The sequence below is a fragment of the Thunnus albacares genome, chromosome 18 (genome assembly GCF_914725855.1).
Source record: "Thunnus albacares chromosome 18, fThuAlb1.1, whole genome shotgun sequence".
Lineage (NCBI taxonomy): Eukaryota > Metazoa > Chordata > Actinopteri > Scombriformes > Scombridae > Thunnus > Thunnus albacares.
In genome coordinates, this window is record NC_058123.1 from 6,365,061 (window position 1) to 6,479,456 (window position 114,396).

Consider the following 114,396-nt stretch of genomic DNA (forward strand, 5'->3'; position numbering starts at 1 on the left):
CAATATTATTTCCCATTTACTGCCTTACATCATGTTGAAGAACTTCGTGTTTGGTCATCTAACTGGTCATCAAGTCAATATGACCAAATAATGATTTCTTTATTCAGGTGGGATCTGTCACTGTAGATTTCACAAAGCACGTAATAAAAGGCAACTGCAGTTTTCAACATATTAAACATACAGTTGGAGTTTGTGCTTCCTGTTTGGGACTTGACAAAAGTAAGAGAATAAAACTTTCTCCCAAGTAAAGAATAATCTTTACAAATTGAACCAGTTTTTACATACTTTATACTTTTATAAGCTTGCCTTGTGTTTAGACTCAACCCAAAGTCACAACTCCTGCTTGTCCAGAATGCAGCAGTTCAGATTATTAGAGGAGTCGAAAGACATGGTCACATCACGCAGTTGCATATTTACCTTTGTTACTAGATTGCTTCAGAGCTGTTTTTTAAGATTTAACTGATCATCTTACGTGATAAGGTCAGTTTTGAAGTCAAGAGGAAATTAGAGGGATTGACATGAACTTGACCTTCGTTGTAACGTCACATATCAGTAGTCGCACAAAAAGATAAAGTGGACGTGGCAAACTTTGTACAAACCAGAGACATTTAGTCTGATGAAGTACGTTTGTCCAATTAATAATGTCCAATGTCCAGTTATTAATCCAGAATATTGAGTTGTCTTTTTGTTTGTTTGTGGGTTTGTTTCTTTTAGATTTTTTGGGTTTTTCTTTTTACATATATTATGCCATACTAAGCATGTTCTGTAATGAAATGTTGAAAGTAGAGCTGAAACAATAGCTCAATTAATTGATAAGTCAATCAACAGAAATGAACAGGTAGCTATTTTGATGATCGATCAATTGTTGCAGTCATTTTCAAGTATAAACGCCAATACTTTGATGGTTCCAGATTCTCAAATGTTAAAATTAACCATTTGTAGGAAATTTTCATGGATGTTTTTCACAATTTTCTGATGTATAAAAAAAAAAAAACATTGATCAATTGAGAAAATAATCGGCATATTAATAAATAAAGTGAGATATTCAATTCCAGCATCACATCAAACGCATTAAGCGGCAGGAGATTTGGAATTTTGATTCATGACCTCAGTATTTATAAAATCCAACAAAGAACATTGGTCATGAATGAGAAATTTTGACCTGATGATGGCACTACATGAAAGACTAGGGGAAGGGTTCAAAAAAGTTATTACATTTCATCCTTGGCGTAACAGGTACCAAATTTCATTGCGATCCATCCAATAGCTGTTGAGACGCTTTATAAGCTGTAAGTGAATATGCAAATAAATACAAGAACTTACTATTTTGTTAATGTTTTGTATTTCATGTATACATATATACAGGAAACACCCCAGGTGTCACCTTTTCTTGGCCTTGTGATTTATCTGCCTGCTCTCTCTGCTGGTCCTCCAGCTGTTGGCCAAACATTTTATTCAGCCGGGGTTGTTGTTGTTGTTTTGAAGATTGTTTTGTTTTGCTTTGGTTGCTGTGATCACGATGGGACAACGTCTTAAGGGAGGGGATGGGGTGGGTGTCACATTTTGTTTGGCCTTGTGATTTACCTGTCTGCTCCCTCTAGAGGTGTTCATGAGGGCAGCTTGCAACAGCTGAGGGCCCACAGGGTTCCCAGGTTATTTAAGTCCAGGCTGCAGCACAGCTCAGTCTCACATTTTTCTCTGACTGCCTACGGCTGCTGCTGGTTACGGCTCTCTGTTCTCCCCTTCAGCTACTTGGTTTGGTTTAGTTCTGTTTCTGTAGTTTGGTCATTTTATGTTTGCTTTTGACTCTTTGGTTGCTTGTTTGTTTATTTTTGTAGATCACATGACTTTTTTATCTGTTTATAATGTGTAATGAGGTGAGATTATTCCCATAAGCCTCTAGGGGTTTTCTAAATCTCACCTGCACAATTTGTTTCTTCTCTTTTGTTGTGTTGTTTTATGTTGTTTTGCTTTTACTGTGCAAATAAATAAATAAAAATAAATAAATAAAGTTTATGTTCTTGCATTTTAAAACACTCACATACACATTTTATATTCATGCACATCACACATCAATGACTCTACCGATTTCCACACTCCATATTGTGAATGTTTAGTTAATTTTGTTTGATTTGGTCTAATTTGGTTAATTTGTGTTAATAAACTTATTTTCTGTTAAAACTAAGCATGGTGTGTGTCCTATTTTGTTGTGGTCATTATATATATATTTACTGAAAAGATTATTTTATTGCACATATGTTTCACAGTGAAAAGCTTTCAGTCATGTCTTACTTTGTACTTTCTTTAAATATTCACCACTTTTAAAACAAAACAATCTTTTGTCTAAATGTAACCTTTGTATCATTGTGAGTGAAAGACAACCAAGAAACAACACTTATGTGATCAGCAAACATCCCTCTTTGGCATAGTTTGTTTAATGCTTCCCCCTGCTGGTGAGAAATGTGCAGTACATCCTATATGTACATTCATTGAACACTTTATTAGGAGCACCTGTGCAATCTAATGCAATCCAATACAACAGCTCTGACATAAATTCTACTTTTACGAAGCTTATACATTTTCAGTTTTTGTTGACATTGTCAGAAAGGTGATAACTTTGTGTTTATTTATGAGGTTATAGTGGGTGATGGTGGTGAACTGGAGTGCGTTATAAATTATTGCAAATATTTTGCCCCCCTCATGTATGTTAATAGGGTGGAAACTTTTTACTCCACTGGATTCATTTCACAGCTTGAGCTTCTTTTCACATAAAGACTAAAATGTAAAACCAAGTTAAGAGTATATAACCTTGTTAAAATTAGCTCCATTTTGACAGCAATGTAATGCTGCTTACAGGCTACTGCATCAGTAATAATGTTTATAATATTCATAAGTAAGGCTGGATTACCAACCAGGCAGAGCAGCAACTGACCAGACCCCCAGGTGGCCCCAAAAGTTTCCATGTTATTGGGGTCTACATAATTTGATAAATTGCATTTTTTTTTTATAGAAATCTTCATAGAAATTTGCACCACTGAATATCAACTCTGACAGGTCTTCCATTCTCCATCTTGTGGTCCTGGTCTTGAAGAGAGACTGGGTCAGAATCTAGTTATAAGACTTGAATCGTTTTAATTTATATTGAGCTCATTTGTTGTAAAGTTGTGTTTTATCAATTTCCACACAGAAAACTGAGGACAAGGTAGTATTATTCCATCATAGGAGTACTGTAAGGCTGCAACCAACAATTATTTTCATTATTAATAGGTCTGACAATTATTTTCTTTAATAAATGATTGATTGTTCAGTGTATAAAATGTCAGAACATAGTGGATAATTCCTATCATTATTCCTTGAAGTCCAAGTTAACATATAATGTGTTAAACGTAATATTGTCTTAAAACAACAGTCAGGTGTCCATATGAACAGTGAAAAAGGTTTTCCTCGCTGTCATCATTCCCCCTGTTCATATTGGCTATTAAAAGATCCCCTTCAAAAGTACTTTCAATGGAAGTGATGAGGGACAAAATCCACAGTGTGTCCACACAGTCATTTTGCACAAAAATGTATTTAAAAGTCTACCTGAAGTTATATGAGGCTTCAGCAGGTTGAGTTAGTCATATCAAGTGGATATCTGCCACATTTACAGTCTTTTTAGCATCAAATTCCCTCTTTGTGTTTCCTCAGACAGTGTTTCCCTGTTGAGCTGCAGTGGAAGTATAGTAACAAAAAGAGGAACTCAGATATCTGCTTGATTTGACTCATTTGCAAAAAACCTTCATATCAGCTTCATAAAAACTTTTGGATACATTTTTGCACAGAAGGAGGACTGTGGATTTTGGCCCCCATGGTCAGTGTGAACAGGAGGAATGATTATGGCAAGAAAAACCTACTTCAGTGTTCATTTGGGCACCTGACTGTTGGATAAGAGAGGCTTGAAAAACTGTGAACCTGTCCTTTAACATATTCTTTCATCTGACCAATAGCCCAAACCCAATTATATAAGAAATATATGTCATATATAAGAAAACTAGCAAATATTCACGTAGGACAAGCTGGTACCAGAGGATTTCTGGCATCTTTGCTCAGAAAGATTACAATAAATAATTATGAAAATTTCTGGCAATTAATTGTCGATCATATCAGCAAATCAATTAATCAACAAATAAGTTTGGCTCTAGAGTCCTACTCCCATGTGTAGTGGGGCAAAAAACTAACTTTTGCCTGTAGGAGGTAAATCCTGCCATGTTCATAAGGAGTATTTTTACTGCAGTATTTTTATTGCACTGCACTATGTACTTTGACATATTCTTTGATACTATATCAGTAGATATCTAGAGATATCATTGATAAGCGGGTTTTGAGTCTTTCCACATAATGTTCCTGTGGTACAGATGAAGAGAAATGCGTGTTCTTGCTGGTAATGACGGAAGGAAGATGAACTCATGAGTGAGATTATCATCATATTACTGAAATCAACCCAAGCTGTGTCTTGTTCGGTTAAATATAGGCCTGGTTTGTTTCATGTTTTGGTCTTGATTACTCTAATTATATAAATTACATAAGTTATATGTAAAATGTATGTTATAATGCTGCTGACTCAGAATCAGAGGACTTTTATTACAAGTAGGAAACAGGTCAAAGTGTTCACAGCTGAAAGGAACAGAGACCAACTCACATTTGCTTATTTTCTTATTCTACTTTCAATTCTTCCACCTCAGGTTTGGTTCAGTGCATGTAAGGAGTCATCTTTGTCAGTGACCTCCTGTTTTAGAGCTTTGAGCTGTCTAAGTTATTGCTCATGTTTTTTGTAAATACATTTAATTGTTTTTATATTTTTTTATATTCATTTTGCTTGATGCAGTTTTTACTTGATTTCAGCAGGATATGAATGATTGCCTTTAAGCAGTTTCAATTGGTCTAATCTTTTATTCCATGTTGTAATTTGATGAATTTTCTGTCAATGTTTGATGTGCCAGAATTGAGACCCAAACCTAAAATGGGCAAAATTTAGCAGGTTTTATAATGTAGGAAAAAAAGTTTTTCTGTGTTTTTAAAGTAATAATTTTTGCTTGTATATCTACATTTTAGTTTGTCAATAAAAGTAATTGTCTAACTAGCGGTTTCCTGACTCTGTGGATGGGTCGACATGGGAAAGATCAATCCAGGTATTTCTCCTTTACAAAATAATCCTGATATTTCAACCTTTGCTCACAATCCAGGGTTGTGTTCATCTAAAATTCCTCTCAAAGACAAAATTTCATCCCAACTATTTATTCTGTGTGTAGAAGACTTTTCATACCTCCCAGGGCCTGGCATAATGTCAGAAATATCTCTTTCTTTGTCCAACTGTAAAAGTATCAATTAATTTGTTGCCATTTTGTGAAAACACACATCATCCACCCTTCTTTGTTTTTTCTTCTTTTCTTTTGAAATGGCATTTTAACACCGTAATTGTTCACTTCAGTTAATGATTGTCACTCAGCTCTTGTTCACTCCTCCTCTGTTACACTGCTGCACAGAATACCACGGGAGGTGAAGGTAAACTTTTATGGAACTTTATTTGTCATTGTCCTCAGTTTACACACAACATGTTAGCATATGCAACCAATAATACAATTGACGTCTCCCAAAAAAAAACTCTTCTTCTCCTCTTCTTTTTAACCCTCTCCACAATTTCCCTACTATGGCAAGTAACCTAGGTCACAAAAAACATGCCCTTCAATATTATTTCCCATTTACTGCCTTAGAGCATGTTGAAGAACTTTACTTTAACTGTCACTGTAGATTTCACAAAGCACGTAATAAAAGGCAACTGCAGTTTTCAACATATTAAACATGCAGTTGGAGTTTGTGCTTCCTGTTTGGGACTTGACAAAAGTAAGAAAAATAAAACTTTCTCCAAAGAAAAAATAATCTTTACAAATTGAACCAGTTTTTTCATATTTTATACTTTTATGAGCTTGTCTTGTGTTTAGACTCAACCCAAAGTCACATCTCCAGCTTGTCCAGAATGCAGCAATTCAGATTATTAGAGGAGTAGAAAGACGTGGTCACATCACTCAGCTGCATATTTACCTTAGTTACTAGACTGCTTCAGAGCTGTTTTTTAAGATTTAACTGATCATCTTACATGATGAGGACAGTTTTGAAGTCAACAGGAAGTTATAGGGTGCTTTTACTCACTTTCGTTGCAACATCAGGTAATATCATGTATCAGTTGGCACACAAAAAGATAAAGAGGACGTGGCAAACTTTGTACAGACTAGAGACATTTACACTGATGAAGTGCATTTGTCCACTCAATATATATTAATCCATTGAATTTAATTAATCCAGAATATTGAGTTGTTGATTTTTTTTGTTTGTTTGTTTGTTTTTAGATTTTTGGGTGTGTGTGTTTTTTTAAGGTGTATTATATATATTTATCTGACCAAGACTCAAAAACCCAAATGCATAAGAAATATATATATAATATATAAGAAAAATAGCAAATATTCACATATGAGAAGCTGGTAACAGATAATTAATACTTATGTACTTATAGTGAAGCAATAGTTTGAATGCATGGCTTTTGCTTGTAATAGAGTATTTTACGCTGTGTTACTGTCACTTCTAAAATTCAATGCATAATCTAAATAGAAGGACAATAACCACCAAAGTCCATAAATGAAACCTGCAGACCTAAAAAAAAAAAAAAGTCACACACGCTGGTCATTTAAACATGAAATAATATCTTCTGACAATATATGTTATTCTTTGATACTATATCAGTGGAGGCGTAGAAATATAATTGATAAGCGGGTTTTGAATGTTTCCATATAATGTTCCTGTAGTGCAGATGAAGAGAAATGCGTGTTCTAGTTATCAATGACGGAAGGAAGATGAACTCATGAGTGAGATTATTATCATATTACCGAAATCGACCTGAGCTGTGTCTCGGTTGGTTAGATGCGGTCAGCTGACTCAGTGACATCAGCTAGTGTCCAAATCATCTATTTGAAGAGGGGATGGCACTTCAAACAGTGAAGCAGTAACACCATCGGACATTACATTACATTTTATTTTAACACGCTTTTGCAGCCATGACTTTAAAGACTCGATGGTCTCACCTGTTTCTCCTTTTGTGTTGCGTCCAGACTTGTCTTTGTCAGTCAGGTAAGATATTGCTTTGTTTTTTTCCATCACTAATGTTTTATGCTGTCATGAAAACATTCAGCTCAGGTAGATTTAAAATCCAAAAAGACTTGGCCATAACCTAGTAGCCTATATGGCTGGACCGTGTATGGTGAATGTGTGAAATTGTGGACAATTTGTTACAGAGATAGTCAGTGTCAGGGGCGCCGGATTCATTTCAGAAGTGCGGGGTGACCGCGGACGCGCACACGGTTCCATTCATACTTTTCTGGGGTCGCGGACACAGATATTGTATGTTTATGTATATGCTTTATTACCAACAATCCTACCGTATAAACCTGGAATCTGTGTGTAACAGCTGACCTCTTTATATACAGTCAATGGTGTAGATGGGTAGCAGAACACAGAACATTATTTACCGTTAGATCCTTGCCGATCCTGTTAATGAAGTTACTGCTGCTGTGCCAGGTGCGTGAATGCGCACATCACTAATGTATCGTTTCAGCTGCTGTGTGATGCTGCAGGTATTTAATAAAGTCAAAGGAAAGAATCTGACGCACAGCCAACTGTGGACGACAAACATCAGTACTGATGTTTTTGCAACATCACGGATTACATTCAGTGACACCTGAACGATATTAATGTACAATTCAGTCTCAAACTGTAACCTTTTCTGACGGACATGTCAGTAGATTATGTTATAGATGCGACATACTAGAAGAGTAAAAGAAGCAAAATACATGAAAGTTGATTTGTTATGTTGGAGAGCTCTGTGTGCGCACCTCTGTTGACTAAAGACACACAAACTGTGTCTTTTACTCTATCTGCAATTTTCATTTACTAGCAGCCTCCCTTTACCTCGAGCTCACTTTTCACTGTCTGATCTATTCATATTCGTAGCAGCACCAAAGTCAACATCTTATCCAAATTTATATGAAATGATCAGAAAATTCGAATGGAAATGATGTACTCTTTGCAGAAAAAGAAGCAAAAGTTGTTTTTTTTTTTCAATTTCACTCCCAAGTTCTGAGAAATTGTAGTAATTCTAATACATAAAAACAACACGTCTAATTCCACCAACTACACACACAGGTCAGAACTGTATTGAATTACTGCCATATACACTAGCATGTGGTATTCACAAAACGCTTTCAGGGTGTTTATGTTCATTTTTTTAATGACAAAATGTAATGCGCAATTTTGTTTGAAAATGAAATGTTTGCTAAGCAGTATGAAACTCAAACCTCTCCCACCACAATCAACCTCTTGCCAAATATTATTCACTATTTAAGCCCTACATTTGTGCAACTAATTTGCAATAACTATTTTCATTCACTTGTAACAGTCAGTGCCAATGCATGAAGTGGTGTGATGCTCATATAGTGCAAAGAAAAGAAACTGATCTTTTTTTATCTTAATTTATTTCTTGGAATTTTCCCAATTTCTTTCTGTCCTTCTTTGTCACATCTTGCCTGGACTTTGGGTGTTTTTTGGTCTTATGTCGTGTTCTGTGGGGTCTCCTGGTTTTGTATGTCTGTTTAGTTCCTTGGTTCATAAGGGTTTTCTTGTATGATTTGGGTGGTGGGTTTTAGAGGACTGCATCATTAGTTTGTTGCGTTGTGTGCTTGGGTGTGTTTGTGGTTGGTTTTGGATGGGTTAGTGTAGATGGCATTGAGTTTGTTTTCTGGGTTTTTGTTCTGTTTCCCTTGTGTGTTCATGTACTCCTCCACACCTGCCCTGTGTCCTCAGTCAATCAGCTCCCTGTATGTTCATTCCCCTCTCGAGTTCTCCACCCATCTCCCCACCTGCACCTCATCTCCTTGTTAGTTCAGTTTCTTTAAGTTCTGGTTTTCTGTTCAGTACTTGTTGGATCGTTTTGTGTTGTTTCTGCTGCTAGTTCTGTTCAGCTCTGTTTGCCTGTCCATGACCATCCACAATTAAAGGAGAGTTTTTAATCATATCTGCATTCCGGCCTCTGCGTTTGGGTCCACTCCTGCTTCCCCGAGTTTGACACTTCTTTAACCAGTTAATTAAAGTTCAAATTATGGGATGGTCCCAGTAAGGATACGGTACATAATGTTTCTGCTCATTATATTTAGTTATATTGTTTTATTCTGTATTCATTCAAATGGAAAAGTAGAGGTAAAAAAAAACCATACAGTATGCTTGTTTATTTGGTGAAAATCACATCTCCTGTCCTGTACCTCTTACACCTCTGCTGATATTGCCACAAATCTACAACCAGTTAAGATGGAAATGGATGCTTCAATAAAACAAAACAAAGAACATGCAAAGTCCCTGTTTGTAATGTGTGTATATTTATGTATTTCTGCATAGCAGTAGTATACACTCCTTTATTACGTGTGTAAATCTCTTTGTCTTTTGTTATTCCAGGTGAATATGAAGAGGGTAAGTGAATGCAAATAAATTCTCCTAATATATAACATTCAGTTATAATTCTGATGTTTACAATGTCTACTTCTACCATAAGCTGTGCTTTACCATGTACTATACCTTCACCTCAGCCTCCCTTTACCTCAAACTCACTTTTCACTGTCTGATCTCTTCATGTTCGTAGAAGCACCAAAGCCAACATCTTATCCAAATTCACATAAATGAAAACAAAAATGAAATTCAAATGAAAATGATGTACTCTTTGCACAAAAGGTGGCATAAGTTTATTTTCTCAATTTCACCAACCTGGATACCCAAGTTCTGGGAAATTGTAGAAGTTCGAACACCAAAAAAAGAAAAAACAAACAAAAAAAAAATACATGTCTAACTCCACCAACTGCACACAAATAAATTATAGGTGGAAAAAAACACTACGTGATAAACAGATCAGAACTATATTGAATTATTACCATATTATACACTAACATATGGTATTCACATCTGCCTTTTAGGGTGTATATATATAGTTATTTTATATACGAAACATTTAATGTGTAATTTTGTATGAAAAGAAAATGTTTTCTAAGCAGAATGAAACTCAAACCTCTCCCACCACAATCAACCTCTGTACAAATATTATTCACTATTTAAGCCCTACATTTATGTAACTAATTTCTAATAACTATTTTCATTCACTTGTAACATTCAGTGTCAATGCATGATGTAGTCTGATGTTCATATAGTGCAAAGAATAGAAACTGATCTTTTATAATCTTAATTTATTTCTTGGAATTTTCCAAATTTCTTTCTATCCCTTTTTAACCAGTTAATTAAAGTTCAGATTATGGGATGGTCCCAGTAAGGATATAGTACATAATGTTTCTGCTCATTATATTTAATTATATTGCTTTATTTTGTATTTATTCCTGTACTCCTGTACCTCTTACACCTCTGCTGATATCGCCGCTGATACAGCCAGTTTAGATGGAAATGGATGCTTCAATAAAACAAAACAAAGAACATGCAAAGTCCCTGTTTGTAATGTGTGTATATACATGTTATTCTGTATAGTAGTAGTATACACTCCTTTATTACGTGTGTGTAAATTTCTTTGTCTTTTGTTATTATAGATCAAGGTCCAGGAGACGGTCATCCACGTGAGTGACTAAAAATAAATTCTACTAATATATAACATTCAGCTGTAATTCTAATGTTTACAATGTCTACTTCTACCATCAGCAGAATATTGTTTTATTCTGTATTCATTCAAATGGAAAAGAAGAGGTAAAAGAAACTTACAGTATGCTTGTTTATTTGGTGTGAATCACATCTCCTGTCCTGTACTTCTTACACCTCTGCTGATATTGTCACAAAGCTACAACCAGTTTAGATGGAAATGGATGCTTCAATAAAACAAAACAAAGAACATGCAAAGTCCCTGTTTGTAATGTGTGTATATTTATGTAATTCTACACAGTAGTAGTATACACTCATTTATTACGTGTGTGTAAATCTCTTTGTCTTTTGTTATTCAAGGTAAATATGAAGAGGGTAAGTTACTGCAAATAAATTCTCCTAATATATAACATTCAGTTGTAATTCTAATGTTTACAATGTCTACTTCTACCATCAGCTGTGCTTTATCATGTACTATACCTTCACCTCAGCCTCCCCTTACCCTTTAGTAATTTCACCTCCAAAAACAAAAGAAAAAAAAATAACACGTCTAACTTCACCAACTACACACAAATGAATTATAAGAGGAAAGAAATACTACATGATGAACAGATCAGAACTATACTGATTTATTGCCATATGCACTAACATGTGGTATTCACATTTGCCTTTTAGGGTGTATATATATAGTTATTTGTGTATGAAAAATGTCATGTGCAATGTTGTTTGAAAAGAAAATGTTTTTGCTAAGCAGTATGAAACTCAAACCTCTCCCTCCACAATCAACCAAATATTATTCACTATTTAAGCCCTACATTCATGCAACTAATTTGCAATAACTATTTTCATTCACTTGTAGCATTCAGTGTCAATGCATGAAGTAGTGTGATGTTCATATAGTGCAAAGAAAAGAAACTGATCTTTTATCATCTTAATTTATTTCTTGGAATTTTCCCAATTAATTTTTGTCCTATTTTAACCAGTTAATTAAAGTTCGGATTATGGGATTGTCCCAGTGAGGATATAATACATGATATTTCTGCTCATTATATTTTATTAGATTGCTTTATTCTGTATTCATTCAAATGTAAAACTAGAGGGGAAAAAACATTATGCTTTTTTATACGACGTGAACCACATCTCCTGTCCTGTACCTCTTACAGCTCTGCTGATATTGCTGCAAAGCTACAACTAGTTTAGATGGAAATGGATGCTTTAATAAAACAAATCAAAGAACCTGCAAAGTCCCTGTTTGTAATGTGTGTATATACATGTTATTCTCATAGTAGTAGTATACACTCCTTTATTACATGTGTGTAAATTTCTTTGTCTTTTGTTATTCTAGGTCAAGCTCTAGCAGGTATAATACCTATAGACAGTCCACCAGGTGAGTGACTACAAATAAGTTCGACTACTATATAACATTCAGTTGTAATTCTAATGTTTACAATGTCTACTTCTACCATCAGCTGTGCTTTACCATGTACTATACCTTCACCTCAGCCTCCCTTTACCTCAAGCTCACTCTTGACTGTCTGATCTATTCATGTTTGTAGCAGCACCAAAGCCAACATCTTATCCAAATTTACATGAAATGATCACTACATGATAAACAGATCAGAACTATATTGAATTATTGCCATATACACTAACATGTGGTATTCACATCTGCCTTTTAGGGTGTATATATATATATAGTTATATTATACAAGAAACATGTAATGTGCAATTTTGTATGAAAAGAAAATGTTTTGTAAACAGCATGAAACTCAAACCTCTCCCACCTCAATCAACCTCTGTACAAATATTATTCACTATTTAAGCCCTACATTTGTCCAACTAATTTGCAATAACTATTTTCATTCACTTGTAACATTTAGTGCCAATGCATGAAGTAGTGTGATGTTTATATAGTGCAAAGAAAAGAAACTGATCTTTTATAATCTTAATTTATTTCTTGGAATTTTCTTTCTGTCCTACTTTAACCAGTTAATTAAAGTTCAAATTATGGGATGATACTCATTATATTTAGTTACATTGCTTTATTCTGTATTGATTCAAATGGAAAAAAACATACAGTATGCTTGTTTATTTGGCGCGAACTACATCCTCTGTCCTGTACCTCCCACACCTCTGCTGATATTGCCACAAAGCTACAGCCAGTTCAGATGAAAATGGATACTTTAACAAAAAAAAAAACCTATAAAATCCCTGTGTGTACATTTATGTAATTCTACACAGTAGTAGTATGCACTTTATTACATGTGTGTAAATCTCTTTGTCATTTGTTATTCCAGGTCCACCACTTGAGTGACTGAAAATAAATTCTCCTTATATATAACATTCAGTAATAATTCTGATGTTTACAATGTCTACTTCTACCATCAGCTGCCACCAAAGTCAATATCTTATTCAAAATTAGATGAAACGAACATCTTTTTTAATCTTAATTCATTTCTTGGAAGTTTCCCAATTTCTCTCTGTCTTATTTTAACCAGTTAATTAAAGTTCATATGATGGGATGGTCCCAGTGAGGGTACAGTAGCTACATAATGTTTACTTTCTATGTAGTTATATTAGTTGTAAATATTTAGTAATATTGCTTCATTCTGTATCCATTCATGACAATGAAACATGTTCATGTTTTTGCTTCATGTCTAATTTGTCTAAAGTGCCTGTAAAGCAAGTTATGCACAAAGTCAGATTTCTGATTTTTTTGAACTGATGTGGTGTTTTGCTCTGTTCATCCTCTTTCCAGCCTCTTTGTCAAGATATACTGTAGGAAAGAATTAACAATACAATTAACAATAGCAATAGAATTAGAGTAGAATTATTAACAAAAGAATATCTCATTGCATCTTCCCTGTGCTGGGCCAAAAAAAGTCTCGATCAGTATTTCTTATCCTGTTGATGTGTTTTGAATATTTAGTTTGGATGATGTGAATTATGAAGTTCAAGGATCACAGGATTTAGTTGTAATGATGTCTACATGTGCTTTTCTTTTGGCAATCCCTCAATCAAACAAAGGTAGCGCGGAGAATTTAAACCCAAAATCTATTTTCAAGTTAGTATTTTGAACAGTCACATTTCATAAGAGCTGATATTAGCAGCTTTCTCCTTCACAGGAACAAGTAGGTTACTGGTAGTGATAGTAAGGAGGCAGTTTGAGCATGATATTGTCTGGAAGGGATTATTTGGTGCGTCTGGTTTTATGGAATGAAATGTGAGATTATTATATAGTTTTCACAAGCAGGCCAAAAGAACTTTTCATTAAAGTTGAATAGGTCACAATTTTACCATTGCTGGTAAACTGAGACTTCATTTGCTCTGTCTAGTGTAATATGTACATTTCTGGCAGTCTGAAGTGTACTTTATAAAACATCTAACCTACTTATGCTATTTGTGCATCTTGTTTGTACATTCATCAATATAACGAGCCTCTGATACCACTGTGTGTTTTTCCGTTCGTTGACTCGACGGGTGGAAGAAGCAAATCAACATTGTTTATGGGGTATTTTTATATATTTCTCAAGAACCACTCATTCAAACAACTTCACACATCGACATTGCACTTCCTTGATTCCCAGCAATAGACCTGCCAGGTACGAAGTAGATCGAATGAACAGTTCTCAAGCTATAGGCTGGATGAGAATTACTTTGATCAAAATATATGATAAAGTTATATGTAAAATGGATGTTGTTGTAATGCTGCTGACTCAAGCTCAGAGGACTATTATTACAAGTAGGAAACAGATCAAAATGCTCACAGCTGAAAGGAACAGAGTGCAACTCACATTTGAGTTTCAGATGTAGTCAAATTATAGTTTGTTCCTGCATATAAACCTGCATACTTCTGCTTTTCACATGTTTTCATATTGTCACTTCACAACAGCTGGAGGCGCCCTTGGTATAGAGAGCCGACGTGGGGTGGATGGCAACCCCCAAGACAGTGAAGCACTGAGCAATGGTCCACTGCCACTAAATATAAAAGGTGAGTGACTACAAATAAATTCTCCTAATATATAACATTCAGTTGTAATTCTAATGTTTACAATGTCTACTTCTACCATCAGCTGTGCTTTACCATGTACTATACCTTCACCTCAGCCTCCCTTTACCTCAAGCTCACTTTTCACTGTCTCATTTCTTCATGTTTGTTGCAGCACCAAAGTCAACTTCTTATTCAAAATTAGAAGAAATGAACAAAGAATTCAAATGGAAATTATACACTCTTTGCACAAAAAGTGTCATAAGTGTGTTTTCTCAATTTCACTAATTTGGATACCCAAGTTCTGGGAAATTGCAGTAGTTTCACCACCAAAAAGAAAATAAAAAAGAAGTATGTCTAACTACAACTACACACAAATAAATTATAGGAGGAAAAAATTACTACATGATAATCAGGTCAGAACTATATTGAATTGTTGCCATATACGCTAACATGTAGTATTCATGTATATGGTGCGAACCAAATCTCCTGTCCTGTACCTCTTACACCTCCGCTGATATTGCTGCAAAGCTACAGCCAGTTTAGATGGAAATGGATGCTTTAATAAAACAAATCAAAGAACCTACTAAATCCCTTTTTTTGTAATGTGTGTATATACATGTTATTCTGCATAGTAGTAGTATACACAGTCCAGTAAGTCCAGTAGACGGTCATCCACGTGAGTGACTACAAATAAATTCTACTAATATATAACATTCAGTTGTAATTCTAATGTTTACCATGTCTACTTCTACCATCAGCTGTGTTTTACCATGTACTATACCTTCACCTCAGCCTCCCTTTATCTCAAACTCACTTTCCACTGTCTGATCTCTTCATGTTCGTAGCAGCACCAAAGCCAACATCTTATCCAAAATTAAATGAAATGAACACAGAATTCAAATGGAATTAATATACTCTTTGCACAAAAAGTGGCATAAGTGTGTTTTCTCAGTTTCACTAATTTGGATACCCAAGTTCTGGGAAATTGCAGTAGTTTCACCACCAAAAAGAAAATAAAAAAAGAAGTATGTCTAACTCCACCAACTACACACAAATAAATTATAGGAGGAAAAAATTACTACATGATAATCAGGTCAGAACTATATTGAATTGTTGCCATATACGCTAACATGTAGTATTCATGTATGTGGTGAGAACCACATCTCCTGTCCGGTACCTCTTACACCTCCGCTGATATTGGATGCTTTAATAAAACAGACCGGACCGTGTATGGTCAATGTGTGAAATTGTGGACAATTTGTTACAGAGATAGTCAGTGTCAGGGGATCGCGGATGCGCACACGGTTCCATTCATACTTTTCTGGGGTTGCGGACACAGATATTGTATGTTTATGTATATGCTTTAGTACAAACAATCCTACCGTATATACCTGGAATCTGTGTGTAACAGCTGACCTCTTTATATACAGTCAATGGTGTAGATGGGTGCAGTTGCTGTGAGATGCTGCAGGTATTTAATAAAGTCAAAGGGAAGAATCTGACGGACAGCCAACTGTGGGCAACAAACATCATTACTGATGTTTTTGCAACATCCCGGATTACATTCAGTGACACATGAACGACATTAATGTACAATTCAGTCTCATTAATAGCTGTATAAAACTATTCTGACGGACATTTCAGTAGATCATGTTTTAGATGCGAAATACTATAGAAGTAAAAAAAAGCAAAATACATGAAAATTGATTTGTGATGTTGAAGAGCTCTGTGTGCGCGCCTCTGTTGACTAAACACACAAAAAATGTGTCTCTTACTCTTTCTGTAATTTTCATTATAAAACAATCTCTGTGCTGATATGTGAAGAAAAGGGAAACCGCTCCGCTCATTGTAAAAATAACTTTGTCTGTAATACGTTCACGACCTGTATGCGTCTTGTTGTTATATATTTATATATATGTAGTTATATTGCTTTATTCTGTGTTCATTCAAATGTAAAAATAGAGGGTGAAAAACCCCAACAGTATGCTTGTTTATTTGCCACGAACCACATCCCTTGTCCTGTGCCTCTTACACCTCCGCTCATATCGCTGCAAAGTTATTCTGCATAGTAGTAGTATAGCCCTCTTTATGTGTGTAGATCTCTTTATCTTTTGTTATTCCAGGTCAAGGTCCACCAGATCTACTAAGTGAGTGACCGCAAATAAATTCTCCTAATATATAACATTCAGTTGTAATTCTAATGTTTACAATGTTTACTTCTACCATCAGCTGTACTTTACCATGTACTATACCTTCACCTCAGCCTCCCTTTACCTCAAGCTCACTTTTCACTGTCTGTCAGCATGGAACTAAAACCTCTCCCACCACAATCAACCTCTTGCCAAATATTATTCACTATTTAAGCCCTACATTTATGCAATTAATTTACAATAACTATTTTCATTCACTTGTAGCATTTAGTGCCAATGCATGAAGTAGTGTGATGTTCATAGAGTCCAAAGAAAACAAATTGATCTTCTATAATCTTAATTTATTTCTTGGAATTTTCCCAATTTATTTTTGTCCTATTATACCCAGTTAATTTAAGTTCGGGATTGTCCCAGTGAGGATATAATACATGATGTTTCTGCTCATTATATTATATTATATTGCTTTATTCTGTATTCATTCAAATGTAACAATAGAGGAGGAAAAAAACACCTCTGCTGATATCGCCGTAAAGTTACAGCCAGTTTAGATGGAAATGGATGCTTCAATAAAACAAAACAAAGAACCTGCAAAGTCCCTGTTTGTAATGTGTGTATATTTATGTAATTCTACATAGCAATAGTATACACTCCTTTATTACATGTGTGTAAATTTCTTTGTCTTTTGTTATTCTAGGTCAAGGTCCAGGAGCCGGTCGTCCACGTGAGTGACTAAAAATAAATTCTACTAATATATAACATTCAGCTGTAATTCTAATGTTTACAATGTCTACTTCTACCATCAGTGCCAATGCATGAAGCAGTGTGATATTCATATACTGCAAAGAAAAGAAACTGATCTTTTTTTATCTTAATTTATTTCTTGGAATTTTCCCAATTTCTCTCTGTCCTTCTTTAACCAGTTAATTAAAGTTCAAATTATGGGATGATCCCAGTAAGGATACAGTACATAATGTTTCTGCTCATTATATTTAGTTATATTGTTTTATTCTGTATTCATTCAAATGGAAAAGTAGAGGTAAGAAAAACGTACAGTATGCTTGTTTATTTGTTGTGAATCACATCTCCTGTCCTGTACTTCTTACACCTCTGCTGATATCGCTGCAAAGTTACAGCCAGTTTTGGAAATGGATGCTTTAATAAAACAAATCAAAGAACCTACTGAATCCCTGTTTGTAATGTGTGTATATTAATGTTATTCTGCATAGTAGTAGTATACACCCCTTTATTACATGTGTGTAAATTTCTTTCTCTTTTGTTCTTCTAGATCAAGTTTCAGTAGCTGTAAAAGGTGTAGAAGGTGAGTGACTACAAATATATTCTACTAATATATAACATTCAGTTGTAATTCTGATGTTTACAATGTCTACTTCTACCATCAGCTGTGCTTTACCATGTACTATACCTTCACCTCAGCCTTCCTTTACCTCGAGCTCACTTTTCAGTCTCACCTCTTCATGTTCGTAGAAGCACCAAAGCCAACATCTTATCTAAATTCACATAAAATGAAAACAAAATTCAAATGAAACTGATGTACTCTTTGCACAAAAAGTGCCATAACTTTATTTTCTCAATTTCACCAACCTGGATACCCAAGTTCTGGGAAATTGTAGAAGTTCTAACACCAAAAAAAGAAAAAGAGAAAAAAAAAAACATGTCTAACTCCACCAACTGCACACAAATAAATAAGAGGAGGAAAAAAATACTACGTGATAAACAGATCAGAATTATATTGAATTATTGCCATAGTATACACTAACATGGTATTCACATCTGCCTTTTAGGGTGTATATATATAGTTATTTTATATACGAAACATGTAATGTGTAATTTTGTATGAAAAGAAAATGTTTTCTAAGCAGAATGAAACTCAAACCTTTCCCACCACAATCAACCTCTTGCCAAATATTATTCACTATTTAAGCCCTACATTTATGCAACTAATTTGCATAAATGTAGGGCTTCTTCGAATTTTCCCAATTTCTTTCTGTCCTATTTTAACCAATAAATTAAAGTTCAAATTATGGGATGGTCCCAGTGAGGGTACAGTACATAATGTTCCTGCTCATTATATTTAGTTATATTGCTTTATTCTGTATTGATTCAAATTGAAAAATAGAGGGAAAAAAACATACAGTATGCTTGTTTGATTGGTGTGAACCACATCCCCTGTCCTGTACTTCTTACTCCTCTGCTGATATTGCCACAAAGCTACAACCAGTTCAGATGAAAATGGATGCTTTAACAAAAAAAAAAAAAAAACCCTACAAAATCCCTGTGTGTATATTTATGTAATTCTACACAGTAGTATACACTTTATTGAATGTGTGTAAATCTCTTTATTTTGTTATTCCAGGTCCAAGACCTTCACTAAGTAAGTGACTGCAAATAGATTTTCCTAATATATAACATTCAGTTGTAATTCTAATGTTTACAATGTCTACTTCTACCATCAGCTGTGTTTTACCATGTACTATACCTTCACCTCAGCCTCTCTTTACCTCAAATTCACTTTCCACTGTCTGATATATTTATGTTCCTAGCAGCACCAAAGTCAACATCTTATCCAAAACTAGATTAAATTAACACAGAATTCAAATGGAAATGATGCACTCTTTGCACAAAAAGTGACATAAGTGTGTTTTCTCAATTTCAATAACTTGAAACTGATCTTTTTTAATTTTAATTTATTTCTTGGGATATTCTTAATTTCTTTCTGTCTTATTTTAACCAGTTAATTAAAGTTCATATGATGGGATGGTCCCAGTGAGGGTTCAGTAGCTACATAATGTTTACTTTCTATGTAGTTATATTAGTTGTATATATTTAGTAATATTGCTTCATTCTATATCCATTCATGACAATGAAACATGTTCATGTTTTTTGCTTCATGTCTAATTTGTCTAAAGTGCCTGTAAAGCAAGTTATGCACAAAGTCAGATTTCTGATTTTTTTGAACTGATGTGGTGTTTTGCTCTGTTCATCCTCTTTCCAGCCTCTTTGTCAAGATATACTGTAGGAAAGAATTAACAATACAATTAACAATAGCAATTGAATTAGAATAGAATTATTAACAATAGAATATCTCATTGCATCTTCCCTGTGCTGGGCCAAAAAAAGTCTTGATCAGTATTTCTTATCATGTTGATGTGTTTTGAATGTTTAGTTTGGATGATGTGAATTATGAAGTTCAAGGATCACAGGATTTAGTTGTAATGATGTCTACATGTGCTTTTCTTTTGGCAATCCCTCAATCAAACAAAGGTAGCGTGGAGAATTTAAACCCAAAATCTATTTTCAAGTTAGTATTTTGAATAGTCACATTTCATAAGAGCTGATATTAGCAGCTTTCTCCTTCACAGGAACAAGTAGGTTACTGGTAGTGATAGTAAGGAGGCAGTTTGAGCATGATATTGTCTGGAAGGGATTATTTGGTGCTTCTGGTTTTATGGAATGAAATGTGAGATTATTATATAGTTTCCACAAGCAGGCCAAAAAAACTTTTCATTAAAGTTGAATAGGTCACAATTTTACCATTGCTGGTAAACTGAGACTTCATTTGCTCTGTCTAGTGTAATATGTACATTTCTGGCAGTCTGAAGTGTACTTTATAAAACATCTAACCTACTTATGCTATTTGTGCATCTTGTTTGTACATTCATCAATATAACGAGCCTCTGATACCGCTGTGTGTTTTTCTGTTCGTTGACTTGACGGGTGGAAGAAGCAAATCAACATTGTTTATGGGGTATTTTTATATATTTCTCAAGAACCACTCATTCAAACAACTTCACACATCGACATTGCACTTCCTTGATTCCCAGCAATCCACCTGTCAGGTATGAAGTAGAATGAATGAACACTTCTCAAGCTATAGGCTGGATGAGAATTACCTTGATCAAAATATATGATCAAAGTAATTCTCTTATATGTAAAATTTATAGTTATATGTAAAATGGATGTTGTTGTAATGCTGCTGACTCAAGCTCAGAGAACTATTATTACAAGTAGGAAACAGATCAAAATGCTCACAGCTGAAAGGAACAGAGTGCAATTCACATTTGAGTTTCAGATGTAGTCAAATTATAGTTTGTTCCTGCATATAAACCTGCATACTTCTGCTTTTCACATGTTTTCATATTGTCACTTCACAACAGCTGGAGGCGCCCTTGGTATAGAGAGCCGACGTGGGGAGCATGGCAACCCCCGAGCCAACAAAGTACTGAGCGATGGACATCCAGACATGATCGGTAAAGTGAGCAAAGGTGGGTAGAAATCCCTGTTTGTAATGTGTGTATATTTATATTATTCTGCATAGTAGTAGTATACACCCTTTATTACATGTGTGTAAATTTCTTTCTCTTCTGTTATTCTAGGTCAAGGTCCAGTGGGTCCAGTGGGTCCACCAGGTGAGTGACTGAAAATAAATAATAATATATAACATTCAGTTGTAATTCTAATGTTTACAATGTCTACTTCTACCATCAGCTGTGCTTTACCATGTACTATACCTTCACCTCAGCCTCCCTTTACCTCAAGCTCACTTTTCACTGTCTCATTTCTTCATGTTTGTTGCAGCACCAAAGTCAACTTCTTATTCAAAATTAGAAGAAATGAACAAAGGATTCAAATGGAAATTATATACTCTTTGCACAAAAAGTGTCATAAGTGTGTTTTCTCAGTTTCACTAATTTGGATACCCAAGTTCTGGGAAATTGCAGTAGTTTCACCACCAAAAAGAAAATAAAAAAGAAGTATGTCTAACTACAACTACACACAAATAAATTATAGGAGGAAAAAATTACTACATGATAATCAGGTCAGAACTATATTGAATTGTTGCCATATACGCTAACATGTAGTATTCATGTATATGGTGCAAACCAAATCTCCTGTCCTGTACCTCTTACACCTCCGCTGATATTGCTGCAAAGCTACAGCCAGTTTAGATGGAAATGGATGCTTTAATAAAACAAATCAAAAAACCTACTAAATCCCTTTTTGTAATGTTTGTATATACATGTTATTCTGCATAGTAGTAGTATACACTCCATTATTACATGCGTGTAAATTCCTTTGTCTTTTGTTATTCTAGGTCAAGGTCCAGTAAGTCCAGTAGACGGTCATCCACGTGAGTGACTAAAAATAAATTCTACTAATATATAACATTCAGCTGTAATTCTAATGTTTACAATGTCTACTTCTACCATCAGCTGTGCTTTACCATGTACAATACCTTCACCTCAGCCTCCCTTTACCTCAAGCTCACTTTTCACTATCTGATCTATTCATGTTTGTAGCAGCACCAAAGTCAACATCTTATTCAAAATTTACATGAAATGATCAGAAAGTTCGAATGGAAATGATGTACTCTTTGCACAAAAAGTGACATAAGTTTATTTTCTCAATTTCACCAACCTGGATACCCAAGTTCTGGGAAATTGCAGTAGTTTCACCACCAAAAAGAAAATAAAAAAAGAAATATGTCTAACTTCACCAACTACACACAACTAAACTATAGGAGGAAAAAATTATTACATGATAATCAGGTCAGAACTATTTTGAATTATTGCCATATACACTAGCATGTGGTATCCATGTATGGCTTTTAGGGTGTATATATATAGTTATTTATGTACGAAATATATAATATGAAATTTTGTTGAAATTTTTCCACCTGCCAGGTACAATGAACAGTTCTCAAGTTATGCGAAGGACAATCCTACATACATGCATACAGGCATGGTCAGTGGTAGTGTCTGTAATGTGCATTCCTGGATATTAAATGTTCATTTGCAATTTTCTGTAGTGGTCCCAGTAATATTTGCTGGTAAAGTGTGCTAAAGTAGCGTATCACATGACATGGTTACGGTACGTTTGAGTGAAAAAGGGTATAAATGCGGTTGCAAGAACAATACTTTCCACTCATATCTTGGGATGTTTCATATGTTTCACTCTGCAGATTCTCGTTTCTCACTCTGCATTGAAATTTTTGTCAGAGTGATTATTATTTGGGGCGCTTTAACTACATGTTCAACCTCTGTCATGACTCTATGTGCCTTTTTTCTGCCTCTTTCCCAGTCGATGATCATGGAGGCTGCACTGGAAATTATGAATGAAAATTTTGACAGCGTTTTGCGTGCAAATTCAGGAAGCTCCTCTCTGCCCAGTTACCACAATTGCAGTCAAATCAAGCGCACCTGCAATGCAGTCACCCCATAGTAAACTGATATAACAGCTCCATGAGTCGCATGTTTTACCTTCAAGACTCGTATTTTACTGCTGTTGTTCATAGTTTGTGATGTGAAAACATCAGAGAAATAAAAAGTTTGCGTCCTGGTATTAGTTCAGTTATAAAATCCAAACGCACCACAGAGGAAACAGTCAGTCTGCGCTGCGCTGCTGTTCTCTGTTTCCATCATCTCACGCTGATTCATTTTAAAAGAGCAACGGCCAACGGTGAAACTTCATCACTCTGCTGGCCAACCAGTGGTGAAACTTCATTACTCAGACACTCACTCACTTACAGATAACCGCGGTTACATGGCTGGTCTGTGGCTCATCCAGCCAAAAAATACTTCTACATTAACATACGTTGAATATAGGCCCTGTTTGTTTGATGTTTTGGTCTTGATTGCCTTTAGTCAGATCCAAAGACAAAGAATTCCTGAGCAGTCATCTTACAACTATCTTCCTCCCAATCATCTACATCATTGTGTTTGCTGTGGGGCTGCCCACCAACGCCATGGCAATATGGGTATTCCTCTTCAGGACCAAGAAAAAGCGCCCGTCGTCAATCTACATGGCAAACCTGGCTCTGGCTGATTTGCTCTTTGTCATCTGGGTACCCCTGAAGATATCATACCACTTCAACGGGAACAACTGGATCTACGGAGAAGGGCTGTGCAAAGTGCTGGTGGCGTTTTTCTACAGCAACATGTACTGCTCCATCGCCTTTATCACCTGCATAAGTGTCCAACGTTATTGGGCGGTGGTCCACCCACTGTCCGCGCAGCAGAGGGACAACCGCATACCCGTTGCCGTCTCCATCACAGTCTGGGTGGTGGTCTGGCTTATCACCATCCCTCTCTACCTGTATGACCAACAGGTCAGAATAACAAACTTCAAGCCAAAAATCCTTACCTGCCATGATGTCACCAGGGAAAGTCAGGTGAAAATAGCAGCTGGCTACTTCCTGACAATGGGAACTCTGGGATTTGTTGTTCCCACTATTGTGTGTATCATATCCTACATCCTCATGCTCAAAGCTCTCAGGAACAGCATGACAGATGCTGCCATCACCAAGAAGCGACGGAAGGCTGTGGTCTTGATGATCACGGTGTTGGTTATGTTTTTAGTGTGCTTTACCCCCAGTAACATCATGCTGCTGGTACACTATATCCTCTTGTTGGGCGGGGCTGACAACCACCTGTACAGATTTTACATCACCACCCTGTGCCTGGCTAGTCTCAACAGCTGCATCGACCCTTTTGTTTACTACTTTATCTCCAAGGACTTCAGGGATCATGTGAAGAACACGTTCCTCTGCAGGAGTGAGAGAACAGTGAAGAGGATGAAGGTTTCCTTCAGGGCTCCGAAAAACTCACAAGAGCAACACACCACGCCTAAGTCAGGAAACACACAGAGCACTGAATGCTAGTGGATTAATCATTATTAAGCTGTTTTATTCCTGATCATTATCTCTCTTCAGATATCGTTTTTTGGTAACACTTAATTTACAGGTCTCTTTATTTGTATATTAAAATAAAATAAAGTGTTACCTTTTTTTTCTTATTCTACTGTGACGTCTTCCACCTCAGGTTTGGTTCAGTACACGTAAGGAAATTTAGGAGTCATCTTTGGCAATGACCTCCTGTTTCAGAGCTTTGAGCTGTCTAAATTACTGCTTATATTGTTTTAATACATTTAATTGTCTTTATATCTTTTACGACAAACTTGTTTTATGCACTTTGCTTGATGCAGTTTGCTTGATTTCAGCAGGATATGAATGATTGCCTTTATTTAGTTTTAATGGGTCTAATCTTTTATTCCATGTTGTAATTTGATGAATTTTCTGTCAGTGTTTGATGTGCCAGAATTGAGACCCAAACCTAAAATGGGCAAAATTTAGCAGGTTTTATAATGTAGGATAAAAGTTTTTCTGTGTTTTTAAAGTAATAATTTTTGCTTGTATATCTACATTTTAGTTTGTCAATAAAAGTAATTGTCTAACTAGCAGTTTCCTGACTCTGTGGACGGGTCAACATGGGAAAGATCAATTCCGGTACTTCTCATTTTCAAAACAATCCTGATATTTTAACCTTTGTTCACAATCCAGGGTTGTGTTCATCTAAAATTCCTGTCAAAGACAAAATTTCATCCCAATTATTTATTCTGTGTGTAGAAGATTTTTCATACCTCCCAGGGCCTGGCATAATGTCAGAAATGTCTCTTTCTTTGTCCAACTGTAAAAATACCAACTAATTTATTGCCATTTTGTGAAAACACACATCATCCACCCTTCTTTGTTTTTTCTTCTTTTCCCAGATGGGGTAGAAGTCAGATCCCAATACAAGGAAATCCTGAGCAGTCATCTTACAACTATCTTCGTCCCAATCATCTACATCATTGTGTTTGCTGTGGGGCTGCCCACCAACGCCATGGCAATATGGGTATTCCTCTTCAGGACCAAGAAAAAGCACCCCTCGTCAATCTACATGGCAAACCTGGCTCTGGCTGATTTGCTCTTTGTCATTTGGGTCCCCCTGAAGATATCATACCACTTCAACGGGAACAACTGGATCTACGGAAAAGGGCTGTGCAAAGTGCTGGTGGCGTTTTTCTACAGCAACATGTACTGCTCCATCGCCTTTATCACCTGCATAAGTGTCCAGCGTTATTGGGCGGTGGTCCACCCACTGTCCGCGCAGCAGAGGGACAACCGCATACCCGTTGCCGTCTCCATCACAGTCTGGGTGGTGGTCTGGCTTATCACCATCCCTCTCTACCTGTATGACCAACAGGTCAGAATAACAAACTTCAATCCACAAATCTTTACTTGCAATGATGTCACCAGGGAAAGTTGGCTGAAAATAGCAGCTGGCTACTTCCTGACAATAGGAACTCTGGGATTTGTTGTTCCCGCTATTGTGTGCATCATATCCTACATCCTCATGCTCAAAGCTCTCAGGAGCAGCATGACAGATGCTGCCATCACCAAGAAGCGACGGAAGGCTGTGGTCTTGATGATCACAGTGTTGGTTATGTTTTTAGTGTGCTTCACCCCCTATAATGTCATGCTGCTGGTACACTATATCCTCATGTTGGGCGGGGCCGACAACCACCTGTACAGATTTTACATCACCACCCTGTGCCTGGCAAGTCTCAACAGCTGCATCGACCCTTTTGTTTACTACTTTATCTCCAAGAATTTCAGGGATCATGTGAAGAACACGTTCCTCTGCAGGAGTGAGAGAACAGTGAAGAGGATGAAGGTTTCCTTCAGGGCTCCGAAAAACTCACAAGAGCAACACACCACGCCTAAGTCAGGAAACACACAGAGCACTGAATGCTAGTGGATTAATCATTATTAAGCTGTTTTATTCCTGATCATTATCTCTCTTCAGATATCGTTTTTTGGTAACACTTAATTTACAGGTCTTTTTATTTGTATATTAAAATAAAATAAAGTGTTACCTTTTTTTTCTTATTCTACTGTGACGTCTTCCACCTCAGGTTTGGTTCAGTACATGTAAGGAAATTTAGGAGTCATCTTTGGCAATGACCTCCTGTTTCAGAGCTTTGAGCCGTCTAAATTACTGCTTATATTGTTTTAATACATTTAATTGTCTTTATATCTTTTACGACAAACTTGTTTTATGCACTTTGCTTGATGCAGTTTGCTTGATTTCAGCAGGATATGAATGATTGCCTTTATTTAGTTTTAATGGGTCTAATCTTTTATTCCATGTTGTAATTTGATGAATTTTCTGTCAGTGTTTGATGTGCCAGAATTGAGACCCAAACCTAAAATGGGCAAAATTTAGCAGGTTTTATAATGTAGGATAAAAGTTTGTGTGTGTTGTTTAAAGTAATAATTTTTGCTTGTATATCTACATTTTAGTTTGTCAATAAAAGTAATTGTCTAACTAGCAGTTTCCTGACTCTGTGGACGGGTCGACATGGGAAAGGTCAATTCCGGTACTTCTCATTTTCAAAACAATCCTGATATTTTAACCTTTGTTCACAATCCAGGGTTGTGTTCATCTAAAATTCCTGTCAAAGACAAAATTTCATCCCAATTATTTATTCTGTGAGTAGAAGATTTTTCATACCTCCCAGGGCCTGGCATAATGTCAGAAATGTCTCTTTCTTTGTCCAACTGTAAAAATACCAACTAATTTGTTGCCATTTTGTGAAAACACACATCATCCACCCTTCTTTGTTTTTTCTTCTTTTCTTTTGAAATGGCATTTTAACACCGTAATTGTTCACTTCAGTTAATGATTGTCACTCAGCTCTTGTTCACTCCTCCTCTGTTACACTGCTGCACAGAATACCACGGGAGGTGAAGGTAAACTTTTATGGAACTTTATTTGTCACTGTTCTCAGTTTACACACAACATGTTAGCATATGCAACCAATAATACAATTGACGTCTCCCAACAAAACTCTTCTTCTCCTCTTCTTTTTAACCCTCTCCACAATTTCCCTACTATGGCAAGTAACCTAGGTCACAAAATACATACCCCTCAATATTATTTCCCATTTACTGCCTTACATCATGTTGAAGAACTTTGTGTTTGGTCATCTAACTGGTCATCAAGTCAATATGACCAAATAATGATTTCTTTATTCAGGTGGGATCTGTCACTGTAGATTTCACAAAGTACATAATAAAAGGCAACTGCAGTTTTCAACATATTAAACGTGCAGTTGGAGTTTGTGCTTCCTGTTTGGGACTTGACAAAAGTAAGAGAATAAAACTTTCTCCAAAGTAAAAATAATCTTTACAAATTGAACCAGTTTTTCAATTTCAGGTACCAAATTTCATTGCAATCCATCCAATAGCTGTTGAGACGCTTTATAAGCTGCAAGAGAATATGCAAATAAATACAAGGACTTACTATTTTGTCAATGTTTTGTATTTCCTGTATACATATATACAGGAAACACCCCAGGTGTCACCTTTTCTTGGCCTTGTGATTTATCTGTCTGCTCTCTCTGCTGGTCCTCCAGCTGTTGGCCAAACATTTTATTCTGCTGGGGTTGTTGTTGTTGTTTTGAAGATTGTTTTGTTTTGCTTTGGTTGCTGTGATCACGATGGGACAACGTCTCAAGGGAGAGGATGGGGTGGGTGTCACATTTTGTTTGGCCTTGTGATTTACCTGTCTGTTCCCTCTGGAGGTGTTCATGAGGGCAGCTTGCAACAGCTGAGGGCCCACAGGGTTCCCAGGTTATTTAAGTCCAGGCTGCAGCACAGCTCAGTCTCACATTCTTCTCTGACTGCTTACGGCTGCTGCTGGTTGCGGCTCTCTGTTCTCCCCTTCAGCTACTTGGTTTGGTTTAGTTCTGTTTCTGTAGTTTGGTTATGTTTTATGTTTGCTTTTGACTCTTTGGTTGCTTGTTTGTTTATTTTTGTAGATCACATGACTTTTGTATCTGTTTATAATGTGTAATGAGGTGAGATTATTCCCATAAGCCTCTAGGGGTTTTCTAAATCTCACCTGCACAATTTATTTCTTCTCTTTTGTTGTGTTGTTTTATGTTGTTTTGCTTTTACTGTGCAAATAAATAAATAAAAATAAATAAATAAAGTTTACGTTCTTGCATCTTAAAACACTCACATACACACTTTATATTCATGCACATCACACATCAATGACTCCACTGATTTCCACACTCCATATTGTGAATGCTTAGTTAATTTTGTTTGATTTGGTCTAATTTGGTTAATTTGTGTTAATAAACTTATTTTCTGTTAAAACTAAGCATGATGTGTGTCCTATTTTGTTGTGGTCATTATATATATATTTACTGAAAAGATTATTTTATTGCACATATGTTTCACAGTGAAAAGCTTTCAGTCATGTCTTACTTTGTACTTTCTTTAAATATTCACCACTTTTAAAACAAAACAATCTTTTGTCTAAATGTAACCTTTGTATCATTGTGAGTGAAAGACAACCAAGAAACAACACTTAACTGATCAGCAAACATCCCTCTTTGGCATAGTTTGTTTAATGCTTCCCCCTGCTGGTGAGAAATGTGCAGTACATCCTATATGTACATTCATTGAACACTTTATTAGGAGCACCTGTGCAATCTAATGCAATCCAATACAACAGCTCTGACATAAATTCTACTTTTACGAAGCTTATACATTTTCAGTTTTTGTTGACATTGTCAGAAAGGTGATAACTTTGTGTTTATTTATGAGGTTATAGTGGGTGATGGTGGTGAACTGGAGTGCGTTATAAATTATTGCAAATATTTTGCCCCCCTCATGTATGTTAATAGGGTGGAAACTTTTTACTCCACTGGATTCATTTCACAGCTTGAGCTTCTTTTCACATAAAGACTAAAATGTAAAACCAAGTTAAGAGTATATAACCTTGTTAAAATTAGCTCCATTTTGACAGCAATGTAATGCTGCTTACAGGTTACTGCATCAGTAATAATGTTTATAATATTCATAAGTAAGGCTGGATTACCAACCAGGCAGAGCAGCAACTGACCAGACCCCCAGGTGGCCCCAAAAGTTTCCATGTTATTGGGGTCTACATAATTTGATAAATTGCATTTTTTTTTATAGAAATCTTCATAGAAATTTGCACCACTGAATATCAACTCTGACAGGTCTTCCATTCTCCATCTTGTGGTCCTGGTCTTGAAGAGAGACTGGGTCAGAATCTAGTTATAAGACTTGAATCGTTTTAATTTATATTGAGCTCATTTGTTGTAAAGTTGTGTTTTATCTTTTTCGACACAGAAAACTGAGGACAAGGTAGTATTATTCCATCATAGGAGTACTGTAAGGCTGCAACCAACAATTATTTTCATTATTAATAGGTCTGACAATTATTTTCTTTAATAAATGATTGATTGTTCAGTGTATAAAATGTCAGAACATAGTGGATAATTCCTATCATTATTCCTTGAAGTCCAAGTTAACATATAATGTGTTAAACGTAATATTGTCTTAAAACAACAGTCAGGTGTCCATATGAACAGTGAAAAAGGTTTTCCTCGCTGTCATCATTCCCCCTGTTCATATTGGCTATTAAAAGATCCCCTTCAAAAGTACTTTCAATGGAAGTGATGAGGGACAAAATCCACAGTGTGTCCACACAGTCATTTTGCACAAAAATGTATTTAAAAGTCTACCTGAAGTTATATGATGCTTCAGCAGGTTGAGTTAGTCATATCAAGTAGATATCTGCCACATTTACAGTCTTTTTAGCATCAAATTCCCTCTTTGTGTTTCCTCAGACAGTGTTTCCCTGTTGAGCTGCAGTGGAAGTATAGTAACAAAAAGAGGAACTCAGATATCTGCTTGATTTGACTCATTTGCAAAAAACCTTCATATCAGCTTCATAAAAACTTTTGGATACATTTTTGCACAGAAGGAGGACTGTGGATTTTGGCCCCCATGGTCAGTGTGAACAGGAGGAATGATTATGGCAAGAGAAAGCTACTTCAGTGTTCATTTGGGCACCTGACTGTTGGATAAGAGAGGCTTGAAAAACTGTGAACCTGTCCTTTAACATATTCTTTCATCTGACCAATAGCCCAAACCCAATTATATAAGAAATATATGTCATATATAAGAAAACTAGCAAATATTCACGTAGGACAAGCTGGTACCAGAGGATTTCTGGCATCTTTGCTCAGAAAGATTACAATAAATAATTATGAACATTTCTGGCAATTAATTGTCGATCATATCAGCAAATCAATTAATCAACAAATAAGTTTGGCTCTAGAGTCCTACTCCCATGTGTAGTGGGGCAAAAAACTAACTTTTGCCTGTAGGAGGTAAATCCTGCCATGTTCATAAGGAGTATTTTTACTGCAGTATTTTTATTGCACTGCACTATGTACTTTGACATATTCTTTGATACTATATCAGTAGATATCTAGAGATATCATTGATAAGCGGGTTTTGAGTCTTTCCACATAATGTTCCTGTGGTACAGATGAAGAGAAATGCGTGTTCTTGCTGGTAATGACGGAAGGAAGATGAACTCATGAGTGAGATTATGATCATATTACTGAAATCAACCCAAGCTGTGTCTTGTTCGGTTAAATATAGGCCTGGTTTGTTTCATGTTTTGGTCTTGATTACTCTAATTATATAAATTACATAAGTTATATGTAAAATGTATGTTATAATGCTGCTGACTCAGAATCAGAGGACTTTTATTACAAGTAGGAAACAGGTCAAAGTGTTCACAGCTGAAAGGAACAGAGACCAACTCACATTTGCTTATTTTCTTATTCTACTTTCAATTCTTCCACCTCAGGTTTGGTTCAGTGCATGTAAGGAGTCATCTTTGTCAGTGACCTCCTGTTTTAGAGCTTTGAGCTGTCTAAGTTATTGCTCATGTTTTTTGTAAATACATTTAATTGTTTTTATATTTTTTTATATTCATTTTGCTTGATGCAGTTTTTACTTGATTTCAGCAGGATATGAATGATTGCCTTTAAGCAGTTTCAATTGGTCTAATCTTTTATTCCATGTTGTAATTTGATGAATTTTCTGTCAATGTTTGATGTGCCAGAATTGAGACCCAAACCTAAAATGGGCAAAATTTAGCAGGTTTTATAATGTAGGAAAAAAAGTTTTTCTGTGTTTTTAAAGTAATAATTTTTGCTTGTATATCTACATTTTAGTTTGTCAATAAAAGTAATTGTCTAACTAGCGGTTTCCTGACTCTGTGGATGGGTCGACATGGGAAAGATCAATCCAGGTATTTCTCCTTTACAAAATAATCCTGATATTTCAACCTTTGCTCACAATCCAGGGTTGTGTTCATCTAAAATTCCTCTCAAAGACAAAATTTCATCCCAACTATTTATTCTGTGTGTAGAAGACTTTTCATACCTCCCAGGGCCTGGCATAATGTCAGAAATATCTCTTTCTTTGTCCAACTGTAAAAGTATCAATTAATTTGTTGCCATTTTGTGAAAACACACATCATCCACCCTTCTTTGTTTTTTCTTCTTTTCTTTTGAAATGGCATTTTAACACCGTAATTGTTCACTTCAGTTAATGATTGTCACTCAGCTCTTGTTCACTCCTCCTCTGTTACACTGCTGCACAGAATACTACGGGAGGTGAAGGTAAACTTTTATGGAACTTTATTTGTCACTGTCCTCAGTTTACACATAACATGTTGGCATATGCAACCAATAATACAATTGACATCTCCCAAAAAAAAAACTCTTCTTCTCCTCTTCTTTTTAACCCTCTCCACAATTTCCCTACTATGGCAAGTAACCTAGGTCACAAAAAACATGCCACTCAATATTATTTCCCATTTACTGCCTTAGAGCATATTGAAGAACTTTACTTTAACTGTCACTGTAGATTTCACAAAGCACGTAATAAAAGGCAACTGCAGTTTTCAACATATTAAACATGCAGTTGGAGTTTGTGCTTCCTGTTTGGGACTTGACAAAAGTAAGAAAAATAAAACTTTCTCCAAAGAAAAAATAATCTTTACAAATTGAACCAGTTTTTTCATATTTTATACTTTTATGAGCTTGTCTTGTGTTTAGACTCAACCCAAAGTCACATCTCCAGCTTGTCCAGAATGCAGCAATTCAGATTATTAGAGGAGTAGAAAGACGTGGTCACATCACTCAGCTGCATATTTACCTTAGTTACTAGATTGCTTCAGAGCTGTTTTTTAAGATTTAACTGATCATCTTACATGATGAGGACAGTTTTGAAGTCAACAGGAAGTTATAGGGTGCTTTTACTCACTTTCGTTGCAACATCAGGTAATATCATGTATCAGTTGGCACACAAAAAGATAAAGAGGACGTGGCAAACTTTGTACAGACTAGAGACATTTACACTGATGAAGTGCATTTGTCCACTCAATGTATATTAATCCATTGAATCTAATTAATCCAGAATATTGAGTTGTTGATTTTTTTTTGTTTGTTTGTTTGTTTTTAGATTTTTGGGTGTGTGTGTTTTTTTAAGGTGTATTATATATATTTATCTGACCAAGACTCAAAAACCCAAATGCATAAGAAATATATATATAATATATAAGAAAAATAGCAAATATTCACATATGAGAAGCTGGTAACAGATAATTAATACTTATGTACTTATAGTGAAGCAATAGTTTGAATGCATGGTTTTTGCTTGTAATAGAGTATTTTATGCTGTGTTACTGTCACTTCTAAAATTCAATGCATAATCTAAATAGAAGGACAATAACCACCAAAGTCCATAAATGAAACCTGCAGACCTAAAAAAAAAAAAAAGTCACACACGCTGGTCATTTAAACATAAAATAATATCTTCTGACAATATATAAGTTATTCTTTGATATTATATCAGTGGAGGCGTAGAAATATCATTGATAAGCGGGTTTTGAATGTTTCCATATAATGTTCCTGTAGTGCAGATGAAGAGAAATGTGTGTTCTAGTTATCAATGACGGAAGGAAGATGAACTCATGAGTGAGATTATTATCATATTACCGAAATCAACCTGAGCTGTGTCTCGGTTGGTTAGATGCGGTCAGCTGACTCAGTGACATCAACTAGTGTCCAAATCATCTATTTGAAGAGGGGATGGCACTTCAAACAGTGAAGCAGTAACACCATCGGACATTACATTACATTTTATTTTAACACGCTCTTGCAGCCATGACTTTAAAGACTCGATGGTCTCACCTGTTTCTCCTTTTGTGTTGCGTCCAGACTTGTCTTTGTCAGTCAGGTAAGATATTGCTTTGTTTTTTTCCATCACTAATGTTTTATGCTGTCATGAAAACATTCAGCTCAGGTAGATTTAAAATCCAAAAAGACTTGGCCATAACCTAGTAGCCTATATGGCTGGACCGTGTATGGTGAATGTGTGAAATTGTGGACAATTTGTTACAGAGATAGTCAGTGTCAGGGGCGCCGGATTCATTTCAGAAGTGCGGGGTGACCGCGGACGCACACACGGTTCCATTCATACTTTTCTGGGGTCGCGGACACAGATATTGTATGTTCATGTATATGCTTTATTACCAACAATCCTACCGTATAAACCTGGAATCTGTGTGTAACAGCTGACCTCTTTATATACAGTCAATGGTGTAGATGGGTAGCAGAACACAGAACATTATTTACCGTTAGATCCTTGCCGATCCTGTTAATGAAGTTACTGCTGCTGTGCCAGGTGCGTGAATGCGCACATCACTAATGTATCGTTTCAGCTGCTGTGTGATGCTGCAGGTATTTAATAAAGTCAAAGGAAAGAATCTGACGCACAGCCAACTGTGGACGACAAACATCAGTACTGATGTTTTTGCAACATCACGGATTACATTCAGTGACACCTGAACGATATTAATGTACAATTCAGTCTCAAACTGTAACCTTTTCTGACGGACATGTCAGTAGATTATGTTATAGATGCGACATACTAGAAGAGTAAAAGAAAATACATGAAAGTTGATTTGTTATGTTGGAGAGCTCTGTGTGCGCACCTCTGTTGACTAAAGACACACAAACTGTGTCTTTTACTCTATCTGCAATTTTCATTTACTAGCAGCCTCCCTTTACCTCGAGCTCACTTTTCACTGTCTGATCTATTCATATTCGTAGCAGCACCAAAGTCAACATCTTATCCAAATTTATATGAAATGATCAGAAAATTCGAATGGAAATGATGTACTCTTTGCAGAAAAAGAAGCAAAAGTTGTTTTTTTTTTCAATTTCACTCCCAAGTTCTGAGAAATTGTAGTAATTCTAATACATAAAAACAACACGTCTAATTCCACCAACTACACACACAGGTCAGAACTGTATTGAATTACTGCCATATACACTAGCATGTGGTATTCACGAAACGCTTTCAGGGTGTTTATGTTCATTTTTTTAATGACAAAATGTAATGCGCAATTTTGTTTGAAAATGAAATGTTTGCTAAGCAGTATGAAACTCAAACCTCTCCCACCACAATCAACCTCTTGCCAAATATTATTCACTATTTAAGCCCTACATTTGTGCAACTAATTTGCAATAACTATTTTCATTCACTTGTAACAGTCAGTGCCAATGCATGAAGTGGTGTGATGCTCATATAGTGCAAAGAAAAGAAACTGATCTTTTTTTATCTTAATTTATTTCTTGGAATTTTCCCAATTTCTTTCTGTCCTTCTTTGTCACATCTTGCCTGGACTTTGGGTGTTTTTTGGTCTTATGTCGTGTTCTGTGGGGTCTCCTGGTTTTGTATGTCTGTTTAGTTCCTTGGTTCATAAGGGTTTTCTTGTATGATTTGGGTGGTGGGTTTTAGAGGACTGCATCATTAGTTTGTTGCGTTGTGTGCTTGGGTGTGTTTGTGGTTGGTTTTGGATGGGTTAGTGTAGATGGCATTGAGTTTGTTTTCTGGATTTTTGTTCTGTTTCCCTTGTGTGTTCATGTACTCCTCCACACCTGCCCTGTGTCCTCAGTCAATCAGCTCCCTGTATGTTCATTCCCCTCTCGAGTTCTCCACCCATCTCCCCACCTGCACCTCATCTCCTTGTTAGTTCAGTTTCTTTAAGTTCTGGTTTTCTGTTCAGTACTTGTTGGATCGTTTTGTGTTGTTTCTGCTGCTAGTTCTGTTCAGCTCTGTTTGCCTGTCCATGACCATCCACAATTAAAGGAGAGTTTTTAATCATATCTGCATTCCGGCCTCTGCGTTTGGGTCCACTCCTGCTTCCCCGAGTTTGACACTTCTTTAACCAGTTAATTAAAGTTCAAATTATGGGATGGTCCCAGTAAGGATACGGTACATAATGTTTCTGCTCATTATATTTAGTTATATTGTTTTATTCTGTATTCATTCAAATGGAAAAGTAGAGGTAAAAAAAAAACATACAGTATGCTTGTTTATTTGGTGAAAATCACATCTCCTGTCCTGTACCTCTTACACCTCTGCTGATATTGCCCCAAATCTACAACCAGTTAAGATGGAAATGGATGGTTCAATAAAACAAAACAAAGAACATGCAAAGTCCCTGTTTGTAATGTGTGTATATTTATGTATTTCTGCATAGCAGTAGTATACACTCCTTTATTACGTGTGTAAATCTCTTTGTCTTTTGTTATTCCAGGTGAATATGAAGAGGGTAAGTGAATGCAAATAAATTCTCCTAATATATAACATTCAGTTATAATTCTGATGTTTACAATGTCTACTTCTACCATAAGCTGTGCTTTACCATGTACTATACCTTCACCTCAGCCTCCCTTTACCTCAAACTCACTTTTCACTGTCTGATCTCTTCATGTTCGTAGAAGCACCAAAGCCAACATCTTATCCAAATTCACATAAATGAAAACAAAATTCAAATGAAAATGATGTACTCTTTGCACAAAAGGTGGCATAAGTTTATTTTCTCAATTTCACCAACCTGGATACCCAAGTTCTGGGAAATTGTAGAAGTTCGAACACCAAAAAAAGAAAAAACAAACAAAAAAAAAATACATGTCTAACTCCACCAACTGCACACAAATAAATTATAGGTGGAAAAAAACACTACGTGATAAACAGATCAGAACTATATTGAATTATTACCATATTATACACTAACATATGGTATTCACATCTGCCTTTTAGGGTGTATATATATAGTTATTTTATATACGAAACATTTAATGTGTAATTTTGTATGAAAAGAAAATGTTTTCTAAGCAGAATGAAACTCAAACCTCTCCCACCACAATCAACCTCTGTACAAATATTATTCACTATTTAAGCCCTACATTTATGTAACTAATTTCTAATAACTATTTTCATTCACTTGTAACATTCAGTGTCAATGCATGATGTAGTCTGATGTTCATATAGTGCAAAGAATAGAAACTGATCTTTTATAATCTTAATTTATTTCTTGGAATTTTCCAAATTTCTTTCTATCCCTTTTTAACCAGTTAATTAAAGTTCAGATTATGGGATGGTCCCAGTAAGGATATAGTACATAATGTTTCTGCTCATTATATTTAATTATATTGCTTTATTTTGTATTTATTCCTGTACTCCTGTACCTCTTACACCTCTGCTGATATCGCCGCTGATACAGCCAGTTTAGATGGAAATGGATGCTTCAATAAAACAAAACAAAGAACATGCAAAGTCCCTGTTTGTAATGTGTGTATATACATGTTATTCTGTATAGTAGTAGTATACACTCCTTTATTACGTGTGTGTAAATTTCTTTGTCTTTTGTTATTATAGATCAAGGTCCAGGAGACGGTCATCCACGTGAGTGACTAAAAATAAATTCTACTAATATATAACATTCAGCTGTAATTCTAATGTTTACAATGTCTACTTCTACCATCAGCAGAATATTGTTTTATTCTGTATTCATTCAAATGGAAAAGAAGAGGTAAAAGAAACTTACAGTATGCTTGTTTATTTGGTGTGAATCACATCTCCTGTCCTGTACCTCTTACACCTCTGCTGATATTGTCACAAAGCTACAGCCAGTTTAGATGGAAATGGATGCTTCAATAAAACAAAACAAAGAACATGCAAAGTCCCTGTTTGTAATGTGTGTATATTTATGTAATTCTACACAGTAGTAGTATACACTCCTTTATTACGTGTGTGTAAATCTCTTTGTCTTTTGTTATTCAAGGTAAATATGAAGAGGGTAAGTTACTGCAAATAAATTCTCCTAATATATAACATTCAGTTGTAATTCTAATGTTTACAACGTCTACTTCTACCATCTGCTGTGCTTTATCATGTACTATACCTTCACCCCAGCCTCTCTTTACCCTTTAGTAATTTCACCTCCAAAAACAAAAGAAAAAAAAATAACACGTCTAACTTCACCAACTACACACAAATGAATTATAAGAGGAAAGAAATACTACATGATGAACAGATCAGAACTATACTGATTTATTGCCATATGCACTAACATGTGGTATTCACATTTGCCTTTTAGGGTGTATATATATATATGTAGTTATTTGTTTATGAAAAATGTCATGTGCAATGTTGTTTGAAAAGAAAATGTTTTTGCTAAGCAGTATGAAACTCAAACCTCTCCCTCCACAATCAACCAAATATTATTCACTATTTAAGCCCTACATTTATGCAACTAATTTGCAATAACTATTTTCATTCACTTGTAGCATTCAGTGTCAATGCATGAAGTAGTGTGATGTTCATATAGTGCAAAGAAAAGAAACTGATCTTTTATCATCTTAATTTATTTCTTGGAATTTTCCCAATTAATTTTTGTCCTATTTTAACCAGTTAATTAAAGTTCGGATTATGGGATTGTCCCAGTGAGGATATAATACATGATGTTTCTGCTCATTATATTTTATTAGATTGGTTTATTCTGTATTCATTCAAATGTAAAACTAGAGGGGAAAAAACATTATGCTTTTTTATACGACGTGAACCACATCTCCTGTCCTGTACCTCTTACACCCCTGCTGATATTGCTGCAAAGCTACAACCAGTTTAGATGGAAATGGATGCTTTAATAAAACAAATCAAAGAACCTGCAAAGTCCCTGTTTGTAATGTGTGTATATACATGTTATTCTCATAGTAGTAGTATACACTCCTTTATTACATGTGTGTAAATTTCTTTGTCTTTTGTTATTCTAGGTCAAGCTCTAGCAGGTATAATACCTATAGACAGTCCACCAGGTGAGTGACTACAAATAAGTTCGACTACTATATAACATTCAGTTGTAATTCTAATGTTTACAATGTCTACTTCTACCATCAGCTGTGCTTTACCATGTACTATACCTTCACCTCAGCCTCCCTTTACCTCAAATTCACTTTCCACTGTCTGATATATTCATGTTCCTAGCAGCACCAAAGTCAACATCTTATCCAAAATTAGATGAAATGAACACAGAATTCAAATGGAAATGATGTACTCTTTGCACAAAAAGTGACATAAATGTGTTTTCTCAATTTCACTGACTTGAAACTGGTCTTTTTTTAATTTTAATTTATTTCTTGGGATATTCTTAACTTCTTTCTGTCCTATTTTAACCAGTTAATTAAAGTTCATATGATGGGATGGTCCCAGTGAGGGTACACTACATAATGTTTCTGCTCATTATATTTAGTAATATTGCTTCATTCTATATCCATTCATGACAATGAAACATGTTCATGTTTTTGCTTCATGTCTAATTTGTCTAAAGTGCCTGTAAAGCAAGTTATGCACAAAGTCAGATTTCTGATTTTTTTTTAACTGATGTGGTGTTTTGCTCTGTTCATCCTCTTTCCAGCCTCTTTGTCAAGATATACTGTAGGAAAGAATAAACATTACAATTAACAATAGCAATAGAATTAGAATAAAATTATAAACAATAGAATATCTCATTGCATCTTCCCTGTGCTGGGCCACAAAAAAAGTCTTGATCAGTATTTCTTATCATGTTGATGTGTTTTGAATGTTAAGTTTTGATGATGTGAATTATTAAGTTCAAGGATCACAGGATTTAGTTGAAATGATGTCTACATGTGCTTTTCTTTTGGCAATCCCTCAATCAAACAAAGGTAGTGTGGAGAATCTAAACCCAAAAACTATTTTCAAGTTACGATTTTGAACAGTCACATTTCATAAGAGCTGATATTAGCAGCTTTCTCCTTCACAGGAACAAGTAGGTTACTGGTAGTGATAGTAAGGAGGCAGTTTGAGCATGATATTGTCTGGAAGGGATTATTTGGTGCTTCTGGTTTTATGGAATGAAATGTGAGATTATTATATAGTTTTCACAAGCAGACCAAAAAAACTTTTCATTAAAGTTGAATAGGTCACAATTTTACCATTGTTGGTAAACTGAGACTTCATTTGCTCTGTCTAGTGTAATATGTACACTTCTGGCAGTCTGAAGTGTACTTTATAAAACATCTAACCTACTTATGCTATTTGTGCATCTTGTTTGTACATTCATCAACATAACGAGCCTCTGATACCACTGTGTTTTTTTCTATTCGTTGACTCGACGGGCAAGGAGAAGCAATTCAACATTTTTCATGGGGTATGTTCATATATTTCTCAAGAACCACTCATTCAAACAACTTCACACATCGACATTGCACTTCCTTGATTCCCAGCAATACACCTGTCAGGTATGAAGTAGATTGAATGAACACTTCTCAAGCTATAGGCTGGATGAGAATTACTTTGATCAAAATATATGATAAAGTTATATGTAAAATGGATGTTGTTGTAATGCTGCTGACTCAAGCTCAGAGAACTATTATTACAAGTAGGAAACAGATCAAAATGCTCACAGCTGAAAGGAACAGAGTGCAATTCACATTTGAGTTTCAGATGTAGTCAAATTATAGTTTGTTCCTGCATATAAACCTGCATACTTCTGCTTTTCACATGTTTTCATATTGTCACTTCACAACAGTTGGAGCCATGGCTGGTATAGAGAGCCGACATGGGGTGCATGGCTACCCCCGAGCCAACGAAGTACTGAGCAATGGACATCCAGACATGATCGGTAAAGTGAGCAAAGGTGGGTAGAAATCCCTGTTTGTAATGTGTGTATATTTATATTATTCTGCATAGTAGTAGTATACACCCTTTATTACATGTGTGTAAATTTCTTTCTCTTCTGTTATTCTAGGTCAAGGTCCAGTGGGTCCACCAGGTGAGTGACTGAAAATAAATAATAATATATAACATTCAGTTGTAATTCTAATGTTAACAATGTCTACTTCTACCATCAGCTGTGCTTTACCATGTACTATACCTTCACCTCAGCCTCCCTTTACCTCAAGCTCACTTTTCACTGTCTCATTTCTTCATGTTTGTTGCAGCACCAAAGTCAACTTCTTATTCAAAATTAGATGAAATGAACAAAGAATTCAAATGGAAATTATATACTCTTTGCACAAAAAGTGTCATAAGTGTGTTTTCTCAATTTCACTAATTTGGATACCTAAGTTCTGGGAAATTGCAGTAGTTTCACCACCAAAAAGAAAATAAAAAAAGAAGTATGTCTAACTCCACCAACTACACACAAATAAATTATAGGAGGAAAAAATTACTACATGATAATCAGGTCAGAACTATATTGAATTGTTGCCATATACGCTAACATGTAGTATTCATGTATATGGTGCGAACCAAATCTCCTGTCCTGTACCTCTTACACCTCCGCTGATATTGCTGCAAAGCTACAGCCAGTTTAGATGGAAATGGATGCTTTAATAAAACAAATCAAAAAACCTACTAAATCCCTGTTTGTTATGTGTGTATATACATGTTATTCTGCATAGTAGTAGTATACACAGTCCAGTAGATGGTCATCCACGTGAGTGACTACAAATAAATTCTACTAATATATAACATTCAGTTGTAATTTGTATATATTGTATTTAAGCCCTACATTTACACAACTAATTTGCAATAAGTATTTTCATTCACTTTTAACATTCAGTGTCAATGCATGAAGTAGTGTGATGTTCATATAGTGCAAAGAAAAGAAACTGATCTTTTATCATCTTAATTTATTTCTTGGAATTTTCCCAATTTATTTTTGTCCTATTTTAACCAGTCAATTTAAATTCAGATTATGGGATTGTCCCAGTGAGGATATAATATATGATGTTTCTGCTCATTATATTTTATTATATTGCTTTATTCTGTATTCATTCAAATGTAACAATAGAGGAGGAAAAAAACAACATTATGCTTCTTTATACAATGTGAACCACATCTCCTGTCCTGTACCTCTTACACCTCTGCTGATATTGTCGCAAAGCTACAACCAGTTTAGATGGAAATGGATGCTTTAATAAAACAAATCAAAGAACCAACTGATCCCTGTTTGTAATGTGTGTATATACATGTTATTCTGCATTGTAGTAGTATACACCCTTTATTACATGTGTGTAAATTTCTTTCTCTTCTGTTATTCTAGGTCAAGGTCCAGTGGGTCCAGTGGGTCCACCAGGTGAGTGACTGAAAATAAATAATAATATATAACATTCAGTTGTAATTCTAATGTTTACAATGTCTACCTCTACCATTAGCTGTGCTTTACCATGTACTTTACCTTCACCTCAGCCTCTCTTTACCTCAAACTCACTTTCCACTGTCTGATATATTTATGTTCCTAGCAGCGCCAAAACCAACATGTTATCCAAAATTAGATGAAATGAACACAGAATTCAAATGGAAATGATGTACTCTTTGCACAAAAAGTGACATAAGTGTGTTTTCTCAATTTCAGTAACTTGAAACTGATCTTTTTCAATTTTAATTTATTTCTTGGGATATTCTTAATTTCTTTCTGCCCTATTTTAACCAGTTAATTAAAGTTCATATGATGGGATGGTCCCAGTGAGGGTACACTACATAATGTTTCTGCTCATTATATTTAGTAATATTGCTTCATTCTATATCCATGCATGACAATGAAACATGTTCATGTTTTTGCTTCATGTCTAATTTGTCTAAAGTGCCTGTAAAGCAAGTAATGCACAAAGTCAGATTACTGATTTTTTTTAACTGATGTGGTGATTTGCTCTGTTCATTCTCTTTCCAGCCTCTTTGTCAAGATATACTGTAGGAAAGAATTAACAATACAATTAACAATAGCAATAGAATTAGAATAGAATTATTAATAATAGAATATCTCATTGCATCTTCCCTGTGCTGGGCCAAAACAAATCTTGATCAGTATTTCTTATCATGTTGATGTGTTTTGAATGTTTAGTTTGGATGATGTGAATTATTAAGTTCAAGGATCACAGGATTTAGTTGTAATGATGTCTACATGTGCTTTTCTTTGGGCAATCCCTCAATCAAACAAAGGTAGTGTGGAGAATTTAAACCCAAAATCTATTTTCAAGTTACGATTTTGAATAGTCACATTTCATAAGAGCTGATATTAGCAGCTTTCTCCTTCACAGGAACAAGTAGGTTACTTGTAGTGATAACTAGTTAATTAAAGTTCATATGATGGGATGCAACTAATTTGCAATAACTATTTTCATTCACTTGTAACATTCAGTGTCAATGCATGAAGTACTGTGATGTTCGTATAGTCCAAAGAAAAGAAACTGATCTTTTATCATCATAATTTATTTCTTGGAATTTTCCCAATTTATTTTTGTCCCTTTTTAAGCAGTTAATTAAAGTTCGGATTATAGGATAGTCCCAGTGAGGATATAATACATAATATATATAATTATATTGCTTTATTCTGTATTCATTCAAATGTAACAATAGAGGAGGAAAAAAACAACATTATGCTTCTTTATACAATGTGAACCACATCCCCTGTCCTGTACCTCTTACACCCCTGCTGATATTGCCGCAAAGCTACAACCAGTTTAGATGGAAATGGATGCTTTAATAAAACAAATCAAAGAACCAACTGAATCCCTGTATGTAATGTGTGTATATACATGTTATTCTGCATTGTAGTAGTTTACACTCCTTTATTACATGTGTGTAAATTTCTTTGTCTTTGGTTTTCTAGTTGAAGTTCATGTATATGGATCAGGTGAGTGACTACAAATAGATTCTCCTAATATATAACATTCAGTTGTAATTCTAATGTTTACAATGTCTACTTCTACCATCAGCTGTGCTTTACCATGTACTATACCTTCACCTCAGCCTTCCTTTACCTCGAGCTCACTTTTCAGTCTCATCTCTTCATGTTTGTAGAAGCACCAAAGCCAACATCTTATCCAAATTCACATAAAATGAAAACAAAATTCAAATGAAACTGATGTACTCTTTGCACAAAAAGTGCCATAACTTTATTTTCTCAATTTCATTAACCTGGATACCAAAGTTCTGGGAAATTATAGAAGTTCGAACACCAAAAAAAGAAAAAGAGAAAAAAAGAAAAAAACATGTCTAACTCCACCAACTGCACACAAATAAATTAGAGGAGGAAAAAAATACTACGTGATTAAGAGATCAGAATTATATTGAATTATTGCCATAGTATACACTAACGTGGTATTCACATCTGCCTTTTAGGGTGTATATATATAGTTATTTTATATACGAAACATGTAATGTGTAATTTTGTATGAATAGAAAATGTTTTCTAAGCAGAATGAAACTCAAACCTTTCCCACTACAATCAACCTCTTGCCAAATATTATTCACTATTTAAGCCCTACATTTACACAACTAAGTTGCAATAACTATTTTCATTCACTTGTAACATTCAGTGCCAATGCATGAAGTAGTGTGATGTTCATATAGTGCAAAGAAAAGAAACTGATCTTTTTTTTATCTTAATTTATTTCTTGGAATTTTCCCAATTTCTTTCTGTCCTTCTTTAACCAGTTAATTAAAGTTCAAATTATGGGATGATCCCAGTAAGGATACAGTACATAATGTTTCTGCTCATTATATTTAGGTATATTGTTTTATTCTGTATTCATTCAAATGGAAAAGTAGAGGTAAAAAAAAAACATACAGTATGCTTATTTATTTGGTGTGAATCACATCTCCTGTCCTGTACTTCTTACACCTCTGCTGATATTGTCACAAAGCTACAACCAGTTTAGATGGAAATGGATGCTTCAATAAAACAAAACAAAGAACCTGCAAAGTCCCTGTTTGTAATGTGTGTATATTTATGTTATTCTGCATAGTAGTAGTATACACTCCTTTATTACGTGTTTGTAAATCCCTTTGTCTTTTGTTATTCCAGGTGAATATGAACTAGGTGAGTGACTGCAAATAAATTTTCCTAATATATAACATTCAGTTGTAATTCTAATGTTTACAATATCTACTTCTACCATCAGCTGTGCTTTACCATGTACTATACCTTCACCTCAGCCTCCCTTTACCTCAAGCTCACTTTTCACTGTCTCAAAGCAAACATCTTATTCAAAATTAGATGAAACAAACACAGATGGAGGTTTCCATGGTAGAGGGAGCCCAGATGGGGTAGAAGTCAGATCCCAAGACAAAGAAATCCTGAGCAGTCATCTTACAACTATCTTCCTCCCAATCATCTACATCATTGTGTTTGCTGTGGGGCTGCCCACCAACGCCATGGCAATATGGGTATTCCTCTTCAGGACCAAGAAAAAGCGCCCGTCATCGATCTACATGGCAAACCTGGCTCTGGCTGACTTGCTCTTTGTCATCTGGGTCCCCCTGAAGATATCATACCACTTCAACAGCAACAACTGGATCTATGGAGAAGGGCTGTGTAAAGTGCTGGTGGCGTTTTTCTACAGCAACATGTACTGCTCCATCGCCTTTATCACCTGCATAAGTGTCCAGCATTACTGGGCGGTGGTCCACCCACTGTCCAAGCAGCAGACAAACAACCGTATACCCGTTGCCGTCTCCGTCACAGTCTGGGTGGTGGTCTGGCTTATCACCATCCCTCTCTACCTGCATGACCAACAGGTCAGAATAACAAACTACAATCCACAAATCCTTACCTGCCATGATGTAACCTGGCCCAGTCAGGTGAAAATATCAGCTGGCTACTTCCTGACAATGGGAACTCTGGGATTTGTTGTTCCCACTGTTGTGTGCATCATATCCTACATCCTCATGCTCAAAGCTCTCAAGAACAGCATGAAAAATGTTGCCATCACCAAGAAGCGACGGAAGGCTGTGGTCTTGATGATCACAGTGTTGGTTATGTTTTTAGTGTGCTTCACCCCCAGTAACATCATGCTGCTGGTACACTATATCCTCCTGTTGGGCAAGGCCAACAACAACCTGTACAGATTTTACATCACCACCCTGTGCCTGGCTAGTCTCAACAGCTGCATCGACCCTTTTGTTTACTACTTTATCTCCAAGGACTTCAGGGATCATGTGAAGAACACGTTCCTCTGCAGGAGCGAGAGGACAGTGAAGAGAATGAAGGTGTCCTTCAGGGCTCCGAAAAACTCACAAGAGCAACACACCACGCCTAAGTCAGGAAAAACGCAGAGCACTGAATGCTAGTGGATTAATAATTTTTAAGCTGTTTTTATTCTAGATCAATAACTCCTTTCAGATATTGTTTTTCGGTAATACTTAATTTTACAGGTCCCTTAATTTTTCATAGTAGTTTCCTGGAAAATTGCTGGTAATTTTATGGTATGAACCATTAAGTTTAAGGAAATTTTCCAGAAAGGGAAGAAAAAGTGTTGCTTTAGTTGGTAAGTACCAACTCATTATATTTGGGTTCTTGGTTGTAAATTTGCAAAACTTAGATTCTTAACAGTTCTTTAATTGACAGAAAAACTTAACTGAGTTTCTTTCATAAAAACTGCATGAGTCCATTTCCCATATACTACAAAACAAGGTAACCCTTTCAAAGAATGAACAGTTACTGTACCTAACAGCTACTTTTAGAAAATTATTGAGAAAAACTCCTGGAAATTAGTAGGAAATGAAAGGACCCGTAAATTAAAGTGTTATGCTTGATGCTTGATGCTCCGAAAAACACACAAGAGCAACACACCACGCCTAACTCAGATAACACACAAAGCACTGAATGCTAGTGGATTAATCATTATTAAGCTGTTTTATTCCTGATCATTATCTCCCTTCAGATATCGTTTTTCGGTAACACTTAATTTACAGGTCTCTTCATTTGTATAGTAAAATAAAATAAAGTGTTACCTTTTTTTCTTATTCTACTGTGACTTCTTCCACCTCAGGTTTGGTTCAGTACATGTAAGGAAATTTAGGAGTCATCTTTGGCAATGACCTCCTGTTTCAGAGCTTTGAGCCGTCTAAATTACTGCTTAAATTGTTTTAATACATTTAATTGTCTTTATATCTTTTACGACACACTTGTTTTATGCACTTTGCTTGATGCAGTTTGCTTGATTTCAGCAGGATATGAATAATTGCCTTTATTCAGTTTTAATGGGTCTAATCTTTTATTCCATGTTGTAATTTGATGAATTTTCTGTCAGTGTTTGATGTGCCAGAATTGAGACCCAAACCTAAAATGGGCAAAATTTAGCAGGTTTTATAATGTAGGATAAAAGTATTTCTGTGTTTTTTAAAGTAATAATTTTTGCTTGTATATCTACATTTTAGTTTGTCAATAAAAGTAATTGTCTAACTAGCAGTTTCCTGACTCTGTGGACGGGTCAGCATGGGAAAGATCAATCCAGGTATTTCTCCTTTTCAAAATAATCCTGATATTTTAACATTTGCTCACAATCCAGGGTTGTGTTCATCCAAAATTCCTCTCAAAGACAACATTTCATCCCAAGTATTTATTCTGTGTGTAGAAACTTTAATTTGAAGATTTTTCATACCCCCCAGGGCGTGGCATAATGTCAGAAATGTTTCTTTCTTTGTCCAACTGTTTGTCCAACTCTTTCTATATATAAAGTTAACATATAATGTGTTAAACGTAATATTGTCTTAAAACAACAGTCAGGTGTCCATATGAACAGTGAAAAAGGTTTTCCTCGCTGTCATCATTCCTCCTGTTTATATTGGCTATTAAAAGATCCCCTTCAAAAGTGCTTTCAATGGAAGTGATGAGGGACAAAATCCACAGTGTGTCCACACAGTCATTTTGCACAAAAATGTATTTAAAAGTCTACCTGAAGTTATATGATGCTTCAGCAGGTTGAGTTAGTCATATCAAGTGGATATCTGCCACATTTACAGTCTTTTTAGCATCAAATTCCCTCTTTGTGTTTCCTCAGACAGTGTTTCCCTGTTGAGCTGCAGTGGAAGTATAGTAACAAAAAGAGGAACTCAGATATCTGCTTGATTTGACTCATTTGCAAAAAACCTTCATATCAGCTTCAGAAAAACTTTTGGATACATTTTTGCACAGAAGGAGGACTGTGGATTTTGGCCCCCATGGTCAGTGTGAACAGGAGGAATGATTATGGCAAGAAAAACCTACTTCAGTGTTCATTTCGGCACTTGACTGTTGGATAAGAGAGGCTTGAAAAACTGTGAACCTGTCCTTTAACATATTCTTTCATCTGACCAATAGCCCAAACCCAATTATATAAGAAATATATGTCATATATAAGAAAACTAGCAAATATTCACGTAGGACAAGCTGGTACCAGGGGATTTCTGGCATCTTTGCTCAGAAAGATTACAATAAATAATTATGAACATTTCTGGCAATTAATTGTCGATCATATCAGCAAATCAATTAATCAACAAATAAGTTTGGCTCTAGAGTCCTACTCCCATGTGTAGTGGGGCAAAAAACTAACTTTTGCCCCGGGGCCCTGTAGGAGGTAAATCCTGCCATGTTCATAAGGAGTATTTTTACTGCAGTATTTTTATTGCACTGCACTATGTACTTTGACATATTCTTTGATACTATATCAGTAGATATCTAGAGATATCATTGATAAGCGGGTTTTGAGTCTTTCCACATAATGTTCCTGTGGTGCAGATGAAGAGAAATGTGTGTTCTTGCTGTTAATGACGGAAGGAAGATGAACTCATGAGTGAGATTATCATCATATTACTGAAATCAACCCGAGCTGTGTCTTGTTTGGTTAAATATAGGCCTGGTTTGTTTCATGTTTTGGTCTTGATTACTCTAATTATATAAATTACATAAGTTATAAGTAAAATGTATGTTATAATGCTGCTGACTCAGAATCAGAGGACTTTTATTACAAGTAGGAAACAGGTCAAAGTGTTCACAGCTGAAAGGAACAGAGACCAACTCACATTTGCTTATTTTCTTATTCTACTTTCAATTCTTCCACCTCAGGTTTGGTTCAGTGCATGTAAGGAGTCATCTTTTTCAGTGACCTCCTGTTTTAGAGCTTTGAGCTGTCTAATTTATTGCTCATGTTTTTTGTAAATAGATTTAATTGTTTTTATATTTTTTTATATTCATTTTGCTTGATGCAGTTTTTACTTGATTTCAGCAGGATATGAATGATTGCCTTTAAGCAGTTTCAGTTGGTCTAATCTTTTATTCCATGTTGTAATTTGATGAATTTTCTGTCAATGTTTGATGTGCCAGAATTGAGACCCAAACCTAAAATGGGCAAAATTTAGCAGGTTTTATAATGTAGGAAAAAAAGTTTGTCTGTGTTTTTAAAGTAATAATTTTTGCTTGTATATCTACATTTTAGTTTGTCAATAAAAGTAATTGTCTAACTAGCAGTTTCCTGACTCTGTGGACGGGTCGACATGGGAAAGATCAATCCAGGTATTTCTCATTTTCAAAATAATCCTGATATTTTAACCTTTGCTCACAATCCAGGGTTGTGTTCATCTAAAATTCCTCTCAATGACAAAATTTCACCCCAATTATTTATTCTGTGTGTAGAAGATTTTTCATACCTCCCAGGGCCTGCCATAATGTCAGAAATGTCTCTTTCTTTGTCCAACTGTAAAAATATCAACTAAATTGTTGCCATTTTGTGAAAACACACATCATCCACCCTTCTTTGTTTTTTCTTCTTTTCTTTTGAAATGGCATTTTAACACCGTACTTGTTCACTTCAGTTAATGATTGTCACTCAGCTCTTGTTCACTCCTCCTGTGTTACACTGCTGCACAGAATACTACGGGAGGTGAAAGTAAACTTTTATGGAACTTTATTTGTCATTGTCCTCAGTTTACACATAACATGTTGGCATATGCAACCAATAATACAATGATTTCTCCCAAAAAAACTCTTCTTCTCCTCTTCTTTTTAACCCTCTCCACAATTTCCCTACTATGGCAAGTAACCTAGGTCACAAAAAACATGCCCTTCAATAATATTTCCCATTTACTGCCTTACATTATGTTGAAGAACTTTACTTTAACTGTTATTGTAGATTTCACAAAGCATGTAATAAAACGCAACTGCAGTTTTCAACATATTAAACATGCAGTTGGAGTTTGTGCTTCCTGTTTGGGACTTGACAAAAGTAAGAAAAATAAAACTTTCTCCAAAGTAAAGATAATCTTTACAAATTGAACCAGTTTTTACATACTTTACACTTTTATAAGCTTGCCTTGTGTTTAGACTCAACCCAAAGTCACAACTCCTGCTTCTCCAGAATGCAGCAGTTCAGATTATTAGAGGAGTAGAAAGACGTGGTCACATCACTCAGCTGCATATTTACCTTCATTACTAGATTGCTTCAGAGCTGTTTTTTAAGATTTAACTGATCATCTTACGTGATAAGGTCGGTTTTGAAGTCAACAGGAAATTAGAGGGATTGACATGAACTTGACCTTCGTTGTAACGTCACATATCAGTAGTCACACAAAAAGATAAAGTGGACGTGGCAAACTTTGTACAAACCAGAGACATTTAGTCTGATGAAGTGCGTTTGTCCAATTAATAATGTCCAATGTCCAGTTATTAATCCAGAATATTGAGTTGTCTTTTTGTTTGTTTGTGGGTTTGTTTCTTTTAGATTTTTTGGGTTTTTCTTTTTACATATATTGTGCCATACTAAGCATGTTCTGTAATGAAATGTTGAAAGTAGAGCTGAAACTATAGCTCAATTAATTGATAAGTCAATCAACAGAAAATGAACAGGTAGCTATTTTGATGATCGATCAATTATTGCAGTCATTTTTAAGTATAAACGCCAATACTTTGATGGTTCCAGCTTCTCACATCTTAAAATTAACCATTTGTAGGAAATTTTCATGGATGTTTTTCACAATTTTCTGATGTATAAAAAAATAAACATTGATCAATTGAGAAAATAATCGGCATATTAATAAATAAAGTGAGATATTCAATTCCAGCATCACATCAAACACATTAAGCGGCAGGAGATTTGGAATTTTGATTCATGACCTCAGTATTTATATAATCCAACAAAGGACATCGGTCATGAACGAGAAATAAATTTTGACCTGATGATGGCACTACATGAAAGACTAGGGGAAGGGTTCAAAAAAGTTATTAAATTTCATCCTTGGCGTAACAGGTACCAAATTTCATTGCAATCCATCCAATAGCTGTTGAGACGCTTTATAAGCTGCAAGTGAATATGCAAATAAATACAAGGACTTACTATTTTGTTAATGTTTTGTATTTCATGTATGCACATATACAGGAAATACCCCAGGTGTCTCCTTTTCTTGGCCTTGTGATTTACCTGTCTGCTCTCTCTGCTGGTCCTCCAGCTGTTGGTCAAACATTTTATTCAGCTGGGGTTGTTGTTGTTGTTGTTTTGAAGATTGTTTTGTTTTGCTTTGGTTGCTGTGATCCTGATGGGACAACGTCTTAAGGGAGGGGATGGGGTGGGTGTCACATTTTGTTTGGCCTTGTGATTTACCTGTCTGCTCCCTCTGGAGGTGTTCATGAGGGCAGCAGGCAACAGCTGAGGGCCCACAGGGTTCCCAGGTTATTTAAGTCCAGGCTGCAGCACAGCTCAGTCTCATATTCTTCTCTGACTGCTTACGGCTGCTGCTGGTTGCGGCTCTCTGTTCTCCCCTTCAGCTACTTGGTTTGGTTTAGTTCTCTTTCTGTAGTTTGGTTATTTTATGTTTGCTTTTGACTCTTTGGTTGCTTGTTTGTTTATTTTTGTAGATCACATGACTTTTGTATCTGTTTATAATGTGTAATGAGGTGAGATTACTTCCATAAGCCTCTAGGGGTTTTCTAAATCTCACCTGCACAATTTATTTCTTCTCTTTTGTTGTGTTGTTTTATGTTGTTTTGCTTTTACTGTGCAAATAAATAAATAAAAATAAATAAACAAAGTTTACGTTCTTGCATCTTAAAACACTCACATACACACTTTATACTCATGCACATCACACATCACTGACTCTACCGATTTCCTCACTCCATATTGTGAATGTTTAGTTAATTTTGTTTGATTTGGTCTGATTTGGTTAATTTGTGTTAATAAACTTATTTTCTGTTAAAACTAAGCATGGTGCGTGTCCTGTTTTGTTGTGGTCATTATATATATATTTACTGAAAAGATTATTTTATTGCACATATGTTTCACAGTGAAAAGCTTTCAGTCATGTCTTACTTTGTACTTTCTTTAAATATTCACCACTTTTAAAACAAAACAATCTTTTGTCTAAATGTAACCTTTGTATCATTGTGAGTGAAAGACAACCAAGAAACAACACTTATGTGATCAGCAAACATCCCTCTTTGGCATAGTTTGTTTAATGCTTCCCCCTGCTGGTGAGAAATGTGCAGTACATCCTATATGTACATTCATTGAGCACTTTATTGGGAACACCTGTGCAATCTAATGCAATCCAATACAACAGCTCTGACAAAAATTCTACTTTTACGAAACTTATACATTTTCAGTTTTTGTTGACATTGTCAGAAAGGTGATAACTTTGTGTTTATTTATGAGGTTATAGTGGGTGATGGTGGTGAACTGGAGTGCATTATAAATTATTGCAAACATTTTGTCCCCCTCATGTATGTTAATAGGGTGGAAACTTTTTACTCCACTACATTTATTTCACGGCTAGAGCTTCTTTTCACATAAAGACTAAAATGTAAAACCAAGCCAAGAGTATATAACCTTGTTAAGATTAGCTCCACTTTGACAGCAATAAAATGCTGCTTAAAGGTTACTGCATCAGTAATAATGTTGCTAATATTCACAAGTAAGGCTGGATTACCAACCAGGCAGAGCAGCAACTGACCAGACCCCCAGTCTTTGGCAATGACCTCCTGTTTCAGAGCTTTGAGCTGTCTAAATTACTGCTCATATTGTTTTAATACATCTAATTCTCTTTATATCTTTTACGACACACTTGTTTTATGCACTTTGCTTGATGCAGTTTGCTTGATTTCAGCAGGATATGAATGATTGCCTTTGTGTAGTTTTAATGGGTCTAATCTTTTATTCCATGTTGTAATTTGATGAATTTTCTGTCAATGTTTGATATGCCAGAATTGAAACATGGTCAGTGTGAACAGGAGGAATGATTGTGGCAAGAAAAACCTACTTCAGTGTTCAGTTGGGCACCTGACTGTTGGATAAGAGAGGCTTGAAAATCTGTGAACCTGTCCTTTAACATATTCTTTCATCTGACCAATAGCCCAAACCCAATTATATAAGAAATATATGTCATATATAAGAAAACTAGCAAATATTCACGTAGGACAAGCTGGTACCAGAGGATTTCTGGCATCTTTGCTCAGAAAGATTACAATAAATAATTATGAAAATTTCTGAACTCATGAGTGAGATTATCATCATATTACTGAAATCAACCCAAACTGTGTCTTGTTCGGTTAAATGTTTCATGTTTTGGTCTTGATTACTCTAATCATATAAATTACATAAGCTATATGTAAAATGTATGTTATAATGCTGCTGACTCAGAATCAGAGGACTTTTATTACAAGTAGGAAACAGGTCAAAGTGTTCACAGCTGAAAGGAACAGAGTCCAACTCACATTTGCTTATTTTCTTATTCTACTTTCAATTCTTCCACCTCAGGTTTGGTTCAGTGCATGTAAGGAGTCATCTTTGTCAGTGACCTCCTGTTTTAGAGCTTTGAGCTGTCTAAGTTATTGCTCATGTTTTTTGTAAATACATTTAATTGTTTTTATATGTTTTTATATTCATTTTGCTTGATGCAGTTTGCTTGATTTCAGCAGAATATGAATGATTGCCTTTAAGCAGTTTCAATTGGTCTAATCTTTTATTCCATGTTGTAATTTGATGAATTTTCTGTCAATGTTTGATGTGCCAGAATTGAGACCCAAACCTAAAATGGGCAAAATTTAGCAGGTTTTATAATGTAGGAAAAAAAGTTTGTCTGTGTTTTTAAAGTAATAATTTTTGCTTGTATATCTACATTTTAGTTTGTCAATAAAAGTAATTGTCTAACTAGCAGTTTCCTAGTGCATGGGAAAGGTCAATCCAGGTATTTCTCATTTTCAAAACAATCCTGATATTTTAACCTTTGTTCACAATCCAGGGTTGTGTTCATCCAAAATTCCTCTAAAAGACAAAATTTCATCCCAATTATTTATTCTGTGTGTAGAAGACTTTTCATACCTCCCAGGTCCTGGCATAATGTCAGAAATGTCTCTTTCTTTGTCCAACTGTAAAAGTATCAACTAAATTGTTGCCATTTTGTGAAAACACACATCATCCACCCTTCTTTGTTTTTTCTTCTTTTCTTTTGAAATGGCATTTTAACACCGTAATTGTTCACTTCAGTTAATGATTGTCACTCAGCTCTTGTTCACTCCTCCTCTGTTACACTGCTGCACAGAATACTACGGGAGGTGAAGGTAAACTTTTATGGAACTTTATTTATCACTGTTCTCAGTTTACACACAACATGTTAGCCTATGCAACCAATAATACAATTGACTTTTCCCAAAAAAAACTCTTCTTCTCCTCTTCTTTTTACCCCTCTCCACAATTTCCCTACTATGGCAAGTAACCTAGGTCACTAAAAACATACCCCTCAATATTATTTCCCATTTACTGCCTTACAGCATGTTGAAGAACTTTACTTTAACTGTTACTGTAGATTTCACAAAGCATGTAATAAAAGGCAACTGCAGTTTTCAACATATTAAACATGCAGTTGGAGTTTGTGCTTCCTGTTTGGGACTTGACAAAAGTAAGAAAAATAAAACTTTCTCCAAAGTAAAAATAATCTTTACAAATTGAACCAGTTTTTATATATTTTATACTTTTATAAGCTTGTCTTGTGTTTAGACTCAACCCAAAGTCACAACTCCTGCTTGTCCAGAATGCAGCAATTCAGATTATTAGAGGAGTAGAAAGACGTGGTCACATCACTCAGCTGCATATTTACCTTCGTTACTAGATTGCTTCAGAGCTGTTTTTTAAGATTTAACTGATCATCTTACATGATGAGGACAGTTTTGAAGTCAACAGGAAGTTATAGGGTGCTTTTACTCACTTTCGTGGCAACATCAAGTAATATCATGTATCAGTTGGCACACAAAAAGATAAAGAGGATGTGGCAAACTTTGCACAGACTAGAGACATTTACACTGATGAAGTGCATTTGTCCACTTAATTTATGTTAATCCATTGAATCTAATTAATCCAGAATATTGAGTTGTTGATTTTTTTTGTTTGTTTGTTTGTTTTTAGATTTTTGGGTGTGTGTTTTTTTAAGGTGTATTATATATATTTATCTGACCAAGACTCAAAAACCCAAATACATAAGAAATATATATAATATATAAGAAAAATAGCAAATATTCACATATGAGAAGCTGGTAACAGATAATTAATACTTATGTACTTTTAGTGAAGCAATAGTTTGAATGCATGGCTTTTGCTTGTAATAGAGTATTTTATGCTGTGTTACTGTCACTTCTAAAATTCAATATATCAGTGGAGGCGTAGAAATATCATTGATAAGCGGGTTTTGAATGTTTCCATATAATGTTCCTGTAGTGCAGATGAAGAGAAATGCGTGTTCTAGTTATCAATGACGGAAGGAAGATGAACTCATGAGTGAGATTATTATCATATTACCGAAATCAACCTGAGCTGTGTCTCGGTTGGTTAGATGCGGTCAGCTGACTCAGTGACATCAACTAGTATCCAAATCATCTATTTGAAGAGGGGATGGCAGTTCAAACAGTGAAGCAGTAACACCATCGGACATTACATTACATTTTATTTTAACACGCTCTTGCAGCCATGACTTTAAAGACTCGATGGTCTCACCTGTTTCTCCTTTTGTGTTGCGTCCAGACTTGTCTTTGTCAGTCAGGTAAGATATTGCTTTGTTTTTTTCCATCACTAATGTTTTATGCTGTCATGAAAACATTCAGCTCAGGTAGATTTAAAATCCAAAAAGACTTGGTCATAACCTAGTAGACTATATGGCTGGACCGTGTATGGTGAATGTGTGAAATTGTGGACAATTTGTTACAGAGATAGTCAGTGTCAAGGGCGCCGGATTCATTTCAGAAGTGACCACGGGGTCGCGGACACAGATATTGTATGTTCATGTATATGCTTTATTACAAACAATCCTACCGTATAAACCTGGAATCTGTGTGTAACAGCTGACCTCTTTATATACAGTTAATGGTGTAGATGGGTAGCAGAACACAGAACATTATTTACCGTTAGATCCTTGCCGATCCTGTTAATGAAGTTACTGCTGCTGTGCCAGGTGCGTGAATGCGCACATCACTAATGTATCGTTTCAGCTTATGTGTGATGCTGCAGGTATTTAATAAAGTAAAAAGGAAAGAATCTGACGCACAGCCAACTGTGGGCAACAAACATCATTACTGATGTTTTTGCAACATCCTGGATTACGTTCAGTGACACATGAACGACATTAATGTACAATTCAGTCTCATTAATAGCTGTATAAAAACCATTCTGACGGACATTTCAGTAGATTATGTTTTAGATGCGAAATACTATAGAAGTAAAAGAAGCAAAATACATGAAAATTGATTTGTGATGTTGAAGAACTCTGTGTGCGTGCCTCTGTTGACTAAAGACACACAAAATGTGTCTCTTACTCTTTCTGTAATTTTCATTATAAAACAATCTCTGTGCTGATATGTGAAGAAAAGCGAAACCGCTCCGCTCATTGTAAAAATAACTTTGTCTGTAATACGTTCACGACCTGTATGCGTCTTGTTGTTATATATTTATATATATGTGGTTATATTGCTTCATTCTGTGTTCATTCAAATGTAAAAATAGAGGGTGAAAAACCCCAACAGTATGCTTGTTTATTTGCCACGAACCACATCCCTTGTCCTGTGCCTCTTACACCTCCGCTCATATCGCTGCGAAGTTATTCTGCATAGTAGTAGTATAGCTCCCTTTATGTGTGTAGATCTCTTTATCTTTTGTTATTCCAGGTCAAGGTCCACCAGATCTACTAAGTGAGTGACCGCAAATAAATTCTCCCAATATATAACATTCAGTTGTAATTCTAATGTTTACAATGTTTACTTCTACCATCAGCTGTACTTTACCATGTACTATACCTTCACCTCAGCCTCCCTTTACCTCAAGCTCACTTTTCACTGTCTATCAGCATGGAACTAAAACCTCTCCCACCACAATCAACCTCTTGCCAAATATTATTCACTATTTAAGCCCTACATTTATGCAATTAATTTACAATAACTATTTTCATTCACTTGTAGCATTTAGTGCCAATGCATGAAGTAATGTGATGTTCATAGAGTCCAAAGAAAACAAATTGATCTTCTATAATCTTAATTTATTTCTTGGAATTTTCCCAATTTATTTTTGTCCTATTATATCCAGTTAATTTAAGTTCGGGATTGTCCCAGTGAGGATATAATACATGATGTTTCTGCTCATTATATTTTATTATATTGCTTTATTCTGTATTCATTCAAATGTAACAATAGAGGAGGAAAAAAACAACATTATTCTTCTTTATACAACGTGAACCACATCTCCTGTCCTGTACCTCTTACACCTCTGCTGATATCGCCGCAAAGTTACAGCCAGTTTAGATGGAAATGGATGCTTCAATAAAACAAAACAAAGAACATGCAAAGTCCCTGTTTGTAATGTGTGTATATTTATGTAATTCTACATAGCAGTAGTATACACTCCTTTATTACGTGTGTGTAAATTTCTTTGTCTTTTGTTATTCTAGGTCAAGGTCCAGGAGACGGTCATCCACGTGAGTGACTACAAATAAATTCCACTAATATATAACATTCAGCTGTAACTCTAATGTTTACAATGCCTACTTCTACCATCAGTGCCAATGCATGAAGCAGTGTGATGTTCATATAGTGCAAAGAAAAGAAACTGATCTTTTTTTTATCTTAATTTATTTCTTGGAATTTTCCCAATTTCTCTCTGTCCTTCTTTAACCAGTTAATTAAAGTTCAGATTATGGGATGATCCCAGTAAGGATATAGTACACAATGTTTCTGCTCATTATATTTAGTTATATTGCTTTATTCTGTATTGATTCAAATGGAAAAGTAGAGGTAAAAAAAATACATACAGTATGCTTGTTTATTTGGTGTGAATCACATCTCCTGTCCTGTACCTTTTACACCTCTGCTGATATCGCCGCAAAGTTACAGCCAGTTTAGATGGAAATGGATGCTTCAATAAAACAAAACAAAGAACCTGCAAAGTCCCTGTTTGTAATGTGTGTATATTTATGTTATTCTGCATAGTAGTAGTATACACCCCTTTATTACATGTGTGTAAATTTCTTTCTCTTTTGTTATTCTAGATCAAGTTTCAGTAGCTGTAAACGGTTAGTGACTACAAATAAATTCTACTAATATATAACATTCAGTTGTAATGTTTACAATGTCTACTTCTACCATCAGCTGTGCTTTACCATGTACTATACCTTCACCTAAGCCTTCCTTTACCTCGAGCTCACTTTTCAGTCTCATCTCTTCATGTTCGTAGAAGCACCAAAGCCAGCATATTATCCAAATTCACATAAAATGAAAACAAAATTCAAATGAAACTGATGTACTCTTTGCACAAAAAGTGCCATAACTTTATTTTCTCAATTTCATTAACCTGGATACCCAAGTTCTGGGAAATTGTAGAAGTTCTAACACCAAAAAAAGAAAAAGAGAAAAAAAAAAACATGTCTAACTCCACCAACTGCACACAAATAAATAAGGGGAGGAAAAAAAATACTACTTGATAAACAGATCAGAATTATATTGAATTATTGCCATAGTATACACTAACGTGGTATTCACATCTGCCTCTTAGGGTGTGTATATATATATAGTTATTTTATATACGAAACATGTAATGTGTAATTTTGTATGAAAAGAAAATGTTTTCTAAGCAGAATGAAACTCAAACCTTTCACACCACAATCAACCTTTTGCCAAATATTATTCACTATTTAAGCCCTACATTTATGCACCTAATTTGCATAAATGTAGGGCTTCTTCGAATTTTCCCAATTTCTTTCTGTCCTATTTTAACCAATTAATTAAAGTTCAAATTATGGGATGGTCCCAGTGAGGGTACAGTACATAATGTTCCTGCTCATTATATTTAGTTATATTGTTTTATTCTGTATTGATTCAAATTGAAAAATAGAGGGAAAAACATACAGTACGCTTGTTTGATTGGTATGAACCACATCCCCTGTCCTGTACTTCTTACTCCTCTGCTGATATTGCCACAAAGCTACAACCAGTTCAGATGAAAATGGATGCTTTAACAAAAAAAAACCCTACAAAATCCCTGTGTGTATATTTATGTAATTCTACACAGTAGTAGTATACACTTTATTACATGTGTGTAAATCTCTTTCTTTTGTCATTCCAGATCCAGGAGATTCACCAAGTGAGTGACTGCAAATAGATTCTCCTAATACATAGTGTTCAGTTATAATTCTAATGTTTACAATGTCTACTTCTACCATCAGCTGTGCTTTACTATGTACTATACCTTAACCTCAGCCTCTCTTTACCTCAAACTCACTTTTCACTATCTGATCTATTCATGTTTGTAGCAGCACCAAAGTCAACATCTTATTCAAAATTACATGAAATTAACACAGAATTCAAATGGAAATGATGTACTCTTTGCACAAAAAGTGACATAAGTGTGTTTTCTCAATTTCAGTAACTTGAAACTGATCTTTTTTGATCTTAATTTATTTCTTGGAATTTTCCCAATTTCTTTCTGTCTTATTTTAACCAGTTAATTAAAGTTCATATGATGGGATGGTCCCAGTGAGGGTACAGTAGCTACATAATGTTTACTTTCTATGTAGTTATATTAGTTATATATATTTAGTAATATTGCTTCATTCTGTATCCATTCATGATAATGAAACATGTTCATGTTTTTTGCTTCATGTCTAATTTGTCTAAAGTGCCTGTAAAGCAAGTTATGCACAAAGTCAGATTTCTGATTTTTTTGAACTGATGTGGTGTTTTGCTTTGTTCATCCTCTTTCCAGCCTCTTTGTCAAGATATACTGTAGGAAAGAATTAACAATACAATTAACAATAGCAATAGAATTAGAATAGAATTATTAACAAAAGAATATCTCATTGCATCTTCCCTGTGCTGGGCCAAAAAAAAAGTCTTGATCAGTATTTCTTATCATGTTGATGTGTTTTGAATGTTTAGTTTGGATGATGTGAATTATGAAGTTCAAGGATCACAGGATTTAGTTGTAATGATGTCTACATGTGCTTTTCTTTTGGCAATCTCTCAATCAAACAAAGGTAGCGCGGAGAATTTAAACCCAAAATCTATTTTCAAGTTAGTATTTTGAATAGTCACATTTCATAAGAGCTGATATTAGCAGCTTTCTCCTTCACAGGAACAAGTAGGTTACTGGTAGTGATAGTAAGGAGGCAGTTTGAGCATGATATTGTCTGGAAGGGATTATTTGGTGATTCTGGTTTTATGGAATGAAATGTGAGATTATTATATAGTTTTCACAAGCAGGCCAAAAAAACTTTTCATTAAAGTTGAATAGGTCACAATTTTACCATTGTTGGTAAACTGAGACTTCATTTGCTCTGTCTAGTGTAATATGTACACTTCTGGCAGTCTGAAGTGTACTTTATAAAACATCTAACCTACTTATGCTATATGTGCATCTTGTTTGTACATTCATCAATATAATGAGCTTCTGATACCGCTGTGTGTTTTTCCGTTCATTGACTCGATGGGTGGAAAAAACAAATCAACATTGTTTATGGGGTATTTTTATATATTTCTCAAGAACCACTCATTCAAACAACTTCACACATGGACATTGCACTTCCTTGATTCCCAGCAATAGACCTGCCAGGTACGAAGTAGATTGAATGAACAGTTCTCAAGCTATAGGCTGGATGAGAATTACCTTGATCAAAATATATGATCAAAGTAATTCTCTTATATGTAAAATTTATAGTTATATGTAAAATGGATGTTGTTGTAATGCTGCTGACTCAAGCTCAGAGGACTATTATTACAAGTAGGAAACAGATCAAAATGCTCACAGCTGAAAGGAACAGAGTGCAACTCACATTTGAGTTACAGATGTAGTCAAATTATAGTTTGTTCCTGCATGTAAACCTGCATACTTCTGCTTTTCACATGTTTTCATATTGTCACTTCACAACAGTGTATGCCATCCCTGCTATAGAGAGCCCAGGTCAGGTGCATAGCTACCGCCTAGATTGGAAGGATGGCTACCCCCGAGCCAGTGAAGATCCAATAAAAAACGGTAAAGTGAGCAAAGGTGGGGTAGAAGTCAGTTGGAAATGATGTACTCTTTGCACAAAACGTGACATAAGTGTGTTTTCTCAATTTCACTAACTTGAAACTGATCTTTTTTCATCTTAATTTATTTCTTGGGATATTATTAATTTCTTTCTGTCCTATTTTAACCAGTTAATTAAAAATCATATGATGGGATGGTCCCAGTGAGGGTAATGTTTCCTTTTTATGTAGTTATATCAGTTATATATTTAGTAATATTGCTTCATTCTGTAGTCATTCATGACAATGAAGCATGTTCATGTTTTTTGCTTCTAATTTGTCTAAAGTGCCTGTAAAGCAAGTTATGCACAAAGTCAGATTTCTGATTTTTTTTTAACTGATGTGGTGTTTTGCTCTGTTCATCCTCTTTCCAGCCTCTTTGTCAAGATATACTGTAGGAAAGAATAAACATTACAATTAACAACATCAATAGAATTAGAATAGAATTATTAACAATAGAATATCTCATTGCATCTTCCCTGTGCTGGGAATCTTGATCAAAATGGATATTGTTGTAATGCTGCTGACTCAAGCTCAGAGGACTATTATTACAAGTAGGAAACAGGTCAAAATGCTCATGGTTGAAAGGGACAGAGTGCAACTCACATTTGAGTTTCAGATGTAGTCAAATTAAAGTTTGTTCCTGCATGTAAACCTGCATACTTCTGCTTTTCACATGTTTTAATATTGTCACTTCACAACAGAAGAAGACGTCCCTGATAAAGAGAGCCCAGATGGGGTAGCAGTCAGACCCCAAGACAAGGAAATCCTGAGCAGTCATCTTACAACTATCTTCCTCCCAATCATCTACATCATTGTGTTTGCTGTGGGGCTGCCCACCAACACCATGGCAATATGGGTATTCCTCTTCAGGACTAAGAAAAAGCGCCCGTCGTCAATCTACATGGCAAACCTGGCTCTGGCTGACTTGCTCTTTGTCATTTGGGTCCCCCTGAAGATATCATACCACTTCAACGGGAACAACTGGATCTACGGAGAAGGGCTGTGCAAAGTGCTGGTGGCGTTTTTCTACAGCAACATGTACTGTTCCATCGCCTTTATCACCTGCATAAGTGTCCAGCGTTACTGGGCGGTGGTCCACCCACTGTCCGTGCAACAGACGAACAACTGTATATCTGTTGCCGTCTCCGTCACAGTCTGGGTGGTGGTCTGGCTTATCACCATCCCTCTCTACCTGCATGACCAACAGGTCAGAATAACAAACTTCAAGCCAAAAATCCTTACTTGCAATGATGTTACCAGGGAAAGTCAGGTGAAAATATCAGCTGGCTACTTCCTGACAATGGGAACTCTGGGATTTGTTGTTCCCACTATTGTGTGCATCATATCCTACATCCTCATGCTCAAAGCTCTCAGGAACAGCATGACAGATGCTGCCATCACCAAGAAGCGACGGAAGGCTGTGGTCTTGATGATCACAGTGTTGGTTATGTTTTTAGTGTGCTTCACCCCCAGTAACATCATGCTGCTGGTACACTATATCCTCTTGTTGGGCGGGGCTGACAACCACCTGTACAGATTTTACATCGCCACCCTGTGCCTGGCCAGTCTCAACAGCTGCATCGACCCTTTTGTTTACTACTTTATCTCCAAGAACTTCAGGGATCATGTGAAGAACACGTTCCTCTGCAGGAGTGAGAGAACAGTGAAGAGGATGAAGGTTTCCTTCAGGGCTCCGAAAAACTCACAAGAGCAACACACTATGCCTAACTCAGATAACACACAGAGCACTGAATGCTAGTGGATTAATCATTATTAAGCTGTTTTATTCCTGATCATTTTCTCCCTTCAGATATCGTTTTTCCGGCAACACTTAATTTACAGGTCTCTTTATTTGTATATCAAAATAAAATTAAGTGTTACCTTTTTTTCTTATTCTACTGTGACGTCTTCCACCTCAGGTTTGGTTCAGTACATGTAAGGAAATTTAGGAGTCATCTTTGGCAATGACCCCCTGTTTCAGAGCTTTGAGCTGTCTAAATTACTGCTTATATTGTTTTAATACATTTAATTGTCTTTATATCTTTTACGACACACTTGTTTTATGCACTTTGCTTGATGCAGTTTGCTTGATTTCAGCAGGGTATGAATGATTGCCTTTGTGTAGTTTTAATGGGTCTAATCTTTTATTCCATGTTGTAATTTGATGAATTTTCTGTCAATGTTTGATGTGCCAGAATTGAGACCCAAACCTAAAATGGGCAAAATTTAGCAGGTTTAATACTGTAGGATAAAAGTTTGTCTGTGTTTTTTAAAGTAATAAGTTTTGCTTGTATATCTACATTTTAGTTTGTCAATAAAAGTAATTGTCTAACTAGCATTTTCCTGACTCTGTGGATGGGTCGACATGGGAAAGGTCAATCCAGGTACTTCTCATTTTCAAAATAATCCTGATATTTTAACCTTTGCTCACAATCCAGGGTTGTGTTAATCCAAAATTCCTCTCAAAGACAAAATTTCATCCCAATTATTTATTCTGTGTGTAGAGGATTTTTCATACCTCCCAGGGCCTGGCATAATGTCAGAAATATCTCTTTCTTTGTCCAACTGTAAAAATATCAACTAAATTGCAGCCATTTTGTGAAAACACACATCATCCACCCTTCTTTGTTTTTTCTTCTTTTCTTTTGAAATGGCATTTTAACACCGTACTTGTTCACTTCAGTTAATGATTGTCACTCAGTTCTTGTTCACTCCTCCTCTGTTACACTGTTGCACAGAATACTACGGGAGATGAAGGTTAACTTTTATGGAACTTTATTTATCACTGTTCTCAGTTTACGCACAACATGTTAGCATATGCAACCAATAATACAATTGACTTCTCCCAACAAAACTCTTCTTCTCCTCTTCTTTTTAACCCTCTCCACAATTTCCCTACTATGGCAAGTAACGTAGGTCACAAAAAACATGCCCCTCAATATTATTTCCCATTTACTCCCTTACAGCATGTTGAAGAACTGTTACTGTAGATTTCACAAAGCACGTAATAAAAGGCAACTGCAGTTTTCAACATATTAAACGTGCAGTTGGAGTTTGTGCTTCCTGTTTGGGACTTGACAAAAGTAAGGAAAATAAAACTTTCTCCAAAGTAAAGATAATCTTTACAAATTGAACCAGTTTTTACATATTTTATACTTTTATAAGCTTGCCTTGTGTTTAGACTCAACCCAAAGTCACAACTCCTGCTTGTCCAGAATGCAGCAGTTCAGATTATTAGAGAAGTAGAAAGATGTGGTCACATCACTCAGCTGCATATTTACCTTCGTTACTAGATTGCTTCAGAGCTGTTTTTTTAAGATTTAACTGATCATCTTACGTGATAAGGTCGATTTTGAAGTCAACAGGGAATTAGAGGGATTGACATGAACTTGACCTTCGCTGTAATGTCACGTATCAGTAGTTGCACAAAAAGATAAAGTGGACGTGGCAAACTTTGTACAAACCAGAGACATTTAGTCTGATGAAGTGCATTTGTCCACTCAATTTATGTTAATCCAATTAATCTAATGAATCCAGAATATTGAGTTTTCTTTTTTTGTTGTTTGTTTGTTTCTTTTAGCTTTTTGGGGTTTTTCTTTTTACATATATTGCACCATACTAAGCATGTTCTGTAATGAAATGTTGAAAGTAGAGCTGAAACTATAGCTCAATTAATTGATAAGTCAATCAACAGAAAATGAACAGGTAGCTATTTTGATAATCAATTGTTGCAGTCATTTTTAAGTATAAACGCCAATACTTTGATGGTTCCAGATTCTCACATCTTAAAATTAACCATTTGTAGGAAATTTTCATGGATGTTTTTCACAATTTTCTGATGTATAAAAAAAATAAACATTGATCAATTGAGAAAATAATCGGCATATTAATAAATAAAGTGAGATATTTCGTTCCAGCATCACATCAAACACATTAAGCGGCAGGAGATTTGGAAATTTGATTCATGACCTCAGTATTTATAAAATCCAACAAAGAACATCGGTCATGAACGAGAAATAAATTTTGACCTGATGATGTCACTACATGAAAGGCTAGGGGAAGGGTTCAAAAAAGTTATTAAATTTGATCCTTGGGGTAACAGCTACCAAATTTCATTGCAATCCATCTAATAGCTGTTGAGACGCTTTATAAGCTGCAAGAGAACATGCAAATAAATACAAGGACTTACTATTTTGGCAATGTTTTGTATTTCCTGTATACATATATACAGGAAACACCCCAGGTGTCACCTTTTCTTGGCCTTGTGATTTATCTGTCTGCTCTCTCTGCTGGTCCTCCAGCTGTTGGCCAAACATTTTATTCAGCTGGGGTTGTTGTTGTTGTTTTGACGATTGTTTTGTTTTGCTTTGGTTGCGGTGATCCTGATGGGACAACATCTTAAGGGAGGGGAAGGGGTGGGTGTCACATTTTGTTTGGCCTTGTGATTTACCTGTCTGCTCCCTCTAGAGGTGTTCATGAGGGCAGCTTGCAACAGCTGAGGGCCCACAGGGTTCCCAGGTTATTTAAGTCCAGGCTGCAGCACAGCCCAGTCTCACATTCTTCTCTGACTGCTTACGGCTGCTGCTGGTTGCGGCTCTCTGTTCTCCCCTTCAGCTACTTGGTTTGGTTTAGCTCTGTTTCCGTAGTTTGGTTATGTTTTATGTTCTTGCACCTTAAAACACTCACACACACATTTTACACTCATGCACATCATACACCACTGACTACTGATTTCCACACTCCATATTGTGAATTTTTCATTTTGTTTAATTTTGTCTAATTTGGTTAATTTGTGTTAATTAACTTATTCTCTATTAAAACTAAGCATGGTGTGTGTTCTATTTTGGTGCGGCCAATGAGCCGGGTCATAACAATATATATATTTACTGAAAAAATTATTTTATTGCACATATGTTTTACAGTGAAAAGCTTTCTGTCATTCCTTGCTTTGTACTTTCTTTAAATATGCATCACTTCTAAAACAAAACAACCTTTTGTCTAAATATGTTTGAGTATCATTGTGAGAGTGAAAGACAACCAAGAAGCAACAGTTATGTGATCAGCAAACATCCCTCCTTGGTATAGTTTGTTTAATGCTTCCCCCTGCTGGTGAGAAATGTGCAGTACATCCGATATGTACACTAACTGAGCACTTTATTAGGAACACCTGTGCAATTAAATGCAATCCAATACAACCGCTCTGACATAAATTCTACTTGTCACTCAGTTCTTGTTCACTCCTCCTCTGTTACACTGCTGCACAGAATACCACGGGAGGTGAAAGTAAACTTTTATGGAACTTTATTTGTCACTGTCCTCAGTTTACACACAACATGTTAACATATGCAACCAATAATACAATTGACTTCTCCCAACAAAACTCTTCTTCTCCTCTTCTTTTTACCCCTCTCCACAATTTCCCTACTATGGCAAGTAACCTAGGTCACAAAATACATACCCCTCAATATTATTTCCCATTTACTGCCTTACATCATGTTGAAGAACTTTGTGTTTGGTCATCTAACTGGTCATCAAGTCAATATGACCAAATAATGATTTCTTTGTTCAGGTGGGATCTGTCACTGTAGATTTCACAAAGCACGTAATAAAAGGCAACTGCAGTTTTCAACATATTAAACATGCAATTAGAGTTTGTGCTTCCTGTTTGGGACTTAACAAAAGTAAGAAAAATAAAACTTTCTCCAAAGTAAAAATAATCTTTACAAATTGAACAAGTTTTTATATATTTTATTCTTTTAGAAGCTTGTCTTGTGTTTAGACTCAACCCAAAGTCACAACTCCTGCTTCTCGAGAATGCAGCAGTTCAGATTATTAGAGGAGTAGAAAGACGTGGTCACATCACTCAGTTGCATATTTACCTTCGTTACTAGATTGCTTCAGAGCTGTTATTTAAGATTTAACTGATCATCTTACATGATAAGATCCGTTTTGAAGTCAACAGGAAATTAGAGGGATTGACATGAACTTGACCTTTGTTGTAACGTCACGTATCAGTAGTTGCACAAAAAAATAAACAAGACGTGGCAAACTTTGTACAGACCAGAGACATTTAGTCTGATGAAGTGCGTTTGTCCACTCAATTTATGTTAATCCATTGAATCTAATTAACTCAGAATATTGAGTTGTTTTTTCTTTTTGTTTGTTTGTGTCTTTTTGTTTTTGAGGTTTTTCTTTTAACATATATTGTGCCATACTAAGCATGTTCTGTAATGAAATGTTGAAAGTAGAGCTGAAAGGAAAGCCCAATAAATTGATTAGTCAATCAACAGAAAATTAACAGGTAGCTATTTTGATAATCGATCAATTGTTGCAGTCATTTTTAAGTATAAACGCCAATAATTTGATAGTTCTAGATTCTCAAATGTTAAAATTAACCATTTGTAGGAAATTTTGATAGGTGTTTTGCACAATTTTCTGATGTATAAAAAAATAAACATTGATCAGTTGAGAAAATAATCACCATATTAATAGGTAGACCAAAATCCAGAGTTGCAGCCTTATCTGAAGTAAGCGTGGGAGACAGTACTGAGATGACGCTTACACAGAGTGAGATATTCAATTCCAGCATCACATCAAACACATTAAGCAGCAGGAGATTTGGTTTTTTGATTCATGACCTCAGTATTTATAAAATCTTTACTACGGGAGGACCGGATGTCACACTTTTACTGAGGAAACTGTGAAACTGTTGCAATATTGAACAAAAGTTACATTTTTACAGAAGAAGTCAGGACAGCAGTGCTTTGAACTAAATGCTCGCAATGACAATGCTAACATGCAACTAACATACTACTAAATTAGCACTAAACACAAAGAACATCTATGGATGATGGCAGTGGTTTGGTCATGAACAAGAAATAAGTTTTGACCTAATGATGGCACTAAATGAAAGGCTAGGGGAAGGGTTCAAAAAAGTTATTAAATGTAATCCTTAGGGGGACAGGTATCAAATTTCATTGCAATCCATCCGATAGCTGTTGAGACTGGTGGGTGTATGGGTGGGTGTCACTGACACTGATTTCCACACTCCATATTGTGAATGTTTAGTTCATTTTGTTTAATTTGGTCTAATTTGGTTTATTTGTGTTAATAAACTTATTTTCTATTAAAACTTATTTTCTGTTAAAACTAAGCATGGTGTGTGTCCCATTTTGTTGTGGCCAGTGAGCTGGGTCATAACAATATATATATTGAAAAAATTATTTTATTGCACATATGTTTCACAGTGAAAAGCTTTTAGTCATGTCTTACTTTGAACTTTCTTAAAGTATACATCACTTTTTAAACAAAACAACCTTTTGTCTAAATATGTTTGAGCATCATTGTGATAGTGAAAGACAACTGAGAAGTAACACTTATGTGATCAGCAAACATCCCTCCTTGGCATAGTTTGTTTAATGCTTCCCCCTGCTGGTGAGAAATGTGCAGTACATCCTATATGTACACTCACTAAGCACTTCAATAGGAACACTTGTGCAATCTAATGCAATCCATTACAACAGCTCTGACATAAATTCTACTCTTACGAGGCTTATACATTTTCAGTTTTTGTTGACATTATGAGAAAGGTAATAATTCTACTTTGTGTTTATTATTGAATTCGTAGTGGATGGTGGTGGTGTACTGGAGAGCATTATATTGAAAATTGTTGGAAATAATTTGCCCCCCTCATATATATTAATGTGGTGGACAATTGTTACTCCACTACATTTATTTCACAGCTAGAGCTTCTTTTCACATGAACACTAAAATGTAAAACCGACCCAACAATATAATACAATCCTGGTCTTGAAGAGGGACTGTGTCAGAATGTAGTTTTAAGACTTGAATTGTTTTAGTTTATGTTCAGCTCATTTGTCATAAAGTTGTGTTTAATTAAACTCCACACAGAAAACTGAGGACAAGGTAGTATTATTCCATCATAGGAGTACTGTAAGGCTGCAACCAACAATTATTTTCATTATTAATAGGTCTGACAACTATTTTCTTTTATAACTGATTGATTGTTCAGTATATAAAATGTCAGAACATAGTGGTGTAGGATATTTCTCAGCAGAACACTGTCTATCTTAAAAAGTGGGGGCTTCCATAAGAAAAATTGCCATTGCCTTATTCCTTTCCTTGTTGTTTGAATGTGTACATTTGCATCTATAATTATGTTAGAAATTTACAATAATTTTATCATAGTTCTTTCAGTTGTATGTGTGTTAAAATCTGGTAAATAATATCTCAATAACAACTAGAGATAAACATGTGCTGTTTGGCAGCATTGTAATCTCCTAAGCATAAGAACATTAGATTTTTAGTCACGGTAGTTGTTTGGTAAAAAGGTACAGTTTTTGAGAAGTTGTTTTAAAGTAAGAAATATTATCTGACCTCCAGTGGATGCCATGCCCTCAGAGGGGGGTCAAACAAAGATACCACCCCTGGGGGGGTCAGCAGTCCTCTGATTGGTCAGATGCTTCTTTGAAGTCCCTTACCTTACTGTACTTATAAAAGACCATCACTAGAATGAAATAATTGGATTCTTTTTGTTACTGGTACGAAATCCCATTCTTTCTCTGTGTTGAGACCAACTTCAGGTGACAATTCTTCATCTCCACTCCATGCGGTGGCAACACCTTCTCATCCCTCCTGACGGCACCATCTCACTCAGCAGCTACCAGTCCACAGACATGCTAGTAGCACACTTCTGCTCTGCTAACCGGGTGAATTCAAAAAGCTTAATCTGCTTAGAACTGAATTTTAAATTTGCCACCCCAGTTTACCAGCTGCTTCCAGTGATGGTCACTAGTCAGTCTGTGTTTGTTCATCTGTTGCACCCCCTTTTCTGACAAACTCCGGTTCTGCATTCATTCATTCATTGTAGCGTCATTGTTTGTTTAGTGAGTGTTGTTTTGTGTTATTGTTAGGTTAGTCTTTTAGTAATAAATGTTTTGTGTATAAGTTCATTGCCTTTGTTTTCTTTAACTTACTTTAAGTAAGTCACTTTACGTATCCGATCCCTTTTCTGAGTGCAAGTTAATCCCTTTCCAAAACTGTGTTAAAGATTCTCTTGACTGATCACCAAGAGAAGCTATTTATCAGTGTTGTTGTACCGATTCTGAAGTTATATCGCCGGACGAATAATTGAAGAAATTCTGCATAGTCATTATTCCCTGAAGTCCAAGTTAACATATTATATGTTTAAGGATAGGTTATGTCTTAAAACAACAGTCAGGTGTTCATATGGACAGTGAAAGAGTTTTCTTTGCTGTAATGATTCCTCCCATTCATGCTGGTTGTTAACAGATCCCCTTCAAATGTGTTTTCAATGGAAGTGATGGAGGCCAAAATCCACAGTGTGTCCACACAGTCATTTTGTGCATAAAATGTATTTAAAAGTTTATCTGAAACTTATATGAGGCTTCAGCAGTCTGAGTTAGTCATATCAAGTGGATACATACATTTACAGTCTTTTTAGTGTCAAATTTCCTCTTTGTGTTTCCTCAGACAGTGTTTCCCTGTTGAGCTGCAGTGGAGGTATAGTAACAGGAAGACGGACTTTGGCACTAAAAAGACTGTAACGATGGAAGATATTTACTTGATTTGATTCATTTGGACAAAATCTTCATATTAGCTTCAGATAAACTCTTAAATACATTTTTGCACCAAAGGAGGACTGTGGATTTTGGCCCCCATGGTCAGTGTGAACAGGAGGAACGATTATGGCAAGAAAAACCTATTTCAGTGTTCGCTGGTAGAGAACCTGAGACCCAAGGAGAAGCTGTGGTTTCTTGCACATAGCAAACATCCCTAAATTTTAACGTCAAATGTAAAAAAGAAGAAGTTTCAAATTTTCCACGGAATGTGTTGTAAGTGACAGTCAAAGAAAGGTCATTGCTTTATGCAAAGTCATAAAACATCAGCATGTAACTGGTAGATGTCCTGGTGGAAGACCATACAGTGCTGCTTGAAAGTTTGTGAACCCTTTAGAATTTGCTCTATTTCTGCATAAATATGACCTAAAACGTGATCAGATTTCCATTCAAGTCCTAAAACTAGATAAAGAGACATCAATTAAACAAATATGACAAAAACTTTACACTTGTTTGTTTATTTATTGAGGGAAATGATCCAATGTTACATATGTATACATTTATTTGAAGGGGAAATGAGAGTCGGGTGTTTCAATCAATGGGATGACAATCAAGTGTGAGTCTGGGCGGCCCTGCCTTAATTAAAGAAGAGAAATCTGGGTCTTCACTATCACAGTCTGAGCTTCACAACACAGGTTTGTGGAAGTGTGTCATGGCTCAAACAAAGGATATTTCTGAGGACCTTAGAAGAAGAGTTGTTGATGCTCACCAAGCTGGAAAGGGTTACAAAACCATTTCTAAAGAGTTTGGACTCCACCAGTCGACTGTCAGGCTGATCGTGTACAAATTGAAGACATCCAACACCATTGTTTCCCTCCCCAGGAGTGGTCGAACAACAAAAATCACACCAAGAGCAGGCGTGTAAAATACTGGGAGGCCACAAGGGACCCCAGGGTAAAGTCTAGGAAACTAAAGGCCTCTCTTGCAGTGGCTACAGTCAATGTTCACGAGTCCACCATCAGGAGAACATTGAACATTAATGGTGAGCATGGCAAAATTGCAAGGAAAAAAGCCTCTTCTCTCCAAGAAGTACATTGCTGCCGTCTACGGTTCACCCAAGACCATGTTGATAAGCCACAAGTTGATTGGAAAAATATTCTGTGGATGGATGAGACCAAAATCAAACTTTTCTGCTTGAATGAGAAGCATTATGTTTGGTGATGAGCAACACTGAAAGCAAGGGTTAATATACTTTTGGATCCCACAAATATGTAAGATTGGATAATTTTCCTCAATAAATAAATGAAAAAGTTATTTTTTTGTCTCATTTGTTTAATTGGGTTCACTTTATCTAGTTTTGGGACTTATGTAAATATCTGATCATGTTATAGGTCATATTTATGCAGAAATACAGAAAATTCTAAAAGATTCACAAACTTTCAAGCAGTACTGTATATGGATGTAGGAATGTAAGAAGGGGGAGATATACTGATATAAAAAGAAAAGCCAAGAGAGACTCAGGGTCTCTTTTTGGGCTTCCCTTTTGGGTTCGTCACTTGAGGTCCTTTTGCAAGTTTGCCTGTTTTGCATCTTTAAGTTTTTATTCACGCTTTTGTATTTTACTTTTTGAATTTTGCATTACTTATTTTTGAGAAAAAAAAATCCAAATAAAACTGGTTTGTAGTTTTGTACACTCCAACCAAAGTTCCTGACTTGTGCTCATCTCTGAGGTCTTCTAGTATCTCCTTCCAGGTAAGAGGGCGCCCCCCTGGGATATGGCTGACATGAGATTTAAATTTATTTGGATTACAAATTTATAATGAAATTTGCTAGGGATGAACTTGCAATATATATTAATTAATAGAATCTGAAAGATTTAGATTTAATGATTGAGATCAACCTGCTGCTCATGTGATAGAGGTATAATTTCAGTACATAATCAGGTTGACAGGTTTATTATAGGTGTTTAACTGGCTAAACTGTTAGGGCCAGGGCATCGACATTGCCCCATAAAACCGGGCAATGCCCTCGACCGTCAGAGTGGGCCTCCTCCAGTAATGACCTATTAGAAGGCCATCTTGGAGTACTTTCAAACCTCCAACACCTATTTGCACCAATACACTTCGTTGCGACCCAGCTGTCAGGCATTCCTTACTAAATAGGCCCGTTTAGAGCTGTTCAATGACAGCTGGTGATTATAGAAGACAAGCTGAAATCTGGTTCCCTAAGCAAGGCTAGGATGGTCTCGCGTGTAGATTTTGGGAACCCGTTTGATACCTGTGTCAGAGGTAGAGGAAAGCCGTCTGCCGGTGCCTTATCCACATCAGGGGGTTTCGGTTGTCTGAAGGCAGAAATCATTACAATATATAGATGAATATGTATAATATATAAGAAAACTAGCAAATATTCACATATAAGAAGCTGGTACCAGAGAATTTCTGGCATTTTTGATTAAAAAATGACTTAAACAATTAATCAATTATGAATATTACTGGCAATTAATTGTCAGTCATATCAGCAAATCAATTAATCAACTAATAATTTCAGCGCTAGAGTCCTACTCCCATATGTTCTGGGGGCCAAAAACAAACCTTTGCCCTGGGACCATGTCGGAGGTAATTCCGGCCATGTTCATAAGGAGTATTTTTACGGCATTAATACTCATGTCCTTTTAGTGAAGTAATAGTTTGAATGCATGACTTTCCACATAATGTTCCTGTAGTGCAGATGAAGAGAAATGCGTGTTCTAGTTATCAATGACGGAAGGAAGATGAACTCATGAGTATCTCACTCATGAGTTCATCTTCATTATCATATTACCGAAATCAACCCGAGCTGTGTCTCGGTTGGTTAGATGCGGTCAGCTGACTCAGTGACATCAACTAGTGTCTAAATCATCTATTTGAAGAGGGGATGGCACTTCAAACAGTGAAGCAGTAACGCCATCGGACATTACATTACATATTATTTTAACCCGCTCTTGCAGCCATGACTTTAAAGACTCGATGGTCTCACCTGTTTCTCCTTTTGTGTTGCGTCCAGACTTGTCTTTGTCAGTCAGGTAAGATATTGCTTTGTTTTTTTCCATCACTAATGTTTTATGCTGTCATGAAAACATTCAGCTCAGGTAGATTTAAAATCCAAAAAGACTTGGTCATAACCCAGTAGACTATATGGCTGGACCATGTATGGTCAACGTGTGAAATTGTGGACAATTTGTTACAGAAATAGTCAGTGTCAAGGGCGCCGGATTCATTTCAGAAGTGCGGGGAGACCTCGGACTCGCACACGGTTCCATTCATATATTTTCTGGGGTCGCGGACACAGATATTGTATGTTCATGTATATGCTTTATTACAAACAATCCTACCGTATAAACCTGGAATCTGTGTGTAACAGCTGACCTCTTTATATACAGTCAATGGTGTAGATGGGTAGCAGAACACAGAACATTATTTACCGTTAGATCCTTGCCGATCCTGTTAATGAAGTTACTGCTGCTGTACCAGGTGCGTGAATGCGCACATCACTAATGTATCGTTTCAGCTGCTGTGTGATACTGCAGGTATTTAATAAAGTAAAAAGGAAAGAATCTGACGCACAGCCAACTGTGGGGAAAAAACATCATTACTGATGTTTTTGCAACATCCTGGATTACATTCAGTGACACATGAGCGATATCAATGTACAATTCAGTCTCAAACTGTAACCTTTTCTGACGGACATTTCAGTAGATTATGTTATAGATGCGACATACTAGAGAAGTAAAAGAAGCAAATACATGAAAGTTGATTTGTTATGTTGGATAGCTCTGTGTGCGCACCTCTGTTGACTAAAGACACACAAACTGTGTCTTTTACTCTATCTGCAATTTTCATTTACTAGCAGCCTCCCTTTACTTCGTGCTCACTTTTCACTGTCTGATCTATTCATATTCGTAGCAGCACCAAAGTCAACATCTTATCAAAATTTACATGGAATGATCAGAAAATTCGAATGGAAATGATGTACTCTTTGCAGAAAAAGAAGCAAAAGTTTGTTTATTTTTTTTCAATTTCACTCCCAAGTTCTGAGAAATTGTAGTAATTGTAATACAAAAAAACAACACGTCTAATTCCACCAACTACACACACAGGTCAGAACTATATTGAATTATTGCCATATACACGTATTCACGAAACGCATTCAGGGTGGTTGTGTACATTTTTTTTATGACAAAATGTAATGCGCAATTTTGTTTGAAAATAAAATGTTTGCTAAGCAGTATGAAACTCAAACCTCTCCCACCACAATCAACCTCTTGCCAAATATTATTCACTATTTAAGCCCTACATTTATGCAACTAATTTTCAATAACTATTTTCATTCACTTGTAAGATTCAGTGCCAATGGATGAAGTAGTGTGATGTTCATATAGTGCAAAGAAAAGAAACTGATCTTTTATTATCTTAATTTATTTCTTGGAATTTTCCCAATTTCTTTCTGTCCGTCTTTAACCAGTTAATTAAAGTTCAAATTATGAGATGATCCCAGTAAGGATACAGTACATAATGTTTCTGCTCATTATATTTAATTATATTGCTTTATTTTGTATTTATTCCTGTACTCCTGTACCTCTTGCACCTCTGCTGATATCGCCGCAAAGTTACAGCCAGTTTAGATGGAAATGGATGCTTCAATAAAACAAAACAAAGAACCTGCAAAGTCCCTGTTTGTAATGTGTGTATATTTATGTAATTCTGCATAGTAGTGGTATACACTCCTTTATTACGTGTTTGTAAATCTCTTTGTCTTTTGTTTTTCCAGGTGAATATGAACTAGGTGAGTGAATGCAAATAAATTCTCCTGATATATAACATTCAGTTGTAATTCTAATGTTTACAATGTCTACTTCTACCATCAGCTGTGATTTACCATGTACTATACCTTCACCTAAGCCTCCCTTTACCTCGAGCTCACTTTTCAGTCTCATCTCTTCATGTTCGTATAAGCACCAAAGCCAACATATTATCCAAATTCACATAAAATGAAAACAAAATTCAAATGACACTGATGTACTCTTTGCACAAAAAGTTCCATAACTTTATTTTCTCAATTTCATTAACCTGGATACCCAAGTTCTGGGAAATTGTAGAAGTTCGAACACCAAAAAAAGAAAAAAAGAAAAAAAAAAAAACATGTCTAACTCCACCAACTGCACACAAATAAATTAGAGGAGGAAAAAATATTATGTGATAATCAGATCAGAACTATATTGAATTATTGCCATAGTAACGTGGTATTCACATCTGCCTTTAAGGGTGTATATATATAGTTATTTGTTTATGAAAAAAATAATGTGCAATTTTGTTTGAAAAGAAAATATTTTCTAAGCAGAATGAAACTCAAACCTCTTCCACCACAATCAACCTCTTGCCAAATATTATTCACTATCTAAGCCCTACATTTATGCAACTAATTTGCAATAACTATTTTCATTCACTTGTAACATTCAGTGCAAATGCATGAGGTAGTGTGATGTTTATATAGTGCAAAGAAAAGAAACTGATCTTTTATAATCTTAATTTATTTCTTGGAATTTTCCCAATTTATTTTTGTCCTATTTTAACCAGTTCATTAAAGTTTAGATTATGGGATGGTCCAAGTGATGATATGGTACATAATGTTTCTGCTCATTATACTTAATTATATTGCTTTATTTTGTATTTATTCCTGTACTCCTGTACCTCTTACACCTCTGCTGATATCGCCGCAAAGTTACAGCCAGTTTAGATGGAAATGGATGCTTCAATAAAACAAAACAAAGAACCTGCAAAGTCCCTGTTTGTAATGTGTGTATATTTATGTAATTCTACACAGTAGTAGTATACACTCCTTTATTATGTGTGTGTAAATGTCTTTGTCTTTTGTTACTCCAGGTGAATATGAAGAGGGTAAGTTATAATTCTAATGTTTACAATGTCTGCTTCTACCATCAGCTGTGCTTTACCATGTACTATACCTTCACCTCAGCCTCCCTTTACCTCAAACTCACTTTTCACTGTCTGACCTCTTCATGTTCGTAGCAGCACCAAAGCCAACATATTATCCAAATTCAAATAAAATGAAAACAAAATTCAAATGAAACTGATGTACTCTTTGCACAAAAAGTTCCATAACTTTATTTTCCCAATTTCACCAACCTGGATACCCAAGTTCTGGGAAATTGTAGAAGTTCGAACACCAAAAAAAGAAAAAAAGAAAAAAAAAAACATGTCTAACTCCACCAACTACACACAAATAAATTATAGAAGGAAAAAATATTATGTGATAAACAGATCAGAATTATATTGAATTATTGCCATATTATACACTAAGATGTGGTATTCACATCTGCCTTTTAGGGTGTACATATATAGTTATTTTATATAAGAAACATGTAATGTGTAATTTTGTATGAAAAGAAAATGTTTTCTAAGCAGTATGAAACTCAAACCTCTCCCACCACAATCAACCTCTTGCCAAATGTTATTCACTATTTAAGCCCTACATTTATGCAACTAATTTGCAATAACTATTTTCATTCACTTGTAACATTCAGTGCAAATGCATGAAGTAGTGTGATGTTCATATAATGCAGAGAAAAGAAACTGATCTTTTATAATCTTAATTTATTTTGTGGAATTTTCCCAATTTCTTTGTGTCCCTTTTTAACCAGTTAATTAGAGTTCAGATTATGGGATGGTCCCAGTAAGGATATAGTACATAATGTTTCTGCTCATTATACTTAATTATATTGCTTTATTTTGTATTTATTCCTGTACTCCTGTACCTCTTACACCTCTGCTGATATCGCCGCAAAGTTACAGCCAGTTTAGATGGAAATGGATGCTTCAATAAAACAAAACAAAGAACCTACAAAGTCCCTGTTTGTAATGTGTGTATATTTATGTAATTCTTTACAGTAGTAGTATACACTCCTTTATTACGTGTGTGTAAATGTCTTTGTCTTTTGTTACTCCAGGTGAATATGAAGAGGGTAAGTTACTGCAAATAAATTCTCCTAATATATAGTGTTCAGTTATAATTCTAATGTTTACAATGTCTGCTTCTACCATCAGCTGTGCTTTACCATGTACTATACCTTCACCTCAGCCTCTCTTTACCTCAAACTCACTTTTGACTGTCTGACGTCTTCATGTTTGTAACAGCACCAAAGCCAACATATTATCCAAATTCACATAAAATGAAAACAAAATTCAAATGAAACTGATGTACTCTTTGCACAAAAAGTGCCATAACTTTATTTTCTCAATTTCATTAACCTGGATACCCAAGTTCTGGGAAATTGTAGAAGTTCTAACACCAAAAAAAGAAAAAGAGAAAAAAAACAAAACATGTCTAACTCCACCAACTGCACACAAATAAATTAGAGGAGGAAAAAAATACTAGGTGATAAACAGATCAGAATTATATTGAATTATTGCCATAGTATACACTAACATGTGGTATTCACATCTGCCTTTTAGGGTATATATATATATAGTTATTTTATATACGAAACATGTAATGTGTAATTTTGTATGAAAAGAAAATGTTTTCTAAGCAGTATGAAACTCAAACCTCTCCCACCACAATCAACCTCTTGCCAAATATTATTCACTATTTAAGCCCTACATTTATGCAACTAATTTGCAATAACTATTTTCATTCATTTGTAACATTCAGTGCCAAAGCATGAAGCAGTGTGATGTTCATATAGTGCAAAGAAAAGAAACTGATCTTTTTTTTTTATCTTAATTTATTTCTTGGAATTTTGCCAATTTCTTTCTGTCCTGCTTTAACCAGTTATTTAAAGTTCAGATTATGGGATGATCCCAGTGAGGATACAGTACATAATGTTTCTGCTCATTATATTTAGTTATATTGTTTTATTCTGTATTCATTCAAATGGAAAAGTAAAGTTAAAAAAAACGTACAGTATGCTTGTTTATTTGGTGTAAATCACATCTCCTGTCCTGTACCTCTTACACCTCTGCTGATATTGCTGCAAAGCTACAACCAGTTTAGATGGAAATGGATGCTTCAATAAAACAAAACAAAGAACCTGCAAAGTCCCTGTTTGTAATGTGTGTATATTTATGTAATTCTACATAGTAGTAGTATACACTCCTTTATTACATGTGTGTAAATTTCTTTGTCTTTTGTTATTCTAGATCAAGGTTCAGGAGACGGTCATCCACGTGAGTGACTAAAAATAAATTCTCCTAATATATAACATTCAGCTGTAATTCTAATGTTTACTATATCTACTTCTAACATCAGCTGTGCTTTACCATGTACTATATATACCTTCACCTCAGCCTCCCTTTACCTCAAACTCACTTTCCACTGTCTGATCTCTTCATGTTCGTAGCAGCACCAAAGCCAACATCTTATCCAAAATTAGATGAAATGAACACAGAATTCAACTGGAAATTATATACTCTTTGCACAAAAAGTGGCATAAGTGTGTTTTCTCAATTTCACTAATTTGGATACCCGAGTTCTGGAAAATTGCAGTAGTTTACATTTAGTTATATTGCTTCAATCTGTATTCATTTTAGTGGAAAAATTGTGGGGAAAAAAACCTACACTGTGCTTTTTTATTTGGCGTGAACCACATCCTCTGTCCTTTACCTCTTACACCTCCGCTGATATTGCTGCAAAGCTACAACCAGTTTAGATGGAAATGGATGCTTTAATAAAACAAAACAAAGAACCTACTAAATCCCTGTTTGTAATGTGTGTATATTTATGTTATTCTGCATAGTAGTAGTATACACTCCTTTATTACATGTGTGTAAATCTCTTTTGTTATTCCAGGTACACCTCCACCATTTCCACCAAGTGAGTGACTGAAAATAAATTCTCCTGATATATAACATTCAGTTGTAATTCTAATGTTTACAATGTCTACTTCTACCATCAGCTGTGCTTTACCATGTACTATACCTTCACCTCAGCCTCCCTTTACCTCAAGCTCACTCTTGACTGTCTGATCTATTCATGTTTGTAGCAGCACCAAAGCCAACATCTTATCCAAATTTACATGAAATGATCAGAAAATTCAAATGGAAATGATGTACTCTTTGCACAAAAAGTGGCATACGTTTATTTTCTCAATTTCACTAATCTGGATACCCAAGTTCTGGGAAATTGTAAAAGTACTTACACCAAATAAATTAAAAAAAAAAAAAAAAAAAAAGTCTAACTCCACCAACTGCACATGAATGAAGTATAAGAGGAAAAAAATACTACGTGATAAACAGATCAGAACTATATTGAATTATTGCCATATATGCTAACATGTGGTATTCACATCTGCCTTTTAGGGTGTATATATATATAGTTATTTTATACAAGAAACATGTAATGTGCAATTTTGTATGAAAAGAAAATGTTTTCTAAGCAGTATGAAACTCAAACCTTTCCCACCACAATCAACCTCTGTCCAAATATTATTCACTATTTAAGCCCTACATTTGTCCAACTAATTTGCAATAACTATTTTCATTCACTCGTAACATTTAGTGCCAATGCATGAAGCAGTGTGATGTTCATATAGTGCAAAGAACAGAAACTGATCTTTTATAATCTTAATTTATTTTGTGGAATTTTCCCAAAATCTTTCTGTCCTACTTTAACCAGTTAATTAAAGTTCAAATTATGGGATGATCCCAGTGAGGCTACAGTACATAGTGTTTCTGCTCATTATATTTAGTTACATTACTTTATTCTGTATTGATTCAAATGGAAAAATAGAGGGAAAAAAACATACATTATGCTAGTTTATTTGGCGCGAATCACATCCTCTGTCCTATGCCTCCCACACCTCTGCTGATATTGCCACAAAGCTACAGCCAGTTCAGATGAAAATGGATGCTTTAATTAAAAAAAATAACTTACAAAATCCCTGTGTGTATATTTATGTAATTCTACACAGTAGTAGTATACACTTAATTACATGTGTGTAAATCCTTTTGTCTTTTGTTATTCCAGCTCTAGTTCCAGCACTTCCAGGACGTGAGTGAATGCAAATAAATTCTCCTAATATATACCTCTGTGCTTCTTCGGCCCATCGAGTCAACGAACGGAAAAGTTTGTTGACTCGACGGGCGGAAGAAGCAAATCAACATTGTTTATGGGGTATTTTTATATATCTCTAAAGAACCACTTATCCAAACGACTTCACACATCAACATTGCACTTCTTTGATTCCCAGCAATCCACCTGCCAGGTACGAAGTAGATTGAATGAACAGTTCTCAAGTTATAGGCTGGATGAGAATTACTTTGATCAAAATATATGATAAAGTTATATGTAAAATGGATGTTGTTGTAATGTTGCTGACTCAAGCTCAGAGGACTGTTATTACAAGTAGGAAACAGATCAAAATGCTCACAGCTGAAAGGAACAGAGTGCAACTCACATTTGAGTTTCAGATGTAGTCAAATTATAGTTTGTTCCTGCATATAAACCTGCATACTTCTGCTTTTCACATGTTTTCATATTGTCACTTCACAACAGTTGGAGGTATCCGTGGTAAAGAAACCCGAGATAGGGTGCATGTCAACTCCCGAGCCAAAAAAGTACTGAGCAATGGATCTCCACGCATAATTGGTAAAGTGAGAAAAAGTGGGTAGAAGTCAGCTGGAAATGATGTACTCTTTGCACAAAAAGTGACATTAGTGGGTTTTCTCAATTTCTCTAACTTGAAACTGATCTTTTTTAATATTAATCTATTTCTTGGGATTTTTCTAATTTCTTTATGTCCTATTTTAACCAGTTGATTAAAGTTCATATGATGGGATGGTCCCAGTGAGGGTAATGTTTCCTTTTTATGTAGTTATATTAGTTATATATATTTAGTAATATTGCTTCATTCTGTGTCCATTCATGACAATGAAGCATGTTCATGTTTTTGCTTCATGTCTGATTTGTCTAATCACCAGATCTACTAAGTGAGTGACTGTGAAATACAGAAAAAATTTGTCCAACTAATTTGCAATAACTATTTTCATTCATTTGTAACATTTAGTGCCAATGCATGAAGTAGTGTGATGTTCACATAGTGCAAAGAAAAGAAACGGATCTTTTATAATCTTAATTTATTTCTTGGAATTTTCCCAATTTCTTTCTGTCCTACTTTAACCAGTTAATTAAAGTTCAAATTATGGGATGATCCAAGTGAGGCTACAGTACATAATGTTTCTGCTCATTATATTTAGTTACATTGCTTTATTCTGTATTGATTCAAATGGAAAAATAGAGGGAAAAAAACATACAGTATGCTTGTTCATTTGGCGCGAACCACATCCTCTGTCCTGTACCTCCCACACCTCTGCTGATATTGCCACAAAGCTAAGGCCAGTTTAGATGGAAATGGATGCTTTAATAAAACAAAACAAAGAACCTACTGAATCTCTGTTTGTAATGTGTGAATATTTATGTTATTCTGCATAGTAGTAGTATACATCCCTTTATTACATGTGTGTAAAGTTCTTTGTCTTTTGTTATTCCAGGTCGACCTCCACTAATTACACCAGGTGAGTGACTGACAATAAATTCTCCTAATATATAACATTCAGTTGTTATTCTATTTTTATTCTATTATTCTATCTATTATTATTGGTATTCACGGATGGCTTTTAGGATGCATATATAGAGTTATTTTTATATGAAAAATGTGAAATTCAATTTTGTTTAAAAAAAAAAAGTTTGCTAAGTAGTATGGAACTCAAACTTCTCCCACCACAATCAGCCTCTTGCCAAATATTATTCATTATTTAAGCTCTACATTTATGCAACTAATTTGCATTAATGTAGAGCTTCTTTGAATTTTCCCAATTTCTTTCTGTCCTATTTTAACCAGTTAATTAAAGTTCAAATTATGGGATGATCCCAGTGAGGCTACAGTACATAATGTTTCTGCTCATTATATTTAGTTACATTACTTTATTCTGTATTGATTCAAATGGAAAAATAGAGGGAAAAAAACATACATTATGCTTGTTTATTTGGCGCGAACCACATCCTCTGTCCTGTACCTCCCACACCTCTGCTGATATTGCCACAAAGCTACAGCCAGTTCAGATGAAAATGGATGCTTTAATAAAAAAAAATAACCTATAAAATCCCTGTGTGTACATTTATGTAATTCTACACAGTAGTAGTATGCACTTTATTACATGTGTGTAAATCTCTTTGTCATTTGTTATTCCAGGTCCACCACGTGAACCATGTGAGTGACTGAAAATAAATTCTCCTTATATATAACATTCAGTAATAATTCTGATGTTTACAATGTCTACTTCTACCATCAGCTGTGCTTTATCATGTACTATACCCTCACCTCAGCCTCCCTTTACCTCAAGCTCACTTTCCACTGTCTCATCTCTTCATGTTTGTTACAGCACCAAAGTCAATATCTTATTCAAAATTAGATGAAACGAACATCTTTTTTAATCTTAATTCATTTCTTGGAAGTTTCCCAATTTCTCTCTGTCTTATTTTAACCAGTTAATTAAAGTTCATATGATGGGATGGTCCCAGTGAGGGTACAGTAGCTACATAATGTTTACTTTCTATGTAGTTATATTAGTTATATATATTTAGTAATATTGCTTCATTCTGTATCCATTCATGACAATGAAACATGTTCATGTTTTTGCTTCATGTCTAATTTGTCTAAAGTGCCTGTAAAGCAAGTTATGCACAAAGTCAGATTTCTGATTTTTTTGAACTGATGTGGTGTTTTGCTCTGTTCATCCTCTTTCCAGCCTCTTTGTCAAGATATACTGTAGGAAAGAATTAACAATACAATTAACAATAGCAATAGAATTAGAGTAGAATTATTAACAAAAGAATATCTCATTGCATCTTCCCTGTGCTGGGCCAAAAAAAAGTCTCGATCAGTATTTCTTATCATGTTGATGTGTTTTGAATATTTAGTTTGGATGATGTGAATTATGAAGTTCAAGGATCACAGGATTTAGTTGTAATGATGTCTACATGTGCTTTTCTTTTGGCAATCCCTCGATCAAACAAAGGTAGCGTGGAGAATTTAAACCTAAAATCTATTTTCAAGTTAGTATTTTGAACAGTCACATTTCATAAGAGCTGATATATGCAGCTTTCTCCTTCACAGGAACAAGTAGGTTACTGGTAGTGATAGTAAGGAGGCAGTTTGAGCATGATATTGTCTGGAAGGGATTATTTGGTGCTTCTGGTTTTATGGAATGAAATGTGAGATTATTATATAGTTTTCACAAGCAGGCCAAAAGAACTTTTCATTAAAGTTGAATAGGTCACAATTTTACCATTGCTGGTAAACTGAGACTTCATTTGCTCTGTCTAGTGTAATATGTACACTTCTGGCAGTCTGAAGTGTACTTTATAAAACATCTAACCTACTTATGCTATTTGTGCATCTTGTTTGTACATTCATCAATATAACAAGCCTCTGATACCGCTGTGTGTTTTTCCGTTCGTTGACTCGACGGGTGGAAGAAGCAAATCAACATTGTTTATGGGGTATTTTTATATATTTCTCAAGAACCACTCATTCAAACAACTTCACACATCGACATTGCACTTCCTTGATTCCCAGCAATAGACCTGCCAGGTACGAAGTATATTGAATGAACAGTTCTCAAGCTATAGGCTGGATGAGAATTACTTTGATCAAAATATATGATAAAGTTATATGTAAAATGGATGTTGTTGCAATGCTGCTGACTCAAGCTCAGAGGACTATTATTACAAGTAGGAAACAGATCAAAATGCTCACAGCTGAAAGGAACAGAGTGCAACTCACATTTGAGTTACAGATGTAGTCAAATTATAGTTTGTTCCTGCATATAAACCTGCATACTTCTGCTTTTCACATGTTTTCATTTTGTCACTTCACAACAGTGCGCGCCATCCCTGGTATGAAGAGCCCAGGTCAGGTGCATAGCTTCCGGCTAGATTTGAAGGATGGCTGCTCACAAGCCAGTGAAGATCCAATAAAAAGAGGTAAAGTGAGCAAAGGTGGGGAGAAGTCAGCTGGAAATGATGTACTCTTTGCACAAAACGTGACATAAGTGTGTTTTCTCAATTTCACTAACTTGAAACTGATCTTTTTTAATCTTAATTTATTTCTTGGGATTTTCTTAATTTCTTTCTGTCCTATTTTAACCAGTTAATTAAAAATCATATGATGGGATCGTCCCAGTGAGTGTAATGTTTCCCTTTTATGTAGTCATATCAGTTATATATTTAGTAATATTGCTTCATTCTGTAGTCATTCATGGCAATGAAATATGTTCATGTTTTTGCTTCATGTCTAATTTGTCTAAAGTGCCTGTAAAGCAAGTTATGCACAAAGTCAGATTTCTGATTTTTTTGAACTAATGTGGTGTTTTGCTCTGTTCATTCTCTTTCCAGCCTCTTTGTCAAGATATACTGTAGGAAAGAAGAAACATTACAATTAACAATATCAATAGAATTAGAATAGAATTATTAACAATAGAATATCTCATTGCATCTTCCCTGTGCTGGGCCACAAAAAGTCTTGATCAGTATTTCTTATCATGTTGATGTGTTTTGAATATTTAGTTTGGATGATGTGAATTATGAAGTTCAAGGATCACAGGATTTAGCTGTAATAATATCTACATGTGTTAATTTTTGTTTTGGGCGATCCATCACTCAAACAACGGTAGTGTGGATAATTTAAACATGAAATTTATTTTTTAAAAGTTAGTATTTTGAACAGTCACACTTCATAAGAGCTGATATTAGCAGCTTTCTCCTTCACAGGAACAAGTAGGTTACTGGTAGTGATAGTAAGGAGGCAGTTTGAGCATGATATTGTCTGGAAGGGATTATTTGGTGCCTCTGGTTTTATGGAATGAAATGTGAGATTATTATATAGTTTTCACAAGCAGGCCAAAAGAACTTTTCATTAAAGTTGAATAGGTCACAATTTTACCATTGTTGGTAAATTGAGACTTCATTTGCTCTGTCTAGTGTAATATGTACACTTCTGGCAGTCTGAAGTGTACTCTATAAAAAATCTAACCTCCTTATGCTATTTGTGCATCTTGTTTGTATATTCATCAATATAACGAGCCTCTGATACCGCTGTGTGTTTTTCTGTTCGTTGACTCGAGGGGTGGAAGAAGCAAATCAACATTGTTTATGGGGTATTTTTATATATTTCTCAAGAACCACTCATTCAAACAACTTCACACATCAACATTGCACTTCCTTGATTCCCAGCAATACACCTGCCAGGTACGAAGTAGATCGAATGAACAGTTCTCAAGCTATAGGCTGGATGAGAATTACTTTGATCAAAATATATGATAAAGTTATATGTAAAATGGATGTTGTTGTAATGCTGCTGACTCAAGCTCAGAGAACTATTATTACAAGTAGGAAACAGGTCAAAATGCTCATGGTTGAAAGGGACAGTATGCCACTCACATTTGAGTTTCAGATGTAGTCAAATTATAGTTTGTTCCTGCATGTAAACCTGCATACTTCTGCTTTTCACATGTTTTCATTTTGTCACTTCACAACAGAAGATGTCCCTGATAAAGAGAGCTCAGATGAGGTAGAAGTCAGACCTCAAGACAAAGAAATCCTGAGCAGTCATCTTACAACTGTCTTCCTTCCAATCATCTACATCATTGTGTTTGCTGTGGGGCTGCCCACCAACACCATGGCAATATGGGTATTCCTCTTCAGGACCAAGAAAAAGCGCCCCTCGTCAATCTACATGGCAAACCTGGCTCTGGCTGATTTACTCTTTGTCATTTGGGTCCCCCTGAAGATATCATACCACTTCAACGGGAACAACTGGATCTACGGAGAAGGGCTGTGCAAAGTGCTGGTGTCGTTTTTCTACAGCAACATGTACTGCTCCATCGCCTTTATCACCTGCATAAGTGTCCAGCGTTACTGGGCGGTGGTCCACCCACTGTCCGAGCAGCAGAGGGACAACCGCATACCCGTTGCCGTCTCCGTCACAGTCTGGGTGGTGGTCTGGCTTATCACTATCCCTCTCTACCTGCATGACCAACAGGTCAGAATAACAAACTACAATCCACAAATCCTTACCTGCCATGATGTCACCAGGGAAAGTCAGGTGAAAATATCAGCTGGCTACTTCCTGACAATGGGAACTCTGGGATTTGTTGTTCCCACTATTGTGTGTATCATATCCTACATCCTCATGCTCAAAGCTCTCAGGAGCAGCATGACAGATGCTGCCATCACCAAGAAGCGACGGAAGGCTGTGGTCTTGATGATCACAGTGTTGGTTATGTTTTTAGTGTGCTTCACCCCCAGTAACATCATGCTGCTGGTACACTATATCCTCGTGTTGGGCGGGGCCGACAACCACCTGTACGGATTTTACATCACCACCCTGTGCCTGGCAAGTCTCAACAGCTGCATCGACCCTTTTGTTTACTACTTTATCTCCAAGAACTTCAGGGATCATGTGAAGAACACGTTCCTCTGCAGGAGTGAGAGAACAGTGAAGAGGATGAAGGTTTCCTTCAGGGCTCCGAAAAACTCACAACAGCAACACACTATGCCTAACTCAGATAACACACAGAGTACTGAATGCTAGTGGATTAATCATTATTAAGCTGTTTTATTCCTGATCATTATCTCCCTTCAGATAGAGATTTTGGTAACACTTAATTTACAGGTCTCTTTATTTGTATATTAAAATAAAATAAAGTGTTACCTTTTTTTTCTTATTCTACTGTGACGCCTTCCACCTCAGGTTTGGTTCATTACATGTAAGGAAATTTAGGGGTCATCTTTGGCAATGACCTCCTGTTTCAGAGCTTTTATATCTTTTACAACACACTTGTTTTATGCACTTTGCGTGATGCAGTTTGCTTAATTTCAGCAGGATATGAATGATTGCCTTTATTTAGTTTTAATGGGTCTAATCTTTTATTCCATGTTGTAATTTGATGAATTTTCTGTCAGTGTTTGATGTGTCAGAATTGAGACCCAAACCTAAAATGGGCAAAATTTAGCAGGTTTTATACTGTAGGATAAAAGTTTTTCTGTGTTTTTTAAAGTAATAATTTTTGCTTGTATATCTACATTTTAGTTTGTCAATAAAAGTAATTGTCTAACTAGCTGTTTCCTGACTCTGTGTCGACATGGGAAAGATCAATCCAGGTATTTCTCCTTTTCAAAATAATCCTGATATTTTAACCTTTGCTCACAATCCAGGGTTGTGTTCATCCAAAATTCCTCTCAAAGACAAAATTTCATCCCAATTATTTATTCTGTGTGTAGAGGATTTTTCATACCTCCCAGGGCCTGGCATAATGTCAGAAATATCTCTTTCTTTGTCCAACTGTAAAAATATCAATTAATTTGTTGCCATTTTGTGAAAACACACATCATCCACCCTTCTTTGTTTTTTCTTCTTTTCTTTTGAAATGGCATTTTAACACCGTAATTGTTCACTTCAGTTAATGATTGTCACTCAGCTCTTGTTCACTCCTCCTCTGTTACACTGCTGCACAGAATACCACGGGAGGTGAAGGTAAACTTTTATGGAACTTTATTTATCACTGTTCTCAGTTTACACACAACATGTTAGCATATGCAACCAATAATACAATTGACGTCTCCCAACAAAACTCTTCTTCTCCTCTTCTTTTTAACCCTCTCCACAATTTCCCTACTATGGCAAGTAACCTAGGTCACAAAATACATGCCCTTCAATATTATTTCCCATTTACTGCCGTACATCATGTTGAAGAACTTTGTGTTTGGTCATCTAACTGGTCATCAAGTCAATATGACCAAATAATGATTTCTTTATTCAGGTGGGATCTGTCACTGTAGATTTCACAAAGTACATAATAAAAGGCAACTGCAGTTTTCAACATATTAAACGTGCAGTTGGAGTTTGTGCTTCCTGTTTGGGACTTAACAAAAGTAAGAAAAATAAAACTTTCTCCAAAGTAAAAATAATCTTTACAAATTGAACCAGTTTTTCAATTTCAGGTACCAAATTTCATTGCAATCCATCCAATAGCTGTTGAGACGCTTTATAAGCTGCAAGAGAATATGCAAATAAATACAAGGACTTACTATTTTGTCAATGTTTTGTATTTCCTGTATACATATATACAGGAAACACCCCAGGTGTCACCTTTTCTTGGCCTTGTGATTTATCTGTCTGCTCTCTCTGCTGGTCCTCCAGCTGTTGGCCAAACATTTTATTCTGCTGGGGTTGTTGTTGTTGTTTTGAAGATTGTTTTGTTTTGCTTTGGTTGCTGTGATCACGATGGGACAACGTCTCAAGGGAGAGGATGGGGTGGGTGTCACATTTTGTTTGGCCTTGTGATTTACCTGTCTGCTCCGTCTGGAGGTGTTCATGAGGGCAGCTTGCAACAGCTGAGGGCCCACAGGGTTCCCAGGTTATTTAAGTCCAGGCTGCAGCACAGCTCAGTCTCACATTCTTCTCTGACTGCTTACGGCTGCTGCTGGTTGCGGCTCTCTGTTCTCCCCTTCAGCTACTTGGTTTGGTTTAGTTCTGTTTCTGTAGTTTGGTTATGTTTTATGTTTGCTTTTGACTCTTTGGTTGCTTGTTTGTTTATTTTTGTAGATCACATGACTTTTGTATCTGTTTATAATGTGTAATGAGGTGAGATTATTCCCATAAGCCTCTAGGGGTTTTCTAAATCTCACCTGCACAATTTATTTCTTCTCTTTTGTTGTGTTGTTTTATGTTGTTTTGCTTTTACTGTGCAAATAAATAAATAAAAATAAATAAATAAAGTTTACGTTCTTGCATCTTAAAACACTCACATACACACTTTATATTCATGCACATCACACATCAATGACTCCACTGATTTCCACACTCCATATTGTGAATGCTTAGTTAATTTTGTTTGATTTGGTCTAATTTGGTTAATTTGTGTTAATAAACTTATTTTCTGTTAAAACTAAGCATGATGTGTGTCTTATTTTGTTGTGGTCATTATATATATATTTACTGAAAAGATTATTTTATTGCACATATGTTTCACAGTGAAAAGCTTTCAGTCATGTCTTACTTTGTACTTTCTTTAAATATTCACCACTTTTAAAACAAAACAATCTTTTGTCTAAATGTAACCTTTGTATCATTGTGAGTGAAAGACAACCAAGAAACAACACTTATGTGATCAGCAAACATCCCTCTTTGGCATAGTTTGTTTAATGCTTCCCCCTGCTGGTGAGAAATGTGCAGTACATCCTATATGTACATTCATTGAACACTTTATTAGGAGCACCTGTGCAATCTAATGCAATCCAATACAACAGCTCTGACATAAATTCTACTTTTACGAAGCTTATACATTTTCAGTTTTTGTTGACATTGTCAGAAAGGTGATAACTTTGTGTTTATTTATGAGGTTATAGTGGGTGATGGTGGTGAACTGGAGTGCGTTATAAATTATTGCAAATATTTTGCCCCCCCTCATGTATGTTAATAGGGTGGAAACTTTTTACTCCACTGGATTCATTTCACAGCTTGAGCTTCTTTTCACATAAAGACTAAAATGTAAAACCAAGTTAAGAGTATATAACCTTGTTAAAATTAGCTCCATTTTGACAGCAATGTAATGCTGCTTACAGGCTACTGCATCAGTAATAATGTTTATAATATTCATAAGTAAGGCTGGATTACCAACCAGGCAGAGCAGCAACTGACCAGACCCCCAGGTGGCCCCAAAAGTTTCCATGTTATTGGGGTCTACATAATTTGATAAATTGCATTTTTTTTTTTTATAGAAATCTTCATAGAAATTTGCACCACTGAATATCAACTCTGACAGGTCTTCCATTCTCCATCTTGTGGTCCTGGTCTTGAAGAGAGACTGGGTCAGAATCTAGTTATAAGACTTGAATCGTTTTAATTTATATTGAGCTCATTTGTTGTAAAGTTGTGTTTTATCTTTTTCGACACAGAAAACTGAGGACAAGGTAGTATTATTCCATCATAGGAGTACTGTAAGGCTGCAACCAACAATTATTTTCATTATTAATAGGTCTGACAATTATTTTCTTTAATAAATGATTGATTGTTCAGTGTATAAAATGTCAGAACATAGTGGATAATTCCTATCATTATTCCTTGAAGTCCAAGTTAACATATAATGTGTTAAACGTAATATTGTCTTAAAACAACAGTCAGGTGTCCATATGAACAGTGAAAAAGGTTTTCCTCGCTGTCATCATTCCCCCTGTTCATATTGGCTATTAAAAGATCCCCTTCAAAAGTACTTTCAATGGAAGTGATGAGGGACAAAATCCACAGTGTGTCCACACAGTCATTTTGCACAAAAATGTATTTAAAAGTCTACCTGAAGTTATATGATGCTTCAGCAGGTTGAGTTAGTCATATCAAGTAGATATCTGCCACATTTACAGTCTTTTTAGCATCAAATTCCCTCTTTGTGTTTCCTCAGACAGTGTTTCCCTGTTGAGCTGCAGTGGAAGTATAGTAACAAAAAGAGGAACTCAGATATCTGCTTGATTTGACTCATTTGCAAAAAACCTTCATATCAGCTTCATAAAAACTTTTGGATACATTTTTGCACAGAAGGAGGACTGTGGATTTTGGCCCCCATGGTCAGTGTGAACAGGAGGAATGATTATGGCAAGAAAAAGCTACTTCAGTGTTCATTTGGGCACCTGACTGTTGGATAAGAGAGGCTTGAAAAACTGTGAACCTGTCCTTTAACATATTCTTTCATCTGACCAATAGCCCAAACCCAATTATATAAGAAATATATGTCATATATAAGAAAACTAGCAAATATTCACGTAGGACAAGCTGGTACCAGAGGATTTCTGGCATCTTTGCTCAGAAAGATTACAATAAATAATTATGAACATTTCTGGCAATTAATTGTCGATCATATCAGCAAATCAATTAATCAACAAATAAGTTTGGCTCTAGAGTCCTACTCCCATGTGTAGTGGGGCAAAATACTAACTTTTGCCTGTAGGAGGTAAATCCTGCCATGTTCATAAGGAGTATTTTTACTGCAGTATTTTTATTGCACTGCACTATGTACTTTGACATATTCTTTGATACTATATCAGTAGATATCTAGAGATATCATTGATAAGCGGGTTTTGAGTCTTTCCACATAATGTTCCTGTGGTGCAGATGAAGAGAAATGCGTGTTCTTGCTGGTAATGACGGAAGGAAGATGAACTCATGAGTGAGATTATCATCGTATTACTGAAATCAACCCTGTGTCATGTTCGGTTAAATATAGGCCTGGTTTGTTTCATGTTTTGGTCTTGATTACTCTAATTATATAAATTACATAAGTTATAAGTAAAATGTATGTTATAATGCTGCTGACTCAGAATCAGAGGACTATTATTACAAGTAGGAAACAGGTCAAAGTGTTCACAGCTGAAAGGAACAGAGACCAACTCACATTTGCTTATTTTCTTATTCTACTTTCAATTCTTCCACCTCAGGTTTGGTTCAGTGCATGTAAGGGGCCATCTTTTTCAGTGACTTCCTGTTTTAGAGCTTTGAGCTGTCTAATTTATTGCTCATGTTTTTTGTAAATACATTTAATTGTTTTTATATTTTTTATATTCATTTTGCTTGATGCAGTTTTTACTTGATTTCAGCAGGATATGAATGATTGCCTTTAAGCAGTTTCAATTGGTCTAATCTTTTATTCCATGTTGTAATTTGATGAATTTTCTGTCAATGTTTGATGTGCCAGAATTGAGACCCAAACCTAAAATGGGCAAAATTTAGCAGGTTTTATACTGTAGGAAAAAAAGTTTGTCTGTGTTTTTAAAGTAATAATTTTTGCTTGTATATCTACATTTTAGTTTGTCAATAAAAGTCATTGTCTAACTAGCAGTTTCCTGACTCTGTGGACGGGTCGACATGGGAAAGATCAATCCAGGTATTTCTCATTTTCAAAATAATCCTGATATTTTAACCTTTGCTCACAATCCAGGGTTGTGTTCATCTAAAATTCCTCTCAAAGACAAAATTTCATCCCAATTATTTATTCTGTGTGTAGAAGATTTTTCATACCTCCCAGGGCCTGGCATAATGTCAGAAATATCTCTTTCTTTGTCCAACTGTAAAAGTATCAACTAAATTGTTGCCATTTTGTGAAAACACACATCATCCACTCGTCTTTGTTTTTTCTTCTTTTCTTTTGAAATGGCATTTTAACACCGTAATTGTTCACTTCAGTTAATGATTGTCACTCAGCTCTTGTTCACTCCTCCTCTGTTACACTGCTGCACAGAATACTACGGGAGGTGAAGGTAAACTTTTATGGAACTTTATTTATCACTGTCCTCAGTTTACACATAACATGTTGGCATATGCAACCAATAATACAATTGACTTCTCCCAAAAAAACTCTTCTTCTCCTCTTCTTTTTAACCCTCTCCACAATTTCCCTACTATGGCAAGTAACCTAGGTCACTAAAAACATGCCCTTCAATATTATTTCCCATTTACTGCCTTATATCATGTTGAAGAACTTTACTTTAACTGTTACTGTAGATTTCACAAAGCACGTAATAAAAGGCAACTGCAGTTTTCAACATATTAAACATGCAGTTGGAGTTTGTGCTTCCTGTTTGGGACTTGACAAAAGTAAGAAAATAAAACTTTCTCCAAAGTAAAAATAATCTTTACAAATTGAACCAGTTTTTATATATTTTATGCTTTTATAAGCTTGCCTTGTGTTTAGACTCAACCCAAAGTCACAACTGCTTGTCCAGAATGCAGCAGTTCAGATTATTAGAGGAGTCGAAAGACGTGGTCACATCACTCAGCTGCATATTTACCTTCGTTACTAGATTGCTTCAGAGCTGTTTTTTAAGATTTAACTGATCATCTTACGTGATGAGGACAGTTTTGAAGTCAACAGGAAATTAGAGGGATTGACATGAACTTGACCTTCGTTGTAATGTCACATATCAGTTTTATGTTGTGTTACTGTCACTTCTAAAATTCAATGCATAATCTAAATAGAAGGACAATAACCACCAAAGTCCATAAATGAAACCTGCTGACCTAAAAAAAAAAAAAAAAAGTCACACACGCTGGTCATTTAAACATAAAATAATATCTTCTGACAATATATAAGTTATTCTTTGATATTATATCAGTGGAGGCGTAGAAATATCATTGATAAGCGGGTTTTGAATGTTTCCATATAATGTTCCTGTAGTGCAGATGAAGAGAAATGCGTGTTCTAGTTATCAATGACGGAAGGAAGATGAACTCATGAGTGAGATTATTATCATATTACCGAAATCAACCCGAGCTGTGTCTCGGTTGGTTAGATGCGGTCAGCTGACTCAGTCACATCAACTAGTGTCCAAATCATCTATTTGAAAAGGGGATGGCACTTCAAACAGTGAAGCAGTAACACCATCGGACATTACATTACATTTTATTTTAACACGCTCTTGCAGCCATGACTTTAAAGACTCGATGGTCTCACCTGTTTCTCCTTTTGTGTTGCGTCCAGACTTGTCTTTGTCAGTCAGGTAAGATATTGCTTTGTTTTTTTCCATCACTAATGTTTTATACTGTCATGAAAACATTCAGCTCAGGTAGATTTAAAATCCAAAAAGACTTGGTCATAACCTAGTAGCCTATATGGCTGGACCGTGTATGGTGAATGTGTGAAATTGTGGACAATTTGTTACAGAGATAGTCAGTGTCAGGGGCGCCGGATTCATTTCAGAAATGCGGGGTGATCGCGGATGCACACACGGTTCCATTCATATATTTTCTGGGGTCGCGGACACAGATATTGTATGTTTATGTATATGCTTTATTACAAACAATCCTACCGTATAAACCTGGAATCTGTGTGTAACAGCTGACCTCTTTATATACAGTCAATGGTGTAGATGGGTAGCAGAACACAGAACATTATTTACCGTTAGATCCTTGCCGATCCTGTTAATGAAGTTACTGCTGCTGTGCCAGGTGCGTGAATGCGCACATCACTAATGTATCGTTTCAGCTTCTGTGTGATGCTGCAGGTATTTAATAAAGTAAAAAGGAAAGAATCTGACGCACAGCCAACTGTGGGCAATAAACATCATTACTGATGTTTTTGCAACATCCCGGATTACATTCAGTGACACATGAACGACATTAATGTACAATTCAGTCTCATTAATAGCTGTATAAAACTATTCTGACGGACATTTCAGTAGATTATGTTTTAGATGCGAAATACTAGAGAAGTAAAAGAAGCAAAATACATGAACATTGATTTGTGATGTTGAAGAGCTCTGTGTGCGAGTCTCTGTTGACTAAAGACAAAAAATGTGTCTCTTACTCTTTCTGTAATTTTCATTATAAAACAATCTCTGTGCTGATATGTGAAGAAAAGCGAAACCGCTCTGCTCATTGTAAAAATAACTTTGTCTGTAATACGTTCACGACCTGTATGCGTCTTGTTGTTATATATTTATATATATGCGGTTATATTGCTTTATTCTGTGTTCATTCAAATGTAAAAATAGAGGGTGAAAAACCCCAACAGTATGCTTGTTTATTTGCCACGAACCACATCCCTTGTCCTGTGCCTCTTACACCTCCGCTCATATCGCTGCGAAGTTATTCTGCATAGTAGTAGTATAGCTCCCTTTATATGTGTAGATCTCTTTATCTTTTGTTATTCCAGGTCAAGGTCCACCAGATCTACTAAGTGAGTGACCGCAAATAAATTCTCCTAATATATAACATTCAGTTGTAATTCTAATGTTTACAATGTCTACTTCTACCATCAGCTGTACTTTACCATGTACTATACCTTCACCTCAGCCTCCCTTTACCTCAGGCCCACTTTCCACTGTCTGTCAGCATGGAACTAAAACCTCTCCCACCACAATAAACCTCTTGCCAAATATTATTCACTATTTTGCTCTACATTTATGCAATTAATTTGCAATAACTATTTTCATTCACAGTAGCATTTAGTGCCAATGCATGACGTAGTGTGATGTTCGTAGAGTCCAAAGAAAACAAATTGATCTTCTATAATCTTAATTTATTTCTTGGAATCTTCCCAATTTATTTTGGTTCTATTTTAACCAGTTAATTAAAGTTCAGATCATGGGATAGACCCAGTGAGGGTACAGTACACAATGTTTCTGCTCATTATATTTAATTATATTATTTTATTCTGTATTCATTCAAATGTAATAGTCGCAAGGAAAAAACCTACATTGTGCTTTTTTATTTGGCATGAACCACATCTCCTGTCCTGTACTTCTTACACCTCTGCTGATATCGCTACAAAGCTAGTCACTTTAGATGGAAATGGATACTTTAATAAAACAAAACAAGGAACCTACAAAATCCCTGTTTGTAATGTGTGTATATTTATGTTATTCTGCATAGTAGTAGTATACACTCCTTTATTACATGTGAGTAAATCTCTTTCTCTTTTGTTATTCCAGGTGAATATGAACCAGGTGAGTGACTGCAAATAAATTCTCCTAATATATAACATTCAGTTGTAATTCTGATGTTTACAATGTCTACTTCTACTATCAGCCGTGCTTTACCATGTACTATACCTTCACCTCAGCCTCTCTTTACCTCAAGCTCACTTTTGACTGTCTGATCTGTTCATTTTTGTAGCAGCACCAAAGTCAATATCTTATTCAAAATTAGATGAAATGAACACATAATTTAAATGGAAATTTTATACTCTTTGCACAAAAAATGGCATGAATGTGTTTTCTCAATTTCATTAACTTGGATACCAAAGTTTTGGGAAATTGCAGTAGTGTCACCACCAAAAAGAAAAGAAAAAAAGAAATATCTTTAACTCCACCAACTTCACACAAATAAATTATAGGAGGAAAAATACTACATGATAAACAGATCAGAACTATATTGAATTATTGCCATAGTATACATTAACATGTGGTATTCACATCTGCCTTTTAGGGTGTATATATATAGTTATTTGTGTATGAAAAAAATAATGTGCAGTTTTGTTTGAAAAGAAAATGTTTTCTAAGCAGAATGAAACTCAAACCTTTCCCACCACAATCAACCTCTTGCCAAATATTATTCACTATTTAAGCCCTACATTTATGCAACTAATTTGCAATAACTATTTTCATTCACTTGTAAGATTCAGTGCCAATGCATGAAGTAGTGTGATGTTTATATAGTGCAAAGAAAAGAAACTGATCTTTTATCATCGTAATTTATTTCTTGGAATTTTCCCAATTTATTTCTGTCTTTCTTTAACCAGATAATTAAAGTTCAAATTATGGGATGATCCCAGTAAGGATACAGTACATAATGTTTCTGTTCATTATATTTAGTTGCATTGTTTTATTCCGTATTCATTCAAATGGAAAAGTAGAGGTAAAAAAATCTACACTGTGCTTTTTTATTTGGTGTGAACCACATCTCCTGTCCTGTACCTCTTACACCTCTGCTGATATCGCCGCAAAGCTACAACCAGTTTAGATGGAAATGGATGCTTCAATAAAACAAATCAAAGAACCTACTAAATCCCTGTTTGTAATGTGTGTATATTAATGTTATTCTGCATTGTAGTAGTATACACCCCTTTATTACATGTGTGTAAATTTCTTTGTCTTTGGTTTTCTAGTTGAAGTTCATGTATATGGATCAGGTGAGTGACTGAAAATAAATTCTCCTAATATATAACATTCAGTTGTAATTCTGATGTTTACAATGTCTACTTCTACCATCAGCTGTGCTTTACCATGTACTGTACCTTCACCTCAGCCTCCCTTTACCTCAAATTCACTTTCCACTGTCTGATATATTTATGTTCCTAGCAGCACCAAAGCCAAAATCTTATCCAAAATTAGATGAAATTAACACAGAATTCAAATGGAAATGATGTACTCTTTGCACAAAAAGTGACATAAGTGTGTTTTCTCAATTTCAATAACTTGAAACTTTTAATTTTAATTTATTTCTTGGGATATTCTTAAAGTTCAAATCATGGGATGATCCCAGTGAGGATACAGAACATAATGTTTCTGTTCATTATATTTAGTTGTATTGTTTGATTCTGTATTCATTCAAATGGAAAAGTAGAGGTAAAAAAACATACACTATGCTTGTTTAATTGGTGTGAACCAAATCTCCTGTCCTCTACCTTTTACACCTCTGCTGATATTGTCACAAAGCTACAACCAGTTAAGATGGAAATGGATGCTTTGATAAAACAAAACAAAGAATGTGCAAAGTCCCTGTTTGTAATGTGTGTATATTTATGTAATTCTACATAGTAGTAGTATACACTCCTTTATTACGTGTGTGTAAATTTCTTTCTCTTTTGTTATTCCAGGTGAAAATGAAGATGGTAAGTGACTGCAAATAAATTCTCCTAATATATAATGTTCAGTTATAATTCTGATGTTTACAATGTCTACTTCTACCATCAGCTGTGCTTTACCATGTACTATACCTTCACCTCAGCCTCCCTTTACCTCGAGCTCACTTTTCAGTCACATCTCTACATGTTCGTAGAAGCACCAAAGCCAACATCTTATCCAAATTCACATAAAATGCAAACAGAATTCAAATGAAAATGATGTACTCTTTGCACAAAAAGTGCCATAACTTTATTTTCTCAATTTCACCAACCTGGATACCCAAGTTCTGGGATATTGTAGACGTTCTAACACCAAAAAAAGAAAAAAAAAGAAAAAAAAACATGTCTAACTCCACCAACTACACACAAATAAATTAGAGGAGGAAAAAAATACTACGTGATAAACAGATCAGAACTATATTGAATTATTGCCATAGTATACACTAACATGGTATTCACATCTGCCTTTTAGGGTGTATATATATATATATATATAGTTATTTTATATACGAAACATGTAATGTGTAATTTTGTATGAAAAGAAAATGTTTTCTGAGCAGAATGAAAGTCAAACCTTTCCCACCACAATCAACCTCTTGCCAAATATTATTCACTATTTAAGCCCTACATTTACACAACTAATTTGCAATAACTATTTTCATTCACTTGTAACATTCAGTGTCAATGCATGACGTAGTGTGATTTTCATATAGTGCAAAGAAAAGAAACTGATCTTTTATAATCTTAATTTATTTCTTGGAATTTTCCAAATTTCTTTCTATCCCTTTTTAACCAGTTAAGTAAAGTTCAGATTATGGGATGGTCCCAGTAAGGATATAGTACATAATGTTTCTGCTCATTATATTTAATTATATTGCTTTATTTTGCATTTATTCCTGTACTCCTGTACCTCTTACACCTCTGCTGATATCGCCGCAAAGTTACAGCCAGTTTACAGTGTGTTACACACACTCCTTTATTATGTGTGTGTAAATTTCTTTGTCTTTTGTTATTCCAGGTGAATATGAAGAGGGTAAGTTACTACAAATAAATTCTCCTGATATATAACATTCAGTCGTAATTCTAATGTTTACAATGTCTACTTCTACCATCAGCTGTGCTTTATCATGTACTATACCTTCACCTCAGCCTCTCTTTACCCTTTAGTAATTTCATCTCCAAAAACAAAAGAAAAAAAAATAACACGTCTAACTTCACCAACTACACACAAATGAATTATAAGAGGAAAGAAATACTACATGATAAACAGATCAGAACTATACTGATTTATTGCCATATGCACTAACATGTTGTATTCACATCTGCCTTTTAGGGTGTATATATATAGTTTATATACGAAACATATGATGTACAATGTTGTTTGAAAAGAAAATGTTTTTGCTAAGCAGTATGACACTTAAACCTCTCCCTCCACAATCAACCAAATATTATTCACTATTTAAGCTCTACATTTATGCAACTAATTTGCAATAACTATTTTCATTCACTTGTAGCGTTCAGTGTCAATGCATGAAGTAGTGTGATGTTCATATAGTGCAAAGAAAAGAAACTGATCTTTTATCATCTTAATTTATTTCTTGGAATTTTCCCAATTTATTTTTGTCCTATTTTAACCACTTAATTAAAGTTCAGATTATGGGATTGTCCCAGTGAGGATATAATACATGATGTTTCTGCTCATTATATTTTATTATATTGCTTTATTCTGTATTCATTCAAATGTAACAATAGAGGAGGAAAAAAACAACATTATGCGTCTTTATACAACGTGAACCACATCTCCTAATATATAACATTCAGTTGTAATTCTTATGTTTACAATGTCTACTTCTACTATCAGCTGTGCTTTACCATGTACTATACCTTCACCTCAGCCTCTCTTTACCTCAAACTCACTTTTCACTGTCTGATCTCTTCATGTTCGTAGCATCACCAAAGCCAACATCTTATCCAAATTCACATGAAAACAAAATTCAAATGACACTGATGTACTCTTTGCACAAAAGGTGGCATAAGTTTATTTTCTCAATTTCACCAACCTGGATACCCAAGTTCTGGGAAATTGTAGAAGTTCGAACACCAAAAAAAGAAAAAAAGAAAAAAAAAAAACATGTCTAACTCCACCAACTGCACACAAATAAATTATAGGAGGAAAAAAATACTACGTGATAAACAGATCAGAATTATATTGAATTATTGCCATAGTACACACTAACATGGTATTAACATCTGCCTTTTAGGGTGTATATATATATATATAGTTATTTTATATACGAAACATGTAATGTGTAATTTTGTATGAAAAGAAAATGTTTTCTAAGCAGAATGAAACTCAAACCTTTCCCACCACAATCAACCAAATATTATTCACTATTTAAGCCCTACATTTATGCAACTAATTTGCAATAACTATTTTCAATCACTTGTAACATTCAGTGTCAATGCATGACGTAGTGTGATTTTCATATAGTGCAAAGAAAAGAAACTGATCTTTTATAATCTTAATTTATTTCTTGGAATTTTCCAGATTTCTTTCTGTCCCTTTCTAACCAGTTAAGTAAAGTTCAGATTATGGGATGGTCCCAATAAGGATATAGTACATAATGTTTCTGCTCATTATATTTCAATATATTGCTTTATTTTGTATTTATTCCTGTACTCCTGTACCTCTTACACCTCTGCTGATATCGCCGCAAAGTTACAGCCAGTTTAGATGGAAATGGATGCTTCAATAAAACAAATCAAAGAACCTACTGAATCCCTGTTTGTAATGTGTGTATATACATGTTATTCTGCATTTTAGTAGTATACACTCCTTTATTACATGTGTGTAAATGTCTTTGTCTTTTGTTATTCCAGGTCGACCTCCATTAATTACACCAGGTGAGTGACTGACAATAAATTCTCCTAATATATAACATTCAGTTGTTATTCTATTTTTATTCTATTATTCTATCTATTATTATTGGTATTCACGGATGGCTTTTAGGATGCATATATAGAGTTATCTTTATATGAAAAATGTGAAGTTCAATTTTGTTTAAAAAAAAAAGTTTGCTAAGCAGTATGAAACTCAAACTTCTCCCACCACAATCAACCTCTTGCCAAATATTATTCATTATTTAAGCCCTACATTTATGCAACTAATTTGCATAAATGTAGGACTTCTTCGAATTTTCCCAATTTCTTTCTGTCCTATTTTAACCAGTTAATTAAAGTTCAAATTATGGGATGGTCCCAGTGAGGGTACAGTACATAATGTTCCTTCTCATTATATTTAGTTTTATTGCTTCATTCTGTATTGATTCAAATTGAAAAATAGAGGGAAAAACATACAGTATGCTTGTTTGAACTACATCCCCTGTCCTGTACTTCTTACTCCTCTGCTGATATTGCCACAAAGCTACAACCAGTTCAGATGAAAATGGATGCTTTAACAAACAAAAAAACCCTACAAAATCCCTGTGTGTATATTTATGTAATTCTACACAGTAGTAGTATACACTTTATTACATGTGTGTAAATCTCTTTCTTTTGTTACTCCAGGTCCAGGACGTTCACCAAGTGAGTGACTGCAAATAGATTCTCCTAATATATAACATTCAGTTGTAATTCTAATGTTTACAATGTCTACTTCTACCATCAGCTGTGCTTTACCATGTACTATACCTTCACCTCAGCCTCCCTTTACCTCAAACTCATTTTTCACTATCTGATCTATTCATGTTTGTAGCAGCACCAAAGCCAACATCTTATTCAAAATTAGATGAAACAAACACAGAATTCAAATGGAAATGATGTACTCTTTGCACAAAAAAAGTGACATAAGTGTGTTTTCTCAATTTCAGTAACTTAAAACTGATCTTTTTTAATCTTAATTCATTTCTTGGAATTTTCCCAATTTCTTTCTGTCTTATTTTAACCAGTTAATTAAAGTTCATATGATGGGATGGTCCCAGTGAGGGTACAGTACATATTGTTTCTGCTCATTATATTTAGTAATATTGCTTCATTCTATATCCATTCATGACAATGAAACATGTTCATGTTTTTGCTTCATGTCTAATTTGTCTAAAGTGCCTGTAAAGCAAGTTATGCACAAAGTCAGATTTCTGATTTTTTTGAACTGATGTGGTGTTTTGCTCTGTTAATCCTCTTTCCAGCCTCTTTGTCAAGATATACTGTAGGAAAGAATTAACAATACAATTAACAATAGCAATAGAATTAGAATAGAATTATTAACAATAGAATATCTCATTGCATCTTCCCTGTGCTGGGCCAAAAAAAGTCTTGATCAGTATTTCTTATCATGTTGATGTGTTTTGAATGTTTAGTTTGGATGATGTGAATTATGAAGTTCAAGGATCACAGGATTTAGTTGTAATGATGTCTACATGTGTTAATTTTTGTTTTAGACAATCCCTCAATCAAACAAAGGTGGTGTGGAGACTTTAAACATGAAATTTATTTTTTAAAAGTTAGTATTTTGAACAGTCACATTTCATAAGAGCTGATATTAGCAGCTTTCTCCTTCACAGGAACAAGTAGGTTACTGGTAGTGATAGTAAGGAGGCAGTTTGAGCATGATATTGTCTTGAAGGGATTATTTGGTGATTCTGGTTTTATGGAATGAAATGTGAGATTATTATATAGTTTTCACAAGCAGACCAAAAGAACTTTTCATTAAAGTTGAATAGGTCACAATTTTACGATTGCTGGTAAACTGAGACTTCATTTGCTCTGTCTAGTGTAATATGTACACTTCTGGCAGTCTGAAGTGTACTTTATAAAACATCTAACCTACTTTTGCAATTTGTGCATCGTGTTTGTACATTCATCAATATAACGAGCCTCTGATACCGCTGTGTGTTTTTCCGTTCGTTGACTCGACGGGTGGAAAAAGCAAATCAACATTGTTTATGAGGTATTTTTATATATTTCTCAAGAACCACTCATCCAAACGACTTCACACATCAACATTGCACTTCCTTGATTTAGCAATACACCTGCCAGGTACGAAGTAGATCGAATGAACAGTTCTCAAGCTATAGGCTGGATGAGAATTACTTTGATCAAAATATATGATAAAGTTATATGTAAAATGGATGTTGTTGCAATGCTGCTGACTCAAGCTCAGAGAACTATTATTACAAGTAGGAAACAGATCAAAATGCTCACAGCTGAAAGGAACAGAGTGCAACTCACATTTGAGTTTCAGATGTAGTCAAATTATAGTTTGTTCCTGCATATAAACCTGCATACTTCTGCTTTTCACATGTTTTCATATTGTCACTTCACAACAGTGTACGCCATCCCTGCTATAGAGAGCCCAGGTCAGGTGCATAGCTACCGTCTAGATTGGAAGGATGGCTACCCCCGAGCCAGTGAAGATCCAATAAAAAACGGTAAAGTGAGCAAAGGTGGGGAGAAGTCAGCTGGAAATGATGTACTCTTTGCACAAAACGTGACATAAGTGTGTTTTCTCGATTTCACTAACTTGAAACTGATCTTTTTTAATCTTAATTTATTTCTTGGGATTTTCTTAATTTCTTTCTGTCCTATTTTAACCAGTTAATTAAAAATCATATGATGGGATGGTCCCAGTGAGGGTAATGTTTCCTTTTTATGTAGTTATATCAGTTATATATTTAGTAATATTGCTTCATTCTGTAGTCATTCATGACAATGAAGCATGTTCATGTTTTTTGCTTCTAATTTGTCTAAAGTGCCTGTAAAGCAAGTTATGCACAAAGTCAGATTTCTGATTTTTTTTGAACTGATGTGGTGTTTTGCTCTGTTCATCCTCTTTCCAGCCTCTTTGTCAAGATATACTGTAGGAAAGAATAAACATTACAATTAACAACATCAATAGAATTAGAATAGAATTATTAACAATAAAATATCCCATTGCATCTTCCCTGTGCTGGGACAAAAAAAATCTTGATCAGTATTTCTTATCATGTTGATGTGTTTTGAATATTTAGTTTGGATGATGTGAATTATGAAGTTCAAGGATCACAGGATTTAGTTGTAATGATGTCTACATTTGTTAATTTTTGTTTTGGGCGATCTATCACTCAAACAAAGGTGGTGTGAAGAATTTAAACATGAAATTTATTTTTTAAAAGTTAGTATTTTGAACAGTCACATTTCATAAGAGCTGATATTAGCAGCTTTCTCCTTCACAGGAACAAGTAGGTTACTGGTAGTGATAGTAAGGAGGCAGTTTGAGCATGATATTGTCTGGAAGGGATTATTTGATGCTTCTGGTTTTATGGAATGAAATGTGAGATTATTATATAGTTTTCACAAGCAGGCCAAAAAAACTTTTCATTTAAGTTGAATAGGTCACAATTTTACCATTGTTGGTAAATTGAGACTTCATTTGCTCTGTCTAGTGTAATATGTACACTTCTGGCAGTCTGAAGTGTACTTTATAAAACATCTAACCTACTTACGCTATTTGTGCATCGTGTTTGTACATTCATCAATATAACGAGCCTCTGATACCGCTGTGTGTTTTTCCGTTCGTTGACTCGAGGGGTAGAAGAAACAAATCAACATTGTTTATGGGGTATTTTTATATATTTCTCAAGAACCACTCATTCAAACAACTTCACACATCAACATTGCACTTCCTTGATTCCCAGCAATAGACCTGCCAGGTACGAAGTAGATCGAATGAACAGTTCTCAAGCTATAGGCTGGATGAGAATTACTTTGATCAAAATATATGATAAAGTTATATGTAAAATGGATATTGTTGTAATACTGCTGACTCAAGCTCAGAGGACTATTATTACAAGTAGGAAACAGATCAAAATGCTCATGGTTGAAAGGGACAGAGTGCCACTCACATTTGAGTTTCAGATGTAGTCAAATTAAAATTTGTTCCTGCATGTAAACCTGCATACTTCTGCTTTTCACATGTTTTCATATTGTCACTTCACAATAGAAGAAGACGTCCCTGATAAAGAGAGCCCAGATGGGGTAGCAGTCAGACCTCAAGACAAGGAAATCCTGAGCAGTCATCTTACAACTATCTTCCTCCCAATTATCTACATCATTGTGTTTGCTGTGGGGCTGCCCACCAACACCATGGCAATATGGGTATTCCTCTTCAGGACCAAGAAAAAGCACCCCTCGTCAATCTACATGGCAAACCTGGCTCTGGCTGATTTGCTCTTTGTCATTTGGGTCCCCCTGAAGATATCATACCACTTCAACGGGAACAACTGGATCTACGGAGAAGGGCTGTGCAAAGTGCTGGTGGCGTTTTTCTACAGCAACATGTACTGCTCCATCGCCTTTATCACCTGCATAAGTGTCCAGCGTTACTGGGCGGTGGTCCACCCACTGTCCGAGCAGCAGAGGGACAACCGCATACCCGTTGCCGTCTCCGTCACAGTCTGGGTGGTGGTCTGGCTTATCACTATCCCTCTCTACCTGCATGACCAACAGGTCAGAATAACAAACTTCAAGCCAAAAATCCTTACCTGCCATGATGTCACCAGGGAAAGTCAGGTGAAAATATCAGCTGGCTACTTCCTGACAATGGGAACTCTGGGATTTGTTGTTCCCACTATTGTGTGCATCATATCCTACATCCTCATGCTCAAAGCTCTCAGGAACAGCATGACAGATGCTGCCATCACCAGGAAGCGACGGAAGGCTGTGGTCTTGATGATCACAGTGTTGGTTATGTTTTTAGTGTGCTTCACCCCCAATAATGTCATGCTGCTGGTACACTATATCCTCGTGTTGGGCGGGGCCGACAACCACCTGTACAGATTTTACATCGCCACCCTGTGCCTGGCAAGTCTCAACAGCTGCATCGACCCTTTTGTTTACTACTTTATCTCCAAGGACTTCAGGGATCATGTGAAGAACACGTTCCTCTGCAGGAGCGAGAGAACAGTGAAGAGGATGAAGGTTTCCTTCAGGGCTCCGAAAAACTCACAACAGCAACACACTATGCCTAACTCAGATAACACACAGAGCACTGAATGCTAGTGGATTAATCATTATTAAGCTGTTTTATGCCTGATCATTATCTCCCTTCAGATAGAGATTTTGGTAACACTTAATTTACAGGTCTCTTTATTTGTATATTAAAATAAAATAAAGTGTTACTTTTTTTTCTTATTCTACTGTGACGCCTTCCACCTCAGGTTTGGATCATTACATGTAAGGAAATTTAGGAGTCATCTTTGGCAATGACCTCCTGTTTCAGAGCTTTGAGCTGTCTAAATGACTGCTTATATTGTTTTAATACATTTAATTGTCTTTATATCTTTTACGACACACTTGTTTTATGCACTTTGCTTGATGCAGTTTGCTTGATTTCAGCAGGATATGAATGATTGCCTTTATTCAATTTTAATGGGTCTAATCTTTTATTCCATGTTGTAATTTGATGAATTTTCTGTCAATGTTTGATGTGCCAGAATTGAGACCCAAATCTAAAATAGGCAAAATTTAGCAGGTTTTATACTGTAGGATAAAAGTTTTTCTGTGTTTTTAAAGTAATAATTTTTGCTTGTATATCTACATTTTAGTTTGTCAATAAAAGTCATTGTCTAACTAGCTGTTTCCTGACTCTGTGTCGACATGGGAAAGATCAATCCAGGTATTTCTCCTTTTCAAAATAATCCTGATATTTTAACCTTTGCTCACAATCCAGGGTTGTGTTCATCCAAAATTCCTCTCAAAGACAAAATTTCATCCCAATTATTTATTCTGTGTGTAGAGGATTTTTCATATCTCCCAGGGCCTGGCATAATGTCAGAAATATCTCTTTCTTTGTCCAACTGTAAAAATATCAATTAATTTGTTGCCATTTTGAAAACACACATCATCCACCCTTCTTTGTTTTTTCTTCTTTTCTTTTGAAATGGCATTTTAACACCGTAATTGTTCACTTCAGTTAATGATTGTCACTCAGCTCTTGTTCACTCCTCCTCTGTTACACTGCTGCACAGAATACCACGGGAGGTGAAGGTAAACTTTTATGGAACTTTATTTATCACTGTTCTCAGTTTACACACAACATGTTAGCATATGCAACCAATAATACAATTGACGTCTCCCAACAAAACTCTTCTTCTCCTCTTCTTTTTAACCCTCTCCACAATTTCCCTACTATGGCAAGTAACCTAGGTAACAAAATACATACCCCTCAATATTATTCCATTTACTGCCTAACATCATGTTGAAGAACTTTGTGTTTGGTCATCTAACTGGTCATCAAGTCAATATGACCAAATAATGATTTCTTTGTTCAGGTGGGATCTGTCACTGTAGATTTCACAAAGCACATAATAAAAGGCAACTGCAGTTTTCAACATATTAAACGTGCAGTTGGAGTTTGTGCTTCCTGTTTGGGACTTGACAAAAGTAAGAAAAATAAAACTTTCTCCAAAGTAAAAATAATCTTTACAAATTGAACCAGTTTTTACATATTTTATACTTTTATAAGCTTGTCTTGTGTTTAGACTGAACCCAAAGTCACAACTGCTTGTCCAGAATGCAGCAGTTCAGATTACTAGAGGAGTCGAAAGATGTGGTCACATCACGCAGTTGCATATTTACCTTAGTTACTAGATTGCTTCAGAGCTGTTTTTTAAGATTTAACTGATCATCTTATGTGATAAGGTCGGTTTTGAAGTCAACAGGAAATTAGAGGGATTGACATGAACTTGATCTTCGCTGTAATGTCACAAATCAATAGTTGCACAAAAAGATAAAGTGGACGTGGCAAACTTTGTACAAACCAGAGATATTTAGTCTGATGAAGTGCATTTGTCATCTCAATTTATGTTAATCCAATTAATCTAATGAATCCAGAATACTGAGTTTTCTTTTTTTGTTGTTTGTTTGTTTGTTTTAGATTTTTGGGTTTTTTCTTTTTACATATATTGCGCCATATTAAGCATGTTCTGTAATGAAATGTTGAAAGTAGAGCTGAAACTATAGCTCAATTAATTGATTATTCAATCAACAGAAAATTAACAGGTAGTTATTTTGATAATCAATTGTTGCAGTCATTTTTAAGTATAAACGCCAATACTTTGATGGTTCCAGCTTCTCACATCTTAAAATTAACCATTTGTAGGAAATTTTGATGGACGTTTTTCACAATTTTCTGATGTATAAAAAAAATAAACATTGATCAATTGAGAAAATAATCGGCATATTAATAAATAAAGTGAGATATTCAATTCCAGCATCACATCAAACACATTAAGCGGCAGGAGATTTGAAATTTTGAGTCATGACCTCAGTATTTATAAAATCTTTGCTACGGCCCCGAGAGGACCAGAGGTCACACTTTTACTGAGGAAACTGTGAAATTGTTTACTGCAATATTGAACATCCTAGAAAAGTTACATTTTAACAGAACAAGTCAGGACAGCAGTGCTTTGAACTAAATGCTCACAATGACAATGCTAATATGCTACTAACATACTACTAAATTAGCACTAAACACAAAGAACATTGGTCATGAACGAGAAATAAATTTTGACCTGATGATGTCACTACATGAAAGACTAGTGGAAGGGTTCAAAAAAGTTATTACATTTCATCCTTGGCGTAACAGCTACCAAATTTCATTGCAATCCATCCAATAGCTGTTGAGACGCTTTATAAGCTGCAAGAGAATATGCAAATAAATACAAGGACTTACTATTTTGTCAATGTTTTGTATTTCATGTATACATATATACAGGAAACACCCCAGGTGTCACCTTTTCTTGGCCTTGTGATTTATCTGTCTGCTCTCTCTGCTGGTCCTCCAGCTGTTGGCCAAACATATTATTCAGCTGGGGTTGTTGTTGTTGTTTTGAAGATTGTTTTGTTTTGCTTTGGTTGCTGTGATCCCGATGGGACAACGTCTCAAGGGAGGGGATGGGGTGGGTGTCACATTTTGTTTGGCCTTGTGATTTACCTGTCTGCTCCCTCTAGAGGTGTTCATGAGGGCAGCTTGCAACAGCTGAGGGCCCACAGGGTTCCCAGGTTATTTAAGTCCAGGCTGCAGCACAGCTCAGTCTCACATTCTTCTCTGACTGCTTACGGCTGCTGCTGGTTGCGGCTCTCTGTTCTCCCCTTCAGCTACTTGGTTTGGTTTAGTTCTGTTTCTGTAGTTTGGTTATGTTTTATGTTTGCTTTTGACTCTTTGGTTGCTTGTTTGTTTGTTTTTGTAGATCACATGACTTTTGTATCTGTTTATAATGTGTAATGAGGTGAGATTATTCCCATAAGCCTCTAGGGGGTTTTCTAAATCTCACCTGCACAATTTATTTCTTCTCTTTTGTTGTGTTGTTTTATGTTGTTTTGCTTTTACTGTGCAGATAAATAAATAAAAATAAATAAATAAAGTTTACGTTCTTGCATCTTAAAACACTCACATACACACTTTATATTCATGCACATCACACATCACTGACTCTACTGATTTCCACACTCCATATTGTGAATGTTTAGTTAAATTTGTTTGATTTGGTCTAATTTAGTTAATTTGTGTTAATAAACTTATTTTCTGTTAAAACTAAGCATGATGTGTGTCCTATTTTGTTGTGGTCATTATATATATATATTTACTGAAAAGATTATTTTATTGCACATATGTTTCACAGTGAAAAGCTTTCAGTCATGTCTTACTTTGTACTTTCTTTAAATATACACCACTTTTAAAACAAAACAATCTTTTGTCTAAATGTAACCTTTGTATCATTGTGAGTGAAAGACAACCAAGAAACAACACTTATGTGATCAGCAAACATCCCTCTTTGGCATAGTTTGTTTAATGCTTTCCCCCTGCTGGTGAGAAATGTGCAGTACATCCTATATGTACACTCACTGAGCACTTTATTAGGAATACCTATGCAATCTAATGCAATCCATTACAACAGCTCTGACATAAATTCTACTTTTACGAAGCTTATAAATTTTCAGTTTTTGTTGACATTGTCAGAAAGGTGATAACTTTGTGTTTATTTATGAGGTTATAGTGGGTGATGGTGGTGAACTGGAGTGCGTTATAAATTATTGCAAATATTTTGCCCCCCTCATGTATGTTAATAGGGTGGAAACTTTTTACTCCACTAGATTCATTTCACAGCTTGAGCTTCTTTTCACATAAAGACTAAAATGTAAAACCAAGTTAAGAGTATATAACCTTGTTAAAATTAGCTCCATTTTGACAGCAATGTAATGCTGCTTACAGGTTACTGCATCAGTAATAATGTTTATAATATTCATAAGTAAGGCTGGATTACCAACCAGGCAGAGCAGCAACTGACCAGACCCCCAGGTGGCCCCAGAAGCTTCCATATTATTTGGGTCTACATAATTTGATAAATTGCATTTTTTTTTTTTTATAGAAATCTTCATAGAAATTTGCACCACTGAATATCAACTCTGACAGGTCCTCCATTCTCCATCTTGTGGTCCTGGTCTTGAAGAGAGACTGGGTCAGAATCTAGTTATAAGACTTGAATCGTTTTAATTTATATTGAGCTCATTTGTTGTAAAGTTGTGTTTTATCAATTTCCACACAGAAAAATGAGGACAAGGTAGTATTATTCCATCATAGGAGTACTGTAAGGCTGCAACCAACAATTATTTTCATTATTAATAGGTCTGACAATTATTTTCTTTAATAAATGATTGATTGTTCAGTGTATAAAATGTCAGAACATAGTGGATAATTCCTATCATTATTCCTTGAAGTCCAAGTTAACATATTATGTGTTAAACGTAATATTGTCTTAAAACAACAGTCAGGTGTCCGTATGAACAGTGAAAAAAGTTTTCCTCGCTGTAATCATTCCTCCTGTTTATACTGGCTATTAAAAGATCCCCTTCAAACGTGCTATGGAAGTGATGAGGGACAAAATCCACAGTGTGTCCACACAGTCATTTTGCACAAAAATGTATTTAAAAGTCTACCTGAAGTTATATGATGCTTCAGCAGGTTGAGTTAGTCATATCAAGTGGATATCTGCCACATTTACAGTCTTTTTAGCATCAAATTCCCTCTTTGTGTTTCCTCAGACAGTGTTTCCCTGTTGAGCTGCAGTGGAAGTATAGTAACAAAAAGAGGAACTCAGATATCTGCTTGATTTGACTCATTTGCAAAAAAACCTTCATATCAGCTTCATAAAAACTTTTGGATACATTTTTGCACAGAAGGAGGACTGTGGATTTTGGCCCCCATGGTCAGTGTGAACAGGAGGAATGATTATGGCAAGAAAAACCTACTTCAGTGTTCATTTGGGCACCTGACTGTTGGATAAGAGAGGCTTGAAAAACTGTGAACCTGTCCTTTAACATATTCTTTCATCTGACCAATAGCCCAAACCCAATTATATAAGAAATATATGTCATATATAAGAAAACTAGCAAATATTCACGTAGGACAAGCTGGTACCAGAGGATTTCTGGCATCTTTGCTCAGAAAGATTACAATAAATAATTATGAACATTTCTGGCAATTAATTGTCGATCATATCAGCAAATCAATTAATCAACAAATAAGTTTGGCTCTAGAGGCCTACTCCCATGTGTAGTGGGGCAAAATACTAACTTTTGCCTGTAGGAGGTAAATCCTGCCATGTTCATAAGGAGTATTTTTACTGCAGTATTTTTATTGCACTGCACTATGTACTTTGACATATTCTTTGATACTATATCAGTAGATATCTAGAGATATCATTGATAAGCGGGTTTTGAGTCTTTCCACATAATGTTCCTGTGGTGCAGATGAAGAGAAATGCGTGTTCTTGCTGTTAATGACGGAAGGAAGATGAACTCATGAGTGAGATTATCATCATATTACTGAAATCAACCCAAGCTGTATCTTGTTCGGTTAAATATAGGCCTGGTTTGTTTCATGTTTTGGTCTTGATTACTCTAATTTTTAAATTACATAAGTTATAAGTAAAATGTATGTTATAATGCTGCTGACTCAGAATCAGAGGACTATTATTACAAGTAGGAAACAGGTCAAAGTGTTCACAGCTGAAAGGAACAGAGACCAACTCACATTTGCTTATTTTCTTATTCTACTTTCAATTCTTCCACCTCAGGTTTGGTTCAGTGCATGTAAGGAGTCATCTTTGTCAGTGACCTCCTGTTTTAGAGCTTTGAGCTGTCTAAGTTATTGCTCATGTTTTTTGTAAATACATTTAATTGTTTTTATATTTTTTTTTATATTCATTTTGCTTGATGCAGTTTTTACTTGATTTCAGCAGGATATGAATGATTGCCTTTAAGCAGTTTCAATTGGTCTAATCTTTTATTCCATGTTGTAATTTGATGAATTTTCTGTCAATGTTTGATGTGCCAGAATTGAGACCCAAACCTAAAATGGGCAAAATTTAGCAGGTTTTATACTGTAGGAAAAAAAGTTTGTCTGTGTTTTTAAAGTAATAATTTTTCCTTGTATATCTACATTTTAGTTTGTCAATAAAAGTCATTGTCTAACTAGCGGTTTCCTGACTCTGTGGACGGGTCGACATGGGAAAGATCAATCCAGTTTTTTCTCCTTTACAAAACAATCCTGGTATTTTAACCTTTGCTCACAATCCAGGGTTGTGTTCATCTAAAATTCCTCTCAAAGACAAAATTTCATCCCAATTATTTATTCTGTGTGTAGAAGATTTTTCATACCTACCAGGGCCTGGCATAATGTCAGAAATGTCTCTTTCTTTGTCCAACTGTAAAAATATCAATTAATTTGTTGCCATTTTGTGAAAACACACATCATCCACCCTTCTTTGTTTTTTCTTCTTTTCTTTTGAAATGGCATTTTAACACTGTACTTGTTCACTTCAGTTAATGATTGTCACTCAACTCTTGCTCACTCCTCTTCTGTTACACTGCTGTACAGAATACCACGGGAGGTGAAGGTAAACTTTTATGGAACTTTATTTGTCACTGTTCTCAGTTTACACACAACATGTTAGCAACCAATAATACAATTGACTTCTCCCAACAAAACTCTTCTTCTCCTCTTCTTTTTAATCCTCTCCACAATTCCCCTACTATGGCAAGTAACCTAGGTCACAAAAAACATGCCCTTCAATATTATTTCCCATTTACTGCCTTACATCATGTTGAAGAACTTTACTTTAACTGTTACTGTAGATTTCACAAAGCACGTAATGAAAGGCAACTGCAGTTTTCAACATATTAAACATGCAGTTGGAGTTTGTGTTTCTTGTTTGGGACTTGACAAAAGTAAGAAAAATAAAACTTTCTCCAAAGTAAAGATAATCTTTACAAATTGAACCAGTTTTTTCATATTTTATACTTTTATAAGCTTGTCTTGTGTTTAGACTCAACCCAAAGTCACATCTCCTGCTTGTCCAGAATGCAGCAGTTCAGATTATTAGAGGAGTAGAAAGATGTGGTCACATCACTCAGCTGCATATTTACCTTCGTTACTAGATTGCTTCAGAGCTGTTTTTTAAGATTTAACTGATCATCTTACATGATGAGGACAGTTTTGAAGTCAACAGGAAGTTATAGGGTGCTTTTACTCACTTTCGTGGCAACATCAAGTAATATCATGTATCAGTTGGCACACAAAAAGATAAAGAGGACGTGACAAACTTTGTACAGACTAGAGACATTTAGACTGATGAAGTGCATTTGTCCACTTAATTTATGTTAATCCATTGAATCTAATTAATCCAGAATATTGAGTTGTTGATTTTTTTTGTTTGTTTGTTTGTTTTTAGATTTTTGGGTGTGTGTGTTTTTTTAAGGTGTATTATATATATTTATCTGACCAAGACTCAAAAACCCAAATGCATAAGAAATATATATATAATATATAAGAAAAATAGCAAATATTCACATATGAGAAGCTGGTAACAGATAATTAATACTTATGTACTTATAGTGAAGCAATAGTTTGAATGCATGGCTTTTGCTTGTAATAGAGTATTTTATGTTGTGTTACTGTCACTTCTAAAATTCAATGCATAATCTAAATAGAAGGACAATAACCACCAAAGTCCATAAATGAAACCTGCAGACCTAAAAAAAAAAGTCACACACGCTGGT

At 35.3% G+C, this 114,396-nt stretch overlaps 6 protein-coding genes and 1 long non-coding RNA gene across 10 annotated transcripts; all 7 read left to right on the top strand.

Moving 5' to 3' along the window:
- The first annotated feature begins 20,816 nt into the window (after positions 1 to 20,816).
- Positions 20,817 to 63,087, top strand: LOC122967880 (proteinase-activated receptor 2-like). 4 transcript variants are annotated; one of them, XM_044332671.1, is made up of 8 exons: positions 33,634 to 33,832; positions 36,201 to 36,215; positions 37,325 to 37,351; positions 37,731 to 37,745; positions 38,722 to 38,763; positions 40,500 to 40,538; positions 40,572 to 40,607; positions 61,961 to 63,087. In XM_044332671.1, exons 1-8 carry the CDS (start codon positions 33,760 to 33,762, stop codon positions 63,016 to 63,018), a joined length of 1,305 nt encoding a protein of 434 aa, XP_044188606.1. In that variant the 5' UTR covers positions 33,634 to 33,759; the 3' UTR covers positions 63,019 to 63,087. The 4 variants fall into 4 exon arrangements, with proteins under 4 accessions (XP_044188607.1, XP_044188606.1, XP_044188604.1 ...); XM_044332669.1 differs by having other exon boundaries at positions 40,500 to 40,607; XM_044332670.1 differs by lacking the exon at positions 37,325 to 37,351 and having other exon boundaries at positions 40,500 to 40,607.
- Positions 23,410 to 25,026, top strand: LOC122968963 (proteinase-activated receptor 2-like). Its single transcript, XM_044334516.1, has 2 exons — positions 23,410 to 23,416; positions 23,511 to 25,026. The coding sequence occupies exons 1-2, from the start codon at positions 23,410 to 23,412 to the stop codon at positions 24,524 to 24,526; spliced, it is 1,023 nt and encodes a 340-aa protein (XP_044190451.1). The 3' UTR covers positions 24,527 to 25,026.
- On the top strand, positions 25,132 to 26,679 carry LOC122968966 (proteinase-activated receptor 2-like). Its single transcript, XM_044334518.1, has 2 exons — positions 25,132 to 25,150; positions 25,414 to 26,679. The coding sequence occupies exons 1-2, from the start codon at positions 25,132 to 25,134 to the stop codon at positions 26,439 to 26,441; spliced, it is 1,047 nt and encodes a 348-aa protein (XP_044190453.1). The 3' UTR covers positions 26,442 to 26,679.
- LOC122968968 (proteinase-activated receptor 2-like) lies at positions 41,397 to 46,045 on the top strand. The gene is made up of 4 exons (XM_044334519.1): positions 41,397 to 41,408; positions 42,018 to 42,050; positions 43,584 to 43,607; positions 44,918 to 46,045. Exons 1-4 carry the CDS (start codon positions 41,397 to 41,399, stop codon positions 46,043 to 46,045), a joined length of 1,197 nt encoding a protein of 398 aa, XP_044190454.1.
- Positions 63,088 to 73,768: 10,681 nt separating the features above from the next.
- LOC122967890 lies at positions 73,769 to 78,148 on the top strand. The gene is made up of 4 exons (XR_006398703.1): positions 73,769 to 73,919; positions 75,665 to 75,679; positions 76,777 to 76,791; positions 77,862 to 78,148. It is a non-coding gene; the product is annotated as an uncharacterized LOC122967890 (long non-coding RNA).
- A 426-nt stretch (positions 78,149 to 78,574) lies between these two features.
- LOC122968988 (proteinase-activated receptor 2-like) lies at positions 78,575 to 87,712 on the top strand. Its single transcript, XM_044334546.1, has 8 exons — positions 78,575 to 78,584; positions 79,054 to 79,080; positions 79,703 to 79,726; positions 80,879 to 80,902; positions 82,402 to 82,425; positions 83,103 to 83,120; positions 84,794 to 84,895; positions 86,449 to 87,712. Exons 1-8 carry the CDS (start codon positions 78,575 to 78,577, stop codon positions 87,501 to 87,503), a joined length of 1,284 nt encoding a protein of 427 aa, XP_044190481.1. The 3' UTR covers positions 87,504 to 87,712.
- A 17,516-nt stretch (positions 87,713 to 105,228) lies between these two features.
- On the top strand, positions 105,229 to 106,829 carry LOC122967886 (proteinase-activated receptor 2-like). Its single transcript, XM_044332677.1, has one exon. It carries the CDS (start codon positions 105,250 to 105,252, stop codon positions 106,333 to 106,335), a length of 1,086 nt encoding a protein of 361 aa, XP_044188612.1. The 5' UTR covers positions 105,229 to 105,249; the 3' UTR covers positions 106,336 to 106,829.
- The last annotated feature ends 7,567 nt before the right edge of the window (positions 106,830 to 114,396 follow it).

What these genes read in the sequence shown, in the direction of transcription:
- LOC122967880 (XM_044332669.1), top strand. Translation starts at nt 33,760, where the DNA reads ATGACTTTAAAGACTCGATGGTCTCACCTGTTTCTCCTTTTGTGTTGC. An exon ending in ACCTATAGACAGTCCACCAG is followed by an intron (nt 38,764 to 40,499) that starts GTGAGTGACTAC and finishes ACTTCACAACAG; the next exon opens with TTGGAGCCATGGCTGGTATA. An exon ending in GATCGGTAAAGTGAGCAAAG is followed by an intron (nt 40,608 to 61,960) that starts GTGGGTAGAAAT and finishes ACTTCACAACAG; the next exon opens with AAGAAGACGTCCCTGATAAA.
- LOC122968968 (XM_044334519.1), top strand. An exon ending in GGGTCCAGTGGGTCCACCAG is followed by an intron (nt 42,051 to 43,583) that starts GTGAGTGACTGA and finishes TTGGTTTTCTAG; the next exon opens with TTGAAGTTCATGTATATGGA. An exon ending in AGTTCATGTATATGGATCAG is followed by an intron (nt 43,608 to 44,917) that starts GTGAGTGACTAC and finishes CCTCAGCCTCCC; the next exon opens with TTTACCTCAAGCTCACTTTT.
- LOC122968988 (XM_044334546.1), top strand. An exon ending in TTCAGGAGACGGTCATCCAC is followed by an intron (nt 79,081 to 79,702) that starts GTGAGTGACTAA and finishes TTGTTATTCCAG; the next exon opens with GTACACCTCCACCATTTCCA. An exon ending in AGTTCCAGCACTTCCAGGAC is followed by an intron (nt 80,903 to 82,401) that starts GTGAGTGAATGC and finishes TTGTTATTCCAG; the next exon opens with GTCGACCTCCACTAATTACA.
- LOC122967886 (XM_044332677.1), top strand. Translation starts at nt 105,250, where the DNA reads ATGTTTTCATATTGTCACTTCACAATAGAAGAAGACGTCCCTGATAAA.